This window comes from Zootoca vivipara, chromosome 5, assembly GCF_963506605.1.
Source record: "Zootoca vivipara chromosome 5, rZooViv1.1, whole genome shotgun sequence".
NCBI lineage: Eukaryota > Metazoa > Chordata > Lepidosauria > Squamata > Lacertidae > Zootoca > Zootoca vivipara.
In genome coordinates, this window is record NC_083280.1 from 63,984,814 (window position 1) to 64,102,671 (window position 117,858).

The 117,858-nt window shown below is 42.5% G+C and overlaps 3 protein-coding genes across 7 annotated transcripts; 2 read left to right on the top strand and 1 right to left on the bottom strand.

Annotated features, from left to right (window-relative positions):
- Positions 1 to 4,465: 4,465 nt before the first annotated feature.
- MYOF (myoferlin) lies at positions 4,466 to 80,528 on the bottom strand. 3 transcript variants are annotated; one of them, XM_035137401.2, is made up of 54 exons: positions 80,321 to 80,528; positions 72,800 to 72,855; positions 70,578 to 70,669; positions 63,712 to 63,820; positions 63,226 to 63,316; positions 58,707 to 58,867; positions 57,912 to 58,040; positions 57,363 to 57,425; positions 57,223 to 57,273; positions 56,124 to 56,154; positions 55,456 to 55,571; positions 53,893 to 54,019; positions 52,280 to 52,383; positions 51,746 to 51,814; positions 51,611 to 51,654; positions 50,382 to 50,464; positions 49,266 to 49,304; positions 46,293 to 46,417; positions 45,252 to 45,368; positions 44,752 to 44,929; positions 43,862 to 43,986; positions 42,330 to 42,436; positions 41,884 to 42,076; positions 40,545 to 40,697; positions 38,512 to 38,643; positions 37,486 to 37,649; positions 33,193 to 33,307; positions 32,200 to 32,305; positions 31,451 to 31,590; positions 31,103 to 31,276; positions 29,480 to 29,591; positions 28,546 to 28,623; positions 27,582 to 27,763; positions 27,334 to 27,492; positions 27,118 to 27,216; positions 25,146 to 25,307; positions 23,615 to 23,780; positions 22,267 to 22,343; positions 18,274 to 18,285; positions 16,751 to 16,849; positions 16,152 to 16,277; positions 15,834 to 15,989; positions 15,398 to 15,489; positions 14,536 to 14,706; positions 13,108 to 13,256; positions 12,579 to 12,718; positions 11,095 to 11,183; positions 10,660 to 10,755; positions 9,908 to 10,049; positions 8,917 to 9,016; positions 8,594 to 8,787; positions 7,848 to 7,957; positions 6,097 to 6,244; positions 4,468 to 5,447 (listed from the first exon to the last, which is right to left on the bottom strand). In XM_035137401.2, exons 1-54 carry the CDS (start codon positions 80,406 to 80,408, stop codon positions 5,403 to 5,405), a joined length of 6,186 nt encoding a protein of 2,061 aa, XP_034993292.2. In that variant the 5' UTR covers positions 80,409 to 80,528; the 3' UTR covers positions 4,468 to 5,402. The 3 variants fall into 3 exon arrangements, with proteins under 3 accessions (XP_034993295.2, XP_034993292.2, XP_034993293.2); XM_035137402.2 differs by lacking the exon at positions 49,266 to 49,304; XM_035137404.2 differs by lacking the exons at positions 57,223 to 57,273; positions 57,363 to 57,425; positions 57,912 to 58,040; ... (4 more) ...; positions 72,800 to 72,855; positions 80,321 to 80,528 and adding an exon at positions 55,240 to 55,318 and having other exon boundaries at positions 4,466 to 5,447.
- A 2,850-nt stretch (positions 80,529 to 83,378) lies between these two features.
- On the top strand, positions 83,379 to 99,717 carry CEP55 (centrosomal protein 55). 3 transcript variants are annotated; one of them, XM_035138703.2, is made up of 9 exons: positions 83,379 to 83,597; positions 88,106 to 88,297; positions 88,616 to 88,900; positions 91,463 to 91,522; positions 95,223 to 95,364; positions 96,825 to 97,129; positions 97,874 to 97,945; positions 98,445 to 98,570; positions 98,708 to 99,717. In XM_035138703.2, exons 2-9 carry the CDS (start codon positions 88,139 to 88,141, stop codon positions 98,912 to 98,914), a joined length of 1,356 nt encoding a protein of 451 aa, XP_034994594.2. In that variant the 5' UTR covers positions 83,379 to 83,597; positions 88,106 to 88,138; the 3' UTR covers positions 98,915 to 99,717. The 3 variants fall into 3 exon arrangements, with proteins under 3 accessions (XP_034994594.2, XP_034994595.2, XP_034994593.2); XM_035138704.2 differs by having other exon boundaries at positions 96,828 to 97,129; positions 98,705 to 99,716; XM_035138702.2 differs by having other exon boundaries at positions 98,705 to 99,711.
- Positions 99,718 to 107,783: 8,066 nt separating this feature from the next.
- FFAR4 (free fatty acid receptor 4) lies at positions 107,784 to 116,957 on the top strand. Its single transcript, XM_035138527.2, has 3 exons — positions 107,784 to 108,317; positions 113,068 to 113,196; positions 115,290 to 116,957. Exons 1-3 carry the CDS (start codon positions 107,784 to 107,786, stop codon positions 115,689 to 115,691), a joined length of 1,065 nt encoding a protein of 354 aa, XP_034994418.2. The 3' UTR covers positions 115,692 to 116,957.
- The last annotated feature ends 901 nt before the right edge of the window (positions 116,958 to 117,858 follow it).

Consider the following 117,858-nt stretch of genomic DNA (forward strand, 5'->3'; position numbering starts at 1 on the left):
CCACCCCTGCAGAGCTTTGTGTATAATGCACTTACGGTAGGAAGGGCAGAGGCAGGTGGATGGGTATTAGATTTTTAAAAATTGTGCTGTTTACATTGAGCTGGTAAAGAGAAAGGAAATAATCTCAGCACATTGCTTTGTCTAGACTTCTATTCAACATAAATGAACTCTTCCCACCAAAGGCTGGTATAGTTGAAAGAGAAGTGGCGGAGGGAAGAACAGAGCACAACAAAAACATTAGCACAAAAGAATGGAGGAGGGGTCATGGCTCACTGATAGAAAACATGTTTTGTTACATTAGGTCAAAGGTTCAGTTGCTGGCACCTCCCGTTTGAAGAAGCAGGAAGCAGGTGATGTACCTGAGAGGTGTCGCTAGTCACAATACCTTGCGATACAGGAAGTCCATGTTTCTTTGAAATGAACAGTCCCAGTATGAATTGAAGCCATAGTGCTGGGAGAGAAGCTTTCACCCAACCACTTTTCCTAATTTAAGGCCATCAAGCTATTGCACCACGGAAGAAAACGTTGGAATACCAGTTGCCAGGGTGCGGGGAGGCATCAGTTAAATTGGGGGGGGGGAATTGTACAGAGAAAAAGGATAGATCCCTATCAATTATTTTTAATTGCAGTGTTTGTTTTGTTTAACTTAAACAAGCAAAGCTGCACACAAACCCAAACACGGGAGCTCTGCTTTGGCTCAAAGAGTAAAGAGTTTTAGCTTGATTTAGCTAACTGTTGGCTATGGGGTGGGGTGGTCTGTATAACAATGGTTCTCTGGGAATTAGTGAGTTTGAAGCATTTTTAAATGGTTTCTAAGAAAATAAGGTTGTTTATAAACTAAGAAGTCACATGCTTGCCAGTGCTGCTGGAGAACCTTGGATCCAGATATTGCCTGCAGTCCTCCAGGCCAATTTTTTCCTTGGGACTCTCCTTAGACTACATTCCCTTCCCAGGCCACCGGCCGCTCTCCCTATGCTGCATCCCTCCTCAGCCCTGCACTGCACCCTCCTCAAGGCCTTTTGCATGGCTGGAATGTGCCTCTTGCTTGCCTGAATGGAGGTGGGTACAGGTATAGAAATCTATGAATCTGACGAAGTAAGAATCACACCTGTTGCCCCCCCCACCCATTTTTGCCTCTGTCTGACCCCATTTCCACCATGTGGTTCCCCCAAGAGGGAATGCAGCCCTGGTACTGAAAGATTCCTCTCTCCTGTCATAAAGGAATTCTATCCTTGGCAACTGTTTACAGGAGTGGGTTCACAAAATTTTATTAAATGCTCTTTCAGTACCCTCAACATCTCTTAAATATGTTAAAATACCAATCTCAGCAGAGAATAAATTTTATTTTCACTCCACTAGCTTCTTCTTTACTTACAGTTCTTCCCCTCCGCCTCCTCCCTTTCTTCATCTGCACTGTACATTTAAAGCACATGTATATCACCATAACGGTCATGGCTTCCCCTGGAGAATCCTCACAGAGCCACAGTTCTAAGTCCCCTTAACAATATAATAATACTAATAATACTAATAATACTAATAATACTAATATATTATTTATACCTCGCCCATCTGGCTGAGTCTCCCCAGCCACTCTGGGCGGCTCCCAATTGAATATTAAAACAATACAGCATTAAATATGAAAAGCTTCCCTAAACAGGGCTTAACAAACTATTTGGGGGGAAGCCATAATCTTTAAATGTATGGTGTGAATCTCTCTGCCTTCTCTCCTTCTTCCTTTTCTTCAGTTCTCTCTCAGTGGCCAGCAACTGTCTTCTTCCTCTTTTTCACTTTGTTGTTTGTTGTTTAGTCGTTTAGTCGTTTAGTCGTGTCCGACTCTTTGTGACCCCATGGACCAGAGCACGTCAGGCACTCCTGTCTTGCACTGCCTCCCGCAGTTTGGTCAGACTCATGTTCGTAGCTTCGAGAACACTGTCCAACCATCTCGTCCTCTGTCGTCCCCTTCTCCTAGTGCCCTCAATCTTTCCCAGCATCAGGGTCTTTTCCAGGGAGTCTTCTCTTCTCATGAGGTGGCCAAAGTATTGGAGCCTCGGCTTCAGGATCTGTCCTTCCAGTGAGCACTCAGGGCTGATTTCCTTCAGAATGGATAGGTTTGATCTTCTTGCAGTCCATGGGACTCTCAAGAGTCTCCTCCAGCACCATAATTCAAAAGCATCAATTCTTCGGCGATCAGCCTTTACGGTCCAGCTCTCACTTCCATACATCACTACTGGGAAATTCCTAGGTCTCAGGCGCCTTCAGTTGCCCAGTGTTTCATCGCTTGCCAACTGTAGGCATCATGCTAACCATAAAACACAGACTATGGGGTAACTCCAACACCTTAAGTTCCAGCTTTTGGTTATCATAAGTTTATGACGCTATAGCTGTTTTAGCCAAATAGCCTTTCTCCTGCAACACATTTTCATGACCGAGGCAACAGGAAAATCTACGTAAGGATAGCTCCCTTACAGCAGGGTACTCTTACAAAGCATGGTGCTTTTAAAAGTGTTTGAGCAAGTCGTAGGCATTTTTGCTGTAGGCTTTGGCGAGCAGTTGTTACATATTGAAAAGATCTGCTCAGTGCTTTTAGGGCTGTGAGCCAGTTCTAAAAAAAATCTCCTTGTCACCTTCACACTCCAAGTGTGAAGGATTGCCCAGGTTCCGTTTTCATTATTGTTTTCCCCAGAATGGTGCTGAAAAAATCTCTCTTTAATAGTATTTTAGCCTTTGGATGGAAAGCAACTCTTCTGTGTTTTCCATCCTCTGTTAAATTTGTGTCACCGACTGAAAGGTCTTAAATCAGGAGTGATCAAACTTGCATTGACACAAGTTGCTGGTTGCTGCCAGAGTATTACAAGTTCAATACTGAAGTGACAATCTATGCGGATTGTGATTAGTTCCAGCTCTGAGCTGTCATGTTCAGGTCATGCCTCTCAAGTCGGTTCTTTCCAATCCCAAATAAAAGGCTATTATATCTTGACAGCACAACCGTTCCACGTTGGCACATAAGACTCCACATTATGGAAATGATTTCCTGAAATTATACCCACCAGCTTACCTCAGAAAAAATTTAGCTGATTATCATTTACCCACAAAAAGGTGCAAACTGACTGAAATCTACACATCTTTTTACACAGACGCAAGGTCTCCCCAGTCATGACTCATAGCAATGGCAGAGAGAACCTCGTAACATCTATGGCTGCCATATTCTTATTGGTAGTGACAGGGCAAGCTGGGCTCCAACGGGAAATAAAGCCAAATTGCAGAATCCTAAATGTTTGCTCATAACCACACTTCACATATAAGTATAAACATATGTTAAAACTACAGTTTAGGGTGCCCTACAATAGGGGTGCCCTGACTAAAGCATTTTCTTTATTTCGTTAGTGACAACTGAGGATGAATTGGGCAATTTCAGGGGGGGGGCCATGGGTGTACCCAGAATGGGGCAGGTGGGGGCAGCTGCCCCCCCTAGAAGCAGGGCAGCTGGAGAGGACAGGCAGGGACGCTGCCTGCGGTGCTCCGCCTCAGCCTGCTTGGCTGAAGCAAAATGGCAGCAGCGGCAGCAAAGCTGCCTCTGTTTAAAAAAACCTGGACCTGGGCTAACTTCAGCCCACACTCCTTCAAGTCACAGTGAGCACAGCACAGAAAGTGCTGCCCCACAATGCTCCACAGCACCTCATTTGCGGAGCATTGTGGGCAGCACTTTCTGTGCTGTGCTCGCTGTGACTTGAAGGAGTGTGGGCTGAAGTTAGCCCAGGTCCAGGTCCAGGTTTCCTTCAACGGAGGCAGCTTCGCTGCTGCTGCCTGGTTTTAGTCACCGCTTCCATTAAAGGAGCGGGCGAGGCAGGAGTGCAAGTGTGGGTGGCTCCGTGTGCTGTCTTACAAACGGCCCCCTTTCCTCTGGGGGGCGTGGACGTTGACCATGCCTCCTGGGGGGATCCTGGCCACGTCATTGCCAGCTAGCCAATCGGGTGGCTGGGGGTGTGGCTGGTGTGCCCCCCTAGCTTTGATCCTGGGTACGCCCATGGGGGGGGCCTGGTTCACCATTGAACACCATCTTGGTTAAACAAGATTTGATTACTCTCAGCTGCGTTTGTGGACTTGCTCTGTTTTAAAAGATTGTACTAGATACTGGCGGTCATGAAAGTTCTGTCTTTCACACATATAAGTTACAGAGATGGACTTGCAAGATGTTTAAGGCAGCAATGCTATATACACTTAACTGGCTAGCAGTTGTGGTTCCTTAGGGAGCAACAAACCACACCCCAGGTACAAATGTAATGGGAAACCAAGGTGATTGGATGGTGTACCCTCAACCCCAGGGGTCAGCAAACTTTTTCAGCAGGGGGCCGGTCCACTGTCCCTCTGACCTTGTGGGGGGCCGGACTATATTTTGAAAAAAAGAAAAGAATGAATTCCTATGCCCCACAAATAACCCAGAGATGCATTTTAAATAAAAGGGCACATTCTACTCATGTAAAAACACGCTGATTCCTGGACTGTCCGCGGACCGGATTTAGAAGGTGATTGGGCCAGATCTGGCCCCTGGGCCTTAGTTTGCCTACCAATGCTCAACCCCCTGGCTTGCTGTAGCAGCTTAGCCTATACTGTATATAGGATCCTCATCCACCCCATTCACTCATTTCAGTGGGATTATGGGTATCCAACTGCACAGGACTGTAATTATGATACTACCACTGCCTTGACATCTGATTTTTGCTGTCGTGAACACATAATTGAAATCAGAAATAACCATAATAATCACAATGATATATCACGAGTTTATATTGCTTTATTTCATCGCTTTGTTCATAAAGTTGAACCACAGAGAATGGCAGCTTAGTGCTGTAAATATGACCTATTAAAAACATGAGGTTCACACAGCTGGTGAACAATTTTTATTGCACTGGTTGTTGTTGTTTTTTCATTTCTAAAAATGTAAGTAGTGCCTGCTTTTTCTATAAATCAAGAGGCAGGATTTCAAAGTGCTCATGATATAAAAAAATACTTTAAATAGAGTGCGTCTTTAAAAAGAAGAGAGAAAGAGAAGGCTTTCTGGAATAATGTTTTTGGAAAGTATTTTTTAAAACAAAGATGATAACAAAATGAGAAAATGAACTGTTGTAGTCAAAATGCTGAACTGTAGCATAGTATTTTACAGTTGGCACCACGCAATACATCATACATAACAGTTCAATTCTTAGTAATGACCCTCTTCCTGGTTAAAAACACAAGCAGCTTGATTTATGCTGCAACCCTATACAGGGAGTAAGTCCCACTGAATTCAGTGGGGCTTGCTTTTGAGTAGATATGTATAGGATTACCAGGTGGTTATGTTTGGTCCAAAGGTGGAGGTTTGAAAACCTTACTGGAATGTAACATTTTATAGAAAAGGATCTTCCTTAACCCGATGGAAATGGATTCACAATCTTCATTGACAGGTAGTTCTACAAAAAAGAAAAAAGAAAGAAAGAAAAAAAGAGAAGGAAAAGTGATCAAAGTGCATTCTGAATTTAAACACACACCACATTTTAGTTTAAGAGTGTTTTGCTAAAACTCAGTTCAACATACTTTTAATTTAATTTAGGCTCTTTATATCCTGTCCCACACCCACAGATCTCTGGGCAGGTAACAATAAAACCACATTGTATTGATGTCTGCCCTTGTTTCCCAGCAAAATGTACCATTCTAATGCTGGGATGCTAAGGATCATCCTGCCCAGATGCATCATCTGTAAAATTTGGATTTGGCTGGGAAATGTATTGGCAGAGCTTTGAGAACTGGAGTAACTCTAGTTAGTGGCCTCAAGCAACAAAGGAGCTAGCTGCTCCATCTGCATTACATCTTGTTCCAAGTTATCTTCAGAGATAAACCCTCCGAAGATATAAAAGGGAAATGACAGGCAATTTATTTATTTCATTCCCTTCCCTTTCCAATGATAGTAATTCATGCACTGCTCCTTCCCTTTCCAATGATAGTAATTCATGCACTGCTCCCTGGACAGGAGCATCAGGCTTGTATCCTGAATATAAGACTATAACAGGTAGACACAATGTCACAAGCAAAAAACACTATTACACATTTTTAAATGCTTACCGGCAGTGAGTACAGAAGAATTGCTACAAACAAGATCACAATCAGGAGGAGGAGGATGCCAAGGAAGACCCACTTAAATCTACGCCACACAATGAATTTCATTGTCTTGCATGGATTTGTGAACCAAAGGAAAGATGTATCTGGTCGGCTATATTTTGGAACAACAACAACAAAAGTTGGTTACCTTAGCAAGGACACAGGGTACCAAGTAACTAGCACATTTATTGCCAATGGGCTGTGTTCTCGATTTTGTGTTAAGACAAAGATTGCCAACCTGGTACCCTCTGAACAATTTGGACCACAATTCCCATCAATCCCTGCCAGCAATAGTCAGGGATCATGGGAGTTATAGTCCAGCAATATCTGGAGGGTATCATATTGGCTACCCCATCATAGTTGATCGCGCTTATAGTATCTCATACAAAGACAAAAAGCAAGACATTTTAGAATATTTAGCCAGCTTGAGCTAATTTGCTGTAATTTCACATTTCTACTGCCCGTATCTTCTTGTATGCAGGGTAGGAGTCTTCAGGTGAGGAGTCTTCAATCTATTCACTTTTATGGAGCTGAGCCTGCTATTCCAAATATTGAGTTGGGGGAAAAAAACTGGGTTTCTCCCATCCAGCATTTTCCTAGCTGCATGGTGCCTTTGAAATTTTGCCAGCCCTTTTGCCAGAAATTTTGCATGTGTGCTTGGGCCCAGGGTCTTTTGCCTCACCATCCCCACTACTGACTTCCTGTTGCTACTCAGCTTCAAAAAAAAAAGTGCCCCTGGATTCATTGAAAAAAATCTGGTAACCATACTCTTGATGCCACTACCAGCTGTGCTCTGATGTCACACAGTTGTAATGGTTCCTACATGACTTCCATTGCCTACTCTGCTCTAAGAAAGTTCAAACAATTCAAGAACTAGGGAGCCGAATCCCAATATGAAATCTGAATGCCAAGTTGCCTTACATGTTGCCATAGGCTTTTACATGACTCCTTACTGGGAAATCAGCCGAGTGAGTGGGTTTTAAATGAAAACAGGCACATGGTGTTTGCTGCTTAGGTATGTAAGTTACATTATATGGAAACTTAGTAAAGTCTAACATATAATGTCTCATATTTATAAAACGAAAGACCAGATAGTTCAGAATTTTGATTATGTGCTGCAGAGAGGAGGGCCCATATATCATGGATAGGTTCTATAAAGCATCCAGTATATTGTTGATGCTAAATGTTTTAAAATAGTTGATTTGTGCGAATCATGAACATTTAATTCATGTTACAGTCTGTTATTTCTTGAAAACACTGTGTTGGATCCCAACTTAGTCATGCCTAGAATAAAATCATTTATTTCAATGGGTTTACATTAAGCCTGACTAAGGTCACACCCACACGATACATTTACTGTAAAACACTTTATATCACTTTTAACAGTTGTGGCTTCCCCCATGAATTGTAGTTTGTTAAGGGTGCTGGAAACTGTAGTTCTCTGAGAGGTCTCCTAACTCTCAACACCATTAATAAACTGTAGTTCCCAGGATTCTTGGGGGAAGCCATGACTTTTAAAGTGGAATAAGGGTGCTTCAGATGTATGGCACAGGGGTCTAGATTTGGCATAGCATTCATTCATCTCCCATCCCTACAACTTCCATCATCCCCAGCTAGCATAGCCAATGGTCGGGGATGCTGGGGGTTGTAATCCAACAACATCTGGATACTCAAGGTTAAAGAATATTGAATTCAAATATAGGAAAGTATCTTACTTTGGTTGCTCTAATTTGGGGTTCATATTAGGTTCATCTCTGCCTTTACCAGCTGGCCGTTCATCAATGTCTTTTTCACCAAGGATTTCCAGAGTCATCTCAATTTTACCCTTCAAGTAAATGAAAATACCATCAAGGATTTCACAATGAAAGTAAAACAGACCTCCAGTGTCAGGCATTACAGATGAAGAAGAAGAATTACAGAGTGGGCTAGATTCTTAATGCTTCGTATTAAGTTTTAAGAAACAAAATTGGAAATTTGTGTACATAGAATAACTGGGTTTATATGCCACAAAACACTAATTATATTTTCAAGCCATATAAAATGGGGGGCCCCATGCATGGAGATATACAGTAGATCACAGCTCTTGAATCAGAAAATATTATGAATGCATTAAAATCAATGGGAGATGGGCTATTCATGTCAATTGGTCCTGCCTGCAATCACTGGGTCTTGTTGTGCACATCTGGGGCAGGTTAAGGGTAAGTTATTCCAGCCTCTTCCAACCTGGTGCCCTCCAGATGTTTTTGACAAAAGCTCCCATTAGCCCCAGCTCTGATGATGATCACATCTGCAGGTCACCAGTTTGAGGAAGGCTGAGTTATGCTATTATGACATCTTGCTCATGATATTTAAGGGAGGTGAAGAAGTGCTGGAGAGGGAGGGAGTTATAAGAGATTTAGAGGCAAAATGAAACCCTGGCAACTAATGATGTAACTATTTATGCGTATTAACGGGGACGTACAGCCAAAACACGGGAGCCATCTTTTTCTGCATAGCATGGCCACCATCCTCTCATGGATTTCTGTTCAAAGAGTGAAGCAATCTTAGGGGTCTTGAGAGAGTTAGTTGGCTTGTATTCTGGAATCATGTCCAAAGAGCACTTTTCTGGAGACTTTGCTGGCACAATTGCATTGTGTAAATCAAGTTCAACAAAACCTATAGGAAAAGACAGAAGGGGGAGAATCTGGTCACACACTTTGTTTCTCTCCAAATGAAAACTTGACAAAAAATCTCCGCCTTTGCAAAACTCCCCACCCAACCCAAATTATACTTTAAAGGGCATACCGAGATAGTCATCCAAGGAAAACTTATCATTGTCCCATATTTGAATAAGCAGCTTGGGTGGAATTCTGAATTCTGTATTGTCAAGGCTCCAAAAGTGTTCCTAAGGAGAACAAAACCAGTAAAAAGAAATTGTACTTTTCATGCCTGCTGCAGTGCCCCAACCTTCCTCCCACTGCTCCTATTTCCACCTCTCTGTTAGCAGCCTTTCCACAAACAGAGTTGTGGCTACAGGAGAAATGTGTGTGTCTAAAGCCAAACCACATCTACCTATCAATCAGCTAATGTTTGGGCAGGTGATCTCAGATGATGGACGGAGTTAAATTCTGCATTGGCCACACTCAACAGTTTCCTACAAGGAACAGCACTATGCAGCCACAGCAGCATGCTCAACATCACCTAATGACCGAAGAGTGAAATCCTGCTCGGTGCTCATTTGCTACTTACTATCCCCCCCCCCCGCAGGCCAACTTGGATGAGTCAGACACCTGACATCATCATGAATGACAGTGAATGGCTACACCCACCTAGATATGACATTACAGACACCTGTAACAGTTATTCCAATATCAAGGCTGATTTTTTTTCTAAATGAAAATCAGATGTGGGAGGCTGAAAGTTTCAGTGGAAGAACAGTAAGTGGGAATGGCTTCTTAACTCTTTCTACTCTGATCATTTCCGTCTCAAAATCATGTTCTTATACTCTGCTACTTTTCTACCCTGTGTCTTTTCCTCTATGGATGGAAAAGCATCTGGGCAGGGAAACAGCAAATCTGAGCAGAAAAAAAACAAAGGAGGGGAAAGAACTTTCCTTCCATCCCAAACATATCTACCATAACATGTGGCTGTGGAGGCTGCAGTTTGCTGTGCCGTTTTTATTTATTTTTAAAGCTTCGGGAAAAATCTACACACAACTCAGTGTCCTGGCGCAAGGCTTTTGGCTGTGAATGGCCAAGCTTAATTTTTATTTTTCACATAATCAGAGAAGAATCACCTTTTTTGAAACTGTACAGTGCTGCTCAGCTGGAAAATACTCAAAAGGAAAAATAAATCTCCAGTTGAAGTTCCCTTCCCCGTCTAGGGACCTGTAATGCACATCTGTTTTCTGCTTATTTTCTTCATGGCCAGGCATCCATCTGAAAGAAACAATGACATTTAGCTGTGCACAGTGAATAGGACTGATGGCTTTGCACAATGCAGCAACACTTCACCACAGCTTCGGAGCTGTAATGTTTACGTTGCAAAACACCAGAACTGAAACAGAGACCCTGGCACTCTACTGTCTGATTTCATCCCAAATAGCTCCACTAATCTCAGTGTAATGTGGCCAGTTCTGCCAGTTAGGTATATTGCCTGTAATCGGTCCCGATGTCCCCATTAAACTTCCTACACCCAAGATAACAAAGAAGTCATTTGACAGGGCCAGCTCAAGACATTTTGGTGCCTGAGGACAACATTCCAGCCTTTAATTAATTCTTTCTTCCATTAATTACATCACAGGCAGCTGCCTTGTACCAAGTCAGAGCAAAGGTCCATCTAGCTCAGCTCCGTCTTCTCTGACAGGCAGTGGCTCTTCATGCTTCCAGACACAGGTTTTTCCCTCCTTGAGCTGCTGAACCTGGATTGAACCTGGAAACTTTTGCAGGCAAAGCTCAATGCAGTGGTACTCTTAATGAGAACCAGACCTTTAAAATTATCTTACAGTTGTGTTCTTTATTAACAAGATCTGGGATATGGGTCTCTTACCCTTTCACGTAGATATCACTCATCTCTTCCCCTGTGATGCTTTTTTCATCCAGGATGACATCCTTTGTGTTCCACACAATTACCCGCAGTTCATACCTGTAATACAGGATTTGCTCTTAGGTTTATATCCAGCAGATCAGAGGGAGCCAATATGGTTCGTTCCTGATGTTTTGGACTACAGTTCCCATCATCACCAGCCAGCATGGCCAATGGTCAGGAATGGTTAAACTTGTAGTCCACAACATTTGGAGGGCACTTGGTTTGAGATCCCTGTTGTGGAGTATGAAGAACACATTTGTATCCTAGTAGTGGAAAGGACTGGAACAGAATATGAAGTAAATGCAAACACTGTGCTCATAATCATCACCGCAGTTAAAGAGTCAACATGGAAGTTCCAAAAAAGCATGCCACCTACTTTAATCCTTATTTACTTACTTCTTAGCCTTGCGAGGAGTGATGTTGAAAGGAGGGCCGGGTGGACCCATGCTTTTGGGAAAAACATCCACCCACATTTGAAGCTTCCCCTGTATCAAGTAAGGCAGTCGTGTCAGATATATATCCCTGTTATATGGCATTATCAATATTCCAATTTGATATCATGGCCTGAATCCAAAGAACCATGCAACTTATTGCACATGCCTTGGGCTTGATTCTGCTAAACCTCCACTCTTACACATGCCTACCATGTCACATGGCAACACATGGTTGAAACCAGGGCCAGCTCTAAAGCAAGGGGGCGCCAGGGGGCGCCGCGCTGCATGCAGTGCCCACCAGACAGCCGTGCTGCGAAACGGGGCGGGGGGGCACCAGAGGGATATTCGCACCACGGCGCCAGATACACTTAAGACGGCCCTGGTTGAAACACATGAGACCTTTCAAGGTGAAGATGTCAGAAGTTTCACTTGGAATGCCCAAGCCCTTGCCACAGCCAATACAGCGCTTGAGGTGCCATGAAAAATTACAGGTCTTTACCAGAACATCGAGAACAGAATACTGCAGTGCCCCATGAAACAGCTTTCTCATACTACTTCATATAATGACAAAACAAACAAACAATGCTTAACATGCAGGGCGAAAACCAGAAGCTCACCCTGCCCCCAAATGACAAAATACGATAAAGATGAAAAAATCCTCATCCAGCTCTAGTTGTGTGTGGTATTTTTTTGGGGGGGTGGGGGGTGGGGTGGATTGCATACAGCTAGAGGTCCCAGTGGATACATATCTACACAGTGCTTTTTTCTAAAAAAATGTTTAGGGGTACTGTCATTTCCCTACTCATATTGAAATAAGGTAAAGGGACCCCTGACCATTAGGTCCAGTTGTGACCGACTCTGGGGTTGCGGCGCTCATCTCGCGTTATTGGCTGAGGGAGCCAGCATACAGCTTCCAGGTCATGTGGCCAGCATGACAAAGCCGCTTCTGGCGAACCAGAGCAACACACAGAAACGCTGTTTACATTCCCGCTGTAGCGGTACCTATTTATCTACTTGCACTTTGGTGTGCTTTCGAACTGCTAGGTAGGCAGGAGCTGGGACCGAGCAACGGGAGCTCACCCCGTGGTGGGGATTCGAACTGCCAACCTTCTGATCGGGAAGCCCTAGTCTCTGTGGTTTAACCCACAGTGCCACCCGCATCCCCATATCTACACAGTGCTTTGTTTTCTAAAAAAAATGTTTAGGGGTACTGTCATTTTCCTACTCATATTGAAATACTGCCCCTCAATTAGGCCAAAGTTAGATTCACAAAATGTTTAGGGGTATGCGTACCCCCGCATCCCCCCAGAAAAGAGCACTGTATCTACATCAGGTATGTGGTGCCAAGCCAATCACCAGGGGTCTTGGTGGATATAACTGATGTAGAGATGAGCTCCTTGAAAGAAAAGTGGGATATAAATGCAACAATAAATAAATGTATAGTACTTGTGAGATGTTTGGCTGGAAGGTACTGCACAAAGTTCTTGTCTCTACATGCTCAGGCACCAAGCCCTGAGTTCTGAGAATGTAAAGGGCGAGCCGTTCTTCACTAGGCCCAAGGTGTTCATGCAGGTTTTTGTTGGCCTCTGAAGTAAAGAAAGAAAAATGTAAATCAGTAGGCATTCACAGCCAAGTACTGAAATTAGCAAGTATCCACGTTTGTATAAATATATACAACCATTCAATGGATTTATTGTGGACCAAGAACAGCCTGCTAGATCTATGAGCACATGGGGTTTTCACTGCTAGCTATGGAAAGGCAAATTTCCACTCAATCATGCACTGCATCTCTTTCACTTTCCTATAACGAACAATTGGAAATCCCCAGTTCCGCATGCTGATCTGGTTTTCCACGTCAAAACTACTGGCTACAATTGACAATGCAGTTTCAATTCTATAATATAAATGCGCAAGGAAAACACAGTGGGGACAGCACAAACACAAATCAGTGAAACTCAACAAGGAGAAAACTCACCAAATTCTTCCAAAGTGTATTCTCTTCCTCCATATCTAATCCTCCTCCCGTTTTCAGAAAGGACTGGGGGAGAATAGCCTTTAACCCTGGCTAAATTTTGCAAGAGTTGTGTTGGCTTCAGTTGGTCTCTCCATGTATTGATACCTGAGCTTTTGTAGGAATTAAGAGTAAATTTCAGGATAGATAGGCAGCATGCCTCTTGGATACAGGCACATCATTTCTTAGTAACGCTTTGCCATATTCCTCAATATGATGAACGAGTGGATGGAATTATGTTGAATTTAAAACACGGGAATTAGGCTCCACAATAGGGTATTTTGCGAAACTAAAATATGTTAGGCTATTTTGGAGCCTATGAGAACTAGTTTAGCCTTCTTCTGAGCCCAAGTGATTCTCCCTTCATTGCCAATCACCTGTTTCAAGCTTGGACAAACTATGCTCAGTCAGCTTCAAATCATAGTTGATGAAGCTGGCTGTTTTCACTAAGCATAGTGAAGATTAACCACATTTTATGGTTTGGAGGAAACACTAGGTAAAGGGACCCCTGACCATTAGGTCCAGTTGTGACCGACACTGGGGTTGCGGCGCTCATCTCGCTTTATTGGCCGAGGGAGCTGGCGTACAGCTTCCAGGTCATGTGGCCAGCATGACAAAGCCGCTTCTGGCGAACCAAAGCAGCACACGGAAACGCCGTTTACCTTCCCTATTAATCTACTTGCACTTTGACGTGCTTTCGAACTGCTAGGTGGGCAGGAGCTGGGACCGAGCAACGGGGGCTCACCCTGTTGCGGGGATTCGAACCGCTGGCCTTCTGATCGGCAAGCCCTAGGCTCTGTGGTTTAACCCACAGTGCCACCCGCGTCTAAAATGGAAGTGGAGCTTCTAATTTCTTTCTAGCCATGCTGGAGGAAAAGAATGAAGTACGGTATATGAGTCTGGGTGGACACTATGCTCATTCCTGAAACCATGGTTTAATGTTATGTCTGAATGAAGCCAAACACACACACACTTGAAGTGCCCACATGAAAGAAGCTTCCCCCATGGTTTCTTATACACACTGAAGCTGTAAAATATTATTTGGCACTAGCTCACAAGGGCTTCCCATTTCCTGCAATGAAAGCAGCAGTCTTTGATATGAATCCTTTTTACTTATGAAGCTGCCTCATTTAACAGCTCACATGTGCAGGAGCTTCAGGGGCACATTGGCATATATACAGGATTCTGAACTGAGGTAAGTTCAGTGTAGACAATGCTTTAATTAGGAAAGCCATAGCATATCCTATCACAGTCTGTGAAAATGCAGTAAATATGAGGCATTTAGTCCAGCCAAGATAACGGCTTCTAAGGAATGTTGTTTTCACAGGGAGACATTTAATCATGGGTTTAGGTTTTCCATGTTTTTAATAGCTATAGCAGTGAGCAACTTACACACAGTACTGCTGTGGTATTCCACATTGAGATCCAAAGCGGGAGAGAAATCTGTTTTCCAAATCAATGATGGTTTCACCAACTTTTTCATCTCGAGTCAGCATATCAAAGTCATAAACAGAAATTTTCAGATCCTTGTCTTGAGGCAAGAAGCAACTCAGTTCATACATTCTAAACACAGAAATATTTGGCATGTTTGAAATTCTGAAAACTAACCACCCTGAAAACATTAGCGACACTCACAACAAATATGATCACATTGTTCATAAACCAGTAAGCCACTGCAACTGGAATTACTAGTTAAACTCCCTGCAAGGGTCACTATGGACCTGTGGGCTGATAAAGATAATTGGCTAATAGAAACAAACCAAACAGCAAATGAGTACTAGAAAAATGCTTATTTCTAAATTATAGATACACTTTAATTCATCATATTCTGAGGACATTAACATATCATTAGCATAAGGATTAAACTCTCCATCTTCTTCCAAAATCCCCCCTTTTAAAAAATTGTATACAATTCCAGGTTATTAACACCTGCGGTCTGTTTGCTTTAGTACTATCAGTAGACTATATAAGCATTTTTAAATGGGAGCATTTTTTTCTTCTGTAAATTGAGGTGAGTGTTCTAGTCCATCCCTCATTGTGTTCTCATCCCATTCAGGATCCTCCCGTAACAGAAAACCAGAAGAAGAGTGTGTCACACTCTTTCCCCATTCCCCCAACTTTTTTCCCCATAAGTAAGAGTAAGGTGAAATAATGATTTCTTGAAACAAAATCAAGGCTATGACAAGGCATAATTATTCTATGAGAGGATTAGAGCCATTCTAATAATACAGAAGGAGGAAGTCTTAAAGGTTACCTGCCAAAAATTGGATTAATAGTGTTGGGAACATAATGATCTCTGTCTTCCACCACTTTTTTGCCCAAGGTGATTTTAATATAAGGATCACACTGTTTGGAAACAAGGGTATTGTTAATTCATGTGCACTGTAGGATTGATAATTAATACATGCCACATTTTCTACGAAGGCAGATTGTTCCCTTAGCGATCTCTTGGTGAGCGACTTTTCCCCTTTCCCCTTTAATAAATTTCGGCACATTTTCCTCTCCAAAACGGGACTTTCCTCCCTAAAAAACCTCAACAAGTTTGACCTGAAGCCCCTCCCCCCCCAGGGGTAGATCACTGCCATTTTTTTATTCTGTGAGTAGATCGCAGTCTCTTGGGGGGAGTTGGACATCCCTGTTGTAGACAATAGTGGTCTAATCGTAATGCTCATCTGTAAATGTTAACTCACCAGTCCATTGTTATCCTTAGGCTGGAGTTCTAAGCCTCGGACTATATAAATCCGAACGATACACTCTTGAGGCCCGCTATCTGGAAGCTCACGGAACTGCCGAGGAGGAGGTGGTACATTAGGGTCATCTGGTAATGCATAGATCCTAAAAGAGCCCTAAGAAGGTAAACAAAATTGAAAAGTAAGTCCAAACAAAAACAAGCCTTTTTTACTTGGTTATTACATATTTGTTCTGTCTCAGGAATGGAGTGCTATGCAGAACAATACTTAAGCTTGGTTTTCTGCCTAATAATGTAATTTAAGGTGTGCGTGTTTTACCTTAAATTCTCCCACAACACTAGGGTCATCATTTTCTTCAGACCTGCCACGATGCAGCTTGAAAGTATCACAAAAATCTGTTAAACCCCTAAAATCGGGGACATTCTCCAGTTCGCTCCTGTACACCTTGAAACAAAAGTTAAGTAAATTTTTTTAAAAAAAGCATTAGAAACAAACAAGTGGCATGCTTCAACAAATGCACAACTTTGCAAAACATCCCTAAGTTTTAAAGAAGGTGACTGTCTGAGTGTATATATAATTCATGGTGCATGTGAAAGAACTTTAGATTGCCTGGGATAATAATACAGTAAGCAGCAATCTGTTATTTGGTGGCGTGACCTTGTCATTTCCCCATAGCACTCATGCAAAATGTGCAGTGATCATGCAATAGAATATGCCTCTCTCAAGGTAACTTTGGAGTTTTTCCCCTGGGACCTATTTCACAACCCCTTGTACAAAAATAAAAAAGCAAAATGCCTCAAGTTTTAAAAAATCGAGGGTGGCAAGTTCAACCGAAACCAGTATATTGAACTAAAGTCTGCTTATTTTTTAAAGTTGGTGACCTCTTTAAACAACAACAATGCACTCAAAACAAATACCTTTAGTGTATCGTATCCCTTTGCAATATATTGCCCACATTTCTCAGTATCTCCTATTGAAGCATAAAACTTGCTCCACCAGTCGACGATTTCTTCCTCCTATATAAAAACGGGAGATTAAAGGTGGAAGTAACAACAAACTGAAATTCTAGGATGATTCTAGCCATCATGGATGGGGACCCTGTGGCCCTCTAAATGTTGCTGAAATGCAACTTTCATCAGCCCTATCTGCTGATTTAGGAGTCTGGCAATACCTGGAGGTACCCCAAAGGCTCCCCACCTCAGATCTAGCCCTTAGGTGTGGAAGCTAGGCAGCACACATGTATAGCAGGGGCCAAGCCTTAACCAGTGACAGCAAGCAGAGGAAGGGGCACCTTAAGCTGGAAATGTGTGCTGTAGACCTCACCAGAAGACATTCTGTTTAAAAGGCCCAAAAGTCTATGATGTGGCCAAGAGAGATTCGCAGATCATACGGTGCCTGTAGCAAAAGGTTGCAAGACCGAGAATGGCTCTAGATCTAACAAAGCCTCTGGAATGTTGCCAGATGACAGAAAACTCTCTTGTATGAGATGCCATTTCCTGGCATAGAACCGCTTCCCCCACAATCCCAGCAAGGGATCTTCCCAGCAGATCTCTTCAGAGTAGGCACACTAAACTGGCAGGCTTGGCTCTGGGTGACCTGAGGGGCACAAAAGGCCTCCAGTGGTTAAGATTCACATTGGCACATCTATGGCAAGGTGTCGGGAGCGCTCCGCACATTTGCAGTTCCCTGACCCTAAATTTGGGTGCTGGTGACACTCAACCTGCTTTCCATGCAACTTGTACAGGGCAGAATATGTAAGAAGCTAAAGATTTACTCCGAAATGCAGAGCAGAAAACTGAAGTGACAAAGGTGCACCCAGCCAATTGCTATTGCTTTGTTATATCTGTTCATTTCAATGGAGCTTCATTGGTTTTCTTGCGGATATATCATTAAAATAAATACAATGAGGAATGTGGAACTTTTCCTCCGATAGGACCTCCTTTCAGAGCTGCTTTTTCAGAAGAAATGGGTGGGCAAAGCTGTATGTAGCTGCACCCCTTTATTAATACAGTCGTACCTTGGAAGTTGAACAGAATGCATTCCAGAAGTTTGTTTGACTTCCAAAGCGTTCAAAAACCAAAGCGTGGCTTCTGATTGGCTGCAGGAAGCTCCTGCAGCCAATCGGAAACTGTGTAAGCCCCGGCGGACATTCGGCTTCCGAAAGAATGTTCGAAAACCGGAACAGTCACTTCCAGGTTTCAATCTTTCAGGAGCCAAAACGTTTGAGAATTAGGCTATTCGAAAACCAAGGTACGACTGTATTCTTCCTTCAAGAAACTTAAACTCATGCAGCCGCCACTGACCAGGTTGAGGCTGCTTAACTTTAACAATGTAAAGTTATTGTGTGCTGTATTATCACATATTTTAGAACATGGTGAGACTTATTAATAAGTAGAAAGGGAATAGTTTACATAACCAAAATCAGGATAGATTTCATTACCTTTTCTGTGAGCTGTTCAGGAAGGCACATCCAAAGGGATGGGGAAGGAAAAACCAAAGCAGAATAGTTAAAATTCAACCAATATTTTTTTCCAGTTCTATACACTGAATAGAATAAATTGTGGGTGTTTAATGAATATATTAAATGTGCAGGCAATACCGTATATGCCGGTGTATAAGGCGACTGGGCGTGTAAGACGACCCCCTAATTTTCAAGTTAAAATATAGAGTTTGGGGTATTCTCTATATTTTATATGCTTGTGATTTCTGGTGCAGCGGGGACTTGCCGAGCGGCGCCGGAATCGCGTCTTCGCAGCCGCAGAAACGATTTCTGGCGCTGCGGACATTTTGGATATGGGCGATTTTTGGCGCTGCTTGGTGAGTCCCCTCGCTGCTCGGCAAGTCTCCGGTTTACAGTACCCGGCGTATAAGACGACCCCCGAATTTTGAGACGATTTTCGGGGTTAAAAAGCCATCTTATACGCCGGAATATACGGTATATTTTTTTTATTTGTGTCTCTGCATATTGACCAAGTATTTATTAGGGTAATTTGTCCATTTCATAATGAACAGACCTGTTAATCCAACAAATTGATACTCCAGAAAATTAATGCAGCAATTTGATACAGTTGGAAAATAAAGCATATAAGGGAACTACCACAAGGGTTCAACCTGATTATCAGCCTGACAGTTCCAGAATCTCCCAAGTAGCTGAATTAAAACTGCACTGGTGATCTGTTACTGTTAAAAGGTGACTAGTAAAGGTCCAGTAGCGGACGACTCTGGGGTTGCAGCGCTCATCTCGCTCTATAGGCCAAGGGAGCTGGTGTTTGTCCGCAAACAGCTTCCGGGTCATGTGGCCAGTATGACAAAGCCGCTTCTGGCGAACCAGAGCAGTGTACGGAAACGCTTTTTACCTTCCCGCCGGAGCGGTACCTACGGTATTTATCTACTTGCACTTTGACATGCTTTCGAACTGCTAGGTTGGCAGGAGCTGGGACCCCATCGCGGGGATTCAAACCACCGACCTTCTGATCGGCAAGCCCTAGGCTCTGTGGTTTAGACCACAGCGCCACCCGCATCCCTCTAAAAGTTGACTAGGATGTGTTAAGTAAGAATTCCATTTTATTTTCAGTTTTATGAAGATTGCAGTCATACGCCATGTGATTCCAAATCCGCACTTTAGATAGGCTTACATTATTTTTAATTGCATTGTTTTATCACAGGGCTCCTTTGGGAGGGTGGTAAAGAGAGAAAGTTAATAAATAAATAAATAAATAAATAAATAAATAAATAAATATCTAAGCACTTTATAGAACCACCTTATACATGTCTGTTGAAAAGTAAGTTCCAGTGAATTTGATCGGTCTTATTTTGGGGTTGCATCCTTAATATATGTTTTATTTTATTAGTTCACCATGATGTGAAAGCCAGTCTTTGTGCAATAAATAACTTTCCACACAATATTGTGTCCTCAGCACCTGGTAAAGCTCTGACCATTTGGCTGTTGAAAGTTGTAGTTCTATGAATTATTCTATATTGGGGGGGGGACTGTTTTTTTCTGGAATAGAAAACTTGTCATCTCCAAATGTTGTTGGATTCCAACTTCCATCAGCCCAAGCCAGCATGGCCAATGATGAGGGATGATAGGAGTTGAGATTCAGCAACATCTGGAGGGTCCCAGATCACCCAACCCTCCTTTAGAGCTCGAAACAGAAAGTACTGTGAAAATTATTATTTCGATTGGCATTCTAATGAAAGAGAGGAAAAACACACGCAAAATATCCATTATTTTCTTGCTGCACTTTCTACAGCTACCACCACCACTTCTGTCCTGATAGTTTGAAAATATAAACTTGATGATTCTGTATAAGTCTGTAAAACAAATTCCCACAACAAACTGCAATTACAATATCTAACTGTGAATGCCACTGATTACAGTAGAGCCCATGAACACTCATTGTGTCCCCAAAACCAATCAGTTTGAGATTTTGGAGAAAACATCCATGTAAAGATCAGAATCGTCTACTGCAGGGGTCGGCAAGCTACCGGACGATGGGCCAGTCCACACACCATCAACCCAGAAGTTGGTCCCCACGCTGCGCTGCGCTGCACCACGCCAGTAAGAGCAGGTGACAGGGGCAGCAGGGGCCGCCATGGGCCAGATAGAAGAGCCCCGTGGGCCACTACTGTCCCATGGGCCTTAGGTTGCCGACCCGTGATCTACTGCATGTAAAGATAAGAATTTTCCTTCAATATCCAACATAACTTTTACAAAATATTTTTATTATGTTTTATTTGTAAATGATTTCATCTTATCGTCAACATCCAAATCCGCACCCAATGTGAATGCAAGCTTTCCAGTTCCAAATGGAAATACTGCTCTGCAAATGTGAGTGGAAATCTATTTTCTAAGTAATCATTCTGCTTTAAAACCTGAAACTTGGTTTTCTCCAAAACCTCCCTGCAGAAGATTCAAAAGAGGAATGAAAGTGCAGTGAACCAAAGTACCTAAAGCCCCAGGCGAATAGTGCGCATGCGTTTTCTTCATACATACATACATACATGCACTGTTGTTGGAGAAGCCATTTTGCCGAGTGCTGTTGACATACTGCTTAAACACTAGAAATTGGAATGTAGTTTAGCAAAGTTCTACATCTGTTATTCTAGTCTCTTAACTGCATGCTCTCTTTTAATGTTTGCTTCCCCAAGTAGCCTTTATTTTGTCTTACCTTTAAAATATCTCAAATAATTGAAGTCCATATTTTATTGATCTATTAATTTTATTAAAATTGCTACATTGATTTCTTCAGGACCTGAGCACACCACTTCTTTCTTTTCATTCATAGGTGTAATCATACAACCTCTAGGTAAAATGTGAAGTTATCAAGTAAAATATTACAAGCCACAGGCAGTATACAACCCTACAGTCCTTCCTTTCCCCAATCTTTCTTGATAGTGGTTAGTGAATGATGACCTCTAATTATTACAGTCGAACAGGAAGACTGAATGATACAACGAACATATGTTATTATCTGCAAGGAGATGGACCTCTGTGGTTTACTTTATCATCACTCAGTGTGTGTTTACAATAACACAATGTTTGCTCATCTAATTGGCTCTCTCCATATGGTACAATTAAAGGGCAGCTACACTACATCAAAGGCTAAATGAAATGGCAGTCAAGAGGCAGAAGGGGCTTCTGAAAGCAAGACAAACATGGTTTTAAACAACCTGCAATTACACAGAAACAGATAAATCACAATTTTAAAGCTTTTGTATTAAATGATGAACTTCAAATATATTCATCATGTGTTAGCACACAAGCTAAAAAATGCATTAAGCATTAGCATTTGGACTCATATTTGCCATTGATGAACAATCTTGCATATTAGTTAACTGGCAATACTCAGTTTACAGCAAATAATATAGGAGCATTGATGTTCAAAATTACTTTGAACTTGCTAAATGCAAATGTGCACTACATGCATCTAAGTTGAACCATTCATCTTGCCATGTAATTGAGGAAATAACAGGTAGGCCATGCGACTGACAGGTGTTTTGTTTAACAGCACTGCATGAAAATGCTATATGGGCTCTCTAAATTCAACCAAATCTAATTAATATTTCAGATTTTGAACCTCAAGGATTGCCAGTGAACAGGATAAGAGTTCAATCATTATTCATCAATTTATTCACTGAATAATTTTGAACAGCAAATATGTTTTAAAGCTGCTGGCAAACAAGTCACAACCAGCGTGAACATATACAAGTAAGAGGTTTTCATTTACACAGATAAATAAAATAGTAAGACTGGAGAAATAGCAAAGTATATGCCATAACATATACTTCTACATTGTATTCCCAGAGCTCCTGCCAACTTTTACAGACACTTTGCCTGGTTAGGTTTGTGTCTGCTGAAGTTGTGGGCTGAAAAGCCAATGAACTAACCACAATAATGGAAAGAACTGATTCTGCAAATTAAGGAGATTACCTGCGCCGCTAGTAAAGGTTGTGTGTCTTCCACTTCAATGATCACATCTCGTCGAGGTGCAGCTGACAGAAGAGTGACTGCAAATCAAACATTCCATAATGATAAGCAACTCATGGTAAAAAAAATCACACCTGTAAACTCTTTCTTAGTCACAATTCTAGCATTTATTTTTCCAGTTGCTATCTCTCTTTTTCTAGAAAGGTCTAGAGTCTGCACCATATTGTCAGCTGCCTAGAGCTCAAACAAACATGTACACACAAAAATATTCCTGTACTTTGGTGTGGATTTTATTGTATGCCACTTTGGGAGAAAATCTTGCCTAGAAAGTCAGGCTTTATGTTAGGGGGCAGGCTTTATGTTGGGGGGGGGCAGAACCAAGTTATCTGTAACGCAATTGGTCAGTTAGTTAAGTATTTTTATTTATTTCCTTGATTGGGGGGCAGTTGTTATGCCCATGTAGCCAACAAGGTTATTCCATATGTACAATGTAATCCCCCCCCCCAAAAAAAAATCTGTTCTGGGAGGGGGAGGAGAAGTTCTACTGCACCACTGTGACAACTTAATTGGATACAACCCGGGTTGGATCCAACTGTTAGTCATACGGAGGTCTCACTGAAATTAATGTATATATATATATAAAAAAAGTAATGACTAACTTCAGCCCTGTTGGTTTCAGTGGGAATGTAACTGGCTTAGGTTTGAGCCAACCTCCGTTTGCTTTCCATCAGGGAGCTGAAAACTATTAATTCCATATCTTTGCTGCTTTCTGAACTTTCTGTCATTATGTGTGAATACTAGGGATGGACTTAATCAGTTTTGTTTCAAGACTGTGACAGTTTGGCATGTGTACATTCGTAAGTATATCCTTTCCTGTTTCCACGTTAATCTACATTTTTTTAAAAAATCCACACAATAACTTGTTTAAATACATATTTTCTCTCAAAACATGTATTCCCTCAAAGTACCCATTTCTAAATGCATCCCCCAACATGCAGAGAACTGCACCACAAAATCTGAAGCAGTATAAAAAACCAAAGGAAAACTGCATTCAGGTCCCCACACCAGTCCAGAAGATATTGGTACAGTCAATTTGTATCAAAATTCACAAATAACGATTTCCTCAAGCATCCCTAGTGAATACTGGTTCTTCAAAAGCGGTACTGCCAGTCAGTCTAACATCCATGGGAAAAGTTGCCTCTACAAGCTTCACAAATGAATGGGAGCTACAGAAAAGTTGGTGTACATTTACTTCAAGAGATCGCAAACATGCAATGTTTCCCGCAAATTGTGTTGATTGTTACAAGAACTACATCCGAGAATAAAAATGTCATTATAATGGGAGCTCTACCTTTCATCTGTGGTGCAATGTCGGCTTTCGTCGCATAAGGATCACAGCGAAAACGCTCCAGTGCCCCAATGGTACATTGTCCCACGATAGGTTTACGGCCAAATTGCCTGTGGTCTATCACTTTAATAACTAGTGATGGCGTGTACATTTCCTCTTTGGGCAGCGACTAGTTTAAAACAAAACAAAAACAGAACACAGTTCCTTAACTTAAAACAAATACAAAGACACACTTCACAGGATCCCTTTGCTTTTGAATGAGCTGCACAACCTGTCCCGGTTTTTGCAACTCTTAAATGTTGTCTTTACCAAAGCGGGATGTGGGTGGGCCAACTTTAAGAACAAAAGGGATGCATGGATGGGGATGCTAAGCTTTCTCACACCCAAAACTTATTTCTGTGCAAACTCTACCCCTGAGTGCTTCCCTTTCAGCTGGGCGCCAGGACTGGATAATGGAATAGTTTCATTTATTTATTTTTTACTTGAAGGCACCCACAAGAGAGATCTCTATACATCCATTGTATAACCTTGAATCTAGCTTGGGAGCAACTAACAGCCAGTTTGTGAGTTTATGCTGTTGTATGTAATCAAGAACGGATGGGAAATCCATTGGGCAAAATGTACAGCATTCTTGCAGTAGGCATGAATGCACTTGCAAGGGCATGCAAGTGCTATCTGTGCTATGTGAGTTTCCCACCCTCTTACACAGCCCTTCCCTGGATGGGCATGCAAATATACATCCACATCTAATGTCAGTGCCACTGCGCATGGCCATCCATGTGCAACAACGGCTTTCCACAGTGCTTTGCTGCACACAGGACTCTCTAGAAATACCGTATATTCCGGCGTATAAGACGACTGGGTGTATAAGACGAACCCCAACATTTCCAGTTAAATTATAGAGTTTGGGATATACTCGCCGTATAAGAAATACGACCCGGCGTATAAGACGACCCCCGACTTTTGAGAAGATTTTCTGGGTTAAAAAGTAGTCTTATACACAGGAATATACAGTATTTAAATTACCTCAAAGGCAATTTCCAGGGTGGGTTCATTTACTCAATCAGAGCTGCCCCCCTTCACGAGGTTGTCACCTCGTTCTGCCACTGGTTTCCCTGGCCTCTAGGGACAGAGAGGGACTGGCGGAAAAGCCTGAGAGCAAGAGGGGATGTGTTCCGCCATGCAGCTTTGCTGCCGGGTCTGGGGGGAAGATCTTCCCCGCCTGGTGGTGTGGCAGGGTTTTGCACCAGCTTATCCTGAAGGAACGGATTCAAAGGCTCACTGGCAGGCAGGAGGGGGGATTCAGAAAGACTCTCTCCCCACCCTCCGTCCATCAGGGAAGACTCCATATGGAATTTGCACTCCCATCGTGGGGAGGACAGCGGGCTGTTTAGCCTCAGGTGCCGAAACGCCTCAGGCCACCCGACATCCACTGCTATTGCTCTAATATGAGCATACTAATTCAAATTCCCCCCCTTTACCAGTAGCACAAGTGTGCTACAGATCTTCAATAAAAGAGAATTCAGCACCATACCACTGTCATGCAGAGAACAGATCCAGGAAAATTTGGTGTCTTCTTCAGGTTTTTAATCACAACAGATTCTATCATTTCACCTCCACACTCTACAATGAGACTAGGGGAAGTAACAGAAGCCATTTGGTAGCTTTTCATGTTGCGCAGTCCCCAGGCAAGGATCTGTTTCAAACAAAAAACAAAGCAAACACCGTCAACATTGCTAAAGGAAAGCATGCTCTGTTGCAAGGGTCTCCAACCTTATCAGACCTGGGAACACACTAAGAAACATGAGAAGCGGTCATGAGCACCACCTCAAAACAGTTCAATGATTAAATCTCCATTTTTTGTCACGCATTTAAACCATGAATTAAGTTACAGATTTATATCACTGGGAATGTTCTCAGCTGCATGCACTTACACAGAGCTTGGTGCATACAGTGCTTAAACAAGCCATACTTTATGGCATATTGTCACGTCTGCTTGTGACCACCATATAGAGCAAACACCTGTCCAATGTGATGAAATGGGGGACAGAACTCATCCCCTCCCATTTGTATAATGAACAGTGTGCTGGAGCTGGGTTCAAGGAAGTAGAGGACCCACATTGGTAAGACTACATTGTTTATTAATTCAAATACATTGTATAAATGTGAGCATTTATGCAACACTTTTTGTAAGCACTCGGAGTCCATCACTCATGGGATCTCATTGCAGCCCTGTAAGATAAGCTGGTACTGTCATACCCACATCACATATGCAGGGCTGAGAGACATTTGATAACCGAAGGCTAAGTTCATGACTTTGGTTACAGGTAGGTAGCCGTGTTGGTCTGGATCGAAGTAAAATAAAAAAAATTCCTTCAGTAGCACCTTAAAGACCAACTAAGTTTTTATTTTGGTATGAGCTTTCGTGTGCATGCACACTTCTTCAGATACAGTGAAATGGAAGTTTCCAGGCACTTATGTAGAGAAGGGGTGGGGAGGGGTGGGGATGGGGAGGGGGGATCACTCAGAAGGGTGGTGGAAATGGGTGATTGACTGACTGATAGCTGTTGATGACCGCAAACGACTGCAAATGGTTTTGCATGAAAAAGCAAGGGTGGAGATGGCTGAAGATCGCTTATCATGTATAATGAGATAAGAACCCGATATCTCTGTTCAAACCAGGTCCCTCCATGGTTTTGAGCTTGGTGATAAGTTGCAATTCAGCAACTTCTCTTTCCAGTCTATTTCTGAAATTCTTTCCAGTCTATTTCTGAATTTCAGAAATAGACTGGAAAGAGAAGTTGCTGAATTGCAACTTATCACCAAGCTCAAAACCATGGAGGGACCTGGTTTGAACAGAGATATCGGGTTCTTATCTCATTATACATGATAAGCGATCTTCAGCCATCTCCACCCTTGCTTTTTCATGCAAAACCATTTGCAGTCGTTTGCGGTCATCAACAGCTATCAGTCAGTCAATCACCCATTTCCACCACCCTTCTGAGTGATCCCCCCTCCCCATCCCCACCCCTCCCCACCCCTTCTCTACATAAGTGCCTGGAAACTTCCATTTCACTGTATCTGAAGAAGTGTGCATGCACACGAAAGCTCATACCAAAATAAAAACTTAGTTGGTCTTTAAGGTGCTACTGAAGGAATTTTTTTTATTTCATGACTTTGATTACATTTGGACAAGGAACTTCCCAACTCACTTCTCAAGCATTCCATTGGCTACACATCTGGTGACAGTTTACCATGAACAGACCTTTATCTGTTGCCATCAACCTGGGGTAGAAGCTTGCACAAATAAAGCCTTATACCCAAAAACATTGTGAACACTTTAATGCTTCTTGATCCAAAACAGCACACAGCCTTATGAATATCTCACGTTTTGGCATGGCTAGCACCTTATACATGCAGGTACCGGTATCTATGAATTATTGTGAATCTTATTAGGCACATGGCCCTGTGCATCATTGTCCATTTTCAAGTAACAACAACAATACCTCAATAACAGTCCGTTGAACCACGGGTCTGATTCCTTGTGGCACCATATAAAGGTTTGATGCTTTTTTGGAAGGAAGAATTGGAAGGTTGATTCCACCCTGCTCAAAGATACAAAGAAAAGGGTTTCTTAATGTATATAAAGCCTAAGTCATACATAGCAATCATCTTGTCAAGGTGGTTTTAGGTCTGAAATCAATATATTTGTTTTCTGTTACCTTTTCACTCAGCAAAAGCTCAGCTGCTAAAAGCACATCTCCACAAGCCTTGCCCCCATTCATAACTGGATACCAGAGAAGTTTTGGACTGATGTCAATATCTGGATTGAGCTTGATCATAGGACAGCAAGAGGTTCTTCCAAGGAACTCATCTTTGCCCTGCAAAAATGGACGAATCCAAAATGGTGAATTTGTACCCACCTGTTATGTAATCAAGGGGAAATCTGGAAGAAAAAGCTGCCACCTACCACTTGGTCACTATCAAAGAGTTCAACAACTACATGAGGAGGGTTTTGTTCTACAGTGTAGGGATCTCCAGAGATTTCAATTTCATCAAATATGACAGTTTGATCCCATGTTGGGTTCAATGTTGACTTGATGGTTTCGGTTGTTTTGCTTCGGTGAAGGAATGAAACATGAGCATACGGATCTAAAAAACCACAGGAGAACAGATAGGGTATAGTGATCCATTTTTAAAGACTGACTTTTAAATTCCCATTCTCTCTCTCTTCCATAATTGACAAACAAAAGTTGATCTGACAAGCCGGGTGTCTGCCAACCCCTGCTATAGATATGATAGACAATCCAATTTAAAATTACTCTTGTGCATGGTAACCATTCTTTAATACCTTTAATACCTTTGCGTCTAAGGCACAACACCTAAGACACATGAACAATAGAGTCATTCCACCTGCAACTTAAACAGTACATCCCACAAACTGAACACACAGATTTGACATGAGTTTAAAACATGCTTATTTATGGCCTTATTAAGAAGCAGAGGTGAATGATTAAAGAGCTCTAGGCCTCCTATTAGAAAGACTTTTAAACCATCAGGGCCTCTGAAGAAGATACCTGATTATGGGTATTAGCACTTCCTGTAAAAATTGTTATTACCCAGTGCCCAGAGCAATGTCAAATGTTAGATGGAGGCCATCCTCACTGACCACTTAACAAGGGATCTAATTTCATTTAACTTTTTTTGGTCGCTAACAAGAAAAGGCGTTAAATGCATTCTTAGAAGAGACAGGTTTTCAGAGGGTTAAGGGAGAAAAAATGGGACTGGGGAGTGGACATGAAAAAAAAATCAAGATAAACTCCCAAAGCCTTGAACATTTCAATCTTACTGCTGCAGGAAAAAAAGAATGCACTTGCTTTGGCAGACAAATGTGTCCTTTGGATTTAATAGATCCCCACCTCCAGCCTAAGTACCTGAAAAGCTGTCTTTATCCAAAGCTATTAGATTTCTTGCTTGATAGATATAACATCGAAGGTGGTAACTGTAGACTCCTAAAAAGGGGGGAGGAAATCAGCTAAATCAGAAGGCTGTAAATGAAATAGCAACTTCACCTGTTCAGCTCTAAACTTCAGCATCCTTGCCTGGCGCCGTGGTGCGAACTATCCCTCCGGCGCGCGCCCCCCCCACTGTTTCCGAGCACGCGGCTGTCTGGAGGGCGTAGCGCGGCTTTCACGGGCACCACCCAGCCTTGCCTTAGGGCCGGGCCCTGATCCCTGCTTCTTCCCATCACTTGACTTGGTGTGCTTTCCATGGCCATTCCCCCACCCCACCCCGCCTGATTTTAGTGGTCCACAAGCTTTGTTCAAGTGGTTGAAGATGCGAGGTGACGTATGCAATACATCCTTTAATTTCCTATATACTGCATTGTTTTTCATCTGTTCAATGGAATTCGAATAGTATTGCATTGAAATACAACATATAAGAAATTAAAGAAGCAGTAGAATTAAAAGTCATCCAGCACCTAGGACAGCGCATTGCAATTGCTACCACACAGGAAAAAAATCATGAAGTGGTTCGCCAAGAGACCCTCAGCAATTTTCAAGTGGTCCATAGGGAGAAGGTGTCTGAGAATCACTGGTTTAGCCTACTGTGCCACCAAAATCATGGTTAAGGTATCTGCTTCTTAACCACATTTTGTAGCCAAGGTTTGTTACAGGTTGTGGTTAAGGCGAGAGATCCATGGGGAGGCAAAAATAGTTATTAATATTTTGATCACACAGAGAAAGCTGCATCAGATGATGAAAAGGGTAAGGCCTTTAGAAAACTAGTCATGCAGCCAGAACAAAAAGTCTTGCAGCACCTTAAAGAAATATACAATCTCAAATAAGGAATTTCACATGAACTTACTGTCAAAGTTGCAAGAGATTATAGGAGTGCTTGCACCGAATACACGTGTTGCTGCTGCCTCTTTGGTCTTCTCAGAAGATTTTTCTCCCTCATCAATGCTTGTATCTGCTCCCTAAGATGATATGCATATTATTATTGTTTCTCATTTATAAAACCTGAACGGAAAGCCCAATTATTGATTCAGATACTCCTGGAAGGAGATGTAGTTGCTGTTTTAAAAAGCACACCAATATTTATTCACTCATGTGGGTTCAAAAGAGTAAAGTCAGGACCCTAAACCAGTCACACCCAGAACACTTCAAAGAAAGGAAGAGAATGAAATTCACTTCTACAGGCAATTGATTATCATAGATAGTAAAAATAAGCAATTTCTATTCCTTGATCCCTTCCACCACTCCTAGACATAATTGCCCATTATTAATGCATTCTTACAAGGTCAATGCTGTTAGACAAAAGTTCATCAAAAGACTGCATGAAGAGATGAAAAGTTACGCCTCATGTTTAACTTCACATGTAGTTTGGGAGGAAGAAGACTGAGAGAAGATAGCTTGGGATGATCGTAAGTATTCTGGAGGCCCTGCTTTATGCTGAACTTTCTATATTGCTATTTCAAGCTGCCGGATGAAAGCATTAATTGCCTTCACATAATCCAGCATTTTACAACCTCTCCTTATACATTGCTTTCAATTATTCCATCAGGTATAGTAATATATATATACATTTCAAACTCTGTCGCATTCCTTTTTCTCTCTACAGCAGACAGACTCATCTACAGCATTTTGGCATTCTGCTGAAAACTCTCCCACACAGTCTTAGTAACCTTCAAGTACTAATTTAGAATGCAGGAATATAGAAATGTCCCTCATGAAGTCAGACCATTGATTTATCTAACTCAGGGCTTAGCCATACCTTTCACCTTGCCCTTTCCAAGCACAGGCCTGTGCTGTAATGTTCCATATCCAAGTCTTTTGCAGGGTTCCCCCCCCCACCGGGAAACCCACTCATTGAATCAGAACAAAGTCAGTTTGGGTTTTCCACAGGCTGCTGTCTGCTCTGTTTGAGCTTTAAAGAGAAGGTTTTTGTGGCGCACTCAGACACGGAGCTTTAAATCACGGACCATGCCTGGAAAGAGCAGAGGAAAGGAAAGTGTGGATAAGCCCTCAGGGTTACCTACGCTGAGAGCTCATCCAGACTTGTACTTGTCCCATGCCTAGAAAGTATGAATCTGAGCAGTTTTCTGTTCATGAACAGTTTTGCCCTTACTCCATCACTTCCCCAGAAAACTCACTCTTTAGCAACAAATTGGAGCAAACATCAATCCAGAGAAAACCCAATTGACATTTGCTCAAATTCAGTGGTAAAGATGGGGTTTTCCAAGAGGAAAGTACCGTAGCAGGGCAAGGGCAAGTCTGGGTGAGCCCCAACTGACACCGACTCTCCATGATTTCCAAAGGGGCCTCCTTTCAGCCCTACCTGGAGATGCCAAGGATTGAACCAAGGACCTTCTGTTTGAAAAGCAGATGCTCTGCCACTGAGCTACATTCTCATTTAACTTTGAGATAATAATTAATGCTGAAGTTAAGCGGCATAAACAAGCCAGCAAGTTAAGTTCCTCTTACTTACAAGAGCTCCTTCAAGCTTAAAGATGGCTGCTGAACCACATGTGTCGGAAGGAATCATTTCTCTCCTCCACCGCCTGCGGCGGAAAGTGTCGGAACTGCGCTGCTTCCAGTGAAATTTCCATCCAATCAGTGATGCAAATTCCCATCCTTCTTGATCTTCATAGGGTGTGGTTCCCTAGAAGGCAATTGCAAAAACTCAATCCACAATGGCCAGAATGTAGGGTTAATGACAAACTCTGTAATCAATTCATGCTTTATTTTCTGACACGCCATTATTTTTCTAAATAAACACACACAACATTCTAGTGAATGCCAATGTTTGGTTGCAAGTTATATTTAGCCATTTTACCCTTGATGAAACTGTTTGGTTTGGATCTTTTCTGCGTCTTCGAACCAGCCTTCTTCTTCTATGAGTATGATACATTTTCTCTGCTGCAACCCAAGACTTGGGCTTATCATCAGGGGGAATGGTAATTCCATATTCCCAAGCTAAAATAACACAGATTAAATAGGAGATGGTTACCATAACAGGATTCTGACTCAGTGACCAATATGGTAGCTGATTTATCAAATTCTTGGCTCTGACAAGCCAAACCACACTAATTCGCCACCCCTAATTATTCAAATAACTTATTGTATAATGTAGTTCCCTGGTGTAATTCTATGAAAAAAAAATCACCATTTACCCCAATGTTTTTAGTTCATCTGTGTATTATACTGAGGTTTTACTGTTTTTCTAAATATTTTGATTAGACTAAAAATCACACCATAACTAATGTAACTTATTTCTTTGGAGCACAGTGGTGTACATATTGAATAAGCAAAACCAAACGTGTATTGATGCTCCAAAAGCTGTTTGTGAATGCCTATGGGTCACACTGCAGGACTTATGATTTGTCCCCAATAGCTGGCACTTCACCCCATGCCATCATGCCAACTCTCCTCGAATTTAAACAGATTTTGCCATGCAGCATAGAGGTCTGCATTTTGAGGAGCAGAAGTTCAAAGAACAATTTGGAATGCAGAAACAATTGCCTGGTGCTAGCCCACGGATTAAGAATCTGACATGAGAGGCATTCTGTCCATTCTAACCCTTACCTTTTTCATCCACTGCTCGGTTAACATCATATATCCAAGCATCATCATCCCACATCCAACCTGGAGGACAGGTTATTTCACCTGGTGGTGGTGCTTTTTCTCCATTCTTTGAAACAGAAAAGGCAACACACACTTACACACTCCAAGGTAGCGATACTTAAAAAGTAGTAATGACAACACATAACACACATCTAAACTTAATAGGATTTCACACAAAAATTAAAACAAAAATTTTGGACAACCTTTAAGACTTAAATCTAGTCCACAAGAACAAGACTTTTAGTTGTTTTGGAGGCATGAGATCAACAAAAGTCGACCCTCAAAAGTAGCCTTGTTGTTTTTACTCTAGGCTTGCACAACTTGGGTCCCAAATGCAACACACCAGCCATGAATTTTGGCCTGTCAGTAATAATAATAATAATAATAATAATAATAATAATATAATAATAATAATAATAATAATAATAATTTATTTATACCCCGCCCATCTGGCTGGGTTTCTGCAGCCACTCTGGGCGGCTTACAACAGAAAAATGAAATAAAATAATTAAACATTAAAAGCCTCCCTAAACAGGGCTGCCTTCAGATGTCTTCTAAAAATCTGGTAGCTGTTTTTCTCTGGTGCTGGCAATGTCTCTTATTCCAATCCCAGGCATGCATCTAACACAGAAACTATATAGATCCCCTGATTGGTGCTTAATAGGTTGTATTTGGCTTGGTTGTACATGTTTTACTGAAATGATGCTGTCCTCTGTACGAAGTGGGAAGTTGCTATTAAATTGTAATTCCACTTCCACTTTGTCTAATCAGTTCACTCCATCGCCTGCTTTAAATTTAGTGACATGCATTCTGTTTTAATACTGCAATTTGGATTTTAAGTATATTTTGCAGTGAAAACTAACAAACTGCCTTAACTTATATGCATGGCAGCTGTAACCTAAAGAGAAGCTATTGAAATTAAACACTTTGGCTCATCAAAAGCATGATCCTCACCACATCTGTAAAAGCGTCTTCAGCTGCTTTCCATTCTCCTCCAGGATAACGGCTTTCATTTTGATACACTTCATCAGCAAACTCAGTGTGACCAGCATCTGCTTCTGTCAGCAAGCTGTGAAACCAGAAGCAGACCTTCCAACTATTGTTAGGTGCCAAAAGATGCTCACTGGACACATTGCACTGACAGAATCATGCTGTGCCCACCTGTCAAAGTGACTCATTGGGGTTTGGGAATTCAGGATCTGACCTATCAGCCAGATCCATTTCCCAGAGTCCCACAACCACTTAGGAACCACTTATCCACAAGCAGCTGCCACAAAGCTAGAAGAACGTTCAAACAAGCCACGTGGTCCCATGTGGGTAAGTGCCATGTGATCAGATCTTTTAATTTTTCTTCCAGCTGCCAGGATTTGAAGCCAGTTTGACACCCTGATTAAGTGAGAACTTTTACTTACCGTAGCTTTGACTGCAGTCAACATTGCTGCCAATGAAAAGCTTACAGGTTAATGCAGGGAAATGCAAAATTTGTTTCCAGGAAGAGAGGGAAAGGCAGCATGTGTTCTTATTCATGGTGGCTTATCATAGTTAAGAGCATATTTGCAGCTAGGAATGGAAGAATCTGCCAATTAGAGGTGGGGAGGAATTTACTGGTTTGTGTGTTCTTGTTTTTATTGTGTATTGTGTATTTTGTGTTTTTATTTTTTATTTTTATGTTGTGAACCACCCTGAGATCTGTGTATGAAGGGCTGTATCTAAACTTAATGAATAGTAATAAACAATAATTTGGGTTCTCACATTTTCTCATATTTTCTCTAGTCCTAAATTCAGTTCCCTACATTTAGCAGCAATTTGCCATTTTCTTGTTCAACGTTTTTAGTGTGAATTTCTCCTGGGAAACACCTTTTTAAATGCACTTTGTCTAAAGTATGCACTTCTGCAAGCACTTTCCCCTTATATAATGCATTGTGTATGGCATTTTCACAAATATCTTTATTTTTATGCACATTTCCTTCCAACATATGCATATTTTTGTAAACACTGGTTAGTTGGAGAACTGTAGTGCAAAAGTTGGATGTGTGTGCATATGTGTGTTTCAGAAAGTGGGGGTTTGACAGATTCAGTTTTAATTGCATATTGAATCAAATTTCTCCTTCATCTGTAGCCAATGGAAACCCTGACATAGTTTTTTACAGTCTTGATCCATTGGGCTGTGTTAGAGGAGAGCTTTAGGAGAAGAGGCTGCTAGATCTAACACCCTTGTAGGGCAACTTCATGGGACCTAAATACAAGTTATGTTAATAGCACGGTCTGCAGCCACATCCGGGTATTTTAAATACTGGTAATAATAAACCCAATTTTTATTGGGACCACAACATGTGGTGAGGAGGGGAGGTTTAATTTCTGTATTTCAATGTTTTGTTGGAAGCTGCCCAGAGTGGCTGGGGGAACCCAGCCAGATGGGTGGGGTATAAATTATTATTATTATTATTATTAATTATTTTATTATTACCTTCTCAGCTGTGATCCCACTGGAAACAAGCCCTCATGCTGCAATTAGCATAAGGGGTCTGTGGAATCTGTATTAGGATTTTCTATTGTTAATTGCAGCACAGCTGATTGCCAAGCACAACCATTAACACAACATATAGTCAGAGAGTCTTGAGAGTCCCATGGACTGCAAGACGATCAAACCTATCCATTCTTAAGGAAATCAGCCCTGAGTGCTCCCTGGAAGGACAGATCGTGAAGCTGAGGCTCCAATACTTTGGCCACCTCATGAGAAGAGAAGAATCCTTGGAAAAGACCCTGATGTTGGGAAAGATTGAGGGCACTAGGAGAAGGGGACGACAGAGGACAAGATGGTTGGACAGTGTTCTCGAAGCTACGAACATGAGTTTGACCAAACTGCAGGAGGCAGTGGAAGACAGGAGTGCCTGGCGTGCTCTGGTCCATGGGGTCACGAAGAGTCGGACACGACTAAACGACTAAACAACAACAATAGTCAGGTCCACAGATTACCAGGGTGGCAGTCATGGAGAAAGTGGACTGTGTTGGAGTCTACCTAAGGGTGTTAGCTGATTGGGGTTGCCAATGTGACCCAGGCCAATGATAACCACTCCAGTAAAAACTTTTTTTGGGTGGGGGGGAAGGATATTTCTCTGCATGGTTAGACTTGGGTCCAAAGCACATTGGCAGTTTGTGAATAGTCTCACTAGGTAGGAATCAGTGGCAACATTTTTTAATATTTTGAAACCGCGAAGCTATTCCAAAGTGCTGAAATGCATAGTTGCAATCCGGAAACTATTATTCCTTTCCTGTCTCCTAGGCACTGTCTAGATAAAGAAATGGAGGAAGAAGGCGACGAAGATGATGGAATTTATGGAACTGGCTGAGATGACCGGACGAATCCGCAACCAGGGAGAAGAAGCGATGGAAGAAGAATGGAAAGATTTTAAATTGTATTTAAAAAAATATGCTAAAGTAATATTTTAGACTAGAAATTAAGCTGTAAATAAAACTGTGGAATATGTGAAGATGTTATTTAGAGGGAAAGAATGAGTTTTTTTATAAGGTTAAGATTTTGATATAGAATTTGCTAATTAGGAATGTGCATAAGAATCACAGGAAAGGGAACCCGAGGAGGTCCCAAATATACAATGTGAGGAGATAAGACATAATGTTTTATATGTTCTTGTTTTTTGTCTGCTTTTTGTATTTGTATTTTTCTTTTTTACCTTGTTTTTTTCTTACTGTGTTTAATGTTTTGTTAATCTTTTTTTCTGGAAAATTAATAAAATATTATTATTAAAAAAAAAAGAAATGGAGGAAGAAGGCAATTAAGCAGGCTGCCAGGAATCATTTGTGGTACTGAATTTACAATGAGCTGTAAATGATCTGCAGCCAGTACTGTAAAGCGTTTCTTCCATGGTACAGTGGATCACATTATTCCATAAAGCACATTATCACTAATGTAGCACACTCTTATTCATATATGCCTTTTAAAAAACACACACAAAAAACCACGTATATACAATGTTATTAAAAATACTACTACAATAGAGGAAAACACTTCATACCAAAGACACTCAGCTATTTATAGCGGGGATCAAGAAGCGCCTACAACTGTTCTATACTGCCATCTGTTGGCCAAAATACAGTTTGTAGATTATTTCCCGCCCATTGAAAGGCTGCTTCTTATTACCTCAAGCTGTCTTTCCAGGAGGCTTCCCTTTCCTTTGAAATAGCACTTGAGAGGCACTTCAATCAATGCGAATGAACATTCCGGCCAGCATAGATTATCCAAATTGTGCTACGAATTGGATTGGAGCCAATTTCACCTCAGATGGGGAAAGCATCTTAAGGCTATAATCTTGCACTCCAATCGCCACCACCATCATAATCGTTTATTACAGAAGATTTATTCTTTACGCCTCAGAGGTTCAAATCCCTGCTCAGCCACAGAGTATCGCTGGGTCATCTGAGGCTAGCCGCCATTCCTAATCCAATTTGCAGGGTAGTTGTGAGCATAAAAGAGAGGAACGATGAGCTCCTTGAAATTCGGGGAGGGGGGATATTATTAATAAATATTTTTCTCCAAGCACTAATTAGAGCTTGATTAGCACAAGGTCACTGAGAAAGCCTCGCGTATCAAAGCTACTTCCAACCTGATGAGGAACCATTGTGTCAGAAAAGCATGTATTCTGTATGGAGCAGGCATAGGCAAACTCGGCCCTCCAGATGTTTTGGGACTACAGTTCCCATCATCCTTCACCACTGGTCATGTTAGCTAGGGATCATGGGAGTTGTAGTCCCAAAAAATTTGGAGGGACGAGTTTGCCTGTGCCTGGTATGGAACATAGTTTGAGTGTGCTTTACACTTTGTTTAAAGAGGAAGGGTGGGACACAACCAGGAAGTATGAAACATCTGTCCAAACTAACTGTGTAAAAGCTTGCTAAAATGCTGTTCCTCCTCTTTTTTAAATGGACTATAAAATAGTGACTCATCCTGTAATATAGCACAGACTGCCTTGCCTCCCAAAATATGTCAGTAAGGTTATATTAATGAAATTACCAGTGTGGACATATCCAAAGACAGGACTGACTCCACTGTTACTCATGACAACTATAAACATCTTCACTTGGGAGTTCCTAATGGAGCTGTTTTGTACTGAAACTTGGCATTTTATTGCCTCCCTCTCTTTTCGCAAGAGTTTTGAAATTTCCTTAGCAGGAAGTTGCATAATCCCCTCCCTTTGTCTTATTGTAGAGGAATCCAAACGAAAAACTGACCCTCTTTCAGGATCAACAAACCAGTCGCCTTTCCAGTCCCATCCTTTGGGAGGCAAAAAGTACTCTCTTTTCAGTTTTATTTTTCCTGTGACGTCGGAAAACTTGTGGCGGCCAACGAGTCCGGAAGTTCCCCACTTCCCAAACATAAGTGCCTGGTTTTCATACTGTTGAAAAAGGAAAATAAAATAAAAAATAAAGCAACTGTACGGACTGCAGAAAAAAGTTTTATAAATTAAATACAGAATCTATCTCCTTGACAGTACAGTGATGCCTCGCTAGACGAATTTAATTCGTTCCACGGGTCTTTTCTTATAACGAAAAATTCGTCTAGCGAATCCCATAGGAATGCATTGAATTTGTATTTATTTTTTTGCCCATAGGAACGCATTAATTGAATTTCAGTGCATTCCTATGGGAAACCGCGATTCACTAGATGAATTTTTCATAAAACGAATTCGTCTAGCGAGGCAACCTCCGCTCGAAAAATCCTTCCGTTAAGCGGAAATTTCGTTAAGCAGGGCATTCGTTAAGCGAGGCACCACTGTATATGAAACCGTCTACTCAGTTAGACAACTGGTTCCTCTGAGTCAGCACTGTCTACACTAGGCTAACATTTTTTGGCACATTTGAAATTTTGAGAGAGTGACTTTTAAAAAGTTTGAAAAGAGGCTGTATACCCAAAATGCTAAATATGGCACCAAAGGATAAAAGTGATACAAAAATCTCTTCCCTTTGACGGGACTGGTGGGGCAAAGGTTCTCATGTACACCTGATCTGGCATCTGAGGGCACAAATCCTTGGGACGCTCTCCTCTGCACACACCTGTGAAATGAGTGGGAGCTGCACCAGCACCATTGAAATGGGGTGCGCTTTTTGCATGACTCCCATTCATTTCAATGGTGCTTGTGCAGGAGAACTTCCTGGTGGACTGTGCCGTTACAATTCTTTGGGGGAAGATGCAATAAATAAATAATAAATTCAAATCCCTGGGGCCTTATCTTAAATAGTAATCTTTACTGCACATACCATTTCAGCAAAGACGCTAAATGTTCCTTCTGCGAAGCTATTAAACTTTTTTTCTACTGCACTCAAGCCAAGCCAAAAACTAACTCGCAACTGTGCGGGTATTTTGCTGCCGTCGTTTTTGTCCTGTGGATACTAAACAAAACATACACACACACACACACACACAAAAAAAAGTGGTTACTTTCCCATGTGTCAGAAGGACTAACAAAAGATATACAATAGAAATATTTGTAGCCTGTGCCCCAGTGACAGCTTATTGACATTTATGTGCCTGGCCAACATTTTCCTGTGCCAGAGGTGACTTCATAATGGTAGGAAAACTTAAGGTGTTGAAAATTCAGCAGTATCCCCAAATCAACTTTTAAATAGAGCAGTTTCCCTACATTTAGGAGACATTCATAGCCAGACTGTTAATTCTTTTCCTGTTATTCCATTCTTGGCTCTTATCTAACAATGTGTTTACTCCTGCCTATTTCTGAGAACTTGGCAGTACCAACTGCTAATATTTCCTCGCCATAAGTGGTCTGAAAAGCAGTTGTGTGATGTGATGTTTGTATGAGTGTATCCACCACTACAGATAGCAGAGAAGCAGTTCCCGCTCTCCAAATTACAATTGTAGACATGCCTTAATCTTACCCTGGACTTTTAGAATATGGAGTGTAAAAAGGCCCTTTCAGAGGAGCCACACCTCATGTATCTGAGTGGGTTGCTTTTCTGAGAGGGAGGTCAAACACAAAAGAAATGACTCACACAAAGGTGGGCAGCCATATGTTGGGGATGCCCCAGCCCTGGTTTTCCTGCAGCGGGCAGGAGGTTGGAACAGATAAGCCTATTCTGTGACTCTGCGCAGAGCTACAGCAGGCAGTCTTCATGAGAGAAGATAGGAATGAATGAATGCAGTGCCAGTTAATGAGGCACAACATGGTGCCAGAAGGATAGGAGCTTTTCTAACCTTACTGTTCAGCATGGGGAGGTGGTGAGTGATGCAGATACGACCATGCAAGCATATGGTCGCTGACCTAATGACATTGGCAGCCTGTGCCCATGCCAGGATGACTAATAATAATAATAATAATAATAATAATAATAATAATATATTACTTATACCCTGCCCATCTGGCCAGGCCTCCCCAGCTACTCTGGGCAGTTCCCAACAGAATATTAAAAACATGATAAAACATCAAACATTAAAAACTTCCCTAAACAGGACTCAGCAACCATTGCTTGCACAGCACTGGCAGTGGCTGTCTTATACACATGCACTTCTACCACAGCAAACCGCTTCAATGGCCACCTACTGTGTGAATCATCAAGTCCCACACTGTGTGTTTACGCACCCCAGCAAAGCCGGGTTGGAAAAAGGCAGTCCTCCTGAATACAGGCAGAGACCGTTTTGCGTGGGGGTTCCGTTTTTGACCCCGTGTGCAGATGGTGGAGTGTGCATAAGCCCCCCCCCGCCCTGCCCTGCCCTCCCCTCTCTGGGTCTGAAAGGACCCGCATATTGGTGGTTGCGCATCAATTGGATGCACCTAAAACGGTTGCCTCCTGGAGTCAAAACCAGGGGTGACAGAGCTTGGGAAAGCTCCAGGTCGGTGGCAGCCCTGAAGTCCTCCGACCTCGCCCTGTCCCAGTGAGCACAGCGTTTCTGCCACTGGCAAAATGCAACTGCCTCTGCCTCCTGCCCACCACTGGTGAGAACACACGGAGACAACAAGCAGTCCCCTTCCTTGATAGATGAGTGCCTTTGGACTTAGAAGCCTCTGTTTATTTATTTTATTTTACTTCTCACGATCCATTTGGTTATTGCAAATTAAGAGGAAATACTGTAGATCCGTACACACTTTGTGTGCATGTACATGGAGAGCATAAATTTATTTCAGTGTTATGCTTTCAAGCATCTCTGCCAGGACTATTTCCAGTAGTGGCATTCTGTACCGGGCTGACTCTGAAAAGGACTGCTCTCCAGGCCACAGATTTGAACAAGCACTGGAGACCTAACCATGTTGAGCAGACAAGTGTTTGGCTTAGGTTACCTTTAAGAAGATGGTCCGGGACTTCCCACAAAATTTCCCAGAGGCCCCAGGACTTGTGGAATATAAAACCTCGTGGGCAGGAATGCGAGCGTAGGCAAGCCTCTTCTCCCCCCGGATCATCCAAACGATTACGTCAGGCATGCTGTTCTGTGGCTGTTGTGTTGCAATGAGAGGGGAAATGAGACGGAGTTTTTGCAAAATAACATTATTTCCTATTAAAAGCATTTGTGGACTCACATTTAAGGGGGAGGGGGAAGGCACTACAGATAATTTGCTCTAAAGAATTATATCACATTCTACAGTAACAGCCCTGTACAAAGGGCACCAAAAAGATACGGCAGGCCAGCAGGCATTCTAGTATGTTTCATATATTGCCCAAGTTTGTTATTGAGTATGCACTCAAACGGGCCAATCCCAGGTCCCTGACGTGGTGTCTATATTAAACATGTAAAACAACAGGCAAAAAAAAAATTAATACACAAGACTTTCTGTCTTCAGCCCAACCATATGCTATATGGGAACATAATATGGAGAATGTAATGGTTTTATTTAAAGATCATAACACCTGAGTCACAGAATACCTTGCATCTACACTGTTATTCTTCTGGTAAGTTGCCCTGGGAATGCAATTCCACAAGCAGCTACCACCTCCAAAAAGTCTCTCTTTCCTGTCACTACCAGTCGCATCTCAAATACCAGGTGACTCATGCAGATCCTCCAAAGGTGACCTCGGTATGGCCTAGTTTCCATGTAATGCTAAACCATGGTTTAATAAATTACAGTTTGTCAATTCACGGTTTGTTGGGTCGTCTAAACCCTGACCAGCACTTTAACTGTGGTTTGCTTACTGACAAGACATCATGGCTTGTTGTTTACTTACAAACCTTGGTTTGTTTTAACTACGGTTTGGCATCGCCTATGACTCCTTCCTTTTTTCTTGAATTACTTCTTGCAGTAACTTCTGATCAGAGGGTGAAGAGGCACATTTGCAAGGTAAGAAGACTTTTGAAAAGCTTTGTGTGTCCTCCCTATTATAGCGCTGGGGTAGGACAAGAGCGCTGATGTGGGAGGCTAAAATGCTTCGGTTTTTCCTCCACAATACAATATTGAAGCTAGCACTGTAGAACACTGGACACTGCTGGTCTGCCTGCCTGGCCTGAATGTGTGAGTTTGCTTCTGCTTGCCTGCTGGAGCCTGTCCGCCTCCTGCCTGTACGAGTGATAAGCATGTGACCTCTATGTACCTGTCTGCCTGTTTGTGTACTAGCAATGCCCACCGCTGGCATGCGACCCTCAGAAGAAAGAAAAAGTTAGCTCATTATCAATACAGAGAGAACAACCTCTTCAGATAGTAGTATTAACTTTTCCAACCAATCCTCAATTTCTGTCAGTGTGGCTTTGATATCTGTGGCTTCGCTCCTCATTTTCAGAGCTGCCTCCTGAATCTGTCTGATCGATTTCTCCCGCAGTTTGTAGATCTGTGTATCGAGGACTGTGACATTGTGTTTGCCTTGCTGGCATGGCAATTCCTTGCTGAAAGAAGAAATGAGTAGGCTTTCTTAGTAACAAACACACCAATCGACCAACGGTTTGTGGGAACGGCTGTGAAACCTGATGTCAGTTTTCAAATAACATCACAAACCATGGTGTGTAAGGCACTGGCTCAGAAGCTTTGCTCCCTCCCTGAGGAACTGGGGCACTTCTTAAGCAGAAGGAACCGATCTCTGTAAGCAGCACTACTGAATTTCTGGGCAGTTGTGAAGAGGGAAGATACAGGGCAACTTACCTCAAGTCCTCCATAAGCTCATCTATTAGCTTCAGCCACATTTCAGTCAACTGGTTTTCCGAAACCTTTGCTTGTATTCCTGATTTTAAGGCTGTCAGGTTTGTTTGCTATGGATTTAAAGAGTTGGGTAAGTCCATATGTGCTACTCATTTGCAACCTTTCCCCGCAGTGAGATTCTCTCATGGGTGTTACAGAAAACTATTTGTAAAGCACACCAAACACACAGTCAGATCCAGATCTAAACATATTCAGAGTTGACCCACTGAAATCAATGGGGCTTAAGCTAGTCATTGTGACTTAAGTCTTAAGTCTCACTTGTTGCTTATTTTCATTTTCAATACGTACTCATGTACCATATTCATAATACCAGAGTGGTTCACAAAATACATATTAAAACTATACCCAATACCTTTGATGTAGTTTTGTTCCGTTTTCATGCTGTTATAAGAATTTATACTGCTGTGACTGTTGTGACCTTTAAAGCCCTAAATGGCCTCGGTCCAGTATACCTGAAGGAGCGTCTCCACCCCCATCGTTCTGCCCGGACACAGGTCCAGTGCCGAGGGCCTTCTGGTGGTTCCCTCACTGCGAGAAGCCAAGTTACAGGGAACCAGGCAGGTGGCCTTCTCGGTAGTGGCGCCCGCCCTGCAGAACGCCCTCTCACCAGATGTCAAAGAGAAAACAACTACCAGACTTTTAGGAGACATCTGAAGGCAGCCCTGTTTAGGGAAGCTTTTAATGTTTAATAGATTATTGTATTTCAATGTTTGTTGTTGTTGTTGTTGTTATCTTTGCTGTAGGAAAATTATGGAGAAGTCCACACTGATAATTTCTTTAAAACTTCCAGGAAGGTTAAAAACTTGTATTAAAGGTATGGGGGGGGGAGTTATTCAGCTGACATCAAACATGACCTCACGGCATATGCCAGGCAAGCCTCCCAAAAGAGAGCATTCCACAAATGGGGTGCCACTTTCAAGAAGGACCTTACCCAGGTATCTGCTCACTACACCTCAGATAATGGGGATACCTGGAAAATGGCTCGTGATGATGTACTTATCAGATCCACAGTCCCAGCATGTGCCTGTTAATACACTGCCATATGTGGAGAAAAGTGATCCTTTGAGTGCCCTCATTCCATGCTGTAATGGACTTAAAAGTCATGAACCAGCTCTCTGAATTGGGCCTGGAAATGGACCAGGAACCAGTGCAACGTATGAGGCACCAGCATAATATGTCCATAATGTCCAGGCCCAGTTAACAGCCTTGCAGCTGTATTTTATGCAGCTTACATCACACACACACAAAATGATTCTTGCATTCTTCACTGGGCGAGACTGAAATCCTGCCTGCTGTGAAACCAGAAGCCCACTTTTTGCCACAGTTTTGATTACATTGCTGCATGCAAGAATACAAACCCAAGAAGAAGCTTTATAACTTACTTACTTACTTGCTTACTTACTTATTTTATATACAGCCACAACAATATTGTATATATGAATTATGGGAAACATAAACAGTTGTGATTAACTTACCAGTTTTTCCACTACGGCAAGAAGAAGGTTCAAAGAGTCCAGTCTATGACTTATATCCTCCCAATATGACGTAAGTGTCACCACTGGCTTCGTGTTTGCCCATGGCAGGTAGTAATAGAAGTTTCCTGGAGTGAAATATGCACATTATTTGGGGGAATATGTCGTCTTACAAAAATATATAGTATACCTGTTGGATTTCAACAATCTTTATTCACATTATTTCAACCAAGACTGGGCAAGCTAGTTTTCTGCCTAATGTGGAAACTGCAAATGAATATCTCGGGTTATTAGATATATATATATATATATATCTAAAAATAAATACAGTAGTACCTCGGTTTAAGTACACAATTGGTTCCGGGAGTCTGTACTTAACCTGAAGCGTACTTAACCTGAAGCGAACTTTCCCACTGAAAGTAATGGAAAGTGGATTAATCCATTCCAGACGGTCCGTGGAGTACTTAAACTGAAGCGTACTTAACCTGAAGTGAACTTTCCCATTGAAAGTAATGGAAAGTAGATTAACCCATGCCAGACAGGTCCACGGAGTACTCAACCCGAAGCGTACTTAACCCGAAGTATGAGTGTAATTGGTTCTGGAAGTCCATACTTAGCCTGAAGCGTACTTAACCTGAAGCGAACTTTCCCACTGAATGTAATGGAAAGTGGATTAATCCAATCCAGACGGGTCCGCGGAGTACTTAAACTGAAAGTACTCAAACCGAAGCGTACTTAAACCGAGGTATGACTGTAACTAATAAACTGCTGCCCTACAACGGCACCCCAAATCTGCCTCGCTCTGCCTAATCATAAGTACAGATTTAAAAGTTACAGCCCCCACCCATCCAAATATGTCTTTACTGCTAGTTTTGTGCAGCAGTAATACTCACCATCAAAGACAGCCCGACTGTACTGAGTTGTTGATGCCAGCGGTTTGCAGGTGGTATCAAATTTATTGCCATAGTTCCCAATGCTGACTTCAAATTGGACGGCCTCGCCAATATCTTGCAACATGGTGGCAGAATGGAACACGGCACTGAGGCAGTACTTTCTTCTCCGCTGATATTTCTGTAGGTTCAAACAAGAACAGTGGTTTAATTTCTGAAGCAAAACCCCACCTAACACACACACTTTTACCAGCGTGGAGAAACATTAAATGTCAAATGAAACCACACATTTTAAATGATTTGCTGACCACCAATGTGTAGAAAATAAATGCAAAAGGAGGCATAGTATTGTTTTCTGCCCACTCCAGAAAATGTCTAGGGGTGTGATTCGCCTAACTACCCCGTGAGAGCAAGGACTTCCGACTGCGTGGTGGGCCTTGCCCAAAAGCAGTAAGATTGAAATATTTCATATTTCACATATTGGGGAGCAAAACAGCACTTACCTCAACCACTAGTAAATCATCACTGGGTATCATTTCAATCTTTTTAGAAAGGGGTTTGCTGTCAAGCAGTGTGGTTAGTTCAACCAGGATCCGGCCTCTGTAAGATACTCCCTCTCCCTGAAACACAAACGTGATACTTCAATCTGTAGTACGTAAGTTGCAAAGTTAGTACCGGTATATTCTTTTAAACTGTGAGTATCATCTGCACCTTCCAATTTGCATTCTTTATAACATCTCACAATTAGGCTTGCCCCCCCCCCCAATTTAAGTCAACAATCCCAGTTTTTCTACTGAAACTAATAAACATGGGTCATCGGGTACAATTTTAAAATATTGATCTTGAGCTTATTTGTTTATTTGTTTGATTACATCATTTGAAGATCCCTGGGTGAGTTACAAATAAGCTCAGTTAAAAGCAACAAGGTCATTAAAGTAAAACAGAACCACTTCTTTCGAGGCAGCTGGAATCGGGCCAATTAACCATTTCGCAGGAAGGAGTGGGAAGATTGAATGCAGGCTGTTTTTCAAACAGTTGATTGATGTAATTCCAGCTTCCTTTACAGACCTAAGCACGCACAATCTTAGCTGCTGGGGAGAGAGGCAAGCAGCAATTTGTGTGAGCATATCCCAAGCCTGTTTCTGCAGGCCTAGGGCCCATAGATGGACTAGACTTTACAAGGTGTGCATGTTAAAAAGGGCCACAGTAGTTTTTGCTACCAGAGAAATAACAATATTTTATTTTTAGCACCAATACAATTTGCGCGGTATGTCTGAAGACTACAAACACTGTGTTTTGAGAGTCGGTACTATTGTTGCTTGAAAATGACATCACCAAATCAAATTCTTTTAAAAGGTACACATTTTTTTATACATGTGATGGAGTGTTTAAAAGGACAACTGTTAAAAGGAGTCATAACACTATACTGTATTCTCAATGGTGAACTCCCTGCCAACATTCCTTTCTCCTGCCATTGTGGAGAAGCAAAAGAACAGCAAAAAGCAGATATTTTCACTAAGAGATATTCCAAAAGATAAACAAACCTTTCCAGAATTTAGATCATCGTACGGATCTGGGAATCCAGTATATTCTCTTGGACTTCCATAAAGGTTTAGATAACAAGGCCCAAATGTTGGTAAGAAGCCCACTTCTGTCTCTCCGCTATTTACTGATAAGCAAACATCATGATTAAAACATGTTGTATTAGGGGCTACCTTAGAGGGTGTGAACATTAATTCTGGATGCAGCAAACTAAAATGTTAAATGTTAGTTGTTAGTCAAATAAGAACATTTTATTCTATGGGTATAGAGAAAGTTCAAGTGCTGGGAATATCTCTCAATAGATTAACCATGACCCATAAACTCTTTCTGACTGGGCCATCTCTAATCCAGGGTGACTAACCTGTGGTTCTCTACAGGTGAAACTTGGAAAATTAGAATATCATCGAAAAGTGCATTTATTTCAGTAATGCAACTTAAAAGGTGAAACCAATATATGAGATAGATGCATGACATGCAAAGCAAGATATGCCAAGCCTTTATTTGTTGTAATTGTAATTATTTGTTGTTAGGCAGGTCAATTATAAATGGAATGTAATTAATGAAATGTAATGGTGATGTTTATTTTTGTATTATTGTAACTATTTGTTTTATTACTGTGGAATTTCCAAAAGAAAGCATTTGTAAAAATTAAAAGAAAAATAAAAAATAAAAAGTTGCATTACTGAAATAAATGCACTTTTCAACGATATTCTAATTTTCCGAGTTTCACTTGTATATGTTGTTGGACTCCAAATACCCTCAGTCCCAGCTATGCTGGGAATTGTAGTCCAGCAACATTTGGGGGGGGCACAGTTTCCCCACCCCCTCCTCTGGGGTGCACTGGGATAAGGAACTAAGGAACTGGCTGCCCCGGGGGAAATCTAGTGCGAAAATTTGGCTTCCTGCAAAAGAGCAGTGAGTGAGCAGGATCTATGGGCAAGACCAGTTATGTATGTGGAGCAGCCATATACACAAAGATGTCTCCATTCACTTCAATGAAAGGAGCCCACTGCACATGGCAGTGTCTGAAGAGCTCTGGATCAGAGCGGTGATGCATAAATTTGAATTTAGTCAAAACTTTGTTGGAAAAAAACCCCATAGAATAAACTGGCTGTACTACCTTCATGCTAACAGAACTTCATTTATTCAAAAGAACCACAGCACTGAGAAATATGTGTCCTGTATTAACATCTTTTATTCAGGAGCCAAAGGAAGGCTATGTAAGCATAGGAGAGAACTACAGGCACAACCAGAGCTTTGCCAGCTGTTATTATCAGCATAGATTCCTCTGCAGAAAGAAACATCCAGGAAAAAACTTCAGCTATACTCATAGTTCTCTTATCACTGTGCTTTTCTCTCTTCTTTAGTTCCTGATCATAAACGTTAATGCATGACTGCTTTCCGCACATTAATAAAACTGAAAGGAGATATTAGTCACACATTCTATCTAAACTACTGTTACAATCACAGGTGAAAGGTTAGCGTAGAACAGTACACGGTTGTAATAATGGATTGTATCAGATGTTGCAGCGGAAAACTAGTAGAATCAGTTGCCGTTAAATGCTGGGAACAGATATCCAAACCAACTCATAGCCCCCTAGAACCACAACCACAGCTTGTCTCCAGACTACAGAGTGAGAGCAATCTACAAAGAAGTGAGATTCGGAACTCTTCTTCTTCCTTTTTTGCATTTAGGGTGGGCAGATGCGAAGGAGGTTGGGGCTCCTGTAGTCACTAGTTGTGCAGAAGCAGGAAGTTCAGCAGGTGTAGTTTGCCACAATATAATCCCCTATGTTTGCCATGATAAATTCCCTATTATACATATACACTGTTAAAAGTGCAGGTGCACCCTCCTATATTTCACTCAACCATCTTATTCACATTACAGTGGTGCCTCGCTAAACGAATTTAATTCGTTCCACGGGTCAATTTGTATAATGAAAAATTCGTCTAGCGAATCCCATAGGAATGCATTGGAAAAAAAATATTTTTTTGCCCATAGGAACGCATTAATTGAATTTCAATGCATTCCTATGGGAAACCGTGATTCGCTAGACAAATTTTTCGTAAAACGAATTCGTCTAGCGAGGCAACCTCCGCTCGAAAAATCTCTTCGTTAAGCGAAAAATTCGTCTTGCAGGGCATTTGTCTAGCGAGGCACCACTGTATTTCCGTAGCAGTGTAGAATTAGAAGTGTGAATCACTCTCATCCCACAATTCTTTGTAATGTGAAAAAAAATCTAATCTTTTCTCCAAGTAAATGTGCTGAGGTCAGGCAAATATAAAGTTACACGCTTTTTTATATCTAAAAAAGCATAATTCCTTTTAAAAAGTATTCGCTGATCAGGCAAAGGTTTCTTAGAAAATTTCACAGTATAATTACTGTTGCATAATTAAATTTTCAATGCAATTCAGCACAGAAATGTGAAATCATTTTCTTTTTAAACTGTGCTGCTAAGAAATCTGTGCTACATATTTTTAAATACCGTACTGGATGAGAAAACAAAGAGATTTATGGGTACCCTTCAGAGGCAGATCTTTAATATTGCATCCATTTTTATTAAACGTTCTTTAATCTTTGAGAAATCAGGCACAGAATCTGAGGCAAATGTATACTGCCTGTTATAGTTTTCATAGATAAAATCTGTTTATGTGCTCTCATTAAACACAGCAAGCCATTAAGGGCCCAAACCACCAAGCACTGTCTCCAAAGCTCCTGCATATATCTTTAGTACAACAAGTTGGGGTATAGAATAAATTCAACAATTGCATGCAAAAATATACAGTAAAGCCATGCAAAAGGCAAAGAAAATCTCATGCAATCGTGATCCAATGCCCAAACTGTTAAAAATTATCATCATAAGTATCATCGCAGCTGCTAACATTAATGTAAGTGTATGGGTTACACATTTGGGTTTAAAAGGAAATATTAGTTTGCAAAAAGGGCAATAATTTGCATTAAACTGATTATGAACCTTCATATGATGAAGCCCCAGCTCCCGAAGATGAAAACTCTATAGATTATAAAAAAACAACACATTATTTGGTATGTAGTACTGTATAGAGCATGTACAACATAGAAAACATTCAAATCAAAATGAATCTGGAGTCTTGCTCTAAAAATAAGGCATGTCCTGATCCTAAGACTTGCTTCTAAATCACATAAGTACTTAGGATGGGTTGTGCCGACAGCTTTGCCAGTATCAACCTCACAAAATAAGAAATTATAGCAGCATTTTACGGCTCTTATGCAGGCATCACAGGATGACAGACAAATGCAAACATTTAAGATCACAGGTGCCACTCTCATGCAGTCCTCAAAGGAACTAGTCCTCAAGGCTAAATCGGCTTCAGAAGAAAAGATAGCACCCCATAGTGGTAAGGAAGCTCAAGATAGCGTGTGGTATGCATAGACCTATAGCAACCAGTTTTCCTTTTTCAACAATAGCGTCCTACACACTTATTGTGAAGGATATAATGGATTGGTCTACGAGAGACACCTCCGAAGAATAGTATCTGTTCTACCCAAATGTGGGAAGTTTCACTAGGGGGGCAAAAAGGCCAACGAACTTTCATCAGGGCAACAACATCCATGGTGGGAAGCTGACCACCAAGACCACACTATTCCTGAAATAATCCCTGTGGAGAGAAAATGACTACTCTAGGCAAGCATTACATGCAGACTCTGGAACTCATATGGCACTTTGTACCAATCAGGTAGCAGGATGTATGAATAGGAATGTCAGAAGGAACTGAGTTGCTGGTTACTAGGAGAAACTGGGACAAAGGAACGTCAGGGCTGTGCAGGCCTATCAGCAGGAGCATCAGATTGGCTCTGCTGATGTGTCTGCACAGCACCCAACCTTCCTAGCGCCTGGTCTCTCCCCCCCCTCCCTGCAAGTGGTCCTTCAGTATACCTGAAGGAGAGTCTCCACCCCCATTATTCTGCCTGGACACTCTCCAACTGCTCCGTACATTAAACCTGAGTTAAGAAATACTACTTCTTACATTGTCCTTCCTTCTTCTTTCTTCTCTTTTGAACTTGCAGGTGCTCCTTTGAAGAAACAACATTGGAAGAGAAACTAGCTTACCTTCAACTTCTCCCCCTGAAGCAGCAATTCTGGAGAGACTCAAGTATGTGGTGCCCACAACATCATTTCTGGTGAGGCGATCCCTTCATGAAATGTTGTAAATGTCAGTATTCATTTTAAATATTCAGGTGTGGGTGTGGTCTTAAGCATATAAAATTATAGTACTACATAGGTCCTGTTTTAACCATGTTCTGTATCAAAAATTGTGGGTGTATAAATGGTATATTTATCACTAATACTACCATTATTATTTACTGCATTTGTAAATAAACTAATCACATATATATATATAGTCAGTTTCAAGTTCTCTCTGTTTCTCATTTTTCAATGTTAAGGTTCACCGCATTTCTGCAAAAATACCTCCCCCCAAAAAAAACACCTCCTCACAAATTCTTTTGGCACTTTAGTACAAATTTCTCCTAATACATACATTTTTAGATACTTTTGCAAGCAATTTCCCCAGATATGATGCATTTTGTATGTTATTTTAATTTAAAAAATACATTTTTATGCACATGTTTCCTAATATCTGCATTTTAATACACTTATTTTTTGTTGGAGAACTGCATCACAGAATCAGGAGAAATTGCTGTGTCTCGATTCACATTTTGTTTCAGGAAGTATGAATTAGGCAGGCTTGCACTAAAATGCAAGCTGAACCAAATTTCTCCCCATTCCTAAGCCCAGGTCAGCAAGGTTAGGAGAAGACAACACAGGTTATTCGATGGCTGCTACATTCACCTATATGCCTGTGACAGGATTTCAATTCCACCAGTAGCCATCAGATGGCACAATGTGCACTCCTCAATTGTTAAAGGACATACACATATCTTTTAGCACCTTATAGAAATACTATGTGCCTGTATTCCCCCCCTGCCTTGACAGCTGACAACCCTGACAGCAGGAAGCCTAATGGACATAATTATCTATGAAACAATTCTAATGATCTCTATAATGGTTCAAGCTGAGTAGCTAATGAATGAGAGACCTCGTGGGAATTTTAAACAGGCAGGCATGTCATGCTCCATAACAGTGGCAATTATTAAGAACACCAAGCTATAACCAACTTCATTACAAATAATCTGAGCACCGCTCTGCAAAGGGCACTTAATTAATTCTGCGATAGCTTGTGCAGCGCAAGTCACCAACGTATGTTAAAGCCTTTTTGTTTTACAGCATTGCCATTGTTGCTTTGCATGCAACTCTATAAACAACAAAGGAGAACTCACCAATCATACACCACCAGTCTTATTTTTTCACACATCGAAGGGAACTAGAAAAAAGAACTGTACTAATTAGCCCAAGTCTTATTTCTAAATAAAAAAATAACATTATAATAGTTTTTTGTACAGCAACAAACCAACCTTGATCTGAAGATTAACAAGTTGATTCCACACTGGGTTAGCATTTTTTTCAATTATATTTGTGCAAACCTGGGGGGAAAAAATCCCCATATGAAAGTTAAGAACAATTCTATGTCTAGGAATCACTTTTATTCATACAAAAGGAAGATTAACAAAGGCTCACAAAATATAACGGGTGCTCTGCATAGTAACTGTCGATATACAGTCGTACCTTGGTTTTCAAGCAGCTTAGTTCACGAACAACTTGGAACTCAAATGCCACAGTTTGCGAACTTTGCTTCGGAAGCCGAATGTCCGGCACAGCTTCTGATTGGCTGCAGGACGCTCCTGCAGCCAATCGGAAGCCACACCTTGTTTCCAAACGTTTCGCAAGTCGAATTGACTTCCGGAACGCATTCTGTTCAGAAACCAAGGTACGACTGTATTCAGTTTTTGGCAGGCATTGGCCTGAATGCTAGACCAGGAGTCACCTATATGGCCCCAGAACATAGGAGCCAATTCCTAGGGGCTGAGTCTGTTATTAGCATTGAATACCTTTTTCCCAGCAAAACAAACTTCCACAAATGGATCCACAAGGTTTTTCTTATCTGCTTCTCCACCAAATATTTCCTTTACAGTCTGTGTAAAAGCATCATCCACTGCACAAAAAACATATAGAAGAGGGGGGGGGGAAATGGCAATCATTTTTCACAACCAAGATCTTGGAGCCACAAAGCTGGCATATTTCATGAACATGCGGCAATGAGGCAGCTGAGTATGGTATTGTGGAACTTAAATAGCATGACAGTGAAAACTGAATCCAGCAAACGAGGGATCAGCGGCCAGAGACATGAGGCTCAGATATGGCCCCTTTTGGAGTGATGCCTCGCCCTGGAAACACCCAGCTAGAGGTAACAGAGAAATGGGCAGAGATGGCAGCAGCTAAAATGACCCCAAATTCAGGGGCAGTATTCACTACAACAGCAGAGTGGTGGCAACTTTTTTGCTGCTTTTTTAATTAAAAAAAAGCTTCATTTTGTCACAAAAACATGGAAATCCCCACTGGTGGCTGCCATTTTTTTGCAGAGACTAGCTAGCCATTCCCCTACAATGCTTCATCCCGCAATGCTTTGGAACAGAATAAAATGGTGGCTGGGACTGGTCATTCCTGGGGGGATGTGAGCTCTGTCAAAAGCAGCAGTGCTCAGGGGGTTCCAATGGGGAGCTCCAAATTAGTGGGGCTTGCATTTGGCACCAGGTTAAAACAATGCTGAACACATGTCAGAGCTGCAAAGCAACCTCGAGGACACTCTAAGGCTCTTGATTTTTCCCTTGATGCCACAGCTTTACCTACCCTGCCTTTGATGTCGTATGGCATGTGGGTGTGGCTAGCCCCAAATGACCTGGGCAGTCTGGCAAGCCTTATTTAGCCCATGGACTTGAATTCTACACCCATGGTAGAAGAAGAAGAATGGATCTTTATTTGCGTCAGCCATCGGCCATAGCAATAAAACAACAATACGATATACAAAGAATAGAAATAAAAAGTCAATTATATAAAATACATTTTAGGGTTTTGAATCAATAGTCAAATAGTGGACCTTCTTCTAATTGCCCCAGATAAAAACCTTTGCTGTCACCTGCTCATCTTGATCTGCCAAGAGAAAGGACACTGTGGCAGTGGCTGGGCGACCCGGAATGGACAATAAAAGAGGGGGTGGTAACCTCATTCCTCAAGTCTTTATAAAGTGTGCAAGCCAGAAGGGCATGCGCCACCGATTCGGTACTGCCATCTACACAGGGACATAAGCGGTTTTTGTGTGGAATCTGTTGGAATCGTCCCTCAAGTACAGCCGTGGGCAATACATTCAATCTTGCGAGAGTAAAAGTGTGTCTATATTTTAGAATTGCTAGGTTTGCAGATAGGGGTACACCCATGGTATACGTAGATGATTTTTTAAAAATTAAAAAGGTTATACAGTTATATGAGCCCCTAAATGAAGTCTGAAGCAGTACAGCCCAGACACAGGCTTACCACCTATGTAAGAACCGAGTCTTAAGCATCTCTTGAGCTCTCATGAAACTAACATTGGTGTAAAAAAATTCAGTTGCACACAATTCCAACTTTAAGAATGTGTAACTCAGAAAATAAAACAAAAAGTTTATACTCTGAGGAATATCTTCAGCTCTGTAGATCTTAAGAACGAAAGTGACCCATCGAAGTACTATCCCAGCTGGTAGCAAAAGATTACTTTCTACATCATCGTTTTCATTCTCCCGTTCTCTATTTTCCACCTGTTGGAGACACATTCAAATGCATTAATATTCTTCCCCTAGCAGCAGACATCAAGCAAGCCCTTGTTAAATAGCCACTACCTGCAAACATTTTAGAGTGAAGTGCAGAGTTGTGTGCATACAGGGCCCTGGCATAACTCTGGTAACTTCACTTTGAAGTGATTCCTCTTTGCCCCTAAACAAACACAGCTTGCAAGAAAGCTGTGCCTTTCACGGACCATAGAATGCTGGGCTGTGAGCTTGTACTGGAATCATGCATGCATACAAATCTTAGAAGACCACACCCAGGGTGTTTTCACACAAATGATTTAGCCACCACATGTCACCAATGCTATTCTCCTGCAAAGTGGCATTGGGAAGGGCAGCGAAGCTAAGCAGAGGTTCCTCTACTTTTCCCTGCTAGCTGTTTTCCCTCTGTACACAAACACAAATCCTATGCAGAACCTATACTGTAATAGCAACAATGTACATCATACAGTGTCCTGTGTTCTATTCAGCATTAGTTGAATAAATGGTACAAAGTATGTAAGAGGCTGCAAGGCACATTTTAGTCGAAGTTTTGAGGAAACCTTCTATAAGGCCAGTTTCACTAATCTTCAGTACAAAAAAATGTGAGGATTATCGGGCCAAACCTTTAGGCTGACTAATATGTCCAACAATATGAATTCTGCAGGTCAAGACTTGCATATAAGATTATGTAGCGCAAGTTTAGCTAAAACATGATTGGCATTTTGTCTGCAATGTATATAATCCTAAATGGATAAAAATGGGCTCATTCTACACTGGATTCTTTCCGAATTACAATCTTTTGACATTTTAGGCATCAAATTTAATGTGAGAATATTGTCATAAAAAGCGACAATAACAACATTCCAGAAGATTTTTTTAAATGATATATATTATTCACCATGAAATATCGCATTTACCACATTGGCTGGCCTTGGGCTAATCAGAATCCTTCAGCCTAACGCACCTTAAAAAGCTATTGTGAAGAGAAAATGGGGGGGGGGAGAGGAAATGGCACGTATCCTTGCTGATTTGAACATTTCCCCATTTTAATGACACTCCCAAGAGCATCTGGAGAAAAAACCCAAGATTCGCAGTCTTTTCTGTGACTGAATGAAGCATCTGGAAACAGCAGAGGGGAGAAGCAGTCCCATGAGCAAGAAGAGGCTGTACCCCAAAGATGAGAAATTGGGAAAAGTTAAGGGGAGATGTACCTTTGAAAGGCAGCAGTGCAGAAGGCCATGGGAGAGAAGCACTGTGGCGATAGGGCGTAAAGTAGCGGAGCAAGCAGAACTAGGGAAAAGAAACATACAGTAAGCAGGTTCGGCTATTAAAGTACCTTCAAATGTAATTTCTGGCACCGACATAAGCATAGATTAACCCGTGTGAAGCATATTAGTAGAAGGAAAGTATCTATGGATGAAACTTACAGGTGGCTCATCTCCCGTTCCGAGAACGAACATGCTGACTTTCAAGTACCCTTTGGCACCTGAATTTGAATCTTCAGGGTCATTCAGAAGCAGCCATTTTCTCATGGCCGCGTGGCCTGAAAATAAAAGAGAGAGAGAAGATAGCATCCCTTCGGGGAAATGCCATTCTGATTCTCTCAAATAAGCCATATGCAGGCGGTGTTTTTTCTTCTTTAAGGGGTCACATTTAAACTGTGATGACAACTAGTGGCAGTGAGAAGGAGGAGTATCAAATGCGGAGGGGAAAGGGGAGGAAGCCATAGCTCACTGGCAGAGCATCTGCTTTGCATGCAGAATGTCCCAGGTTCGATCCCCGGCATCTCCAGTAGGGGCTGATAGAGGCTCCTGCCTGAAACCCACTCCAGAGAGCTGCTGCAAGTCACTATAGACATTCCTGAGCAGGATGGAACAACGATCTGACTTGGTATGAGCTGGGTGGGATTGGTAGGTGGAGTGGGGCAGACCAGACCAACTCCAAAGATTGCTGCTGTTGCAGGGGTCAGCACACCCAAAGTGCAATGGATGACCCACACCCTGGGAAAACCACTGCCATAATCATGGTCTGTCCCCTGTCAGCTATCCCCATTTTTCCAATGAGGGAAATACAGAAGATATTGCCTTAAACTCACCAGGTTCATCGTAGACATAGCCAATGTCAATCTGAAACAAAAATTTAGCACATTAACGCTCCAGGAAAAAACACCAAGGAAATGTGGCTTTTTGGCTTTTCTGGTCTGTTTGCTTTCAATCACATAGCTGAACAAAATAGTATTTATTTATTGTCCCCCTGCCCTCTAGAAGCAGGCAGAGAAATCCTAATGCTCAATCTGCCATGCTGAAGGGCATTAGAAAGGTGGATCCACTGAGCTCTGTAAGGCTCTGATGTACATATTGAAATGGCGGGCAAGCAGAAGCTACCACTAATGATGAGGGCCGGCTCTAGGTAGAGTCCTGGTGGCGCGGGGCATCAGGGTGCCGGGCCGGTAGATGGGGCGCTGCGTGGCAAAGCCGCGCGGAAGCCATGCTGCACGCTGCGAGGGCAGGGGCGCCGGAGCGATCTCCGCCCCTCAGCGCCAGGGCGCCCGACCTACTCAAGACTGCCCTGCTAATGATAACCCTGTGAGCAGAAACTGCCCCAAAAGGATGTTTCAGAGGCAGAGGTGGAACACCCAATGAGACTAAGTTGGTGCAGCTACCAGTGATGGGCCTTATCCAGGATTCTCAGCCTGGAGTGACAATCCATCTCTATGCTCATCAGTGCAAGGAGCAAGGCTTTTTGGTGCTCTACAATTCTCTGATTCTGCTCAGCCTTGATACTCCCAGATGGGATTGTTCCCTACATCTACATATGTGTAATGCATATCGCTCCCTACAATCTGCATCCAGGTAATTTTCAGGTTAAGAAAGTCTCAGCAGGGCTGCCCAAAGGCAGCTATGTTGTTGCTGTCCCTAATGCCTTTGTGACAACAGCAGAATAAAAGCTGATATGAGGTACTCAAGGCAGCTCACTGCAGATCTAAAAAACAAATCTAAAAGGAATAATTTTTAAAAAATCAAGCACAGTAAAAAAAAAAAAGTACCATAGCAGGAAGTATAACCATTTTCACAAATAAAACTTCAAAGCCTCCCTCTTTTGCGGGAAACGTGTTCCCCTTTCCCAACATTTTCATTACAGATATGGTAAGAGGGTAAACAGAAAGCATGTGGTGAGACATCTAGAATACTTACTTTAAATTCCCCCATTAGACTGTCGGCACGTAAAGAATAAGAGTCATATACCTATAATTGAATGATAGGAATGGAATAAAGCATTACTTTTATTCAACAATAATGAGGCAGTTATAAAGAACATTGTTAGTTTTACTTACCCGAATGCTTATTGTTTCATCAAAGAGCTCTGAAGGGGTCATGTGGACATTGTAGTAAAACATCTGTTAAGTCATGGGAGGAAATAGCTTGGTTATTAAATCTGAATATTCATGGGAGTTAAAAGACACCGAGGATTCAGATGAGGAATTTTATTCATGGTGGAGGAAACTCTCCGTGTGAATCCAGCACAAATGCATGTTACATTCCTTCATATGACTTTCAGTCCAAGTTCTTTAATCATTTTACAGCACAAAATGGAACTTCTCAGTATAGGAAATCCCAATGATTTCAACAGAGTTTACTTCCAAATATGTTTGTTTAGGATTTAGCCATCTTACCCATCTCTCTCATAAAATATGGCAATTATACTTAGATTGTGCACAGATGAGAAAGTAGCCTTGCTTTAATATTTTTACTGAGAACTGTTAGCCACAAGGAGTGGGGTGAGAGTTAAAGATAGAAATAGATAAAATAAGTTTTTATTTTTCCTCAGGTAAAAAACCTATGCCTTTCAGCTAGGAGATTATCAAAGATGTGTATTACAGTACCTCATCAAAATAAGGATTGTTGCCTCTTTTGATTCTTGTTCTGTGTGTCTGGCCACAAATGTGTACTTTCACAACTGGCTTTATGTTATTCCCACAGAACTGACGTCCTTCAATGACCCTAACACGAATCTAACACAGGGAGAAAAACAAATGCAAAAATTAGATCACTGGTGTGTTCCTTTCATCGGCTGGTTTCTCATCATGTCACATTGACGAAGTGTTTCTTTTCTTTTATGGTTAAAATAAACTAACCAGCGGTACTAGAATCTATCAACCAAAGTTAGGCAATGCAGAAGAACATCTAATTCTAATGGGCAGAATCTCGAGTTTCCACTGGCTACATAGAACATTCCTGGGCCCAAACAAGAAAGGAAACCACTAGATCACGGTGAATGTTTAGGGAGTGCTCCATCCTCACTTTTTTCTCTGCTGCTTAACAAATTTTGATTGGGGGGGGGGGGGCAGGAATATTCCAGACTTCACTTTTAAATCCTGAGATTTATTCATACCACTCCTTTGCTATTCTAGACTGGAGCCAAGAGACATTACACCGGGGGAAAGAATCTTCCAAGATTTAAATGAGAACTTCTGAAATGTCTGGAGATTCCGGAACAGAAAAATTAACATGCTTACTATGCATGAATTTCCTTTTCACTGATATTTATCATGCAATCCTATGCGTTACACCACTGTGTTCAGTGAGGTTTACACTTGTGCACAGGACTGCGGCCTGAGGTCACCCAGAAATCTGGCATATTAGGTCTTGCAATGCATATGATTTATCAACTCTACAACCTGGAAGTCTTGAGGCTTGTTAGAAAGCAGCCTCCGGTTTTGCTTCCCTTTGGCAATTCGACGAGCAAGCTGAGTTTCGCGTGTGGCACGCGGACCGCCCTGGGGGACGGCACCAGCTCCACCATCAGGCAAGTCCTCGTCACCTCCATCTTCTTCGCCATCTGCCAAAGATATGAATCAGTGCGGTCATTGTAGAAACAAGATGGACATATGCAAAAACAACAAGGACCAAGAATAGACTGGAAATCGCGTTTGCGCATGCCCAGACGCTGAAAATCACTTCTGTACAGGCGCGATTTCCGGCGCCTGCGCAGCCGCAGAAGCGATTTCTGGCACTGGGGACATGCGCAGACGCCATTTCTGGTGTCGCACTGTGCCCGTCCGGCCCACGGACGACGTCCATGGGAACGATCCAGCCCATGGCCGGATAACCGCGCTGACACCTGAATAAGACTTTCTCAGGAACTCATATTCTTTATTCATACTATTTTTCTCTTTCAAAGAAGATTTCATCTTCACACACTTTCATAGCTGCCAAGTTATCCCTTTTGTTCAGGGATTTTCCATTATGCTGAATAGGCTTCCTCGCGAGAAAAGGGAAAACTTGGCAGCTATGCACTTTACTGATCAGAAACCAAATTGTTAATTTAAAAAAACCCTAAGTATCTGCTTATGGATACAAGATACAAACAGCTGCCTCAGAACTTCCTAATAATAATAATAATAATAATAATAATAATAATAATAGTCAGTTGTGTGATTAAACTATTAAAGTATAGATGAGGGGGTTGCATGTTGTGTTGCAAAAATACCTTGCAAAAGTAAACTCTCATTTTCAAGCACACATCTGAAAGCAATACCTCCTTCTGTGTGCACATTTTGCATGAATGCTTTTCTGATTTAAGAGAAGTTAATCAAACATTTCTCTTGTTTAGTCCAGTTCCTACCTTCCAGCATGTTCCGTTCCTGGGGAAAACACAAGAGCCTAGCAGATTCACTTTTCACAATACAATTTAAAGTTTAAAGGTGACGCTACTTGATGAAAACTGGAAGAACAAGTTTCTGTAGCTTGGGGAAAGGTTACACCCTGGCCTCTAAGTATATATTTTAAACTAGCAAGATCCTCCTTTCTCACCTGGGAGTAAAGGCCACACAATCTCTGACAATACAAGAGGCTTTCTGTAAACTAACAAATTGGTTTTCAAGACATAAAAAGCTAACATTTGGGAGAGGCTTTAAATCACAGCAGTGACTATCTCCGGCAGTAACTACTGAAACAGAGAGCTTCAGGCATGAATTTGATTTATAGAGGCAAGCAAGGTGACACCTTGAACGTTTAGTGAAGTGGAATGTGTCATAACTCTTAATTAGAAGAGTTAACATAGACTTTGGGATGGGGCCGGCCCAAGGCATTTTGGCACCTGAGGCAAGCCACAAAATGGCTAGAAACATAGAACTGTAGAGTTGTAAAGGACCCTGAGAGTCATCTAGTCCAACCCCCTGCAATACAGGAATCTTTTGCCCAATGTGGGACTTGAACCCACAGACCTGAGATTAAGAGTCTCATGCTCTACTGACTGAGCTATTTAAGGAGTGCGCCCTCCTGCCAGGGTACAAGGGGGTGAGCAAAGTTCTACACAGGGAACAAGGGAGGGAATATAATCAACCTTACCCAATGGTTGAACTGTGAATCAAAGGTCATCATAGGGGGAAAGAGGCCCACTCCGAATCATGTTGGTTGGATGCAGAGCCTAGGAGACCCCAGAGGGCAGACCTTGCCATTTCCTCCCTAGGGGTGGGAACAGACCAGCAGTGCCTCCTATTTGCCAAGAGGCCACTGTGGAGGCAGCATGGGGAGGCTTGTCAAGGAGGTGGTAGTTCCAGAGAGCATGTGGCAGTTGCAGCTGGCATCACAACAGCAGGCAAGGTGTTCCTTGGAAGCCGGATTTGTCACCTTGCCTCAAGGGCCCTGACCTTGGGGATTTACAATATGGACCATTGAAACTTAACTTGAGGTATGACGACGGGCAACTTTTCGAGGGGAAACATTTGCTTCCAGAAAAAAAAAAGCATCACTTCGAAGGAAGAAAGGAAATGGGGGGAAATTGAACCACTGAGCCTAGGGCTTGCCGATCAGAAGGTCAGCAGTTTGAATCCCCGTGACGGGGTGAGCCCCTATTGCTTGGTCCCAGCTCCTGCCAACCTAGCAGTTTGAAAGCACGTCAAAGTGCACGTAGATAAATTGGTACCACTCCGGCGGGAAGGTAAACGGCATTTCCATGCGCTGCTCTGATTTGCCAGAAGCGGCTTAGTCATGTTGGCCACATGACCCGGAAGCTGTACGCCAGCTCCCTCAACCAATAAAGCGAGATGAGCGCCGCAACCCCAGAGTTGTCCGTGATCCGCGACTGGACCTAATGGTCCAGGGTCCCTTTACCTTTAAAATACCAGAGAAAGTAACTGGAAAGGGTAAAAATTGGTTTGCAAGTGTCTAACCACCACCACTAAGCAGCATATCCCAGGTAGCTCACCTCCCACAGTCCATCCCCACAAGCAATTTTCTCCTCAGCCAGCTGATCTGGGTTGAGCTGAGGAAATGTGCTGGTGGTTGGGTGGCACCCCGCTAAAAAAAATGTGCCTGCTCCTATCATATCCTGTCTAGTTTGGCTCTGAAGGACTATCATAGAATAGATAGGCTGTTTTATTTGGATGTAATGGTAACTTTATGGCCTCTTGCACCTTTACCAGCCCATCTTATGGCACAGCCACAAGGAGGTAGCTTATACTTCCACTAACCAGAGTTCCAGTTATATTTAGGCTAGGTACACATAACTGGCTTAAAGTGCAACGAGGTCTTTCCCTCCCTGCTGTGCTTCAAGCCACATTTGCATGTTGCCGAACACACCAGAGAGGGCGGGCAGATGTCTTCACCTGATGCACATCAAGTTGAAGCTCTGGCTTGAGGGCAAATACTTCAGACAGCAGTATTTCTTAAGAAACCGCAGGAGTAACGCCTGTGTACACCAATCTGAGAGACAGTGGTGGGAGCACAGTGGATCCAGAGTAAACAATAATGTGCACACAGCCTGGTTACTCTGAATTATGGTTAGTTCACCAGTGCCTGGTAAGCCCGGGCCTGTGCCTGTGCCTAGAAATGCAGAGCAAAGGTAAATGTGGAAGAGCCCTAACTTCTGTGTAAGCTTTGGTTTGGGTCTTTAATTATTGGTCCCCTGGCAGGGTTAAGGGAATTCTGATTGGATAATTGCCAGAGTCCCAGGAGGGAGGATTAGTATAACTAGTTGGCCTCTCAGATGCTGATTAGAGTCTACTGTCGTTGGGAATCCAGTGGTGGTCTGCCAAGGACTCAGTTCTGTCTTGCAGGAGAGCAAGGGTTTGCGAGGGAGTGCTTGATTTATCTGGAGTTAAATTCCTTCTGTTGTATTAGTTTAGTTATATTAAACAACGCTTTTATTCTTTTGTTTGTGATTGTTTAAAGAATCGCGCACCCCTTTTAAGTGGTATTTCTTTATCCAATAAACTTTTGGTTTATATTCCTGTGTGGTTAATTGCTCTTGAAAAGCGAAGCTGAATTCAGTGTCTAACCAATTCGGTCCCTACAAGGAAAATTTTGGGTGATAAAGGGCGACACGCCAGAGTGAGCCTTTAGTGGGTAACTTGAGTAAGGGTAGAAGTTGATCTCCCAACACTTCTACTGGGCTATACTGAGTGGGAGTGGTGGCAGCCTCCTTGGGTTTCTGTTTGCCAAAAGATAATAGGCCCCTCTGGATTCTCGAAGTCTGCTTGAAGTGGAGGAAGAGGGGGATCACAGAGGGCCTCTTATCGCTACAGATGGGAATCCCTGGTCAGTTTAAAAGTAGAAGGATCTGTCCCAGGGAAGGAGAAGGAAGAGGACAGGCAATCTGTGAGCCCAAGGTTTATCAATTCTCCATAAGAACCTCATCCCTTGGCTACTTGATTTTCCTTCTGGAGGCTTGTTGTCTTGCTGTGTGCTTGTAAGAAGGAGATTATTTACCTAATGTTCTTAGCTGACAATTGAACTCTGTTGGTAGTTAGAATATGTAGGAGTTATTTCTTAATCTTATGGGATCCTTACCTCTGCTCTCTCTTTTTCTAAAAAAAAAATCCATAATATATAAATGTGAGAAATGGATTTTGCAACCAGTTGTTTTTATCTTAATTTCCCCCCTTCCCGGCTTTATGATGTATTGTAAAGTCCCTTTCAACCTCAATAAAAATACATTTTTTAAAAAATGAAATGTTCTGGCTAGAAACTCTTCTCTTTGGTGAACAACTCTGAAGGTAAAGGTAAAGGGACCCCTGACCGTTAGGTCCAGTCGCGGACGACTTTGGGGTTGCGGCGCTCATCTCACGTTATTGGCCGAGGGAGCCGGCGTACAGCTTCCAGGTCATGTGGCCAGCATGACTAAGCTGCTTTCTGGCAAACCAGAGCAGCGCATGGAAATGCTGGGGTTTTTTTTGGGGGGGGGAGCTGAAATACCTTCTGTGTCTTGTGCATCAGTTCCCCCTGGGTCATTTGGATTCGGAGGTCCAGCTGGTGGCTCGTACCCCACCACCAAATCAATTGTTGCCTAAATTAAAAGAAAAGAAAAATCACAAAGGTTATACAGGATCGAAAGGGCAACTTAGGTTCATGCAAGAGGGATCTGCAAAAGCCTATTAGGCTGCCAGCCACTAATTTCATGTCACAATAACACATAACCCAAACTCTTGTTTGATTGCAGAAACAAATGTGCATAATGGATAGGAAATAAAATTGCACCCGATGCCCAAAAAAACTGTGCAAAATGGCACTCTCCTTACCCACTTTAACACCTGCCTCCACACACACTTCCCCTCTCTATAGCAATTTTTAAATTGATCAATGCAGCTTCCATGAAAGATATGTTGCCAAAATGTTTCCTATGCTGTTGGAATAGATTATACTGTAAAACATGCAACTACGAAAAGTAAGGCGGTCACTCACGCCGGTTTCCAGTCCCTTTTCATTCAGCAGTGAAAGGAGCTTGAATGGATGCGATCTGCTTTGTGTGCCTACTAGTTCTTTGAGGGATACAGTTGTTGTGCCAATTAACCTGAAACACAAGAGGGAAGGACGTTGCCAAGGCATACGCTTAGAGTCTTATATAAAAAACAGAAAAGCTTTCTGTGATCAGTTGCCATTTCTTAACTGGCATTTTTGGCAGGAGGGTTCAAGTCAATTCTAAAAGTTTAGGTTTTGTAAATGAATATGGTACAATTTATTGCATCAACAAATAATCACAATTTAAGATAGACATAATATATCACAACAGGAAGAAACATTATGGACAGAATAATTGCCACATACAGGAAGAACAAGGAGAGAGTTTGAATGCTTCACCTGCAGGTGTATAAATCATTTAATGTGTCAATACGAATGGAAGTCATTAAAACTGCAGTTGCGATATAAGGGATTGTTATCGTATTTTGATGGGAGTGTAATTGGAATGTATAAGATTTATAAATTTATAAGAATGCAGAAATAAAGTAAATAATCAAACCATCAATTCTAGCATGCGGGGGGGGGGGTCACTGAAAATGGAGGCAGCATTCAATTCAATTCATAAGTGTAATTTGGTTAGACAGTCCCTCACACTATGAGGAAATGGTATCGAAAGCTGGAAAATTTCAAAACCACTGTAAATCTTTTTTTACACGGCTGCCATAAGGTACAAGGGTGTGGTTGCTCACACTGTCAACAAGATGAGACAACTTCATTTCCATTATCTTTGTTTAAAGACATTTCCTTACAGAAGCCTGCTTGTATTCTCAGACATAGAAGTGACATAACTGCTTTTAATTTGGGCGGGGGGGGGAGGGGAGATCACTTCAAGCTGCATTTGTACCACTTCTTCAAGAAGAATTAAAGGCCCTCAGCTCTCGTTCTCCACACCATTTTCTTGTTGAGGCACATGAAGGAAGAAATGACGAAACAGAGATTTCAAACTAGCCAGTTTCTCCAACAATGCAAGCACAAGGCCCATCAGAGAGGCGTGTGTGGGAAATGCAGGTTCCAGGTTGCATGGCGACCATTTTTACCCTTCCAGCTTCTCCTCCTTTGTGTAGTAAAGTGGGCATCTCAGCTGGTCCTGAGTGGGGGTGAGGGCTTCAGCAGAATGGTTGCCTTGGGGAGAGAAATTCTATTCTGGGTTTCCATCTATTTCTGTATTGCTTCGGAAGCCTGTTGTACATCTCACTTCCTCTTTTTCAGGATAGGAGCCACAGTTTCCATTTTTGGACAAGTCTGTTTGAAGCTCCTTGAACATGCACATTCCTGCCAGCTCTTATCACACTACTGTGAAAAAAGTTTGCAAGTGTTTTGGGTTCTCCCCGGATTTAGCTGACTCATTTTGCATTATACATTTGTGTGGGCTTATCTATAAATTGCCTCTAATTGCAGAACAGAAGCTCACTTGCACATTCTATTTTATAGTGTTGATTTAGAGCTAAGGACATTGTGTTTCTTAAAGGCTGTATTTTAAAGGAAGGAAGGAAGGAAGGAAGGAAGGAAGGAAGGAAGGAAGGAAGGAAGGAAGGAAGGAAAGCTTATACAAAGGAGCCCTCCTAGATAACTATAGCCATCCCCATTTTTCCACCACACAGTTTAGAGCTCCAAGAGAATATTCTGTGTTTAGAATATTCATTTCAACCACATTTTCCATTCCAAAGTTGCATCTGTGTCCATTAGGCTGCAGGCACACCACACATTTAAAGCATGTGACTCTCCCCTCCCCCTGGAATTTCTGAAACTGTAGTTCACCCCTCTAAGAACTATAATTTCCAGTGCCCTTAACAAACTGGACTTCCCAAGCATTCTTTTGGCATGTCGTGTGCTTTAAATGTATGGCGGGTACACAGCCCAGTCATGCTTTCATGACTGAAGGATTGATTACTTTAATGCTCTTATCTAACATGCATAATCCTTCCCTCCAGGCATCACAGATAATAACAAACTCTTCCCTTATTGAGTACTATTGTCCCTGCAGATCATATTCTGAATTTTACATTACATGCATTGCAACCTGTCCCTTCGCTGCCACTTGTTTTGTTTGACACTAATGGGACTTAGAGGGACCCAGGTGGCTCTGTGGGTTAAACCACTGAGCCTAGGGCTTGCTGATCAGAAGGTCAGCGGTTCGAATCCCTGCGGCGGGGTGAGCTCCTGTTGCTCGGTCCCAGCTCCTGCCAACCTAGCAGTTCGAAAGCACATCAAAATGCAAGTAGATAAATAGGAACTGCTACAGTGGGAAGATAAATGGCATTTCCATGTGCTGCTCTGGTTCGCCAGAAGTGGTTTTGTCATGCTGACCACATGACCTGGAAACTATATGCCGGCTCCCTCGGCCAATCATGCGAGATGAGCGCGCAACCCCAGAGTTGGTCACGACTGGACCTAATGGTCAGGGGTCCCTTTACCTAATGGGACTTAAGCAACCATGGTGCCAAGTAACTTCTTACCAATTTTCCTTCCTGCCAATCAGTTTGTTTTCCTTTTGCCCTGCGACTGCATTCACTAGGCTAGGTTATGTGGATTATCCCACAAGATGCATGGGCACGACTGATTTATCTCCAGATTGGGTTTTCGTTTAGTTAGTTAGTTAGTTGGTTTGATCTACCAAAATAGTTGCATTATCGAACAACTGTGAGGGATAACAATAGAACAATTATATCAAAGCAAACTGAAGAAGTGGGAGTGAGCCTCAGCACAAAGTGCTGCCTGTAAGTGGCATTTGCAATGTTCGTTTTATGAGACCCCCATTCACACAGGATTTCCTTCGTTTAAAGCAGATAAAATCTAAACTGGGGCATCCCTATACCAAGATGTATAAACTCCTATTGCCTACAGTTGTTGAGTAGAAACTTTTCCCTCTACCTCCTGCAACATTAAATGGGTCAGGATATATCCTAACAAAATCTCTCATAGGATTGGAGACAGCACAGAATCTCTACTACTTTCAACACAGGTGAAAATTCAAGTGGTGTTTCACACACCATTTCTTAGGCTAGTGAAAAGTTATGTGCTTACCCAGGTTTGGTTTTCTTTGGGTGTAGCTCTCTGGAGGCTTGTTGGTGTATTGTATTTATTTAGAAATATAAAGGCTGAGCACATCTTTAACACTCTTACCAAGCAGCTACTCATATTTACAGAGAGACAGACATCACCTGACAGCTTCTTTGGGGAAGCAATGTGCTTTAAAAGTATGGTATGTAGTATGGTATGGGATGAGGAACTGAAAATTATTTGAATAGTTTCATTTACAAATCTAAGAGTACACGCTTATGGGCAGTTTCCTGGGAATCAATCCTATTAAATGTTGGACTTACTTTGGACTAAACATGCAGAGGATCAGAGCTGAAGAAGTTAGCTGTAAATTTACACTCCTCACTGTGAAGAAATGACTGTTTTCTTGAGTAAGAGTCTGACCTACCACTTTTCTCTTCTGTTGCTAGGCTACCAACCATTCAGTGCCTGGAAAAATACATACAACTGTTCATTTCTCCTCCCACTTATGGAATAAAATCACATGACACAAATTTTTGGTGCAACTTGTTTTCTGTAGCATGAACTTCTATTCTATACTATGCAGTAGCAGAAAATATTCCCCCTGTGTTACATTTCTTTTGTATTTCTTTTTTACATGTAAAATAAAATAAGAAGCTGCTTTAGCTAAATGACGGACTTCAAAGTGGAAGCTAACATAACAGAAAGCAGATGTCCCCCCCCCTCCATCCTCTCTCCCATTTTCCTTAAAAGGGAAAACTTAACTGTGCAAATCGTCATGTGAGCTGGACCTTCAGCAACTTTTGTATTGTGCATGTTAACATTTTTCAGTCAGGGCTTTTAAAACCACTTTTCCAGTGAGGTAAAGCTTCTGTTACAGCACCTGCACATTAAGCCTGGCCTGATCTGAAGGTACGATAAAAGTTTCTGCAAGTCAAAGCAGGTTTCAGCTTCCAGGAAAAGTGTGGGGTGGGGGTGGGGGAATATGAAGTGGCTGTGTTGGCTTTAAATACTGGGACAAGCATGCCACAGCGATGAGTAGTTTGCTGGCGGTACACAACTGCAAGGAAACATTTACCAGGCTTATTCTCCAAAGAGCAAACTCAGTAAAGACTTAAAAAAAAAAACCAACCCAACCACGAATACTCCCTCCACCCTGCGTTTCTCTGCAAGGAACTTCCTCGACTTGTGTTGCTTTGGCACAAATGCATTTTGAACTTCACCAGGACGTATTTCTCCACCAGAATGAGAACATCTTGGTAGATTTTGCTCAGAGAAAGCAAGTAAAACAAGAACTATGACAGACCACGAGGAAAAGAAGTCCCCCCCCCATCGCAACATTCATGTAGCACAGGCGTGGGGAATTTTTTCAGAGCCCGGGGGCCACATTCCCTTCTGGATGGCCTAAAAAGGGCCAAACACTAGTAGCATGCAGGGCCCTGAGGCAAAAACGGGTGAGGCGAAAACACTCAGGGCACGAAGCAGGGCTAGTGAGAGGAGTTGCCTGAGGAGAGTTATGAGGGCCAGATAGAGAAGTCTGGGCCTGAAGTTCCCCGCCCCAATGTAGCACTTCTAGCAACTCAATTTAATGCAGGGCACAACACATTCTTCTTTTTTAAAAGAGGTTTACTACTATAAAGAGAGAGAGAAAAGGGTGGTGTGTGAGAGGCCTAAGTGGGCAGGGAGAAGCTACTTATTCCCAAGAAGTTTTCTTTGCTTGCTTATTATTTTTACTTAGCATGACAAGCTGGAAGCCAACTCCCTACTCATAAATAAGAGAACCAATATTTGTAATGATCAGCACTGGATCATCATGTGAAACACAAACAGAACAAGTGGATAGCTGCAAACATGCCCTTTGCCTAGAAATGGATATAGCTGATTTAGAGGGGGGAAAGAATCACCTGGAATCTGAGCATGGATGCTTGACTGAACCTGTTTGCGAGTACGGATAACGATCTATCCAATTTTTGTGATCTCGTGAGCATTCTATTATATTCAAGACGCCTGCGCCTGAGTTTCTCTCACCAGAAAACACATACCCCAAGAATTCCATGTGATTTGATCTACAGTGTACTTTCTTAGTACACATAATTGGGCTTGACCCTAGCATTAAGCAAACTGAGGCAGCTATCCTGTGGATAGCAGGGATCAGCTCTGTTGAAGTAAGATTCGACTGAATAGTGTTAGGGATATAATCATGTCCTTCACCACAGACAGCAGAATGTCTTGAATTGGCCCTAGTTACCCAGGTAAATGAGAAGCTCTAGAGCTTTATTGCCCCAGTTGGTTTTTCAGGGTTCTGTGAATATTGTATATTCAGAACTGGATGCAGGATTCGTTTATCTCATTCTACCTCTCAGGCTAACAGCACAATTCTATGCACGGGTACCCAGTAATAAATCCTTCTGTGGTCCATGAGGTCTACTCCCTAATAAGTGTGTTTACGGTTGGAGCCTAAGGTTAAAATCTCATACAGACTTACCTGAGAGTAACGCCTTTGAATTCAATGGCTCTTACTTCTAAATAGACATGTGGGAATTACACTGTAAACATATCATTATTATTTCAATCTGTGTGTCTGTTACCAGATATTAAAAGCTCTAAGTAACTGGGAATTGCCTTTTTCTTTCAGAAAGTAGAAATTTTGTGATTTGGTTCCCTAGCAGCAAAAGCATATGCAGTTTGCTTAAAATGTGTTGCAAAGTGAGTGAAAGAAAGAATTGTTTGCAGGAAGTTGTTTTCTAAATAAACATTGCTTGGTGAACTTTTAATCATTTCCTAGGAACAATATTTTCCCCCGTGAATCAGAAAGCAAACTGTACAACATGTAAAAGTTCAAAAAGAACTTTGCTTTCCCTTTCTGACATCCTGAAATGAAAGGGTGTGTCCATAAGGACTAGATCCAACTGTCTCACACACCTACGCTGGCATTCAGAGATAAAAATCACAAGCATAAACACAACTGTGGCGCCTCCAACATCATCTCCATGCATATCTCCATAACAATGGGAAAATACAGAGAAACACACTTTGCAAAGGTAGCTGTTTGTGGTTGTAGTCCTCCATACAATTAGGCTGTTAAACATACCACTGAAGTATATCCATAAGATGTATGGCCTGGGCTACTCTGATTGGATACCTTGGACACAGCTGCAGACCTGACCCAAAGCATACGGAGGAAAGCTACTCATTGCAGTTTCTCATCCCTCTTCCAGATATTTTCAATGTGCAGTACACAGGCTAACCAACCTCTCTTGCCACACATTAACAAGCTCCATGCCTTTTGCAAAGCATTATAATTAGAACGGCTACTCCACCCACAACTTCAAAACTCACTTCTTCAAAATCTTTCCTGAACAAGCCTCATTTCCTGGGCACTTCTCAGTTACAGATTAACTCTCACGCACCCATCCTTCCTATATTTTTATGAGGCCATCTCTCAGCATCACTGTTGCCTTGCGACATTATATTGTAAGCCCTCTATTGTGGGCTCCATCACTGTTCATTGGGTGCAACACCCAACGAATTGTCGGGATGCTGAATAAGAAAACATTATATTTACAGAGATCTTGTCTTCCCATAGTTCAGAAACACAGCTGAAAGGTTAGCTGAAGTACAAGGCAGAAGAGCCAATAGTAAATGATCCAGTAAGATGTCTGAAGTCCTTTAAATTAAGCAAATCCAACCATACACATGTGCTGCAAAATTATAGCATTTAGTTTTTAAAAGACACCTTTTGCACAAAGCAAATTGCGCTGAAAAAGAAATATACCCCTCCCCTTCAAAATTTCAAAAAGTCAACATACTTGTTTTGCCCTATAGTTTCGAAATCTTTCACAATAATCTGCAGGACTGATGAAATATCCAGAGCGATTCCTTTCAAATCAAACTCAAGAATCTGCGCAAAAACAATTAGAATAACCCTTAGAAGTTGAAACAACAACATAACCGTGCAATGAACAGGCAATAAAAAAAGATTTAAGGAATCAACATTTTTCATCAGTAACACAATTAAACAGATAGGTGCAGACTATATTTGCATGTAGTTATCTAGGTTGAAAGTGCCTGTAGAACTCCGGGCCAGTTCAGACAATATCAAATGTGTAACTGCTATATATTCAGAGGGATGTGTATCAAATGTACATTCATGTGTGCAATGGGATAATCTACCAAAGGTTAGTCATGAGACTCATGACTATGTCCCATTGAAAGGGATGCACAGTGAATGCAATGGAACCTGCTTCCAAGTAGACGTGCACAAGATTGGGCTACGCTACAGCATGACTAAGAAAGCCCCACTGATTTATCTATTATTAGTTTTGAGTCTAACTAACCTTTGCTAAACTGTCCCAATATGCTGGAGTTTTGCAATCTTTCTAACATTTATAAAGTGGAAGGTGACAAGAACCAGCTGCAGAGGAATACATACAAGCTTGTGTTGCCCTGCCCTGCCCTGCATCTGAAGTATGTTGTTACTTTTTTTAAAAAAGTAACAAAAAAAAAAAGACTTAAAATAATTCCTCTACTGGCACCTTGGCATCTAATGTTGAGCAAGGTCTTAAGGTTCATATATGTCATTACAATACGTGTACTTTTGGGTTCAGCAGGCAGAACTCAAGATATTAGACAAGGTTTTAGATGATGATGATGATGATCATTTTATTTATACCCCACCCATCTGGCTGGGTTTCGCCAGCCACTCTGGGCTGCTCCCAATAGAAAATTTACAGCACAATAAAACGTAAAACATTAAAAACTTCCCTAAACAGGGTTCAGGCCCGTCCTAGCCATAGAGGCTAGTGGCGTGGAGAACCATGACGCCGGGCGCTGGAGGGCGCTGGAAGGGCGCCAAGTGAGCGCAGGGTTCCGGCGATCTGGCCAGGATTGCGTTCCACGAGCTGAGAGGCAGCGCCGCGTCTCTCTCCTTCTCCGAGGACTCCGCGCTGCACCTCCTTCTCATTTCCCCAGCACTGGGTTCCGCTCAGTCGAGCTTTGCCACCAGCGCGCACACAGCGCCCAAGCAGCTCTTGCTGGTCCCGCGGTGCGTGCACTGGTGGCAAAGCTTGACTGAGCGGAACCCAGCACTGGGGAAATGAGGAGGCGCAGCGCGGAGTCCTCGGAGGTGGCCTCCCGCTGCTGCCGCAGTCCGCTTGCCACTCTCGGGTCCTTGGAGGGACTCTGGAGGGGAGCTCTGGAGGGACCTTAGCGCCAGGGCGCTGGATGGGCTTAAGACGGCCCTGACAGGGCTGCCTTCAGATTATTCTAAAAGTCAGATAGTTGTTTATTTCCTTGACATCTGTTGGGAGGGCATTCCACAGGGCAGGCGCCACTACCGAGAATGCCCTCTGCCTGGTTCCCTGTAACCTCACTTCTCGTAGGGAGGGAACCGCCAGAAGGCCCTTGGAGCTGGACCTAATTGTCCGGGCTGAACGATGGGGTTGGAGACACTCCTTCGGGTATACTGGGCTGAGGCCGTGCAGGGCTTTAAAGGTCAGCACCAACACTTTGAATTGTGCTTGGAAACGTACTGGGAAGTCTTTGTGTAGGTCGTTAGAGGTGCAGACATTGCAGTGGATGATCTGGTAACACCAAATGCTCCAATATTAATGAAGCTAAGCAGTTGTGATCATGATCCATGATGGAAGCTCACTTGGAGTCCCATGAAACACGACGTAGATAGAATAAATCTATCTACTGCAGGTCTATCTAAGTCCTCATATGTGGCAATAAGCCCTATTGAATTCAGTGGGAGTTACTTCAGCATAGGGTTGCATCCAATAAAGTTATTCCACCTGCACAAGGACTTCTCCCACTAAAGTGAAATACGGAAACTGTGTACCAGACCTTGCACATCTCCCTTTAGCAGGAAATGTGGAAGTTTTGTTTCTGGATACAGAGAATCACAGGAACAGTTGGTTGTGACATGTGTGTTTCTTGTTCCATAATGTCATGCAACGGCGAATGGGGCTGAACTTTGTCACACATGCTATGCCTTATCACATACAACAGAACCAATAAAAAAAGTCACCTCATTCCAAACAGGGTTGAGTTCACTATCAATTTTCTTTGTTTTCTTTTTTTCATCTGGAAATAAACAAAAACGTGCTTACTTATTGGAAGATATATAAAACAGCAATCACAATATATTAAAATAATATATCTTTTTAATGCAAGAGGGCTGACTTGATTTGCAGTATTTGGTTGCTGGCCATGGTATCTAATCTATATAGAATGTTTTGTGCTTGTGTACATAATAAACCTGCCTCCCAATAAAGTTGTTTTGGCCTAACTATATTGCCAGCTCCCCCCACACCTTTCAAAACAGATATTTTCTGTCGGTGTAGATTCTGCTGTGTCTGTGGTGAAGCCGCTGTTTAAGACACACTCTGATTTAACCTCATTCACCACAAACAATGATGCAGCAGGGTGTTGTAGGAGGACAATAGCTCAGCAACAGAGCATCTGCCTTGCAGGCAAAAGACCTCAGGCTCAACCTCTGAGATCTCGGATAGGCTGGGAGAGACTCCTGGCCTGAAACCCTGGACAGCTGCTGTCAATCAGTGTAGAGGCAACACTGAGATAGATAGACCAATGGTCTGAGCTTATATAAGGTCATTTTTTAATGACTGCGACCGAGTAACTGCTTTACTTTCAGGAAATGTTGAACTGTAACTCCCAGCTCCCTGAGCACCAGCCGCACTGGCTGAGGCAGCTAGGAATCTGAGTCCAGCAACAACTGGAGGGGGGCAGGTTCCCCATCCCATCATTGCAGTGTTCTTAATCTCTGAACCTTTAATGGATCATAATGAATTAAGGCTAACACGGGTCTTATAGAGTAAGACACATTGAATATAGTGGAGCTTACTTCCAAGGCAGCATGAACAAGATTGCTGTGTGTTGATTTGTGAACACAAATCAACAAGTTCCCCCAGCCCTTCTCTGCCTAACACTGAGTCAGTCAGCTCTGATACAGTAGTTCTCTGCTGGATATATGGGGGAGGTGATGACAATTAGCCCTTGTGCAGGGAGTGGGGAATTGACTCACATTCCTGTAACAGGAATCGTTTAAAAAAAGACTATGCAGGACAATGACTCAGACCAGACCACAAAAACTGTAAATCTGCAACTCCTACTGGAAAATATCTACCACAATGCTATCAGTCTAAACCGAATGATATTGTAGCTCGCTGTGCTTTAACATATATTTAATAGTATCAGGCATTGGTCCAAACTAATTGTTTCATGTAGAAGAAATGAATGGAAAAAGTGGCAGTAGCCAAGGATGCAATTTTCCTTTGGCAAGGACAGGGGCTTATTATGTAGGGCAGCTAAGGGACATGGCGATACAGTATCCTTTGTTATCGTTCTTTTAATTCAGGGTTGGGGATGCTGTGGCCCTCCATATATTGGTAGATTCCAGCTCTGGCCAGCCTCAGCCAGCATGACAAATGGCCATTGCTTTAAATACACTTGCGGGGGGTGGGGAGCTACAACACTTTGGTGGCAGGAAAAAAAATGGGGCACGTGGCTTTGAATAGGGATAATGATGGTTACGATTATTATTATTTATACCCCGCTCATCTAGCTGGGTTTCCCCAGCCACTCTGGGTGGCTTACAGGATATCTAAAAACATAATAAAAGCATCAAGCATTAAAAACCTCCCAATACGGGGCTGCCTTCAGATGTCTTCTAAAAGTTGTGTAATTCTTTATTCCCTTGACACCTGAGAGGTGGGTGTTCCACAGGGAAGGTGCCACTACTGAGAAGGCCCTTTGCCTGTTTCCCTATAACTTTACTTTATGCAAAATGAAAAAAAATCATTCCAGTAGCACCTTAGAGACCATCTAAGTTTGTTATTGGTATGAGCTTTCGTATGCATGCACACTTCTTCAGTTATCTGGTATCTGAAGAAGTGTGCATGCGCACAAAAGCTCATACCAATAACAAAGTTACAGGTAGGTAGCCGTGTTGGTCTGAGTCGAAGCAAAATAAAAAAATTCCTTCAGTAGCACCTTAAAGACCAATTTAGTTTATATTTTGGTATGAGCTTTCGTGTGCATGCACACTTCTTCAGATACTGAAGAAGTGTGCATACACACGAAAGCTCATACCAAAATATAAACTAAGTTGGTCTTTAAGGTGCTACTGAAGGAATTTTTTTATTTTACCAATAACAAAGTTGGTCTCTAAGGTGCTACTGGAAGGATTTTTTTTTAAAAAAATCCGTCTATGGAAGACCAACACAGCTACCTACCTGTAACTTTACTTTTTGCAGTGAGGGAACTGCCAAAGGCCCTCAGAGGAGGACCTCAGTGTCTGGGCTGAACGATGGGGATGGAGACACTCCTTCAGGTATACTGGGCCAAGGCCATTTAGGGCTTTAAAGGTCAGCACCAACACTTTGAACTGTGCTCGGAAATGTACTGGAAGCCGGTGAAGATCCATTAGGTCTTGGTGGTCACTCCCAGTTACCAGTCTAGCTGCCACATTCTGGATTAGTTGTAGTTTCTGAGTCACCTTCAAAGGTAGCCCCACGTAGAGTGCATTGCAGTAGTCCAAGCGGGAGATAACCAGGGCATGCACCACTATGGTAAGACAGTCTGCAAGCAGGTAGGGTCTCAGCCTGAATACCAGATGGAGCTGGTAGACAGCTGCCCTGGACACAGGATTGACCTGCACCTCCATGGACATATTTGGTCTAACTCAGTATATGTTCCTATATGCTTCCTATATTCCTATTTGCATAGCTGCCAAGTTTTCCCTTTTCTTGCGAAGAAGCCTATTCAGCATAAGGGAAAATCCCTTAAAAAAAGGGATAACTTGGCAGCTATGTATTTGCCATTATCATCTGGCAGACAGAAGGGCAAGCAGGAACTTCAACAGAACCTTAACCAATGTGAAGTGTTTCATTTCAGTATTGCACTCGGTCCATCATGACCCCCTGCAGTATTCTATAGTCCATTCCCCCTACCAGTTTTTCTGGTTTTGCCCGAGTCAGTCAGTCAGCATTCCAAGGCTACTGCTCAGTGGTTATTGGGCAGTTTGGGAGATTCAACCTTCCCCTACCCAGATGAAATGCCCCTCTTGTGCTGCAACAACCCTCATGTCTTAATATAAGAATTATTATTACATATTTATTTATACCCCACCGTCTTCCCTGATGGGATTCAAGGCAGCTTACAGATTAAAAACAAGAATTTCTAAAGACATAGAAAAAACAGAAATGGATGGAACGGTGATGATACTGCTTCTAAATATTCTGCTGATCAACCTATCCCCATGATTGCTGCTGGTAGGATATTCTCCTGGTTCCCAAATCTCTCTCCTTTGCTTGTTCTTGACTTGCTTCTACTCACACTTACGTTTGGCTCTGATCCTGTAAATACCACCCACATCCCAGGCCCTTAGAGGCTCTAGAATTACTGCATCTTTGGACTACTTTGCTGTTTTCCCTCTCTATTGAAGCTATTCACTTAACATTTTCAAGAAGAAAACGGCATTTGGTGAAGAACCATAAGGATAAACCTTTGCCCTTTTATCCAAACTTCTTCTCCAACAATCTGGTTCAAATTTGCATATGGAAAGCCAGTAATCTGCCTGGTCTCTCATTCTGTGACTTTATGCATATGGTTCAACTTCATTAAGGCTGTGGGCTTGAAGAACACTGAAAAACCCATAAACATGCCAACACATTTTTGGTGGCTGTATTTTAAGTTTCCTAACTTCAGCTACAGAATTGTAGAGGAAGACAAATAATATAAAACCTGCACATCATTGCATTCAACCAGGGTGAAAAAAGACACAATTAAATATAACAACTAATTCACTGCTGCAAAATGTTTTTTATATAAACTATATTAGAGCATGCAAGGGAAAGTTCAGGTAGAAGAGAGGGAGGCATGATTCAAGGGCTTTAAAATTATTTATTTGTTTTTTAATCCCTGCCTTCAGGAAATCAGGCCTTCCTATATATATTTGTCTATTGAGGAAATCAGGGCATTCTGTGCCATGTTCATTTGACACAGGAAGTTGGCTGGGAGGTGATCCTACCATCACTCTCGACAGACCATTCCCTGGGGCTATGCATTGGTAAAACTGAGGAAGAAGCGGTCTCTCAAAGAAGGATGTCAGCAATTATTGAGTTTTGCACTGTGGAACTTCTGTGAATCTTCCAAAGAACCCCAGGGGTTGTAGGAACCAGTCCTCATAGCCATGCTCCCCACAGCTACATTCTTTCTATGTTTTAAAGAGCAGAAATGAAGTTGTGACTAATACAGACAATCATGGCTTCAAAATCAAGCTGCCTTGTCTCTTTTAGTCGCTCACGCACCAACTTCAACATTCAGCCTTATGAGGAGTTCTGGTGGGCTCCAACGCTTGCTCACTATTTTGTGACCTTTTGGCTGGCTGTAATTAAGGGATTTTGGATTTTAAAATAAATCAAAAGGCGGTGTCTTAACCCCTAGCCATGCACGATAATATAATGTACGTCTTTCCCTGCTTAGTTTGTTTGGTAGATTTGTACGCGAGAGGAAAAAAATTATTTGGCATGCAGAGGATTAGCACATGGCGCCTCAAGAGATAACCTAATCATCCTTGCGATGGAAGAAGTGGAGGCTCTGCTACACTACTGCTAGGAAGGCAATTTAAAAATGAAACCTCTATTACGTACCGGACAGGGCCCCTTTTAAAGGTCAAATTACATCTTTTGCTGCAGATTCAGCTTTACCGGTAGGACATCTGCATTTTTATGTAGAAGGTCTAAGGATCAATCTCAGGCATCTGCAGGGAGGGCTGGAAAGGTTCCCTCACCTGAAACCCTGGAGAGCTGACACCAGTCAGTGTGGTCATTACTAGGGGAAGGTAAAAAAAGAAGAAGGTAAAGGACCCCTGGACGGTTATGTCCAGTCAAAGAATGGGGTTGTGGCGTTCATCTCGCTTTCAGGCCAAGGGAACCAGTGTTTGTCCACAGACAGCTTTCCAGGTCATGTGGCCAGCATGACTAAACCACTTCTGGCGCAACGGAACACTGTGACAGAAACCAGAGCGCACAGAAATGCTGTTTACCTTCCTGCCACAGTTGTACCTATTTATCTACTTGCACTGGCGTGCTTTTGAACTGCTAGGTTGGCAGGACCTGGGAGAGAGCAATGGGAGCTCACACCGTCACGGGGATTCAAACCGCCAACCTTCTGATCGGCAAGCCTAAGAGCCTCAGTGGTTTAGACCACGTCGCCACCCGCATCCATTACTAATCCAGATAGACCAATGGTCTGACTCAGTATGGGGTAGCTCTTTATGTTCCTGTGTATTTATTTTCACCTGTTTTTCGGCAGGCCAACAGGCAGGCAGAAGAGAGAATTATATTGGGACAGAGAGGATATCTTTAATCCTTAGCCCATGTGGTTTTTATCACCTAACACACCCTACACCCAGTCCTGCCACCAAGGTAAGCTGCTTTTTGTATTGCTGAGGGGGAAATAGTAAATACAGATAATGTCCAATATATTGTTTGACTCCTATCCTACGATTAAGCTACCCATACACTGCCTCGTGCAAAAATCCAGCCAGCTAAGTTTAAAAAAATAAAAAGGTAAATACACCTTGAGCAAGCTCAAATATGGACTGTGTAAACCATGAATGAATCATAAATAAATCATGAATATCATATATCAGCCTTTGGCTTTTTCACAAAGCGATGTCTCGGAAAAACCAAGAAAGGTTTGCAGGAGTGTAGTTTAGGGGTGTAATCCTATGCTGCAGATCTACTGGTTGAGAACTTATGGGGTTCAGCAGAAGCCTTGTATGTCCAGCAGAATACCAAATGCAATGCCACCAGGACAGATACACTGGCGGAAGACCCTTGATATGCTGGTGGAGTAGCCAGAGCAGGGTGTGTGTGTGAGAGAGAGATGTGGGTGGGTTGTGGGAAGAACCGGGGGGAGCACATTCCACATCCTATTCTACATCAGTCCATAGCCACACCCGCATAGATGGCACAACTTTGCACTAGCCCCAGGCCTAACACCAATAATTTCCCATCTATTGCTTTCAATGAGTTCTTCTTAAATAACTGAACAGCAGTAGTATATCTTAAGTCCCATGGTAATGTGAATATAAGGCTTGCTCTGTCGGTTTGTAACTACTGCATTTATTTACCCATAAATTCCTGTTTCACAAGCCACCATTTGAGTTTTACGCAAAGGCAGAACAGCACTGAATATCCTAAAATATGGCAAGTATGGCTTCCTCAGCCTCGGCCCTCCAGGTGTTTTGAGACTACAATTCCCATCATCCCCGACCACTGGTCCTGCTAGCTAGGGATCATGGGAGTTGTAAGCCAAAGACATCTGGAGGGGCGAGGTTGAGGAAGCCTGAAGTAAACAGAAACCTTAAAAAAAAAACCCAACCCAACTAGGAGTAGAGGAAACTATGGTTCACACCTTTCCACAATGCTATTCAAATATTCCAGTAATAAGTTTTTTCAAGTATTAAGGTACAGACCAACTTCCTTGTTGCACTGTATTTCCTTATTTAAATCATCTTAGCCTATTGAAAACTCAGTATCCTGTACTGTAGTTATTTTCATCCAGTAAAACTCTTGCAACCTATTTTTCAGTTCAGCACAGACATCCAAGAATAATATATCTAAACTTCAGGCCAATTAGGGCTGCCATACATCCGGAGTTTCCCGGACATTACCGGGATTCCAAAAGCAGAATCAGGGGGAATTTCCGAAAGGTAGTGCTTTGTCCTGGATCTTAGGCAAATCAATCGAAGAAAGCTCAACAACTTCTTTCAGGGTGTCCTGGTTTTTACTTTTTGAAACATGGCAACCCTAGTTTAATGTATGTGATGAGCTATAAGGCAAACGACTCTATATGCACCTTAACATAACAGCATTACAACCATTCACTTATGAGGATAGGAAGCAGCACAAACTGAAATTCACCACAAAGTTCACACCAAAGAAAAGTGGAATAAATCTCAGTTTCACACTTCTGGACAAATGCAAAGGAGCATCCTTTTTTCTGCTCCCTCATCTTTTATTACTTTGCTAAGCACAAAGTCTGAAAAGCAAAAAACCTCCAAGGAGGGGGAAGGAGTCTAAGAACATAGATGATTAATGTTCAAAAAGTTTTTAAAACTATTTTAAGGCAAACAGGAAAAGGAATCAATGTTTCCATTTAAAAAAGAAAGAAAGAAAAGATGTGAACTAAACACTCAAAATCACTATTTGCCTTTGCAAAAAAGTAATTTCTTAAGGTGAAGTTCACTTACACATTAATCCAAACTAAAAAGGTGCTCTATCTATGTGCGGGCACAGATGCTTAACAAGCCTATACAGAAGTTTAGAAAGAGCAGCTCCAGAAAATGCCACCCTACCACTTTCCAGTTCTTAAACAAACACCCTGTGTTGCACAAAAGTTACTACTTTCTTCAGAAGTATGTCATTTGCAGATTACCACACCTGTTATACTTTTTTATCTTGGCACATTGAAAAATATCCTTGCTTAAAATGATATTTCACAAGTTAGCTTTCCTTACCTTTAAAAATAACGGACACGATAGGATCTGGTTTTCCGAATTTATGTCTAGGGATATTGGCAGCAGATTCCACAATTACCCGGAGCATGGTTTTCAGTGTTTTTTAAATTGCAGCAGTTTTTGAAGAAATGTGTACTTCAGACTCTCTGCAGCCTCCAGTCTGAAGTGCCAGCAGGAGGAGGCTGGAAATGGCTCTGTTACAGTAAAGTGCAGCTGATGGGTGGATCTATGACGAGTTTAGTTACTAAAGGCTGGGGGGGGGGGATTGTGTAAACTGACTCCCTGTGGTATTAGAGACAGTTAGTTACTAAAGGCTTAAGGCTAAGTAGGAGAAGGGTTTGTGCAAGCTGACACCCACCATTCCTGTGGTATTAGGAAAAAACTGGTACCAACTTGTGAATTCTGGCAGTGCAAAGTAAGGAATTTGCTAAGTATGATGGTTTATAAAGAGGTGGGAATCTTTTTGCATATGAATTATAGTCAGGAAAAAAATATGAATGTAACGCACAGAACACACACACCCTTCTCATTTTGCTATTGATGTGAAAAGATGTTAATATAACTTTTGCAATAAAACATAGCAATATTCTCCCTTTTTAAACGAACTTCTTTCCACATGCCATCAGCCGGTATATTCCTGTCATTTTTTTGTTTCTTTTTCATTCAGGACTTCAATAAATCAAAACAGCCTTAGATTGCCCCCTTCTGGAGGGATCAAAAATAACCTGTGAAATAATGTTATGTTTAGTTAGGTAGTTGGGGGGGATAGCTACCTATCTTCCTCCCTATCGCCCTGAAGCCTCTGGTGGCAGGGGGGCTCTGGGGGGGAGGGGGGAAGGAAACCCAACTACAAAATGGACCTCCTTTGGATGGTCGCACCTCATAGATTCCTCTTGTGGCAGGAGGGGGCCTGTGGGGAGGTGTCACGAAGAAGGTGGGAAACAATGTTGGTTTTTAAGAATAAGAATTGGAATTAAGAATAAGAAACCCGCTATAACTATATTAAGAAATTATGAAAACCAGGAAGAAGGGATCTGAGGAAGTCACAAATACAATGTTTAACAAAGTAAGAAATTGATATTTTTAATTGTTTGTTTGTTTGTGTAGTATGTTGGAGGATTATATATAAATAGCTGGGGGGCACCTTACCCTAACCTCTCCTTTCGTCTTGGGGCCTCCTGGTGGTAGGGGGGGTCCGGGAGCTAAGGGGGGGGGTGAGGAAAAACCCAGCTTTAAAATGGACTACCTTCGACTCTCAACACCTGCAGGATCTACTTGTGGCAGAAGTGGACTTGTGGGGGGAGGGAGGGAAGGTGGATGGAAATGTTTTATATGTTTTGTCCTTTTTTGTGTGTTATTATATAAAATCAATAAAATTATTTTTTTTAAAAAAAATAACCTGTGAAATAAATTTGTAAGATGGTTATGTACATGTATTTTCACCAATCAATACCGTATAAAGACAGGACTCCACAGCATCATCTGGTGTCACAGTGTTATTCATATACAATGCATATAAAATGCCTTTTCTTCACCAATCTAGCTGAGTCCCAACACAGCAACTGATAGCATCAGGATTCTGCCTGTCTTGGAAGAGCTGGATTTCCCTCCCTCCCTTGACAAGCTCAAGCTTGTCATCGACTCTCAGGCATGTGGTAAAGACCAAGGACAGGACAGAATCCCAACAGAAGTGCTGAAAGCCTTACCTCCTCCTGATGCACCTCTACAGTCTTCTCTTGCAGTGTTGGGGAAAAGGATCTGTGCCATAAGACATGTGCAACCCCATCATTGTGATCCTATAAGAACAAATGTGACCACCATGATTGTAACAACTGTGGAATCCCCTTGCTGGGTACTTGGGGAAAGCTTTCGCCCATGTAGTTCTCAGCAGAGTAGAGTTACTTGCTGACAGGATCTATCAAGAAACATGAGTTTCCTCACAAGGAAGTAACATGGAGTCCAGACTTTTTATGATAGTACAGGACTTAGGCTATAATCCTGTACCATCATAAAAAGTCTGGACTCCACGTTATTTCCTTGTGAGGAGACATGTGTCACTTTGTTAGTGCCTTGTGGTGCCATTTGTATTTTCCAACCTCCGGTACCAAAACACATAGGAAGCATGTCTATTCGTCTCAGTAATGTCTACACAGGCTGGCAGCAGCTGTCTAGGATTTCACACAGGACTCTCTACCAGGTCTAAGTGGAGATGCCCAGGGTCGGAATCTTCTCCATGTGAAACGGAGGCTCTGCTATTGATCCACAACCCTTCCCACACCTCGTGCAGCCCGTAACTCTCACGCATGCCAGTGTAAGTGAGCAAAATCTGCACCATATGGCAAACCTGGTCTCTGGTTAAGGCTGCAAGAGAGAAGCTCCGTCTATTATTATTATTATTATTATTATTATTATTATTATTACTACTACTACTACTACTATTAGCCAGTGCTATTTTTCTGGGGTATGCAGGGGTACGCATATCATTTTGTGAATCTTTTGTCCATTTACCGTAGGCTATTTATTTCCCCGATTTGAATTATAAAATGGTGCTTTTCTTGGGTCAAAATGAAAGTACCCCTAAGGATTTTTTTAAAAGAAAAAAGCACTGATTTTATTATTTTTTTGCTTTGCTGTGCACTAGGTTACACACGAGCTAATCAGCGTCGATCCGCTCAGACGTTCCTACATTGAAAACCAGCCAGGCCATACCAGAATTGCTTATGGAAATTTTTAAAACGCTTCTGCAGCGGCAAGGGATGCTGAAACTGCAAAATCTACAGCCGGGCAACGCATTCCATTAAATTAAAATAATACACCAAGAAGGAAGGCGCGCATTAAAAATTGCAAGCTTCCCACGTCCTCCTCTCCACTTCTCTTTCTCCGCCTACTTCGTTCAACCCCACCCCTCTGTGAATCACCACCATTCGCGCCGCCTTCTCCGCGCAAGCTCCAGCTCCGCCGGCGTTTCGTCTCGTTCTGACTCTTCCCGCGCCCCGTCGCTTTCCAACTGAAACGGAAATGGCGTCGAGCGGAGCCGCGGCATTCAAACTCCCGGAAGCAAGCGCTCGGGCGGGGCCGGGTTCGAAGAGGAGCGGTAAAGCCGCTCTCCTCCGTGTCCCTCCCGGAGAAGTGGAAGGAAGGGAGGGGCGGCGGCGCCGTTGTTGCAGCAGCCGCCTTGACGCTGCCCTGCCATCTCGTCGCCGCGCCAGCCGCTCCCGCCCATCGCTCGCCGGGTCTGTCCGCAGTTTCGCGACCATCCGAGGCTGAAAGAAAGCGGGTAAAGCGGAGCGGAGTGGGGGAAAGAGAACTCGGCTCGGGATGGGCAAAGGAAGGGGTGGGTTAGGGTCAAGGAGAGAAACGCAGGTCCCCAGAATATTGGGTTGGCTGCGCTGCCTTGGACCTGCTTTGCTTTTCTATAAGGTGCTCCAGGTGAGAGGGAGAACTCCCCCCAAAAGTTATCCTTTTGTTATTGCAGCAGGGACAAAACAGAAATGCATGCATGTACCAGTGCCGGATTTATGTATAAGCTAAACAAGCTATATAGCTTAGGGCCCCACTCTCTTGGGGGCCCCAAAAAAATTTAAAGGGAAAAAACTGGATGTACATTTCCAAAATATAATATAAAAAACAAATAAAATGAAACCTACATACAGCAGCAGTGTTTTGTGTTGTGTAGGCTCCTATGATGTAAGTCATGGGACCCGCCTGCTAGCCTGCTCCCTAAAATATCACTGGTTTCTCATTTCTATATATAGGGTACCTACATTCTGCATGGACTGGTTGCATGGCAACATGTGCAAATGGCTTTAGATACATATAAAGGTCTGGACATATAAAGGGCCCCATTACCTTCAGTAGCTTAGGGCCTCATCAATCCTAAATCCGGCCCTGTATACATCCACGGACCAAACGCCTCTTCAGCACTTATATTCTCAGGGATGGTACAGGAGGTGTGCAATCTGCCTTATCCAGCTTTTGCCTGCCCACATAGTGAAACCTCCTCTTTTTTGACTTGCCTGCTAGATGTTTCCTAGCCACCTCAAGTTTCCTACCAAATACAAATAAACGACCCTACTGTGCTGCATGGGAGATCTGCTAACTAAATCCGGGGTTGAGTGGGTGCGATTTCTCTCCTGGAGATCAAATGGCTGTAATCTTTCCTCTACGGGACAAACAATGGTCGAGGGGCCAGTTTTAATTGGAGAAGTGGCAACACAGTGGAGGTTTAACATGATGGCTCTGAAGAAATTTGCAGCCTCTTGCACCTGCACTACATTTCCGGTGGTTGTTTTTTTTTAAAAAAAAAATAACAAAGTGAAGCATTAAGAAATTATGCTTGCAAGTAGTGAAGGTGGAAGGTGGAAATAGACTATATTGTGCTTGAGCTTCAGATGGGAGAGGGATCTGATGCTGGGAGTAGCAAGCTGCATCAAATATCTGATGCCTGATTTTAGTACATATTGTACTTTGTAATGTTGTAGCACACCCTGAAGCTTCTGGTAGGTAAGAAATTCTAATGATAATAAATCATAATAATAAGGTAAATGTTTTGGGGTGTTACAGAAAGTCAGCAAATGGTTATTTAATTGAATTACTACTGTGTTGTTACTGCCAGGGATGAAGGGGAAGTTCTTGTGGGATTTTGTGCCCCAGGTACCAGAATAACCTGACTTACCTTGCATACTATACAGCTTGACAGGGGGATTTTGCTGTCAAGAAGGGATTTTGCTCCCAGAAGTCTACTAGTAATTTCATATGATAATAATTTTAGAGTATATAATATGATAATATATATAATATGAGTATATAATATATATATATAGTATATAATATGATAATAATTTTAGAGTATATAATAAAATGTATTAGTCCCTATGACCTTTCAGTACAGCACTTCCTATTTCCTTTGTGCCACATTTTCCAAGCATCGCATGATGTGGCAGACACAGCTGCATTTTTTATATATTCCGTTGCGATGTTTTGTTGCAGACTAGCTAAGTATTATAATTGTAACAGGGATCATAAGTATTTCAGATTATTATTATTTTGCAGTTATGTTGTTGATTCTAACTATCAGTTCACAAATTCTACACTTTTTTACAGGGGCGTAGCCAGGATCAAAACTAGGGGGGGGGCAAGCCATGGTCGTTCAGGGGCGGGGCCAAGGCACAGAAGGGGAGGGGCACAAAGTGGGCGGGGCTAAAGGGCCAACGGGCCTGATGACATCGTGGCGGTGGCAGCAGCGGCCACCTTGTGCTTCTGGGGCTGGTAGCGTTGGCGGCTACCCTGCTTGGCTGGAGAGGACGGGAGGGTCGGGCAGGCGAGAGGGGGTGGCAGGGCGGGCGAGGGCGAGGCAAGACACGGCCGCAGCCACGACGGCTCCGAGGCGTTGCTGCATATCAGCATAATATTTCAACCATGGTTCAAGCCTCACCTTAGGAAAAAATCCTGCATTGCAGGGGGTTGCACTAGATGACCCTTGTGGTCCCTTCCGACTACAATTCTATGATTCTATTGATATATTACCATAGCATATGCATCATTCTGCTTTCTTGAATTGTCCTACTCCTAGGCATAGCATCCAACTCCTAGAGGCCTAGGTGCCCCCCCCCAATTACTGGTAAATACCGTATTTGAAAGAGTCATCCCCCCATGTTGATGGGCTTTCTATGTGGGGCTTATCTGCCCCCCCGTATTTTATTAAGGATGGAAGAGGGAGGGAAGGAAGGAAGAAATAGAGAGAGAGATAACTCATATTTGTGGGTGTCTCTGGATGACGCTGTGATGCTGGAACTCTGCAGCAAGAGGACAGGAGGGTCGGGCAGGCGAGAGGGGGTGGAAGGGCGGACGAGGGCGGGGCAAGGCATGGCCGCAGCCACGACGGCTCCGAGGCGTTGCTGCATATCAGCATAATATTTCAACCATGGTTCAAGCCCCACCTTAGGAAAAAAATCCTGCATTGCAGCGGGTTGGACTAGATGACCCTTGTGGTCCCTTCCGACTACAATTCTACAATTCTATTGATATATTACCATACCATATGCATCGTTCTGCTTTCTTGAATTGCCCTACTCCTAGGCATAGCAGCCAACTCCTAGAGGCCTAGGTGCCCCTCTCCCCCCCCCCCCAATTACTGGTAAATACCGTATTCCCCCGTATTTTATTAAAGATGGAAGAGGGAGGGAAGGAAGGAAGAAATAGAGAGAGGGATAACTCATATTTTTGGGTGCCTCTGGGTGACGCTGGGATGCTGGAACTCTGCATGTACAGGAGCCTTGTAAGCAGCTTTCTCTCTGCTTGATTTACAGCAGGCACGTCCAACAGGTAGATTGTGATCTACCAGTAGATCACTGGATGTCTGTGGTAGATCACTGGTAGGTCACTGGCACCCCTAAAAAAAGCTCACCCAAAATTTTCCTCCTCCCTCAAAAAAGTTGAACTATGACCTGAAGCCCTAAACAAAAATGGACCTACCTACCTCCTAAAAGAAGCTCAACAAGTTTGACCTAAACCCCAAAAAACAGGGCTTCCCTTCCTTTAAAAAAAACTCAACAGCTTTGACCTGAACCCCCCAAAAGGGGGTAGATCACCCCCAGTTTTAAACTCTGAGTAGATCAGAGTCTCTTGGGAGGTGGCCACCCCTGATTTACAGTATACAGATGCAGGAGGAGGGGCAGACTGGAACACCAATGCTTTTTATAAACATCACTGTGTCTGTCAAAGCTACAGCCCCCCCTTTCTTATTCACTTCTTTTTAGCCTTGCAGAGCCACCTTAGTCAAATTGAATCCCCTGAGTCTGCACCCTCATTAAATCGCCAATAGAACTCTTAATGCTCCTGAATGCTCATTAACAGCTCCCACTTAAGAACAATAGGGTGAAATGGTCAGCTATCGAATCTTGCCTGGGGATATATGCTCCATTGTCTTAACTGCTTAACTACTGGTAGCCACTTTGCTTTATTTATTTGATGTGTTTTTGTTACTGCTGTGTGTCCCCCCCCCCCCAGCAAGCGGAGACTTAGCTGCTCTTGCTAAAGCAAAGCCCTTTCCACTTCAGTTTTTGGAGGGGAAAAGTGCTGGTTATGGTCTGTAAAATACATTAATTTTTTTGCTTCTAGGGGGGGCAGCTGCCCCCTCCTGCCCCCCCCTGCCTACGCCCATGCTTTTTTAATTTTGCTACTCTTAACTTTGGAAGGAGCCACTTCCCATTTCAGTGGAAGTATGTTCTTTGAATGCGGATTTTTGTTCTATTCAAAATGTTTGTGAGTCAAAGTTACTGCTATAGTCCTGTTTTATGCATGTCTGGGACCAAGTGTGGGATTCAAATAAACATTTGTGCAAAAGGATTAGTTGTCACTCAGTAGTATTCCCACACACACACACCTTTCCTCCCTTGTGCATCCTTCATTGCCTCCAAATCTGCTTTGGAGGATTAGGGGAACTCCAGAACAGATTTAGGGAGGGGAGAGGGAGAGAATGTTCCTTTGCCCAGTGTGAAATCCTAGCATTGAAGGAATGTTCTCCATAGTGCTACATTGACTACAACTCTATGGCTCCAGATTTTTAAAATAATTTCTGTAGAGGAAGTCCCAGTGAATTTGGTTAGACTTCTGAGTAAGTTTGCTTAAGATCAGGCTGAGAGACTTGTGTTATTCAGCTTATTTAATGAGACTTGAATTGAGGCATTATAACAAGCCACTTGAGACACTGCAAGGAAACGTGCATAATGGAAGGACAGAAGAGGCTGTTCCTTCAATGGTACCTGGTTATTTATTTATTTCTAGAAAATCTGAAGGACATCAAAGGACATCAAAGAGATGAATATCAGCAAGTGGGGATTGAAGTCTGGTGATTCCAAATCTGAATCTGAGTTGCAGGTATATAAGAAAGAGAATGCAGCCCTGAAAAAATCTTTGGAAGACCTCATTAAGGGCAAAAGAAAAATGACACCAGAAGAAAGGAACAGATTCCTGGAGGTGATATAAACATTTCTGCATGCAAAACTTCCAGTCTTGAGCTGTTAACTGTAAAGGAATCATTGAAGATTTAACAAATGGAGTGATTTTTGTATTGCATATTACTTAAAATCTGAATGTTAATTTTGAACCTTTAAAGTGCCTTCTCTTTCAAAGTCAGAACTTGGGAGATAATAGTTACTTTGCCACAAAACACCAATTTTACCATCATAGTTGCTAACAGTACTGGTATGATTGCTTGCCCTGTACAATTAAGAATATTTTATTTCGAAATTGGCTTGTTAACTGTGATAATATGCTTGCTTACATTTCATGTAGAGAATACTTGCCCTTGAAACAGAAAATGCAAAATGTAATAATATCATTGGAGAGAAAAATCAAGAAATTCAGCTCCTGAAAGACAAGCTGAAGATCAAAAGTAAAAATGGTGATGTTACTTCTCTGCTTAGTCAACTAGAAGAGAAAACGCAGGAAGTGGCAAGGAGAGAACAGCTACTTCATTCCCTCTCAGAAGAGGTGGATCGGTTGAAAAACCAGTTATCTGCAGTTACTACAGATTGTTCAGACCTTGAAAATAGAGCCAATAATGTGCAGATTTCCAAGGTAAGTTATGGCTGCTGCTATATATTTATTACCCCACCACTTTCCACGACAGGACAAATGACAGCTTACAGATAAAAATGAGAAGTGCTTAAAGCATAGAAAACAATTTAAAAATAATTAAACATTGATAGAATTAAAGCTATCTACATATATAAAATATATTAAAGCCATACCATTTACAATTAAAACAGCATTAGCTTAATGTTCTTGATGGTAAGAGCAGTTTGACAATGGAACCAACTGCCTACAGTAGTGGTGAGTTGTTTTGGGGGTTTGGTTCCCCCCCCCCCAAAAAATCAGGCCTTCAAATAGAGGCTGGGCAGCCATCAATTAGGGATGCTCTAACTGGAATTCCTGCACTGAGCAGGGGGTTGGGTTAGGTGGCTTACAGGGCCATAGTCGCAGTCGACAGGTTGGACATCCCTGTTCTAATTGATGCATAGCATCAGCTTAGACCAAATTCTTTTAACATAAGAAGCATAAAAATACCCTGCTGGATCAGGCCAATGGCACATCTAGTCCTGCATTCTGTTCTTGCAGTGGCCTATCAGATGCCTGTGGGAAATACGCAAGCACTCTGCCTACCTGCTATTCCCAGCAACTGACATTTGGAGACATACTGCCTCCGACAGTGAAGGTACAACATAGCCATTGTGGCTAACGGCCTTTGATAGGCTTATCCTCTGCCGTATTGTCCAATCTTCTTGTAAAGCCATTGCTGTCTCCTGCTGGAGCAAGTTCCACAATTTAACAGCTTTGCTAGCCCGTTAATTATCCCATTGCTCACATCAACAGATTTTTAGCATTGCTAACATCAGCAGATAACTTTAGTAATCTCCAGTTTGGTAAATGGAATGTTGGTGAGTGATTCCTTGCAAAAGGCTTTTGATTCGATGTGGAATATTGTGGAAAACAATTATGGCAATACCAAGAAGAGAAGGTAGGTGGCAATAGAATATCAGCTACATTGTGTGAAACGGCATATACGGTGGTACCTCGGTTTACGAACTTAATCCATTTCTAAAGTTCGTACTTAAACCACACCTTCCCATATGAGGCCTCCCGCCTTCCACCATTCAGATTCCGTTCGTAGACCGAGGTAAAGTTCACAAACCTGAACACTACTTCCGGTTTTGAGGAGTTTGTAAACCGAATAGTTTGTAAACAGGACTGTTCGTAAACCGAGGTACCACTGTATAAGTTACAGGCTGGTTGTGTGTGTTCTCAATTGGTGATCAAGCATTTACAGGAAAACAAGTTAGTCCTGATATTTTAGGGCGAGCGACAAGTTAGCGCCTTGCTTAATTTTTAGTATGCCATTCGGGAATCCTAGTACTGGAAACTCATTGGCCATAATCCAGTACAGAATTGAATGCACGTAAGCCCATTGATTTCAATAGTTATGTTTAAATACTTATGTTAATATGGGATTGTGGCTAGGATGTGCAGCTGTTGAAAACATATCTTGAATGCAGGTTATGTTCAACTCAGTTCAGCCTTGTACTAGAAGAGAATTAATTTCCGCTAATGCACAATATACTTACTCCTTTAATAAACCGAAAACACTTCCAAAGGGGTGGTGTGTGTGTGTGTGTGTGTGTGTGTGTGTGTGTGTGTGTATTGCAAAAGCCCTCTGAATCCCCATTTGGGTTTGCAAAGCGCACATTGGCAAATAACTCGGTGTGTAACTTAATAGTGTCTGCTGAAAATAGTTCCCAATACCTAGAATATGAAATCTTTTGAAATCCATTTTAGCAGGAGCACCTGGTACGTAAAAGTTGCAACTAGTGCAAAATGCACCCCAGTATGAACCCAGGCCACACCAGCTCTGAAGGAGTTGCACTTGTTGGTATGCTTTTGAGTCCAACTCAAGGTGCTAGTAACACATACATTCCTAAACTGTTTGGAGCCAAAATATATGACAGAATGCCTCTTCCCTTGTGGTTGTCCCATCCTTTATGAAATAGAGGGGTGGGTGTAGGGGTTTTTATGTTGTCGTCTTCCCCCACCTCTGGAACAATCTATCCCAGAGGTCCATCTAGCACTGCATTAATGCCCTTGTTCTAGTTGCTGAAGATGCGCCATGCTGCAAAAGCATTTGAAGGACTAGTTTCCTATGAAGAATATATTAAGGTATCCTGTACTGCTGCCATGGTGCTTGCTCCAAGTGTACTGGCTGAATCATGTTGCATTTTAATTGGTTTTTATGCAATGTTGATGTGTAATATTTTATTTTCTTTGAGGATTTGGTTGGTCAAAGCAATCTAAGGAACCTGCGAGTTTGGGGGGCATATCCCATAGTGAATTTAATGAAGTTTTTCTATTGCAGGTAGATCCTTTTGACCCACAATACAGAAGAAAATAATTCTTCAGAAGATATTTGATGTAGTCAATAAGAAGACAATTGGCTTTTTAAAATGATGCTTTTCCTATTACGTAGAACAAGTTGGTCTTAGAAAAATGCATGCCGTGATGTGGTTGTATATATTCCTGTCTAAAAATAAGAGACACATGCACCCAGCTTAACAAAATCAAACTGTTGAACTGGTTTGTGTTTTGCAGGAAACTGCTATGAGCTTCACTGGAACACCAACAAATGAAGTTGAAATCCAACTGAAAGATGTAAGATTCTTTTTTAAAATGGTACTGTGTGTGTGTATATATACTACTGAAGAGACATTCCCTTGTATGTTTACTTGGAAGCAAGTTCTAGGGACTTGAAACAGAGCTTGTTCCCAATTAGGTGTGTATGGTAGAGCTCAGTGGCAGAACATCTGCTTTGCGGGCGGAATGTTGCAGATTCAATCCCTGGCATCTCCAGGTGGGGCTGGGAGAGACCCACCTTTGAAGCTCTGCTAGCCATTGTAGACAATACAGTGGTACCTCGAAAGACGAAATTAATTCGTTCCACGAGTCGTTTTGTGTTGCGATAAATTCGTCTTGCGAAGTGCGGTTTCCCATAGGAATGCATTGGGGGGGGGAGTGCAAAAAAAGGGGCCGACTCACCCGCCATGGCCGCTCCGGAAGTTTTTAAGGCTCTGGGGAGGGGGAAGCAGGAGGAGGGCCAGGGAGAGGCTCCCTCCCTCCTTCCCCAGCAGCCGGACCCTCGCGCCCAACCAGTCTGACAGCCCGTTCATGCACAGACAGGCAGGCTTAAGGTGAGTGAGGGGGGATCCGGCTGCTGCGGAAGCTGGGCGATGGCGGTGCCGGAAGCGCAAAGTGGCCGGGCTCTGGGCGGCGGTGGCGGCGAAAGCCCTGCTTCGTCTTGCGAAGTTTTCTATGGCACGGCCACAGAAAACTTCGTCTTCTGAGTCTGCCAAAAAATTGCAAAACGTTGTCATCTTGCGATTTTTTCGTGCCGCGAGGCGTTCATCTAGCGAGGTACCACTGTAATGAGCTATTGTTATCGCTGTGAATAAGGCAGCTTTCTATGTAAACTTAAGAGTGCAAGAAGTAGAAACACCATGCTAGATTAGACCTACCAAGGTCTCTTGTCTAGTCCAGATTTACATTCATAAGCATCGCTACGTTTGGGAGACTACTCAGAACTTGAAGGCAACAGCTCCAGCCCATTATTCACCCACAACTTCATGTAAGAATTCATTCCCAGGCAGGTGAAGCAGATATGAAATGGTACTTTATGGGCTGCTTTGCATTAAAATGCAAGTAACCTTTAAGACATTAGCAGTGTTCTGGCTGGCATTGTAAGTGACACTTCTCATTATACTTGTGCCACAGAAATGTGAAGTGGCAATGTTTAGAGTGCTGCTGTGTTTGGGCCATGTTCAGATCTCTGCTCGGTCTCCTCACTTGGGGTGGGGGCAGGATTCAGTGAGCTAAACCTGCTTCCATGAGTCTACTTTACTTGACCACAAATGAGAATTATACAGCCCAGCATTTCTTCAGAAATGCTGCACAAACTAGTAACTGTGACTTGTGGGATTGTCTCAACACTGCACCACAGATGACGCCCTATCAATAGGTTGTGCTTCTGATTCCAAGTTTATGTTCAGGTGTTTTACGATTCCTTCAAGGAAGGGCAAATTTCCCCAATCAAACTTTATGTGTTGTGGAAAGGAGAATTGTTGGTTTATTTTTGTTCTTATTATGCATTTTGTGTTTTTAATATTGTAACTTTATATTGTGAACGACCCTGAGATCTACAGATGAATCCTTGTATTTAGTCACCAGGGTGTTTACATACAGACCAAGTTTGTTTGGTCTCTTTGGCACCTGCCATTGTTCACTTGCTCAGATGGAGCCACTGCCCTACCTGTGTCATGGCTTCATTCCTTGCTACGCACCTGCATCTAAGTATGCTTAATACTGTGCATCTTTTAGAAAAAGAAATTAAAGCAAAAGGGACAGTGCAAGCTCTGCATTTCCCTCCATGGGTGTGAAATAATACAAAATAATGTTTCAAGACTGACATTTACCTTTTGACTGTGTTTAAGCCTCTGCTACTACACTCTCAATAAACTAGCAATTAGAGTGGTTAATTATATAGAAATGCATATCTCAAAGCTTGAACTGTTGTATAGAGTTGTAGACGAGCCTTGGGACTGAATGCCTATGATTTTGAGCAGTGTCCAATCAAGTAGTTCTGTTTTCGCAAGGATTTATGGCTGCACAACTGAACTTTCCCTCCCCACACACCCTAACTCTATTTGCTCTGGAGGATTGGGGGAACACCCAGTGCAGTTCTAGGAAGTGCGCAGAAGGCAGGGAAAGTCACATAGTTTAGGTGGAAGTCCTTGTGCTAACAGACTACTTTGTTGGATGCTGCCCTTTATGTTGCTGTAGCTAACTTTTCCATATGTCAATAATAAGCAAATGCCTACACACACACACACACACACACACACACACACAGTCATATCTCTGGTTACAGACGCTTCAGGTTGCGTCTTTTCAGGTTGCGTCCCGCGCCAAACCCGGAAGTACCCAAACAGGTTACCCCCGGGTTTCAGCGCATGTGCAGAAGCACTAAATTGTGCTATGCGCAGAAGCGCCAAATCTCAACCCGTACGTGCGCAAACGTGGCACTGCAGGTTGCGTACGCTGCGGGTTGCTAACATGCCTTCCGCATGGATCACGTTCAGAACCCGATTGTCCACTGTATGTATATCCTGTATATATGTGTCCACACACACCCTAACTGTAGCCACTGGGATGCATACAAACTACTCCAGAAATTAAAAACCATTTTGAAGACTGTTCAGTATGACTTGGGAGGTGGCTGTTCAAGAAAAAGTCAAATTCCACTTTCTTTTGCAGGCCCAAGTAGTTCTTTGGATCCTGGCCAAAGTTAACGTAGACAAGAAATTTATCAGGTAGCACAGGTACTGACTGTTTGGGCTGCACAGAGCCATAAATTTTTATAGGTCTTGGAATAGGAAACACAACCTCCTACCACACTTTTGTGACTGCTTTGCCTATCCATAGCCAACTTCACAGCTTGTTTTGGGTACTTATTTTTCTTTAACATTCAAAATATGCAATTATATTACAAAATAATAATTTGCTGATCTTATTAAAACAGTATAATTAGCTCTTGGAATAGTACATTGAAGCACATATCTTGAAACTTCATAATGTGAACAACTGTGGTTTCTGTAGCATTGTCATCGTTTAGAAGTGAATCTTAAGAATAATACTTGCTTAAAAGTGCTTTGGAAAATCTCTCAAGTAGCTTCTGTTTCCCGGAGTATTTCACAATCTGTATTGTTTGCAAGAGATAGCCAATGACCTCAGCAGACGGTATGCCTATACTCGCACTATCTTTACAAGATTTTCCTGCTCTTAAATAAAAGCTGATCTTGGTTGATTAAAAGTAAGTTCCTTTATGTGTACGCATTTAGTTTCTGACATTGTGAATCACTTTGAGGAAAACATGTGATGGCAGCACCTCTTAATACGCAATGGGTGTTTCTCAGAGTTAGGGGAGTGCTCCTTGGTGGTACTAGGCATGTTTTATCAGGTTGATGGAACAGCTAAACACCTCTTGCATAAATAACAGCAATTTGATTTCAGTGCAAAACAGGCATGTGTGAGTGATTGACGGAAATTCCAAGGTGCACTTTGCAGTTAAAGTAAAGTTGAATTTTATTTATTGAAACTTGTGTTCACGTGCTCTTTAACAGTTAAATATTTCAAAACTGGCAGAAAGCACAAAGTTGAAAAACACAGTCTTCTTTAGGCTAAGGCGCCTGTGCCAAGTAGGATGCTTTTCGTGTACTGCATATGATTTACAGAAAGGTAAGTTATCAATACTTTCCTTGAAACAACTCCTACCAACTTACTTATTATCTTCCCTCTCAAGGCTCTGGAGAAAAACCAGCAGTGGCTGATATATGACCAACAGCGAGAGGCTTACGTTCAGAGCCTTGTGGCAAGGCTCTATGAACTAGAACAGCAGCTGGAAAGTGTTAACCAGCACCAACCAACTGAAACCAGGGCAGAAGGTATTAGCTGGCTTTTCTTCAGGCTTAACAGATTGCACGACAAATTAGTTTATGTGGAGAAAGATATCCCAGATCAGTTTTCTGTTTTTAGCTATGAACACTTGCAAGCATAAAACTAAATGAAATGATCACTCTCTTCTGATACTTATACACGTGCTGTAAAAATAAAAAAAAATGGTGTAAAAATATATACTGATGGTTGCTTAGCTGCGAATCATGGGTGTTGGGATAAATTAATGATGAGTTGTCTTGGCATTGCTCAAGTCACCGGCATGTGACTTCGTTTTTGTAGCAGACATATGAAGTTGTTTTGTAGGTGTGGATTTTAAAGCACGGTTCATTAGAAAAAAAACAAACGACTCTTGTGGAATGTGTGCATCTCTTAAGAACTAGCTACCTCCGTAGAGCAGAAACTTGTGGAGAAACTTCTTGATAACAGGTCATTGGCACATGTTGCCTTACAGTTTGCTTGCCTGTGCTGATTTCATATCCATCAAATATATAGTGTCTCGTTTCTTATTGGAAACCAGTCAGTTTTCTCTTGTTACTATAAAACACTCTCATTAAGCATCTGGCGGTTTTTAGCCGATTTAGCTGTTGATGATCTATAACCTGGCTGTAGCGCTGTGAGGAAGTTTGCCCCACGATTAGCTCTGTGGTGGTTCTGGGAGTCCTCAGTCGACAAAGGGATGGACTTCATGGAATCACCAGGGAGTGATGGGGCTAGTCTTGTCCTCTGATAATGTCAGAAAACAGCATGTTCCTTGGTCCTATTTAAAACTTTTGCCAAGTTGCTTGAGGGCTAGAGTTGGGGGCCCTTCATGGTGCCATTGCTGCTTAGCCCCAGCAGCTTGGCTGTGTAGAGTCTGCTGAACTAGAAGGGGCCCTTCTTTCCCTTCCCGAGGAATTGCAAGATTGCCACATAGTGGCGAGGATTGGATCTGCCATGCCACTATGTGGCAATCCACTATGTGGATCTGCCTATCCTGGTATAGAATGTGTTCTTCTTTAATAACGTATTAGTGGCTTAAATTTCCTTCTGAGTAACTTTGAATAAGGAAATACAGTGGTACCTCTACTTACAAATAACTCTACTTACGAATGTTTCTACTTACGAATGGAGCTCCGTCCGCCATCTTGAATGTGGTTTAGATAGGATTTTTTCTACTTATGAATTTTTAGATAGGGTTGCTTCTACTTACGAATTTTTTCTCCCAATGCATTCCTATGGGATTCGACTTACAATTTTTTCGACTTACAAATGTGCATTCGGAACGCATTAAATTCGTAAGTAGAGGTACCACTGTACAGCTACTGCGAGGGGCAAGGCAGAGTCTTGAATAAGGCTGTTCCTTTTCCGTTTACAAATATGTTCTGCGGGTGCGAGTTTGCTAAGGATTTTTGTTGAAGCATCCCCTCCCCACTCTTCTCTTCCATGTTCTGTTGTGGGTTCCTGCCAGAAGATAAGCAAAGATATTACGAGCAGTTGTTGCTAGCCGCCAGAAATGACCTAGAGACAGAAAGGCGTTCTGTAGCCCAGCTGCATTCCGACCTCATTGAATTCCAAAGGAAGTATGATGAAGCCAAGCAGGAGGTGATGCATTTAAATAGTCTACTAAAGTCGCACAAGCAGACTGACATTCAAACTCTTCAGGACGAAAACAACCTCAAAGGGCAGATGCTGCAGAGGCTTACTCAAGAAAATGAAGTGACCAGAGACCAGCTTGAGGAAGAAAGGAAACGAACGCAAGCACTCTCATCTCAGGTTGGTATAAAGGGGAGTTGCCGACTTCACTTTCACAGTTTACACATTCATGGAGTTGGGGTGGAAGATGACCTCCAAGCCCAACATGATCCCTACCCCTTTCCCTCTCCATAATTCAAGGGGCTGTGAATTATATCAGATGCACATATAAATGTGGTAAGTGCCAATGCTGATTAGCCACACTGTATTGCTTTCAAAGGAATGTGCATTTCAAGGGTCCTTACCACTGAAACCAGCCAAGTGTGGACAGGCAGCATCTTTGCTTAGATACCTGTCCTATATTGGCAAGCAATACGTGCTTCCATGCATGGGTCTCCTTGGATGTGAGTTGAGCAAAGAAACATTGGGGGGGGGGGAGGCAGCAGGAAAAGGAGGAAATCACTGTTCTCTACCCTGACCCTTTTTCTTGGGCGAGATGCATAACCAAGTATAGTAGAAGCAAAATATTGTTAATTTAATTTCTTACCTGCCCTTCACCCTGAAGTCCCAGGGTGGGTTACAACACTTTAAAGTACAACAATAAAAGCAATATATAACACAATTCCAATAATAGGGTTGTTCCTAAAAATACTTGTTCAGCATGCTTAAAAACTTTAAAAAGCAAGGAACCTGGAGCAGCAGCTCTACCATCTTACCAGTGAGGATATATAAAACCAACGAAAACCCATGGATTTACATAGGTTGATTATTTGAAACCACCTTATAGAATTGTCTTGTTAATATAGTCTTTTACACATGGTATAGGTCGAGATGCTTCAGAGATCTTTGCTAAAACAGCAAGAAGAACACACAAGGATAACAGCTTTGGAACAGCAGGTAACAGGTTGCACACTATTATTAACGACACTTTTCAGTCAGAACTAAAACCCATAGGCATAATATTTATCTTAATATTTTAGGCAGTTTTATTACAGTACAAGCAAGTAAGCTGTTCTTCCTGATATTGAGATAGATTGTGCATTTTTCATGATAGCTATTTGCCTTGGTACTTACTGCTGATAGGAAAGTTTTGAACTAAGTGAGAATTTAAAATCCATTAATCATTTAATTGGCGTCCTTCTGTAGAATCTCTACTCTTTAAATTCTACAGTTATGGAAGTGAGGTTTTTAGAAATATTGAAGGACTTAACAACTGTGTGTGTACATGCAGTAGCAGAACATTAAAAATACATTGCGCGAACCCTTCAAAATAGGCTTTAATTTATTTCTTTGCATTAGATCCAACCTTTTGTTTTCCTAAGGAGCTCATGTAATTATAGCATGAAATCCACAGTGTGTAACAAACTCTAGTTTTTCACCCAATGTTTCTTGCCAGATCCAGGCATGCACATCTGACTTTGAGAATGAGAAGCTCGACCGTCAGAACTTGCAGCATCAGTTGAACAAAGTCCTTAAGGAGCTGCGCAAGGCAAGGGACCAAATAACTCGCCTTGAGCCCTCAGTGAGTAGTACTGTGTTTCTAGAGTCATTGGGTGGAATTCAGTGTAGTGCTAAGAAGATTGGCTGGACCTATAAAGAAATATTACTAATTTGTAATGGGAAATATTTAGATGCACCAATTCAATTTTTTTCCAGAAGCTTCCAGAGTGTGGAGGATGTACAGAGGTCTTGCACGACTTCCAGGCTGCCTTTGAAGACAAGCTGACAATACAGAACAACTGTCCTTCACCAAAACGTTCAAATTTTCTTGATGAAAGTTTCCTGGAGTGCCCCAAATGTAAAGCACAATATCCTACAAGTCAGCATAGGGAGCTGTTAGCCCATATTGACTTCTGTGCAGATTAAATACAAGGACAAACTTGTAGGTATGTCTTGTCACTCCCATGTATTTTAAACAGAAAATAATGGCTTGTAAAAAAAAAAAAGAGAGCAAGATTCTAAAGGACCACAGTTCCTATTCCCATGATATGTACTTCTGTTCTCATTATTATTGTTTTACAAAGGGTTAGTCCTTAACAGTATCTACAAAAACAGGAAACAGTTTTGTTTGAGTGGTAATGTAAATTCTAAATTACTGATTGTGCCGTATTTGCACAGCCGGAGCCAGTAGAAATGGTTTGGTTTTATTTTCCATGACCAAATACCCCCTTGCAAATAGTCAACAAAATTACTGCCAAACATTCCTGTTTCAATCTTAAAGATATATGTAGTTTGTTTTACTGAATTAATATTTTCTGCTTTATATATTGTCTGTTTCCAGAAATGCATTTTCAGAATCTTGGGGCAGAAAGGAAAATGTTTCTAATATATGAGTCTCTGTGAGGATGTAGCCCACCTGAGGGAATGTGTGGCGACAATTGCGTGTAGCAGAAAATTTATATAGTACCTCTTCTACCTTCCATCAAACTTTTTTTTTGTGTGTGTGTGTGCAGAAAAAAAGAGTGAACCCAAAATTCAGAGCATCAGGGTGCCTCTTAAGACTGTTGCAGCCATTTTGTTTGCTTGAAGTACACTCCTGTTTGCACTCTGCTATCCCACAGCTAAAAGCTAGGGATATAATTTATCAGGGAACCTGTATGAGGAAATGGATTTTAAATGAATAAAACAGAATTGGCTATGCCACCAACGTTCTCTGTGTCTTTTTTTAATAGCTGGTGAACATTTAGGGAAATCAAACAGCTAGGCAAATTGTATCTATGTATGCAGTGGTGTGTTTTTCAAACTTCATGAAATCATCCTCCCCTATCCCCTAAAATACACAAGATCACCTTCATTTGCCTTCAGTTCCTCATCCCTGCTTTGCCACTTCCTTAACTCTTCTCATTATGCCACCTCCCCAGCCTAAGTTAACTTGACTGTGAACAGTCACTGCTCGTTCTCAGAAATCCCATTGGGGTGTATGTAATGCCTTCTATTTTGGAAATTCCTGTGCCTTGTGTTTGTAAAATCGCTACCCAATTTGGCATGCAAACTGTTTGCAATGAACCGCCTTGCAGGTATCGCACACCAATCTGGAAACATTGTTGGCTGCATGGCACTAGGTGAACAGATGCCAAACTAGAGACCACGCTACAAGAAAAACGTCCTATCTTGCAATCTCGCCAGACAAAACTGGCTAGTGCAATTCTGAAGTTTCTTTCCTTAAATTTGGATTTGGCCAGGCTCATGTTCAGACGTGCTTTGATCTTGACTGGTTTGTGGTAGAGCAAGCATGAACTCCAGCCACCAGGACCACCACACCTAGCACTGCACTCGACTCCTGCCCAGCCCACTCTGCAGAACCCTTTTAACAACAAACCCTTTTAACAACAGACTGCTGCCTTCAAATAGCAAAGGTTTTTCAGACTGGTTGTGTTGTACGGGTTTTAGCTTTTTTCAAATTTGTCTTTATTTTTTAAAATAAGATTTTCTTTACAATGTTCTTATTTCATGTAGCCTCTTATATCCCTGAAACATATGATTGCCTTAAATCAAGAGTGGACAAACTTTTCAGGATCAAGTGCCACGTTCTTGGGTGGGGGGTTGTGTTTGGGGGGAGGACCACATATCACAAGTGGCAGACAAAACCAATCAAAAAGCGAGACACTCCATATTTCTCTCTCTCTCTCTCTCTCTCTCTCTCTCTCTCTCAACACACACACACACACAAAACATTGCATTGCATTGCATTGCATTGCATTGCAAACCTGCCTGCCTTCACCAGAACCAAGCAGTGATTCCTACACAAAACTGTCAAGTTGAACCATAAGAAGAACCGCTGCAGATAAAAATCTCATCCTGAAAAACAACAATGTCTGGAAGGGCCACCCTGACGGGGCTTTGTGCATGGGCAGAATGGGCCCAGAAATGCCTGTCTCCTAGATTGACATTTTTTGGTGCTGCTTTAGGGCAGCAGCAAAATACAGCAGCTTCTTTGATGTAGGAGAACAAATGAGGCGGGAGGGCTCTATGCAGCCTGTAGATTGCCCATTTTCTCTTAGATTATGAGCCCCATTGGGACAGAGGGACTAATTTTAGAGAAACTTAAGTCCATAGGATACAGAGGAACAGAAAGTATATTGTATGCCACTCCATTAACAGTAAATGGTACTCACAAAAAATTATTAAGATGTATATTCCGTGCTTCTGTGTAATACGTGGTGTTGGCCTACTTGGAACACCATATTCTTTGGGAAAGCATTGTTAGTAGGCTTATTTATCAGCCAGTTGGAAGACACTGTAATGTAGTATTGTTAAAGGACTGTTCTTCTGGGTAATAGTTCCAAAATGTGCTTCTCTGGAGAAAGATAATACACTCAGACTTCTGAGTGGAGCTGGATTCTGCAGAAAGAGAGAGAGAGAGAGAGAGAGAAAGAAAGAAAGAAAGAAAGAAAGAAAGAAAGAAAGAAAGAAAGAAAGAAAGAAAGAAAGAAAGAAAGAAAGAAAGAAAGAAGTGTGGTATTGATTCTCCCCAAACAGAAATTCAGTTTCTTGATGTAGGACAGCTTTTGCCAACCTGGGGCTTTCCTAAAGTTTTGGATTATTCCCATTAGCTTCAGCTAGCATGTCAATACTGGGTGGAGCTGATGTAAAACAGTCCAAAACAGCTGAAGGGTTGGCTAAGGCAGTGGTACAGTTTTGTGTGTTTGTATTGCCACATGATTAGGGAATTTATTCTGTAAACCAGCTGACTGACATTTCTCCCTTCAATGTTGCCTTCTGGAACGTTGAGGTATTAGGGGTTGTCAGTGACGAATGTGCTTTGTACTGTTCTAAAAAGAGGGCAGGCCCAAGATTGACATAGTATATACCCAGGTAGCTTTCCATGGTATAAATCTTCCAGGCTTGAGGAAACGCTAATTTTTACATGACTGACACTAACTGACCCAGTTGGCGCACGTTATCTTCTGTCTAGCTTTCGCTACGCAGAATGCAATGGATTCTGCAACTAAGTTTTGGTTTCAAATTCTCATGATAAACTCAATCTGTTCAAATATAGATTTATGATTCCCAAAGGTAAACGATAAGTGATACTAATATAACTTAATATCCTTGAATTGCCCACACACCCTACTCAAATAAACTATACTGACACTAAATAATTCAGCTTTTTATTAAAGCCTTCGAGTTCTACTATTGAAGTATTAAGCAAGCATAAAGAGATGCAAGGTACCATCGCAGGTCCAAATTCTCAAGTCACTTTATAGAACATTTCATTAGTTTAGCTTTGCAGAGGTGTGACGCTGTGGCCAAAACATTTTTGTAGCACTTCCAACGCTAACAAATGTAGCAATAAGTTTGTAGGCTTGTGTTGATCAGGGAGCTTCATTAGTAAGCCTGTATGTATATAGGGTCTCTTTCTTTTCTCAGCCTTTTATCTGCTTTTGATTATTTTAATGCTGGTTCCACCTGCTTTTTTTATTCTTGTGTGTTTTATTTTATCTGCAGACTATGTCGTTGCCCTGGAAATACTTCTGCTGAAACGTGGCATATAAATCTATAAAACTAAAGCAATAAAAAAAGACCTAAGTCCCCATTGACTGAGCTGGGAGAATCATGCAAGAGGCAACAATCCCTAAAACAAAATACGTTTGTCTTAAAGCTAAAGTCACACAGCTAGTAATTATTGATACAGCTTGCCTGAAGAACTTAGTCTTATGATTTCATTGCCTACACACACACACACACACCCCTATACCTACCTACCTACCTACCTACCTACACACAGAGAGAGATTCTAGTGTAGTTTTGAAGGCAACTCGTGGTACGTCTCCACCCCCATCGTTCTGTCCGGACACTGAGGTCCAGTGCCAAGGGCCTTCTGGCGGTTCCCTCGTTGCAAGAAGCCAAGTTGCAGGGAACCAGGCAGAGGGCCTTCTCAGTAGTGGCGCCCGCCCTGTGGAACGCCCTCCCTTCTGATGTCAAAGAGAAAAACAGCTACCAGATTTTTAGAAGAAATCGGAAGGCAGCCCTGTTTAGAGAGGCTTTTAATCTTTCATTGATTATTTTATTCTTCTGTTGGAAGCCGCCCAGATGGGCAGGGTATAAATATTATTATTATTATTATCATCATCATCAGGGAAGTGGTAAGAATTTGATGTATAAAGGCTCCCAGCCACCAGCTGGTTTGGTGCTACCCATCACTGACCTCAACTTACCGGTAAGTCAGGTTGAACGTGTTTGTTGTTCTTTTCCCTTCAACCAACCAAACAGCACCAGGATTGCTAATAGTCTTTGCCCAGGTGTGTTAACCTGCCGTCATCAGATGTTATTTTTAGGCCTCTAAGATGCAAACTGGGCAACATCCATGTCCATCCTGCCTGCACAACAGAAATCCACTGATGCGCATCATCCATCTTTCATAAAGCCTTCCCTGCTCATTTGAAACATGCTTTGTTTATAAATGGAAATGCGGATAGTGTTGCTCCAGACCCAGAATAACATAGCTTATTGTTCCTCTGTTTCAGATAGTTAATAGTATTATGATGCAATCCTCCACACCAGGCCCTCTCTAGAACTTTAATGAGAAATGCTGCACTTTAACCTGTGGGTTGAAGAAAGATTCTACCGAGAAACTTTAGGAGGGGAAATAATTATCCCCCCCCCCAGGCCAGTGACCTACCTATTCCTGCACAACTATTTTCAAACTCAGCCAGCCTACCCTCGTCACCATGTCAACTGCTCGCCATCTGCTTCTTCATATTCAGTATATCTCTGCCATCTGTTTGCCTTAAGACGGTGAAAAAGAACTGAGTTGGCCTGCTCTTATTTGCTACATGCAAATAAAGGACTGAATGCCTTCATGCATGGAATGCAATAAACAATTTCTTTTTCACAGCCCTTGAAAGCCAGCTGAAAAGGACTCTGCCTTCCTTATGGGTAGAGTTTAATATGTCACGCCAAACACCACAAATATTTAAAGATGCTATGTGTCAACCATCACATGTAAAGGAGTATGAAAGCACCAAGAACACAACGTCTTCAAAGCCTACACAGACTTACACCTCTAGGCAAACATACATTTCTCAAAGACGGAGGCTGCAATCTATACACGCTTACCTGGGAATAATTCTCATTGAGCCCAATGAGATGTACTTCCCAATAGACATGTTTGGGACTGCATTATAAAAGTATGTGAATAACACTGCCATATGCAAGCCTTTCGCTCATTTACACACTTTAAAAGAGCTTGCCTCACATGCTTGTGTAAAAGGGGAAAAAGGGAAAAGACTGCTACTGTAAGTCCAGGTTTTTAAGACAAGCTGTAGAATGGAATGGATCGGACCAGTTTTACAATCTAACCGCTTCAACATTGTTATGGTATATTATAATTCAAGCATGGGGAACAAGAGAAACTATATTCACATGGGGGGCATTATTAATCATTGATCAAAAGGTTTTTGAAAAACAAAACCCTAACAAGATGCCCTGATTTGATTGAGCAGCAACAGATAAAATAAAATGTGATGTTCATTCTGAAAGCTCTGTAAAGCAGGTTGGCAAAAAAGCTTTCTATTATTGAAGGATTTGTGCCTTAGTGGCAGGGCACATGCTTTAAATTAATGAGGGCCCCTACTGGTCTAGGAAGCTCCTTTATGCTGAATCAAACCACTGGTCCATGTAGTTAGGCACCGTCAACACTTGCTGGCAACAGCTTTCCAGGACCCTGGACTGGGCATATTCTCAGCCCTACCTGGAGATGCAAAGGATTGGACCTTCTGCATTCAAAGCAGATGCTCTACTACTGAGCTACAACTGGCCGCTGATAAACCTTCTGCAACTTGATGCCATCCAGATATTTTAGACTACGATTCCCATCAGCCCCAGCCAACACAGCTGGAGAATGCCAGTTTGGGGGATGGCCCAATGGATGGACTCTACAAGGAAGTTTCAGACGTTCCAACGTTAGTGCTATAAGGATACTGCCTTACTTCCTCTGTGTTTCTTGAAACTCAACTGCTAATCTCAATTGCCTTTTGAATGAACTCTTGCTATGACTAAAAATCAACACCACAAATACAATGATGCAAAAGCACTTTGCAAACATTGACCAGCATAATACACCTGTTAAGGTGGCAGTGCTATGTCAACTCATTATGAGACAGATACACAGAATGAGAGCTTGATCACCCAGGGTTGGGTTCCATAAAAATACACTTCCAGGCCCCAAATGACTAAACAGAGTGGCTGTTGAGAATGCAGAAATGGGTTGTTGTAGCTTCTCTTAGATGGGTTGGCATCTCTCTGCCTCAGGAGACAATGGAAGGGTGCACTTTCAGGAGTGAAGTCAAATCAACGGAGAGTTACAGCGCCTGCTGTGGCTGTAGAGACTGATGATGATAAATGGTCGGATAACTGTCTTTGGTTTTTTTGTATTGATTGGGTTTCACGCAAATCACACACCCAGCAAAGAACAGTTTGCAGCCTGACCACAAAGACTGTGTCAATATGGGGTGGTGGAACCCACTGTATTCTTGAGCTTGTGAGATCATCAATAAAAAAGAACCGCAAGGTTCAATGCAGTCAAGGAACGGGGTATGGGTGAAGTGGGGATCAATCTAGCTTGACTGCTGTGGGCTGGATAACTCCATGGCTGAATTAACCTTGACAGTTAAATGATGGTGTGGAAATGTTAGGGGCGGGAAATTCGGGATCAGTTGAGGGCAAGAGACACAACTTCAAAGTGTGCATCAGGTCACTCGTGTGTGAGCTACTAGCCTCGATTGAGGTGTCCTGCCAAGTAACCACATGAGCACTCTGCAACAAAGCATGAACTTCCAGTCAGTCCATTACCACAAGAAACGTAAAATAAACTCTGTAGAGACACAGTGAACTGCAATTGGTGATAGTAATGCAATATTCATAACAATTTGTCATGTAAATATAAGAAGCGCCCTGTTGAATCAGGCTAAAGGCGCATCTACCGTGTTTCTCCAAAAATAAGACACCTTCTTATATTTATTTTTCCTCAAAAAAACCCATGGTGGCTTATTTTCAGGGGATGTCTTATTTTTTAATTAAGTATGGTAGTTTAACCTACAAGGTTAAACTGCCTCTCATTATGGCTTATTTTCGGGGTATGGCTTATTTTCAGGGTATGGCTTATTTTCGGAGAAACACAGTATTTGGGCATTTGTTCTCACAGTTGCCAACTAGAAGACTATAGGAAGCCCACAAGCGAAATATTAATGCAGTTGCACTCTCCTCATGCTCTTAAGATATATTTGCACTTCAGCCTCAATAGAGAAAGTCACTAACATATTTTGGGGGGGGGAGGGGGGGTGTTCTCAAATACTTTCTAAAACCCAAACCAAGTTATAAGAAAAGAGATCCCGACTAAATATCAGGAAGAACTTTCTGTTAGGAGTAATAGCTGTTCAACTGTGGAATAGACTCCCAGAAGACATGGTAGACTCTCCTTCCTTGGAGGTTTCTGAGCAGAGGTCAGATGTCCTGCATTGTTGGACTCGATGATCATCAGGATCCCTTCCAAATCTACAATTCTATGATTTTATGATTTCTTCTTCTACTACTACATTTTATTAAGCAGACAAATAAAATCTAGCTTGCTGAAAATTTCAAATTAAGAAGCATCTTCCTTACAGACTACAGGAGACATGATAAAATCAATGGTCATTGTAAGCAAACAGGGTGAGCACAAATGATAATAAAAGCATGATTGGGAATATATTGGAAATCTGCAGACTAATAGGGTTTTTTGACTAGAAAACTGTTATATGACTCCAAACAGGGAATCCTGAGAGGAATGACAGCCCCCACTGATATAGGAATCCCTTTTCCATTTTAACCTCTGGATTTTAAATTGTATGTAACCTGCGCTGGGACCTGCTGACGAAGGGAGGGAAGACACCACACTTCATTCCACTTCCAGAAAAGTAACAGGTGAAACTTCTGTAGCGTAAAAACAGAGCCCGGTGGCACTTTAAGGCTGCAATCCCATACTGTACACACATTTCTGGAAGTAGTCTCCATTGAACTAATGGAGCTTACTTCTGAGTAGACATGGCTAGGAAATGGGCTGTAAATCTCTCCTACTGCACTGGTGTTTTCACCCAGGATCCCTCATTCTACTGATCTTATTTGTTTCCCTCACACCACCATTGTTCCACTGATCTGGCACTCAACTTCGCACCAAACTGATTCTGCTTAACACCCTTTGCTCTGATGCCTTAGTTCCCACCTGCCTAGGCCCATATCATTCTAAGGATGCCCACAATGATCTCTCAACCCCAACAATTCCACCTTCCTCTCCTAAGTTCCACCGGTCTTTTATGGATTATCTAATGTACCCGCTTCAGTTTGTTGTCATTAGGCTCCAATGGCCATTCATTCCCCGCATACCCATTATTGCCAACTGGGGAAGGGGCGGGGGCTTGCGCAGCAACTTGTGGCTCGCAGCCAAGGAGGCCTTGGTGCCTTCCTGTCCTATATAGTCCCTTGCTCATAAATTCTTCCTTTTGTCGCCGGCCAGCACCACTATTTACCTCCTAGCCTCCTCCTATCACTTCCTCGTTGCAGAGGAGTCAGCAAGCGAGCCGGCCAGCGGCACGGTCCTATCCCAACTTGTCCGGAGGGAAGGAAGCGGCGGCAGCAGCAGCAGCTTCGCCGCGTGTTTGGCCAGCTGCCCTGTGGCGCCCCGTCGGGGCGCGCGAGGGAGATAGGGCTCCTCCTCGGCTTGGGGAGGCTGCCTCATGCCCTGGGCAACCTCCCCCCGATGCCCGGGGCTCGGCCGCCCCCCGCAGGGAACCGCACGGACTTCTTCCCCTTCTTCTCGGACTTCAGGGGCGCCAGCCGCGTGGCGCTCAGCGCCCTGGAGACGGCCGTGCTGGCGTGCATCTTCGCGCTCGCCCTGGCGGCCAACGCGTGCGCCATCCGGCTCCTGGCGCGCCGCAAACGGAGGCTGAGTGTCGCCAGCTGCCTGGTGCTCAACCTTTTTTGCGCTGACCTGCTCTTCATCAGCGCCATCCCCATCATCGCCGTGGTGCGCTGGACCGAGAGCTGGACCATGGGCCACGCCGTCTGCCACCTGCTCTTCTACATGATGGGACTCAGCGGCAGCGTCACCATCCTCTCGCTGGCCGCTGTCAGCCTGGAGCGCGTGGTCAGCATCGTCCGGCTCCGGCCCTCGAAGGCCTACAGAGGCAGGCTGGTGGCCGGCCTCCTGCTGTTCATCTGGGCCGTCTCGGCGCTGGCCGCCCTGCCGCTCTGCCTTTTCTTCACAGTTCAGCCGCTGCCCAGAAAGCACCAGGTGAGCTGACCCTATAAAACAGACAAAGCGGTATTTTTAATTGACAAAAACGCAACCCTTTACTGCCCAGATCCCAACACACATTTACTCGCATGCCACTGATTTTTGTACAATTTGCTTTTGATTAAGTCTGCTTATGGTATTAGCCTTTCAGGCACAGTTCCTCCCACCCACACCAGTAAGAAGTTGACTCAGAAACTCTAGCTATAGGCTTATGCACTTGGGGACAGCACATTGAACTCAGTGGGGCTTGTGTCACACAAAACATTTACAGAAGCAGCCTGCTATTATATATTTCTTAGGTTGTTGTTGTTGTTTAGTCGTGTCCGACTCTTCGTGACCCCATGGACCATAGCACGCCAGGCACTCCTGTCTTCCACTGCCTCCCGCAGTTTGGTCAAACTCATGTTTGTAGCTTCAAGAACACTGTCCACCCATCTCATCCTCTGTCGTCCCCTTCTCCTTGTGCCCTCCATCTTTCCCAACATCAGGGTCTTTTCCAGGGAGTCTTCTCTTCTCATGAGGTGGCCAAAGTATTAGAGCCTCAGCTTCACGATCTGTCCTTCCAGGGAGCACTCAGGGCTGATTTCCTTAAGAATGGATAGGTTTGATCTTCTTGCAGTCCATGGGACTCTCAAGAGTCTCCTCCAGCACCATAATTCAAAATCATCAATTATTCGGCGATCAGCCTTCTAGGGCACACCTGCAAAATCCCATGCTGCATGTTGATTGGGGAGGAGGGGGAGAAACTAACAACCCAGGTGTCCTGCCTTTGAGTAATGCTCATTGGTGGTCTCCCAAATTCACCCCCCCCAATTATGCACTGGAAGTGCAAGTGGGGAATCTAACTTGATTGCACAATGAAGTGTTGAAATAGGTGTTAGGGGATAATTGGTCCATTTGAAGTTAGTTCCACAAAGAGAGAGATTTATTGGTTTCAAAGTAATGATCTATTCCACCCCCGCCTAAAGGTTTGGAGTGAATAACAATTGAAAAGCTTAAAAATACAATTCAGTTAAGTCAGAATACCATTGCAGAGTGCCTCAATGATAGGTTAACTGTCCCCATAAAGCCAAACCATGTAGATATTCCGAAAGTTCTGCAAGCTTGGACTATGGTGAATCTCCAGAAGAGATGGAGAGGAGATATAATTTCAGGTTGCTCCTATTGTAAGGGGCAGCCAATAAATCTCCCTTTGCTTATTGTTTGAGCTGTAAACCCTCCATATAGTCTGCTGTTTGGCTTTGCTAACACAGCCCCTCCGCATAGAAATGGTTATAGAGTCAGCTATGTACACTTTGAAAATGCATCCAAATGCATCCTCAGGTAAGTGTGCATAGGAGTGTAGCCTTTGACTTCAGAATGGTGTTGAAGATAATTCATGCTTCCTGTGCTTTTACACAGTTTCAGATTAGATAAAAAAATTCCTTCAGTAGCACCTTAAAGACCAACTAAGTTTTTATTTTGGTATGAGCTTTCGTGTGCATGCACACTTCTTCAGATACCATACCAAAATAAAAACTTAGTTGGTCTTTAAGGTGCTACTGAAGGAATTTTTTTATTTTACTTCGATCCAGACCAACACGGCTACCTACCTGTAACCAGAACTGGTATCTGAAGAAGTGTGCATGCACACGAAAGCTCATACCAAAATAAAAACTTAGTTGGTCTTTAAGGTGCTACTGAAGGAATTTTTTTATTTTACTTCGATCCAGACCAACACGGCTACCTACCTGTAATCAGATTAGATATTTCACATCTCTATTGGTCAGAGTAGGGAGATATAACATGGGAGATGTCAGAGACTGATTTTGCAGGGATAGCCAACGTGGTTCCTTCAGATAGTGTTGGACTCCAGCTTCCATCATCCACTGCCATTGGCCATGCTAGCTGGGAATTGGAGTCCAATAACATCTGGAGGGTACACTGTTGTCTACCCCTATTGTGAGAGGCCCAGAGACCCAGCAGAAATCTCAGAAAAAATCTATATTCTATGAAGCTATTTTCCCCTTCAAACAAGCAACACCTCTTGTATTCTTTTGGGGCTGGGCCAATCTGAACAAAGAGGAGTGTACTCATTTGAAGATGATGGATTTGTAGGGCTGGCTGACTGCTGTTGTTTGCTTTTATCAAGAGGCTGTTATTCTCCACCATGATATCTCTGATCCATAAATTTAGAGGGCCTTGTGGAAGAACATGGCAACATGGGTCCACAGCTTGGTTGGCTTTGCCAAGCTCTATATATCATTTAAGACATGAAAACTGAAAGTGGGAGAACTGAAATCCTATATTTTAGAGACCAATGGTAAATGGCCTGATACCAGTCTCTGGCATACAGGGCTTCAGGAAAAGCACAGGTAGGCCTATTGCTGAGATTTCAGGCAAGGCTGATTATTATCAAATCCTTTGAGTCCTTCACTGAGAGTACATAGTGAGTAGGCGTATCAAAGGAGATGGTGTAGGCTCAAATAATTTGTCATGATTTTGAATCATGCAAGCTGACTTGAACACTTCAAGGGGCACCACATCGATGGGTAATGTGGAGAAATTAAAGAGTCCTTTTTGGGATTAGAAATTGATGCATGGCAATCTGAAGCAAGATTCCTGGGGTTAGAACTGGAAGAGACTAAAAAAATGCTGTCATCTAGTCTCCTGATGCAAAGCAGGATCAAGGTAGTTGGACCGCATTCCCACATCAGTTTATGACAACTTGAGGAGAGCCTGGCACAAAAGGGTGCTTCTAGGCCAGCAGCTCAAGCTGACTCATGGATGCAGGCTGGCCAATACAATAGAAGGCAGGTTCTTGCACCTTCAGTAGCTGTGCAGAAGAGAGACTTTCAGCAGCTGGGGGTTTGTGATGTCAAAGTAATCCTGATGAAATTCCCTCTTCTGAACAACTATTCAAGCAGGTGAGAGACACCTGTGGTCTTCCAGATGGTGTTGAACTACAGCTCCCATCATCCCTGAGCCCCTGACCATTAGCCATGCTTGCTGAGGCTGATGAGAGTTGGAGTCCTACACCATCTGAGAGGCCACTGGTTTGGCATCATTATATTAAAGCAGGGGGTATCTTCCAGATATTGTCAGACCCCAGCTCCCTTCAGCACCAGCCAATGGTGGAAGAAGATGGCAGTTTGAGTCCATCAGCATCTGGGGTGCACCATGTTGGCTGAGGACTTATCTGCACTTCCTCTTATCCTGCTGCTCTTCAGTGCTCAATTGGAGCAAACAGCAATTCAGGTTTTCTCAGGATAGACTTTGCTCTGATTTAGAGCTAAAGAGCCAGTTTCACCTGGGAAAGGAGTGGGGCAAGGGGGAAACCACACCAACCCGTGTTTTCTACACAAGTGGAAGTGTGGGTGAGCCCTCAGTTGCGAATCTCATGCAAAAGGTCCCATATTAAATCCCTGACACCTCCAGGTAGGACTGTGAAAGATCCTGTTTGAAACCCTGGAGAGTCAATGCCAGTCAGTGTAGACAGATAAAAGTAAAGGATCCCTGGACGGTTAAGTCCAGTCAAAGGTGACTATGGGGTGTGGCACTCATCTTGCTTTCAGTTTGAGGGAGCCAGTGTTTGTCCACAGACAGCTTTCTGGGTCATGTGGCCAGCATGACTAAACCACTTCTGGTGCAACAGGACACTGTGACGAGTGCCAGAGCACATGGAAACACCGTTTACCTTCCCACCACAGCAGTACCTATTTATCTACTTGCACTGGCATGCTTTCGAACTGCTAGGTTGGCAGGAGCTGGGACAGAGCAATAGGAGGTCACCCCGTCGTTCAGATTTCAGCAACATGTGCAAAGTTAAGTTTAGAATTGAATTGGTGACTAGCCTTTGCAAAACTCTTCATTTGTCCCATGTTCTACCTATGCATTGCTTGAAAAGCAGACATTTATGTGGACATGTAAGATGACTGCATAGACCACAGAAGATAACAGGAGAGAGTCATCATCAACAAATAATTAGATTACCTTCTCATTTTTTGTCCGCCTTGCAGCTGTCTTTGCAAGGAAACCACATTTAATGCTGGTAAAATGAGGTCAGATATGACATTAGCTTCTAGTATTTGTTAAACTATTTAATCACATTGTCATAATGGTTCAAACTGTAGGTGGTGGAGGATTGCTTGCTTGCTTGTTTGTTTGTTTGTTTGTTTTGTTTTCTTTGCCAAATCTTGTGAGTACACTTTTATCTGAATATGTTCCAGGTTAAAAATCATAAATGTATTTGGATCATTAACTATTTCCATAGATCCTGTTTGGTTAGTGGTTATCTGTTCTAAACACAGGCACCAAGCCAGAGCATGTTGACAGAGGCGTGCCTAGGGGCTGGTGAAACCGGCTCCCCCCCAGGAGTGCCAGCCTGGAGGCGGGGAGCTCAAAGACCACCTATCAAATTATGAAGTGTATGACGTATATGTGTGTGGAGATGTGCCACTGTTGTTGCAGCAAGATCAAAAACAGGAGAACCTTCCTGTCCTCCTTGCACCGCAGCACAAAGGCATGCATTTTTTTCGCCCTTATTCCTTGCCTCACCTTTACTCTGGATGCTTCGAGTGCTGGGGTCACGTAAAATGTAGTAATTTCTAATGTGTCTATTGCACTAAAGTGTTCCCCGCCCCCTGTGGGGAGGCACTGGTACAGGGCACAAGGGACTCTAGGTGCACCTCTGTGTGTTTCTCAAACATTATGGTGAAAGCAAACACCCAGACTAAAAACTTACAGGGATTTTGTTCCTTTCTTTCAGGAAGTGTTAATTTGCACCTTGGACTGGCCCAGCATTTCAGGAGAGATCGCTTGGGATGTGTCTTTTGCCACTGTGATCTTCTTAATACCAGGATTGGTCATCATAATTAGTTATTCAAAGATTTTACAGGTATTTTTCATCATTATTTTTTTTAAAAGATGCTAACAGAGTAACTCATAATTAAAATTGAATCAGAGTTCTCATAGTAAATGGAGTTTTTAGTTTTAGAGATGGTAATAACAGGTCACAAGTAATAAAAAGTAGCATACTTCCTAGTTCTTAAGTTTTATTTTAGTTCACTTACTATAGTCGCAAAGCCTGAGTTGTTTATCACTTCAAATCCTCAACATTTAATTAATCCAGGGCTAAACTACATGTTATATTAAGTATGTTATTTAAACAATGTGATTCAGACAGCCACTTCTCACTCTTAACTGAAAGCAATCTCAGCACCCTGATCCAGATTGGCACCATGTGTGTGTGTATGGGTGGGTGTTGACAGCTCTTCTCCTCCATGCCATTTTCCTGCCACAAAATCACCCCAAAGTTGCTACCTGCCCTGGAAAAAAAATGGATTGTCCTGTATAGACTTTCCCATTTTGTTAAGATCTATCAAGCAGGTCTTACCATCAGCTGAGCCTTCTTGGCAGTGGCACCCCACTTTAAGAATTCCCTTCCCTCTGTGATACATGTGTTACCTGCTCATTTACATTTTAGATGCCAGCAAAGGGCTTGGTTATCCCCCCCCCCCCCCGTGTTTTAGCAGAATCTGATGCTGCTACTGACACTTTCCGTTGGCTGGTTGCGACCGACCTACCTTCTTGTTTTTATCCATTGCATTGTGAATTTGATACTGTTTTAGTTGCAGCCTGCACTGCAATTGCTGTGCAATGAAAAGTGAGTAAGAAATGTTTTAAATAAGTAGCACTCTGGAATTTTCATCAGGAAACTTCCTCTCCCTGCTCCTGTTTGTGTGTAATGCAGTAGCCAAACAGCACTCTTGAAAGTTGCTGTCAATATTACACATTTCTCAGGAAGGTGGTGCTAGAGAGTTACATATGACTTAATCCTCCCTTGGTCAGAAGATTATGCCTCCCTTGTAGAATTCCATTTTGCCATCAAGGAATACATTTGGAAGTTAAAAGGCAATATAACTGTATTTCAAAGAAACTCTACATTGTGCTTTGCACTAGATAACATTTGCAATCCATTAGCTTTCTGTAGATTTTGTATATTTTATAGCAAAATAGCATGGGAACCTGCCTTTTACTGAGTCAGACTATTGTTCCATTCCGCATCAGCTGCAGGTGAGAAGAGTTGTAGTCTAAAACATTTGGAGAGCACCAGGTTGGGGAAAAGCTGCTCTAAACTGATATTGTTTCCCCATCTGAGAAAAAGCAGTGTGCAGGTGGAAGAACAGTGGATGAGTGTGTATGCAAAAATAGTTTCCTGGCATTGCAAAAAACACAGTAATTGGATTAGGGAAAGCAAAATGAGAAGCAGTAAGAGAAATATCCCCCCCCCATAATATTCAAACACTATACAAATCACATTTGTGTAAGGATTAAATGCTGCTTTCCCAAGAGGAAACAAAACTACTAATTTCATTATGGTGGAACAGGGCAGCGTTTCCCCTTTGTCATAATGTTTCACCCTCTTCCAATGCTGATTTTGATATACATTGACTGTAAGTCTGACTGGAGCGTCCCATATTATTTTGGCACCTTGCACACTTCTAAACAATCGGCATATTTTCCTTGGATGCAGCAGTATTTGGAAGGCAGGTGTGACAAAGTGATGTTCACATCATCTGCAAGCTGCTGGTTGTGGCGAGAGCCTTTCCTAGAGCTGGTGCTCTTCACACCCCAGATGTGAAAACAGCCTCTCATTAAAAAAAGAAGAACATTTTGATTACCTGTATATTCCTATTCTCTCAGGTAGTTGGGTAGAGGTGTGGGTACATTTCGCACAGCTATCCGCCTCACTGAAAAAGGGGGGGAACCAAAATATGTTTTGAAATGTGTATTTTCATGCCATTCACTCTACTGCTGAAAACTTCCAAAGGAGATTCCACAGCTCCCCATGCCATTTTTTTCATTGCTGAGCTGCTCTTAATCAGAAAAAACTAATAATTTGATATCTAATCACAGAGTTTGCCTAATAATTTTTAAAGAATTAAGATATATTCACTGAAAGGTGTTTTTTTTAATGTTCTAATGCAGATTGCAAAAGAATCAAGGAGGCGTCTTCATGCTGGCATGGCCTATTCAGAGGGTTATCACATTCGAATTTCCCAGAAAGACTTCAGACTGTTGCGGACTCTGTTTGTATTGATGATCTCTTTCTTTCTTATGTGGAGTCCAATAATCATCACCATTCTCCTCATTTTAGTGCAGAAATTCAATCCAGACGTGAACCTAATGCCTTCTTTTTTCTTTTGGATAGTGGCTTTCACATTTTCCAATTCAATTGTCAACCCAGTTTTATATAATGTATCGCACTTCAGGCATGAATGGAGGAAAATCTTTTTCTGCTGCCCTGGTCCTCTTGGAAGAAAAGCAACTGACACTACGCTGAGGCAGAATAACAACAGACATTTCTCCGTGTCTGCTATTTCCACATAACCATGTGATGTTTCTGACAGCGGTAATCTCACCAGCTTTTGGGAACAGTGTGCTAAAGAAAGTGTCTGGGAAAGAGGGAGGCGGGTGGAATTAAAATATCAAGATCTGCACAGCATATTCTGGTCTTGGGAAATCTTGGTGCTGCAGAAAATGACCCTTGGTGCTGCAGAAACTCTCCCCATAGCAAGATGCAAGGGACGCTGATGGCGTTAAAACAGAAGTTAAAATGTTGACTTCAGAGCATAACTGAACTCTGCAGTTTACTATCTTCCAGAAAGTGATTGTATTTTGTGGGATCTTTGCCATGGGGCAGGGGCGACAACACTTCCTTGCGTGAGAGCCAAAGAATCGGTGTTAACAAATAACAAGTTTAAAAATGCGTAAGTGGCAGGGACACAGCCAAATGTTCACATGTGTGCTAGGTTTATAAATGTACAAGTAGCTGCCAGCTGCAGGGAGACTCAGCCATTCAAACAGTACTGTGTATTTTGAACATGTGTCTATGGGTTTTGTTCTTGTACTGGATTCGTGCCTAGCTGGTGTAAAAAGATTGCTGGGGTATGATGGTGCATGTAGATGCTTAGCACATGGTCAGCTCTGGCAGAATCCGTTACCTGTTCAGTCAAGGGAGTGAGGGATAGGTGCAGGTGGGACTTAGCACAGGCAGCTCACCTTCCATCCACCGAACAGATGAAAGCACATGATTATCAGGGGCTGGTCTGAATCGGAAGATTGGGGAATGCAATCACAGGGAGATCAGCTCCTAACAGAAGAGCAGGGGAAATACCCCCCCTTCCAGCGTTTCCAGAAGCAGAGAGACAGGCAGACACAGAAGATGCTCGGTTGAGAGAGGAGCTACGCAGCTATGAGATAGTAGCTGAGCAACCAGAAGGGAGGGAGCAGCTGGAACCCCTCCCTCCCACTGAACTCAGAGGTCCGAGCGTGTCACAGAACAAAGGAGATGCCGGGGGAGGGGGTGAGGCACTTCCCATTGGCATGCTTCTCGCTGCGGATGTGGGGAGGAATCAGAGTAGGCAACTGATATCCTTGCAGAGGGTTGCATGTTTGTGCTTGTAACATAATGCTGTAATTAAAGGACTATAAATCTACCAAATGTTCATTAATTATTATCAGTGAGCTACCAGAAGGGAGAGGGGGAACTCCCGTAGTTGAAAATGATGCAGCAACCTTGTTGAAGCTTGCCTAGAGCGAAATCAGTGCCTAGATGGGAGATCACCTCAGATCCCCTTCACCCTACGCTTCATGAAAGAAAAGCCAGACACAAATGTGTTGGAGAATAACTAAACAAACATTTGTTGGGCAAGTAGAATGAAAGGAATTCCTTAAAACTAGTGGTGGGTATGGAGTCTCCTTCTGCATTCCTAGTTTCCAGGATCAGGAGGCAATGCACTTGTTTGGTGTCATGGGCTTTGAAGAAACTCGATCTCAGGATGCAAGGGAGAAAAGTGCTAAGAGGAAGGCACGCTTGGCAAATCCACACCGTGATAAACTCCTGCCTGGAAACCAATGTCCCCACTGTGAAAGGACGTGTGGATCCAGAATTGGCCTCCACAGTCACTTACGGACCCATTGTTAAAATCGTGTTTAAAATCTTACTCGGCTACGAGTGATCACCAAAGAAGAAGAAAAGCACTTGTTTGGGATGTAAGCCACACTGAGCCCTGTTACTTGATTCTAGTTTTGCACAGAATCAAAATGTATGTTACCAAAAACAAAACAAAACCCCACCCAAAATAAAAAATCAGTTTGCTTCCTTGGAGGCTTTCGATAGGATTTTGAGCATTGCAGCAGGCCTCTTGGAAAAAACAAACAAACAACTAGATCGTTAGTCCAATAAGAAATACAGTAAAAGAAAAAATATTTTCCATGGTAATGTGAGTTTCAAGGTCAGAGGTTCGATCCCTGTAGAGGACAACTGCATATTCCTGCATTGTAGGGGGTGGACTAGATGATGATCAGAGTCCCTTCCAACTCTACAATTCTATGGGCTCGTGAGGCAGGAGGGACAGTTGATGGCTGAAGGTGGAAACCCCCACCAAAAGTTATTTTACACAGCTTCTGGCAAACTTATGGAGTTTTAATCAAGTTGTGGTTAAAAAAGCTTGTCTGTGGTTTCATTCATTGGCTGTGCAGGCTGGGGTTGATG

Bases quoted from the DNA above. Each gene is read 5' to 3' on its own strand.
- MYOF (XM_035137401.2), bottom strand. From the start codon at position 80,408: ATGCTCCGGGTAATTGTGGAATCTGCTGCCAATATCCCTAGACATAAA. The intron at 63,821-70,577 runs GTATGTTGACTT...CTTGTGTTTCAG, and splicing joins GAAACTATAGGGCAAAACAA to GTTAATTGGCACAACAACTG. The intron at 51,655-51,745 runs GTTGGTTTGTTG...TCTTTTTTCTAG, and splicing joins TTGTTAATCTTCAGATCAAG to TTCCCTTCGATGTGTGAAAA.
- CEP55 (XM_035138702.2), top strand. From the start codon at position 88,139: ATGAATATCAGCAAGTGGGGATTGAAGTCTGGTGATTCCAAATCTGAA. The intron at 91,523-95,222 runs GTAAGATTCTTT...TTCCCTCTCAAG, and splicing joins TTGAAATCCAACTGAAAGAT to GCTCTGGAGAAAAACCAGCA. The intron at 98,571-98,704 runs GTGAGTAGTACT...ATTTTTTTCCAG, and splicing joins TAACTCGCCTTGAGCCCTCA to AAGCTTCCAGAGTGTGGAGG.
- FFAR4 (XM_035138527.2), top strand. From the start codon at position 107,784: ATGCCCGGGGCTCGGCCGCCCCCCGCAGGGAACCGCACGGACTTCTTC. The intron at 108,318-113,067 runs GTGAGCTGACCC...CCTTTCTTTCAG, and splicing joins CGCTGCCCAGAAAGCACCAG to GAAGTGTTAATTTGCACCTT. The intron at 113,197-115,289 runs GTATTTTTCATC...GTTCTAATGCAG, and splicing joins GTTATTCAAAGATTTTACAG to ATTGCAAAAGAATCAAGGAG.